The following is a 105,208-nucleotide window of genomic DNA, read 5'->3' as shown; positions in this document are numbered from 1 at the left end:
TTTGTTTTTTTAAAGATTTTATTTATTTATTTATTTATTTATTTATTTATTTATTTATTCGAGAGAGAGAGAGAGAATGAGCGATGAGGAGGGGCAGAGAAAGAAGCAGACTCCCCACTGAGCAGGGAGCCTGATGTGGGGCTAGATCCTAGCACCTGTCGATCATGACCTGAGCTGAAGGCAGACACTTAACCAACTAAGCCACCCAGGTGCCCCAAGAATCTTTTTTTTAATTTTTTTTTTGTTTTGTCCTTACAAAAAGTGAAAATACTCAAATAGAAGAATACAGAGTATAGAAAACTGTAAGAAAACATTTTGAGTATCTTCACTCAAATATGCATGTTAATCATTTTTGTGTATTTCCTCCTAGCTTCTAAATTTTTAAAAATTCATACTTTATGGGGCGCCTGGGTGGCTCAGTCAGTTAAATATCTGACTCTTGATTTCAGCTCAGGTCATGATCTCAGGGTCCTGGGATTGAGCCCCAAGGCAGGCTCTGCGCTCAGCAGGGAGCCTGCTTGAGGATTCTCTCCCTCTCCCTCTGCCCCTCCCCCCACTCACACAAACACTCTCTCTCTAAAATAAATAAATATTTTTTAAAAATTAATACTTTGGGACACCTGGGTGGCTCAGTTGGTTAAGCGACTGCCTTCGGCCTGGGTCATGATCCTGGGGTCCTGGGATCGAGTCCCATATCGGGCTCCTTGCTCAGCAGGGAGCCTTCTTCTCCCTCTCTCTCCCTCTGCTTGTGCTCTCTCTGTCAAATAAATAAAATCTTTAAAAAAAAATTAATACTTTATTATGGAAAACTTCAAATATGCACAAAAGTAGAAAGTACAGTGAACTCTCACAATTCTCATCACTCTGCTATAAAAACCATCAATGCATGACCAGTCTTACTTTGCCCATATCCACACCCACTTCCCCTTTCATTGGATTCTTTTTTTTTTTCTTTTGTGCATCCTTTTGAAAGCAGAACTTAGGTCATATGATTATCTGTAAATATTTCAGTAATTATCTCTAAAAGAATTTAAAAAGATACCTATATGTCAGTAGAAATTTATAATCTTGAGCCATTAGTAGGGAGGACAATAACATTTTATACTAAATGTGGCTTAAGCTTATACTTACGATTCTCACTGTGATTGCAGAGACAGTTGTCTCACATGTATTAGAAGAATCAGGAATTTAGGAAAAGGTTTTCCTATGAACAACATTCTTAACCCAAAAGTTCTCTCTTTCCTTTTCAAAAAAGGAAAATTTTCAGGTGCAATTGTGAGATGTGAAGATTGCTTTGTTTGTTTTTATTTTAAAAAATTGACTGAATTAGGGGCGCCTGGGTGGCTCAGTCATTAAGCGTCTGCCTTCGGCTCAGGTCATGATCCCAGGGTCTTGGGATCGAGCCCCGCATCGGGCTCCCTGCTCAGCTGGAAGCCTGCTTCTCCCTCTCCCACTCCCCGTTTGTGTTCCCTCTCTCGCTGTCTCTCCCTCTGTCAAAAAATAAATAAAATCTTAAAAAAAAAATTGACTGAATTGGTACAACTCTTACCATAATTCTAAATCCTTGATGTGTTGAGAATTGTATTTGCTTCTTTGCTCCTAGGAGACAGATATTTGTTTAATAAATAATAAGTAATAACAGGTAGTAAATCTGAGTTAATAAATTAGGCAAATGATAGAACATTTTTGTGGGGAGAAGATGGAGGTGGGAAACCTTCCCTTTACCAAAAAAAAATTTTTTAGATAGATATAGATATGAAATTCCACACTTAGAAGTCACTATGCCTTAAACTGTAGCTGAAGGAGAATTCCATAAGTCATTCCAAAGAATTCACATATTTTTAAAAAATATTTTACTTGGGACATCTGGGTGGCTCAGTTGGTTAAATATCTGCCTTCAGCTCAGGTCATGATCTCAGGGTCCTCAGATGGAGTCCCACATCGGGCTCCTTGCTCAGCGGGGAGCCTGCTTCTCCCTCTGCCTGCTGCTCCCCCTGCTTGTTCTCTCTCTCTCTCTCTGACAAATAAATAAATGAAATCTTTAAAAATACATATTTTATTTTACTTATTTATTTGAGAGAGACAGAGCATGAGCAGGGGGAGGGGGAGAGGGAGAGGGAGAAGCGATGTGGGGCTCAATCCCAGGACCCTGGGATCATGACCTGAGCCGAAGGCAGACGCTTAACGACTGAGCCACCCAGGTGCCCCTCCTTCCATATTTCTAATACATCTTGTGTAAGAACGTATTTAAAGTTTAAAAATAGTCTGCCTGGCCTCTCAAGCCAGAAACAGGCTGTCAGCTAAGACTTCTTGACCTTATCTCCTATGTTTAAAATAGTAGCTTTAGAACCAGGTCTGGACTCTGTCACTAGCTAGATGAGGATAGTCTATCCTCACTAAGCTTTTCAGTTTGTAGCTCATAGTAGTACATCATGGAGTTATCATGAACACTTAAATGTGAAGGCGTACCTAGCAGTGTTTCCAGCACACAGAAAACCTAAAATCAGAAAAGAAAGTTTGATATTATGTAACCACTCAAACTTAAGTAATTGCAGGCATACCCAAACTGAGTCATTCCTAGTCCCATAATTAAGTTCCTCTAACTGTCCTCCCTCTCAGTGAGTGGCCTGCATTGCCCATCCAGTTCCCCAGGCCAGACACCCAGGGACCATCCTTGGCCTCCCTCTCCCTGATAATTCTGAAATCTACTTTGCTTTTCCTCTAGGACACATCTGGAACACACACGTCCCTTTTCTGAGTATCAGAAAGAGGTACTTTAGAATAATAGGCCCATGGAGCACCTGGGTGGCTCAGTCGGTTAAGCATCTGCCTTGGGCTCAGGTCATGATCCCGGGGTCCTGGGATTGAGCCCCGCATTGGGCTCCCTGCTCAGCAGGGAGTCTGCTTTTCTCCCTCTCCCTCTGCAGTTCCCCCTGCTTGTGCTCTCTCTCTCTGTCAAATATATAAAAATAAAATCTTTTAAAAAAAAATAGAGTAATAGCCTCTGCAGCCAGAATTCTTGAGTTTATATCCAAGGGCTGCTACTTACTGTGTAACCTTGAACTAGTTTCATACTTTGTAACTAGGCAGTACTTTTGTTGTAATGATGTAAATAATATATGCCTAGGACATGCCTGAAACATAGTAAAAGTTGAGTACATTTACTTTTTGTTCAACTCATTTCAACAATATTTATTGAGAACCTACTACTATACTCCAAGCACTATTCTAGGCCCTGGGGATACAGCAGTGAACAGAACAGACAGAAAGCCCCACCTTTGTGGAGGTTGTATTCCAACGGGGAAAGAGAGAATCATATAGTGAGTAGATTTTACAGTGTGTTGGAAGATGACATGTCCTAAGGTGAAAAAAGGGCAAGGTAAAGGAGACTGAGAATATGAGGGAGGTACAAGGAGAGTTATCACGATTTAGTATCATTACCACATTATCTAATAATTATATTCATTAACTGTGCATGTTTCTTATTAATAACATTGTTACTATTTATAATTACTATGCCAAATATTATGCAGTATAATCAATAATTATTTTTTATTATTACCATTTTTATCATTGCCTTAATTCAGGCCTCATCATCTCTTATCTGCCACCAAAGAGCTGGAACTAAAATTAAATATAAGCACATCACATCGGGGCACCTGGGTGGCTCAGTCGTTAAGCGTCTGCCTTCGGCTCAGGTCATGATCCCGGGGTCCTGGGATCGAGCCCCATGTCGGGCTCTCTGCTCAGCGGGAAGCCTGCTTCTCCCTCTCCCTCTGCCCCTGCTTGTGTTCCCTCTCTCGATATCTCTCTCTGTCAAATAAATAAATAAAAGAAAAGAAAATAAAAAATATAAGCACATCACATCAATAGTCTTTCCTCACTTAAGGAATAGAGGGCAAGCTCCTTAATTTAGCACAAAGTCGTCCCCCCTGACCCCTCAACCTTGGACCTATGTGACCTGCTGGGCTCACCAGCTCCATCTCTTAGCCCTCCCACTGGAAGTACCCAAGCTGCTTCAGCTCATCCTCACAGCACATTATTTCCTGTGATGTGATAGAGTGAGAGGACAAGGTCACTGTGATCTCATCTGAAATGAGAGAGAAGGATGCTCTGCAACCACAAAAATAACAAAACATTGAGGTACAGGGTAATGACTGTTCTAGCTTCGGGTACTCAAAGTAAAGATAAGAACTGTTTCAGTGTTGATAAACATAATAGATTACATTTAGAAAATAAAGGAACATTTTAGAGTCCATTTTAGTCACCAAAGTTTCTTGAAACATGCAGATAATGTTCAGTGTGAAAATTAATCATGACTTATAATTGTTTGCCTGACAGAAAAGATCTTCGACTTCCTAAGATAGGGTGTCAAGGTCATTAGTTTACTTGGCCAACTTCCTACTTTCTATCCTCATGTGTCCCCAGTGGAAGCGTTCTCTCTGGGGACAAAGATCTTCAAATCAGCAGAGTTCAAAGTTTCCAGGAAAGTAAGGAAAAATTCTGCCAGTTATTGGGTGTAACAATGAGAGGAGCCACTCCTCCTTCCATTCCTTGATTCCCAGGTCCATGTATTTGGCTATGGGGGAGACAGCACCATATGATGGTCTCTGAGTCAAAGCATATACTAAATCCTGTGAAAACAGAACTCCATCTTTCCAGGTTGTTGACTCCCAACTGGCGCCATAACTGAGTCTTCAGTAAGTTATTCCACCTTTCAATTGGGCTAGCTGGTGCCAGATGATAGGGTATGTAGTTAGACCAAGTAATTCCACAGGCATGAAACTATTATTGAACTTCCTTTGCTGTGAAATGACTTCTTTGACCAGCTTCAGTGCTGTAAAGAATGTCATGATGGTGAATAAAGCATTCTGTGAGCCCACCTATAATGGCTCCAGCACAAGCATTATGGGCAGGAAAGGCAAGTCCTTTTCCAGAATATATGTCTATTCTCATGAGGATAAATCTCTGCCCAACCAACCTGCCACCAAGTTGATGGTCCCTACAGGGAAGATTCCTTATCAGGGACACTGTGTTGGTGTCTTCTGTTAGCAGATTAAGCACTTGGCATTTAACTGGTTAGTATTAACCAGGTCAGCCTTGATGAGGGAAGTCCACATTGCTGAGCCTATGCATAACTTCCATCCATGCCACCATGACCACTTTGTTCATGGGCCCATTAAGAAAGCACTGGCTGGCTGGGGAAGAAGGCTGACATCCACAGAATGTGTCATTTTTGTCTACCTGATTATTAAGAATCTCCCTCTGCAGTGGGTGTTCTTTAGTGGGCATTCATATGGAAGTCCTCCTTGAAAGCCTGTGCTCATCAGAGAGCTCAATGAATATACCTCTTCTCCAGAATTCCTTGTCACCAATTTTCCAATATTGTTACTTCCAAGTCCCTGACCAACACTAGCAACTGTCCACGAAACCATGCAGAGTCATACTTCTGGCTATCTCTCTAAGCCAGCCAAATGAGAAAAACCAAATATATTGTTCAAAGTCCTACCCACTGGAAGGAATCATTCTTCACCATTGTCCTTCAGGATTACCTCTGAGTAGTGTTGTAACGCCATAGCTATCAGCTTCTCATGCAGACCCGTCTGTTTTCCAGGCTCATGTTTTTACCTCCTCAGTCAGCCCAGTGTAAGGAACATTCCATGTGACCACAGGCATGGAGGAGTCGATGCCATAGGAGTTGGTGCCATATGGACCTGAGCCACCTGTTTGTGCAGCTCACTGGTACCTTTTGTACCTGCCAAGTTTGGTCTTTTCTGTACCATTCTTATCTGATGATAGATTACTGCTGCTCACACCCAACCTCATGGCCAGATGGGTCAGACAACACACAGCTTATGATGGAAAGCTCAGGCTGAATGGTCACCTCACGCCCCACAGTCAGGGTTTCAGTCTCTACAAAGGCCCAGTAGCAAGACAAAAGCAGTTTCTCAAAAGGAGAATGAGTAGCTGCGGAAGATGACATAATTGGCTCCAAAATTCTAGAGGTCTGCTTTGTGATTCCCCTGCTGGTGCTTACCAGAGCCTCCGTACAGCATCCCTATTTACCATAAACACTCAAGTACTTCGGGATCTTCTGGATCATAAGGCCAAGTGGTCGACTGGCTTGTACTGCAGCCTCAGCTTTCCACAGAGCCTTCTCTTGTTCTGATCGCCACTAGAAACTTGCAGTCCTGGGCGCCTGGGTGGCTCAGTTGGTTAAGCGACTGCCTTCGGCTCAGGTCATGATCCTGGAGTTCTGGGATCGAGTCCCGCATCGGGCTCCCTGCTCGGCAGGGAGTCTGCTTCTCCCTCTGACCCTCTCATGCTCTCTCTGTCTCATTCTCTCTCTCAAATAAATAAATAAAATCTCTAAAAAAAAAAAAAAGAAACTTGCAGTCCTAAGTGTGACTATAGCACATTCCAATGTCATATATGTTGCCTCCACAATCCAAAGACCTGCCAAACTTTGTGCCTCTTTGTTCATTGTAGGTGATGTACTTTGGAGGAGATATGTTGACATCCTCCAGACCACGGAACCCAAGAAATCTCACTGAAGTTACGGCCCCTGATTTTCGGGGAGTTTGTTTCTTACCCTCTTATGTATATGTTTTACTGAGGTATGTAAAGCCCTTCCTACTTCCTGCTTCTCAGATCCTGTCAGCATAATGTCACCGATGTAATACACCAGGATGATCTTCTGATCAAGATTTCTGCAAACTGCTTTATGTCAAAGAACAGCAGAGCTGACATAACCCTGAGGCAACACCGTGAAGGTACACAGGCAAAAGAAAATTGCTTCTGGTAGTTCTTCCAAATTGGTATCGAGAAAAAGGCATTGGCCAGGTCAGTAGCTGCAGCCCAGGTACCTGGGGATATGTTGATTTTTTCTAGTAGAAGTACTACATATGGGACAGGAGCTGCAATGGGAGCCACCATCAGGTTAACTTTACAATAGTGCAGCCAAACTGGTGAATTAAATAAAGGTATCAATTTATCAAGTAATTACTCTCTGCAATTCCTTCAAGGATGCAGTATTGCTTGCTATTTACTGTCTTTGAAGGGAAAAGAAGTTTCAGGAACTTCCATTCAGCCCTTCCTATAATAATGGCCTTCATCCACCAAGGGTCGCTATACAAAGGCTCAGCCCTTTTGTCCACGGGCAGCTCTGTAGGGCCCGCCCATCCCAGTTCCACAGCTTCCGGTGGGTTGACAAAGGTGTGTCGCTGTTGCTTTGCAGCCGGACTTCTGCCCCCAGCCAGCTCTGCTGCCTTCAGTCTCCCAACAGATGCTGATTCCGTAGCACCACCTGTCAAACATCCTGAATGCAGACCTCTTAGAGTCTGCTTCCTGTGGACCTTGAGCCTTTCTAATATTTTCAGAGCAAGAGAAAGATCAAAGTTCTCAGCTCAATATTTTAATTGTGCTATGAGTGTTAATGAAGAAGTCTTATTTTTATTGTATTTAATTATATCTGGCATGACAAGATATCAGTCAATATTCTTATTTTATTTTGGTATATTTAATGAAGTATATAATTTTTCAGGGACAAATCAACTGTGATAAATTAGGAACTCTACCTCTCAGTGATAAGACTGTATCTTATCAAATCTAGGCTATTATTTGATAACAACCCAGCACCCCAATTCTTGTAAATATAAACAATTTTTTTTAGGCACTTAAGTCTGGCATGGAATTGATAGTCTATTTCCTTAAAGCACTAGTACTTCACGCTGTACAATACTTTCCACCAATGTTACGTATCAGGCAAGATATGTAAACCTCTTTTATGGAGGTTTAACTGTATTTAAATTTAACTTTATATGCACAAGACCGAATACACTAATAGGATTGGGAAGAGACACTGTTAATCAGTATACATTAAACTGGCAAATTTGTAAAAGGAATTACAAGTGATGGACCTACAAGCATAACCAGAAAACCCAGGGGAGCTATTAAATTGTTGGAAGAATTGTAGGAACAATTCTTCATATAACAAAGCTCTGGCACTCAAAGAGATTCTTCTGAATCTCATTAAGCGGCTTTGAAAATGCAGCAAGAGCTTTGCACAGTGGCAGTATCGTAGCCAATGAGGTTTATCCGAGGCGCGATTATTGCTAATTGAAAATGCAGCAAGAATTGTTTAAATAAAGCTCATCAAAGAACTGATTTTTTTTTAAGATTTCATTTATTGAGAGAGAGAGAAAAAGCATGAGTGGGGGGAGGGGCAGAGGGAGAGGAAGAGAGAGAATCCCAAGCACGGAGCCCAACGCAGGGCTCGATCTCAGGACCCCCAGATCATGACCCAAACCGAAATCAAGAGTGGGCCACCCAACCGACCCAGCCACCCAGGCACCCCAAAGAGCTGAATTTTTGAAATAACATATTTTGTTCAAAGATTGGAGCTACCATCCTGAATTTAATTGTCACGAGGGTGAACTGAACTCAGTAATGAGATACACATTTCCTACTTGAAAAGTAATTTCATTTGGCAAATATTTTTAAAGCTGCTATTTAACAAACAAAAACTGACACATTTAACTGTTACTCTTTGCATTCTTAATGGATTGCATTGAAAGTACAGGGGGAAATTATATGTTTCAACATGTGGAACATATTCAAGGACTCCAAAGGAAATTATTATGACAAGCAAAACAAAAAATCACCAGCATTGTTGCAATGTATTGAAAAGAACAATGTTAAGGTGGTTTGAATGAAATAAAATAGCAAATAGTGTTTAAAATCCTGTCGTCCGGGCGCCTGGGTGGCTCATCAGTTGGTTAAGTCTCTGCCTTCGACTCAGGTTGTGATACCAGGGTCCTGGGATCAAGCCCCGAGTCCCATCCAGTTCCCTGCTCGGCGGGGAATCTGATTCTCCCTCTGACACTACCCCCGCTCGTGCTCTCTCTCTCTCAAATAAATAAAATTAAAATTAAATAAAATCCTGTTTGTCCATTTAACCTTTGCAAACTAACCGGTTAAATGAATTGTGGAAAATCCATGCACTGGAATACAGTACAACTTATAAAGAAATATAAAGAGTGAGGAAGGTATTTATGTACTTAATGTACTCCAACAAGTTTACAACAGAGTCTAGTGTTTGTTAAGTGCTCAGTAAATGTTAGCTATTATCATCCCACCAGAATGTAAGCTACATGAATGTATGGGGTTCTTTTCAGTTTCCTTCACTGCTGATCCATAGTGTCTGGAACAGTGCCCAGCACGCAGTAGGTGCTCAGGAAATATATTTCAATTTTTAATCATGGAAAACTTCAAACATATACAAAAGTAGGGCAAACAGAATAATGAACACTGCTTCCTCATTTTTTTTTTTTTTTTAAGATTTTATTATTTTTCAACAGAGAGAGCGAGGAAGGGAACACAAGCAGGGGGAGTGGGAGAGGGAGAAGCAGGCTTCCCGCCGAGCAGGAAGCCCGATGTGGGACTCGATCCCAAGACCCTGGGACCATGACCTGAGCTGAAGGCAGACGCTTAACGACCGAGCCACCCAGGTGCCCCACTTCCTCATTTCTATGACCCATCCTCCGCAAACTTGCTTCATCTACACTCCCACTCACTTTTCCCCCATGATGGGTTTCAAATCAAACCAAGACATCCTATCATTTCATCCATAAATACTAAAAGTTGCATCTTTAAGTGATAACTCCCTATTACCCCTAAACAATTAACATTAATTCATTAAAACAATAAAATATCCAGTGTTCACATTTCCTTGTTGGGTCATATATATATATTTTTTGTTTGTTCAAAACATATGCACATTGTCTGTTCAAATCAGGACCAATATTATTGAATGAATCTGCTGATTTCAGGAATTAATTATTCTTTTATGACTGAGAAGGCTGAGTATATTTTGGGGGTATTGTCATGTTTTTTGGGGGTGCTGGGTCTTGCTTTTGTTTTTTTATATACACATAATATTTCCCTGGAAGTATACACAAGATACAGATAACATGGAATTGTTCCCCTGGAGTCTTCAGGGGAATAAGACTTCTCTCCCTATTCACACTTATGAATTTTATTTTTAAATTCAGTTAAATTTAATTTAAATTCAATTAATTAACACATAGTGTATTATTGTTTCAGAGGCAGAGTTCAGTGATTCATCAGTTGTATGTAACACTCAGGGCTCATTACATCACATGTCCTCAATGCCCATCACCCCGTTACCCCATCCCTCCACCCCCTCTCCTCCAGCAACCCTCAGTTTGTTTCCTATGGTTAAGAGTCTCTTATGGTTTGTCTCCCTCTCCGATTTCGTCCTGTTTTCTTTTTCCCTCCCTTCCCCTAGGCCGCTCTGTTTTATTTCTTAAATTCCACATATGAGTGAAATCATGATAATTGTCTTTCTCTGATTGACTTATTTTGCTTAGCATAATACCCTCTAGTTCCAGCCATGTCATTGCAAATGGCAAGATTTCATTTTTTTGGATGGCTGAGTAATATTCCATTGTATATACATCTTCTTTTTTTTTTTTAAGATTTTATTTATTTAAAGACAGAGAAAGAGAGAGCACAAGCAGGGGGAGCAGCAGAGGGAAAGGGAGAAGCAGGCTCTCTGCTGAGTAGGGAGCTGGATGTGGGGCTTGATCCCAGCACCCTGGGATCATGACCTGAGCCACAGGCAGACGCTTAACGACTGAGCCACCCAGGCGCCCCAGAATTCAAAAGTTCTAAAAATCAAGTCCTAGGGGGGAGTCTGGGTGGCTCAGTTGGTTGAGCCTCTGGCTCTTGATTTCAGTTCAGGTCATGATCTCAGAGTTGTGAGATCGAGCCCTCAGTCGGACTCCACGCTCAGCATGGTGTCGGCTTGAGATTCTCTTCCTCTCCCTCTGCCCCTTCCCCTGCTTGTGTGCTCTTTTTCTCTCTCAAAATAAATAAATAAAATCTTTAAAAAAAAATCAAGTCCTTGGGGTGCCTGGGTGGCTCGGTTGGTTGAGTGTAGGACTCTTGATTTCAGCTGGGGTCATGATCTCAGGGTCCTGGGATGGAGCCGGGCATTGGGCTCCATACTCAGCGGGGAGTAAGCTTGAGGACTCTCTCCCTCTCCCTCTGCCCCTCCTCCCACTCTCTCTCTCTAAAATAAATCTTTAAAAAATCAAAATCAAAATCAAATCCTAAAACATCATGGAACAGGATCAGTGTGGAAGGTCCAGGTGGGAGGGGTGACTGTTCTAGGCCTGCCACAAGATGGCAGCAGAGTGACACCAAAGCTTGGTTCTGGACCCTGGAAGGGTGTCTGAGTCAGTCTCCCTCCCCACCCACAACGGGCAAATCCTGGTGGGTTCCTGCCCACTTTTGCCCTGAGTTGTTGACTGTGGCTGGGCTAAACCATCCCCAGATTCCTTTTTTTTTTTTTTTTTTAAGATTTTATTTATTAGAGAGAGAGCCCATGAGTGGGGGGAAGGGCAAAGGGACAGGGAGAGGGACAAGCAGACACCCTGCTGAATGGGTTAGCCCAAGGCAGGGCTCCATCCCAGGACCCTGAGATCGTGACCTGAGCCAAAGTCAGATGCTTAACCCACTAAGCCACCCAGGCATCCGCATCCCCAGATTCCTGATCCACAAAAACTGTATAAGATAATAAGTTGTTTGAAGCTGCTACATTTTGGGGTAATCTGTTAACTGGCAGTAATTGATACACTGGACATCATACCAAAAAATATTTAGGTATGTGGGGTGTGTGTTTTACGACTTTTATTTTGGTGGGGGGCAGCTGGGTGGCTCAGTTGGTTAAGCATCTGACTTTGGCTCAGCTCATGATCTCAAGGTCCTGGGGTCAAGCCCCATGGTGGGCTCCCCGCTGAGCAGAGAGTCTGCTTCTCCCTCTCTCTCCCTCTACCCCTCCTCTGGTTCGTGCTCTCTTTGTCTCTCTCTCAAATAAATAAAACCTTTAAAAAATTATTTTTTTAAAGTAATTCTACATATAGCCTGGGGCTTAAACTCTTAACCCCAAGGCAAGAGTTGCAGGCTCCACCAACCGAGCCAGTCAGGCTCCCCTAAGTATGAATTTCTAAAATATAGATTTTTTTAAACACAACCACCAAAGCCATGTCACATATAAAAATTTCAAATTACTTGTATAATGAAATATTCAGGCATTTGGGGGAAATATCTAGAGAAAGAATATGGATATCTGCAATTTACTTTGAAACACATCAAAAAAGATATAGATTGACAGAGATATAGATGGCTAGTTATATGATAAAGCAAATACAGCAAATGTTTATGGTAAAATAAAATCTAGGTGTTAGGTATGAGTGTTCACTCTAAGATGCCTTCACCTTCTCTGTACCTTTGAAAATTTTTTTTGTACTAAAATGTTGAAGGAAAAGTCCATCATTGTTCAAGTTTCCAATTGTCTCAAAAATGTCACAATTTTTCCTTTGACTGTTCATATCAAGATCCAAAAAAGGATAACAATAAAAAAAAAAGGGATTAACATAACAATAAAAAATTAAAAAAAAAAGATCCAAAAAAGGTCTACATATTGACATTGGTTGGTATAGAAGTTGCATGGTCTTTAGACCACAGTATTTTGTCGCCTATTTGTTACAGCAACAAAGTCTTCAAGCTAGCTAATACAGGTCAGCATAGTTTATAACCCCCAGCTGGCTCTTTATCCAGAGTTTGAGCTCTTTTGTCCTGCAAGTCGACAAAACCTTTTCTAAAAGAGATCTGAGCAATGACAGCAGCAGCTTCTTGATTCAGGCTTCCTGACTCCAGGTCAGTGCCACAGGGGGGTGTGTTCTCAACCTCATCCCTGCAGGGGCCACTTTAGAGCAAACGGCTTTCTGAGGTCAGCTTTTAGATGCTTCCAGTCATTCCGGGATGGCTAGCCTGGAAGCAAGATATGTGTTGGGAGCCTGATATCGGACTCAATCAGGACCTGAGCGGAAGGGAGAGGCTTAACCGACTGAGCCACCCAGGCGCCCCTCCCTGAGGCAAGCTCTTGGCTGCCTGTTCTGCCTCCCTGGGGCCTGGGACCTGTGCAAGGGCATCAGGAGGGTCAAGGTCCAATACGCGTCCATTGTCTATGACCTCTGAGGGCAGGGCGGGGTGCCAACCCCCCGCCTTCAGTCACCATGCCATGGCACATTCAACAGGTAACCCAGCAGGAAAGAATGTTTTGCCCACCTTTGATCCCTGGCTCTTCTTGGCACTTTAGTTGCATTACCCCAGGCACCAAGCCCATGGGAAGGGCAGATGCCTGGTTCGACTTCTCCACCTCTGGCCAGAACACAAGGAGTTGGTGCAGTGGCCAGTGGGGAGAGGGGAAGCCGGCAGCCAGTGGGCAGTCTAGTTAATGACACATGCTGTCATTAGGCACATTTGTGGGCATACACAAAGTTGCAGGGCAGGTGCCCCAGATGCCTGTCCCTGCTCACCCCAGAAGTTATCCATTGCCCGAGGGAGCACAGGATTAAATAGCAGATTCAAAACACTACGACAGGTTGAGAGAGATCACAGAAAAAAAGGAAAAAGCTTTATATTTTAGTATTCTTAAATAGATTTTTTCAAAAGATTTTATTTATTTATTTGACAGAGAGAGAGAGACAGCGAGAGAGGGAACACAAGCGGGGGGAGTGGGAGAGGGAGAAGCAGGCTTCCCGCTGAGCAGAGAGCCCGATGTGGGGCTGGATCCCAGGACCCTGGGATCATGACCTGAGCTGAAGGCAGACACCCAACTGACTGAGCCACCCAGGCGCCCCAATATATTTTAGTATTCTTAATGGCACTTTTTCCCCTGCTGTTTCAAGAAGGGGTCCTACATTTTCATTCTGCACAGTCCCCACAAATTAGGTAGCAATCCTGATTAGAAGGCACTCTTTCAGTCTTTCCAACCTTTCCGGCATTCAATCCCTAGATGGATTTCTATTTTCTTCCCTGAACACTGATGCTACGGCTGCAGATAACAGGGGACAGCTGGATGAGTGGCACAAGGGCGGCCACTCCCTGAGGACGCTCAGAAATATCTAGAAGATAGAAGTAAGACAAGCACTGAGGTCCTCCTTTATTAAATGTGTGGGAGGGAGCCTGGGTGGCTCAGCTGGTTAAGCGACTGCCTTTGGCTCAGGTCATGATCCTGGAGTCCCGGGATAGAGTCCCACATCGGGCTCCCTGCTCAGCAGGGAGTCTGCTTCTCCCTCTGACCCTCTTTCCCTCTCGTGCTCTCTATCTCTCATTCTCTCTCTCTCAAATAAATAAATAAAATCTTTAAAAATGTGTGGGAGTGAGCAAATGAGAGAACATTTGGATTACATTTCCTTCAACAAATATTTATCAAATCCACCCATGTGCCAGTTGCTAGGGTTGCAATGGAGTCTAAGTCAACAGATGGATAAACAGAAAAGCTACACTGTTTTCCAGGGTGACAAACTGAGCACAGAGGTGGGGTAAAGACAGGAAGCAGCGAAGACAGTTGCTATGCAGCCGAGTCATTTTGTATGCATGTTTAACAAATGCAGAGTCAAATATGGATTCACAATAAACCAAGACATCACACACACACACACACAAATACCCATTCAAACAAGGAAAATTATGCTGCCCTCCACTCCACTCAAGGAGTGAACAGCATATGCTCCCGAGGGAGTATGAGATATGGGAATAATCTACTACTTCCTTGGTTCCCATGTCTCACCTGGATGAATGTGTGTTGAGTGTATTTTTCATACAACATGGTCCCTAAATCCAAACTTAACATCAATGGTGAGCGAAAGCCACAGCAATCTGTTTCAACACGGGAGGAAAAAGGACTGTGCTCGACATTATGAAAGATGGAAAAAAAAAAAAGATGGTATCTTACCTTCCAATATGGTGTCATCTTAAGGTATTTTCTTTCTTTTTTTTAATTACTTATTCATTTATTTGACAGAGAGAGCACAAGCAGGGGGAGCGGCAGGCAGAGGGAGAAGGAGAAGCAGTTTCCCTGCTCAGCAGGGAGCCAGATGTGGGACTTGATCCCAGGACCCTAAGATCCTGACCTGAGCCGAAGGCAGATGCTTAACAAACTGAACCACCCAGGTACTACCCTTAAGGTATTTTCTTTCTTTCTTTTTTTTTTTAAAGATTTTATTTATTTATTTGACAGAGAGAGAGACAGTGAGAGAGGGAACACAAGCAGGGGGAGTGGGAGAGGGAGAAGCAGCCTTCCTGCGGAGCAGGGAGCCCAATGTGGGGCTCGATCCCAGGACCCTGGGATCATGATCTGAGCCGAAGGCAGACGCTTAATGACTGAGCCACCCAGGCGCCCCTCCCCCACTAAGGTATTTTCAAGGGAAGTTTTAACTATACACTATTTTCACCTCAGGCGCTGACTTGAAGGAATCCAGGTACAAGGAGATTCCACTGTGCCCAGGAGCCAATCATTGCTGGCTTTGTCCTGACCCCCCCTCCTGTCCCCCTACCTTTCTTGCTGCCTAGTAGTTGAGACATCCTGTCAATGCTGACTGGACTTCACCTTTCATGCCTAAGCTGCCAGAGACCGAGGACATGGCCTAGCACAGAAACAATCAGGTCCTCTTTCTCAGCATTTTGAACAAAAACTATAGAAAAGGTTGGTCAGGAGGCTATTTTCATTTGAAATTTAAAGATCATGCCGTTTAAGAGTCACCAAAGAGATCACTGCAAGCCAATGTTATAAGGGAGCAGAAATTATAAATAAGCAGACATCGTTGGTCTCAGAACAGAAAGAAACAGACAATGTGGAATGTGACTGAATCACATTGTTGTTTTGTTTTTTTTTTTTAAAGATTTTATTTATTTATTTGACAGAGAGAGACACAGCAAGAGAGAGAACACAAGCAGGGGGAGTGGGAGAGGGAGAAGCAGGCTTCCCGCTGAGCAGGGAGCCCGATGCGGGGCTCGATCCCAGGACCCTGGGATCATGACCTGAGCCGAAGGCAGACGCCTAACGACTGAGCCACCCAGGCACCCCATATTGTTGGGTTTTTTAACATTCATCTTTATTAATTTAATAATGTGAACGTGCACGTGAGGTATAATGGATTAGAGACAGATTTCTTTCTTTTTTTTTCTTTTTTTATTTGAGAGAGTGAGAGTGAGTGAGAGGGAGAGACAATCTAAAGTAGACTCCGCACTCAGCACAGAGCCTAACGCGGGGCTCGATCCCACAACAGCGAGATCATGACCTGAGCCGAAACCAAGAGTTGGATCCTTAACCAACTGAGCCACCCGGGCGCCCCTAGAGACAGAATTCTTATTAAATACTTCAAAGTAAGGGGCGCCTGGGTGGCTTAGTTGGTTAAGCCTCTGCCTTCGGCTCAGGTCATGATCCTAGGGTCCTGGGATCGAGTCCTGCGTCGGGCTCTCTGCTCAGCAGGGAGTCTGCTCCGTCTCCCTCTGCTCCTCCCCCTACTTGTGTGGTCTCTCTCTGTCTCAAATAAATAAATAAAATCTTAAAAAAAAAAAATACCTCAAAGTAAGTAAGTGCATCAGCTCCCTCTGCCCTAGTCCTTACTCTTAGGGCGATGTGATGAAAGCCAGGTCAATTGTCCTGTGTGAGTAGCCAGGTGGCCCATGGGCAAGAGACAATGAAAAATAATTTTTCTCTGCTTAACAATGAGAAGGAGGCAGCTCTGTGCCTACAGATCTATGCGGGGAGACCAGAAGAGACACTGGTGCAGTGAACCAGGAGGGAGAAGACAGGGTGGCCTGGACCAGGGTGAAGGAGCTGGGGAAAAGAGGTGAACAGAAGTGAGAGACCCAGGATCCCTCCTCAGGAATTAGGAATGGGGAAGTAGGGAACAATGCTGAAAATTGGAAGCAGTTGGCCACACCAAGCCCTGTCCCATGAGAGGCCAACTCAAATGCCTACCAGGACAGGGCAAGGAATATGAATAAGTGAAATAGGTATAAGATATTAGGGGTTGGTGGGGACTTGGGTGAAGTGGAAATGCATGTCCCTATGTCAGTAGCAAACTACCCCAAATTTAGTGACTTCAAATAATAAGCATCTATTAATTTCTCCTGATTTTGTGGGTTGGCTGGGCAGTTCTGATCCGACTCAGCTGGGGCTGGGTGGTCTAGGATGCCCTCAGTCACGCCATGTCTTGGTCTCAGCTGGAGCAATGGGGAGTGCCGGTCTCGGTGCCTCCTGTCAGCCAGCAGGCTAGCCTGGGCTTGCCCACACGGCGGTGGTCACAGAGTTCAGAAGAGTAGCAAAAGAGGGCAAGTCTCCATGCACAAACATTTTTCAATCCTGTTCGTGTCAAAACGGCTAATGTACTATTGCTTTTGGCCAAAGCAACATGGACATTCCCTTATCAAGGCTGACTTGGCTACTGTTAAAGAAAAAATTTATTCTGACACTTATTAAAATGCCAAATGCCCTTTACTCAGGACAATTGCAATATAAGGACTACTGCAAGGGAGTTTTTTTGCAGTGGGGTAGAGAGATTGGGCTCAACTCTGAATACAAGGAAAAGTGGGATTTAGAGCCAAAGGGGGTGGGGTCAGTGGATGGAAAATTACTAAGAGGGTAGGGTAATTCTTTGCTAAATAGACCTAACAGAATTCTTGCTGAAGGCCAGTCAGGGTGACCAAATATTGCCTGGGGGTTGGCGTGGGGGGCAGGGGGAATGAAGAATTTGGTCAGGTGTCAAGGATGATCAGGTGTAGGGTTTCAGGAGGTTCTGGTTAAACTGACTTAGCAGGATTCTTGCTAAAACTGGACTCTATAAGGATAGACAGAGAAGCTCAAGGTCAGGCCGAGTCAAGCAAAGGGCTCAGAGGTGCAATAGATAACTGACAGTCTACCTCTTTGCCTGCTCAGCTTCCCTAAGCACCCATCTAAACACATTTGAGCTGTCTTAAAATAACAATAAAACTCTGTATTTTTACCTATCCCTGTTCCAGGTGAAGGAGTTTTACTTTTCCCCAGAATGAGAAGAACCACAGTCTCAACAGTCATTGTATCCATCACAGCCTATATTAATCACTCCTCAAATTCTGTCACAAAACTTATAGTAATTATTGAGCAAAGATTCATCTGTTAAATTAGCCTACTGTAGCGTTTAAATGGAAAAGTGTAAGGTATTAAATTTACAAGCATAGTTTGAAAGTGTTAGAGTTTAATTGTTATAAAAGCCCTCTTTAAAAAGAGATTGTTAAACCCTTTTAGACTATGTCACAATCATGACTAAAATCATTAGGGCAACTGTACTTAACCCTGGCGGCACATCAGGATCAAATAGTATGAATATAGAGGTGCCTGGGTGGCTCAGTCACTAAGCGTCTGCCTTTGGCTCAGGTCATAGTCCCAGGGTCCTGGGATCGAGCCCCACATCTGGCTCCCTGCTCCGCGGGAAGCCTGCTTCTCCCTCTCCCACTCCCCCTGCTTGTGTTCCCTTCCTCGCTGTCTCTCTGTCAAATAAATAAAATCTTTAAAAAAAATAGATATGGGGCGCCTGGGTGGCTCAGTTGGTTAAGCGACTGCCTTCGGCTCAGGTCATGATCCTGGAGTCCCAGGATCGAGTCCCGCATCGGGCTCCCTGCTCGGCAGGGAGTCTGCTTTGCCCTCTGACCCTATCCCCTCTCATGTGTTCTCTCTCATTCTCTCTCTCTCAAATAAGTAAATAAAATCTTTAAAAAAAAAAAAAATAGATATGAATATAGATATATAATTTGTTTCTTAACCATCTTAAGGTAATAAGTTACAGATACAATACCTTTTACTCCCAAATACTTCAGCCTGTATTTCCTAAAAACAAGGACATCCTATTACATAACCACTGCAGTCATCAAAATCAGGAAATTAACACTGATACAATGTTATTGTCTAATCCACAGACCTTTTTTTAAAATTCACCCACTGTCCCACAAATAAAAAGTTTTAAATGATTTTTCCTAATCCAAGATTCAATCTATAAATTGTGGATCATCAGGTTTTTCCTTTTTTTTAAGCCCTTATCTGTTAGAGATACATATGTAAATATGAAATATGATGTTGGCATTTGCTTTAAAATACTTCAATAAAGGGGAAAAAGGAGTTGAATGGGGCAAATACATGAAAAACACTGTAATGGTGATCATTGTTGAAGCAGGTGATGGGTCCTTTTTCCCTGCTTTTTCTGTTTTGAAATCTTCCATAGTAAAAGGAAAATTAACTAAGTATAAAAATACTTGATATAGAACTCTGTTAAAAAGAAAAATCACAGGCCCAAGATACTCACTTGTGCTAAGGCCCCACTTCAGTAAACCAAGACTTAATACCTAACCTAACTGTAGTTTCCATGCCCCAAGGAATTTACTGGTCAACACTAGGAGGTAACCCCATAAACCCCAACCATTCCCCTTAGGGGGGAGACCTAGCCTAAAACAATGCATTCTTTGCTGATTCCTACCCCCAGCCCCACCCCCGGGAGGCCTTTCAAGGCTTTTTTTTTTTTTTTTTCTCCTCGACAGAGACTCAGCGAGGGAGGGAACACAAGCGGGGGGAGTGGGAGAGAGAGAAGCAGGCCTCCTGCAGAGCAGGGACCCCGGGGCTCGATCCCAGGACCCTAGGATCATGACCTGAGCCGAAGGCAGACGCTTAACTGCTGAGCCACCCAGGCGCCCCCCGAGAGGCTTTTCAAAACCTTTCCCTTTCTGTAGCTTCAGGTGCTCCCTAACATTCACTAGATGAAATGCTGCCCAATTCATGAATCATTTAATGAAATCTTTCAGATCTTCACATTTACTCAGTTAAATTTGTTTTTTAACAAGCCTACCACTAGAAAGCAGTAAAAATAAGGGCTCTTATTTGTTTCTGTGCAGTTGTTATTAGCTCAGTTATGCAATAATTTTGCAAGTTATGACCATGATTATAACTGTTAGCTCAGTTATGCTGTGCTATGAGCTCTTTAATGCTCTCAACACACCTCTGAAGAAGATCCTGACTTAGCCCCCACGTTACAGATACGGTAACTAAGGCTCGGAGGTGCAATCACCCCGTCTATGTAGATAGAACAGAAGTTGGAACCCGTTTATCTGCTCCCTCACTCGCTCTCCAATACGAACTCCGGTAAGGATAGATCTGAGAGACCCCGGGACAGGAACTGCACTTGCCCCAGACGAGTATCTCCGCAGAAACAAACCAAAAAATGTATTCCCTGGTTCCATTTACCTCTCTCCACTTGGACCAGCAGAAATTCCGAGTAACAGATGGATGCTTCGGACCTTTTGGCGCGGGGCGGCGGGATTGGAGCGTCCCCTCGGCGCGCCTATTGCACGAATCCGAATCTGCCCGGCTTCCCCCACACCCCGCCCGCCACCACAGACCCCGGGACAGGGCTGTCACGCGGCGCGCCGAGGGCGTGGCCTGGGATTCCCGGGGAGGGGAGGGCGCTGTGTGTCCTTGGGCCGAGAGGGGAGGTGACTCCGGCCGAGGAGGAGGACGCAAAATGAGGGCCCTGCGGGTGAGGGCCCCCAAGGGCCGGGCCGGGGAACCTAACCCGGAAGCCCTCGCCCCAATACGAGACTCACTAAACATCCCGAGATCTGGGGCCTTGGAACCTGAGCCCCCCTCAGGGTTTGGGACTCCCTCCTAAACAGCCTGGGACCCTCAACCCCCGCCTCCTAACCCAAGGGCTTCTGAGACAGCCGGGGACCCCTAACATGGCCCAGCGCCCCGGTTTGAGCTTCTTCCCTTCATCCAGGGCCCCTTTAACATCTCGGGACGTAGGCCCTGGGAACTTAACACCGCTTCCCCTCCCCCGGACTTCTTAGGCAGTATGGAAACCCCACTAGGCACCCGGATCCAGGAGTGGATCATTCCCGGGACTTGGGCTCCTCCGGTTAATCTAGGAAACCCTTCCCACCAAAAAACAAAAAACCCCACCATCTCGGGACTTGGACCCGCAGAACAAGTGCCCCTTCTGGGTCTGCTCCTCTTCCAGGACCTCTAGACAACCGGGAAACCTCTAAGCCAGACTCTCTAGGCGCGAGTCTCCTTTTTCTGGGCCTTTCTTGGCAGAAGCCCTTCCCGCCCTCGCACTGGCAGTTCGGACCTTGCCTTTGAGACATACGCAAGGAATAGGGCAGTCCCGGTGTCCGGGCGTCAGAGAGCCCGTACCCTCTTCCCACCCCCCACAGCCAGGCCCTTTGGGGGACACCCTTTCAGGTGTCTCCGATACCCATCCACTCCCTCCCCGCCAGGTCTCCCAGGCGCTGGTTCGCTCTTTCAGCTCAACTGCCCGGAACCGCTTCCAGAACCGAGTGGCTGAGAAACAGAAACTCTTCCAGGTAGGCGGAGCAGGGGTGGGGCGAGGGGGAAGAACCCAGACCCCAGGCTCGGTCCTGGAGCAGAGTAGGGGGAGACGGGATATAGGGATATAGTCCACAGAGCAACCTGTACCCGTTTCTCATCGGATGCCTCCACCACCCAGGCGGACAATGACCTCCCAGTGCACTTGAAGGGCGGGGGAGTCGACAACATCCTGTACCGAGTGACCATGGGGCTCTGTCTAGGGGGTGAGTACCGGACAGCCACCGCCTGAGCTGTTGGGGGAGGTGGCAAGGCTCGAGCTGGAGTGAGGAAGGGGCTGGTTCCCAGGCTGAGGTTTGGGGAGAGGGCTAGGGGCTGGGCAGGGGCTTAGGGGACTGAATTCTGAGCTGGCCAGGTTTGGGGATGGTCCAGGAGTCCGGGCTAGCAGATAGGGAGGGAGGACCTAGGGCTTGGGCTTCTGTCCCAGGAGGGGGTGTGGGGCCCAGGCAGGAATTGTGGAGAAAGCTGGCAGCCTGGTTTGGATCAAGGCTAGGGGATTCTCCACCTGAAGTGCACTTTGGGAAGGGAGCTGGAGTCTGAACTGGAGCTGGGATCCAGACTGATGATTGAGGAGCCTGCAGAGGGGCTTAAAAGCTGAGATGGGTCCAGGGAGGCGATCAGGATCTCACGCTGTCACTTTCCTCCCTCCCTAGGTACTGCCTATAGCCTGTATTGCCTTGCCTGGGCCTCCTTCCCTCACAAGTGAGACCAGGAAGCTTGCGGAACCTGAACAAGCATCAATAAATGTGCTGGCTTCTTGGGGAACCCAGTCCAGCTGTGGCCTCCATTTGTTTGTACACCCCCCCCCCCCCCGCCCATCCTCCCACCACCAAGGAATCGCCACACTAGGACAGCCCATTGCTCTAGCCCTGAGTCCCTCATGCTGGAGGATTACTGCTACTACAAGGCTACTCACGGGATATTGCTGCCTCTCAGCCCTCCTGAGGGGCTGGGGAGCCCAAACAGTACCCCTGGGCTGCCTCGCAGGGCCTGGGGATCTGGGATCATGTCCTGGAATTTGAGAGGGGCTCTATTCTGGGATCAGGCAGCCCCTCTCCCTGCAGAGGCTCGAGGGCGGGAAGGAAGATACTGAGCATGGTCCATGACACAACAGAGGCAGAGGTAAGTGAGGATAGACTCACTCAGGACAGAGCCAAGAGGGAGCAAGCATGGCCTTGGGGAACAGAGCGGGAAGAGGGGGTGCAGTACTGAGACCTCCCAAGGGCCTGGCTCTTGCAGCAGCAGCAGAGATTGCCCAGGCTTCTGGGTCCCAGTCTCAGCCTCCACAGGATCTGTAGGGGATCTCAGCAAGAATGTGCAGCTCAACTAGAATCCAGTATGAGAAAAAGGACAAAGACAAGAAGAGGACTAGGAAACACGCAGATCCAGGCCTGGGGATAGACATGAGACAGACCAAACCACCCGCATCCTCTAGGACCTAGACTTCCCTCTGCCCCCGACAGAGACAGAGCCACCCCTCAACGCTCAGAACAGGAAGCAGATCTCAGAGCAGCAACCGGGGTGCTTTTATTTCCTCCTGGGCCTGGCAGGCCGAGAGCCGAGTACAGACAAAGGCACGGGGCCGCCTGGGCCTGTTAGGGCCTAGAGTTTGGCTGCCAGGGTGGTAAGTGTGAACAGGTGTGCCAGAGTGTGTAGGGACTGGAGTGACCCTCCTGGAACCGAGAGAAGGGCCCTTGGGGCGTGGAAACAACCTAACTGTTGGGTTTGGCACAGGGGCATGAGGCGGGCTGTGGAGTGAGTGTGGGATGGGTGTGCCGGGGCTGGGGTGACCCTCGGGACGGGGTGGTTGGAGTGTCTCAGAGCCACGGGCAACTCGGGGCATGGCATGTCGGGCATGTTGGGCCCTGGCTGTTGACTGAGAAGCTGAGTGCCAAGGGCTGGGGGAACCAAAAGACCTGTGGGTCAGCAGGGCCCATGAAGACGAGACTGCAGCCTGGCTCAGCCCTGGGAGAGACGGAAGAATCCAAGGTGACTCCTACAGTGAGGTGAGGAGGGGGCAGGTCTGGGTTCCCATTCAGGAATACATCGTCAGCTGCAGCCACTGGGGAGAGGAAGGGCACAGGGTGAGGAGCAGGGAGCCAAAGAATAGCAGACGCCTTTCTCTGCTCTCCCCCAGGGGTTGTTGGGAAAATAGGAGGGAGGGAGCCCAAGCTCCGAGTTGGTACAAGGAGCTGAGGGGAGGGGCTCCCCTGCTGGGCACCCACATCCCAGAACGGGAGTTCTTACCTCCTGGATGTTCACCTGAATTTGTCCAGTGCCATCCTTGTCAAGAGATTTGAAGGCACCTAGAGAGGGAAAGGGTTGGGGGATTTGGCTTTTAGGATAAAAATATACACGGGCACTGGGCTGGCGCAGTCGGTAGAGCATGCGACTCCTGATCGCAGGTTGTTTGAGCCCCACGTCAGGTGTGGAGATAACTTAAAAATAAAATCTTAAAAAGAAAAAAAAAGATAAAAATATACTAACATATGGGATGATGGTAATAGCGGCTAGTAGCACTCGGGGCACCTGTCTCGTTCAGTTGGTGGAGCATGCAACTCTTGATCTCCGGGTCATGAGTTAAAGCCCCACATTGCACGTAGAGTTTACTTAATTAAAAAAAAAATCTATCTAGGGGCGCCTGGGTGGCTCAGTCGTTAAGCGTCTGCCTTCAGCTCAGGTCATGATCCCAGGGTCCTGGGATCGAGCCCCACATCAGGCTCCCTGCTCCGCGGGAAGCTTGCTTCTCCCTCTCCACTCCCCCAGCTTGTGTTCCCTCTCTCGCTGTGTCTCTCTCTGTCAAAAAATAAATAAAAATCTTTAAAACAAAAAAAAAAAAAAAAAAAAAAATCTATCTATCTATGTATCTATATGAAAAAAAATAATAAAATAAGGGCACCCACTTCCTGCTCCTACTGTCTGGTGTAGTCCCCACTCATGTCCTGAAACCTGACTCCATGTTCCCCACCCAAAGCCAAACCTAGGCAAACCAGGGTCTACACTGTCTTCGCTCCCTCTCTAACAACTCGGTTACCACCGTCAAGTATCCACACACGTGGTGTCCCGGACGCTGCACTCACTGCAGTTCCTCCTGGCCCTCTTGCTGGTAAATCTAATGGCCATTTCTTGGGCCTTCTCATAAGTGACTTTTGGAATCATCTGCCCTTATTGTCCATTCCCCCTTCCCTTCATGTCCTTGACATACCTGCCCCTTTTTCTCTACCCATGGTTTAAATGCTTTGCCCTCCCTGGGCTCTTCCGGAGGCTAAGATCTTCCTAAAGCCAAACCTGACCCCGTCCCTCCTCTGCCTAGAACCTGCTATGGCTCTCCATTGTCCCCAATAATGTCAGAGCACCCCTGAACATGGCACTCACAGCCCTGCATGGCCTGACCGTGCCCATTGCTCCTGCTTCCTTTTACTCAGTTCTCTCAGATCCAAGTTCAAAATCTGGCTTTGCAACTTCCTAGCTGAGTGGCTGGGAGCAAGCAGTTTTGCCTCCTTGAACCCTAGGTTCCTCCTCCAGAAAATGGGGACAATAATTCCCACTTGACAGTGGTCTTAAAGATTCAGTGCATTCATATTCATAAGAGCCCTCACAATCCAGCCCCTACTAACCCCTCCCAGCCTTATGTCTCTGCATCCCAACCCCTCTCCAGCATTCAGAATTGAGTTCAACAAAAAACACCAAAAGCACCGCCTTCTCTTTCCCTTCGCACAGGCTATTCCCACAGCAACAGTTGTCTCCACTCTCTCCCTGGGGTCACTCCTCTTCATCCCTCAATTCACACCTGTCCTCCTCCAGGAAGCCCTTCTTGATCTCGGAGTCTGCATCGAGTGCCTCCTAGGTTGAGATAGCTCACTGGGCTTTCCCATTCACAAATCTAAACCCACTCGGCCCTGAGCTTCTCCTCCCAGGCCTGATCACTGCCCTGAGCTTCCTGTAGCCCAACTGTAACCATTCTGAGCAGTCACCGTCTGGTGATTTGCGTCTCCTCCGGTGGACTGTGAGTGACGTGAGGGCAGGAACTGGGCTGTTGCTGTCCCTGGAATTGCTTGCCTTGGGGTCAGGCTCAGCGGAGACCCTGGCCAAAGGAGGTGGGACAAATTCCCACCCAGGAAGAGAGCTAGGGTGTCACTCACGGAACATGGCGTCCAGCCTGACCAGGCAGCTGATGAAGTTGTCAAAATCCATGTTCCCTCCTTCATCCGAGTAGCGTCGGATGATCATGTTGTAGAGATGTTCATTCAGGTGGAACCCTGAGAATGGTTTCCTTTCTCAGGTGTGGGGGCCACAAGGCCCGACCCACTCCCACCCCTAGGATTCAGGCTCACGGGGGGCTGCCTTACCAATGCCACCCCCAGTCAAACCATATCCCTGCCAGCCATACCTGCTGCCTCAAAGGCCCCTGGGAGTTCACTGCTGCAGATGGTACCTGAACGGTCAACATCAAACTGTTTGTATATGGCCTGTGGGGACAGGGAGGTAAGGATTCAGTTGAACATCGTGGGGCGTGGCATCTTCATGGCTTGAGGTCTTTTGAGGTCACCACGCACCTGCCACTTTTTGATGTTGTTCCACAAGTACTTGAATTCTTGGAAGCCCAGCTTGCCAGTGGTGTCACTCTGGTGGAAGGGTGTTAAGAATAGTGTAATGACCGCACCGAGATGCATGTGCTGTATGCACTGTGATCATGACCAAGCAGGGGAATGTAGGCTAAAACCTTGGATATGGTTTGACTTTTCTTTTTATCCATACATAATTTAGTTCATGTTTCTTTTTTTTTTTTTTAAAGATTTTATTTATTTATTTGAGAGAGAGAGACTGAGAGAGAGAGAGCATGAGAGGGGGGAGGGTCGGGAGGGTCAGAGGGAGAAGCAGACTCCCTGCCAAGCAGGGAGCCCGATGCGGGACTCGATCCAGGGACTCCAGGATCATGACCTGAGCCGAAGGCAGTCGCTTAACCAACTGAGCCACCCAGGCGCCCTCTTTTTTTTAAGATGTGGGGGGCTCCTGGCAGGCTCAGTTGGAAGAGCATGCAACTCTTGATCTCAGGGTCGTGAGTTTGAGACCCACATTTGGTGTAGAGATTACTAAATAAATATATATTTTATTTTTAAGTAAAATAAATTAAAAATAAATAAGCATAACCATAAGTTCTCTAAACTATAAATTCCTCACCTGAAAATAGTAACTAACTCCTCATTTATAAAAAATTTTTTAAGTTCCAGCATTTTTTCTTAATTTTTTTAAAAGATTTTATTTATCTGAGCGACAGAGAGAGAGAGAGGGATTGAGAGAGAGAGAAGGAGCAGGGGGAGGGGCAGAGGAAGAGGGAGAAGCAGACTGCCCGCTGAGCAGGGAGCCCACCGTGGGGCTTGATTCCAGGACTCCAGGATCATGACCTGAGTCAAACGCAGACGCTTAACTGACTGAGCCACTTAGGTGCCCTCATTTATAAAATTCCTTTTTTTTTTTAAAGATTTTATTTATTTATTTGACAGAGAGAGACACAGTGAGAGAGGGAACACAAGGAGGGGGAGTGGGAGAGGGACAAGCAGGCTTCCCATGGAGCAGGGAGCCCGATGCGGGGCTCGATCCCAGGACCTGAGCCGAAGGCAGATGCTTAACGACTGAGCCACCCAGGCGCCCCGCCCCTAAAATTCTTAATAGCAATTCAATTTCATGAATGTCAGGACATGTGAAAAACAAGGGTATCTTAAAACTCTAAGGAAATCAGGTGATGATAGTACACACCTGCTGGGTTTGTGATACAAGCAGAATGAGATAAAGCCCTTAGCTCAGGGGCTAATGTTTGATAAACTCTCAGTAATAATGATGGCCAAGATTTATCAAGTTACCTAGTATATGCCAGGCAGTGCTAAGCTTCTCAGGAACATCACTTTTCTCACTAAATCCTTAAGACATCAGCCTCATCAGTATTATTCCCCAGTCACAGCAAAAGAGACCGATTCAGAGATGAAAATCTACCTAAGATCATAGTAGCAGCTAATGCGTACAGACCTCTTACCATGTGCTATGCGCTGTGCTAAACCTTTTGCATGTAGTTCCAATTCAGTTTCACCATTATCATTCACTTCATTTTATAGACAAGCAAAATGAGGCACAAAGAGGCTCAGTAACCTTGCTAAGCGGCACAGCCAAGCTTGTAGAACTCTGTGCAACGTATGTATGTGATCACATGACAACACACGTGTCTACATTTTCTCTATGTGCTGAGCATGCACGTATCCAAGGTCAGCTAATGACCGGCCCATGTGGAAACATGCATGTGTGTTCCTGTGAACATGCCTCACATATCTTCATCTGTACGGTGTGCCCTCGTATATATGTGCATGTATTTGGTCACACCTACAGCAGTTATAAGCTTGGGTTCTTGGCGCACCTGGCTGGCTCAGTCGGTAGAGCATGCGACTCTTGATCTCCCCGTCATGAGTTCAAGCCCCACGTTGGGTGTAGTACTTACTTAAAAAAAAAAAAAAGAAAGAAAGAAAGAAAGAAAGAAAACAAGCTTGGGCTCTCAAGCCTAAAAGACCTGAGTCCAAATTCCTGTCCTGGCACTTACTCTTTTCATATACCTTCAGACAAATGATTGCCTCTCTCTGAGTCTCAATTTCTTTGCCTACAAAATGGACTCTAACAATTCTGCCTTTTTGGGATGCCTGGGTGGCTCGGGAGGTTAAGTGTCTGTCTTCGGCTCAGGTCATGATCCCAGGGTCCTGGGATTGAGTCCCACATCGGGCTCCTTGCTCGACAAGGAGGCTGTTTCTCCCTCTGCCTGGCTCTCCCCCTGCTTGTGCTCTCTCTCTGACAAATAGATAAAATCTTAAAAAAAAAAAAAATCTGCCTGTTTAACACCATGGCTGTGACGTGCCAGCTGATGTTACTATTTATTGCCACAAGTCTGGGTGTGTGGTAGTGGGTGTGTGTTCTGATATATGCATGTCCACGTTTGTGGGTGTGCAAGCTACACCCTGGCTGTCCCAACCGTGCTCTCACAAAACTCCTTCTTCACCCAGGGCTCCAGTCAGATTGCCCCCAAGGATACATCCATCACGGCCACCATGCTGCGACATGTGTCAATGCCAAAGCCATCAGTTTTCAGATCAGGATCTGTGGGGGACAGGTTGAAAGTCAGAGCCAGAGGTCACAGCTACCCCAGCGCCCATGGTTCTAAACCTGCCCTATATGTTGAGCCCAATAACTCACGTCGGGTCACGACCTTGTTGAGAATGTTCATGAGTTCTGTGGCACTGACCTCCATGTCCTGTGGGGAAGAGTCAGGGATGGTTAAAAGGGAAGAGTGTCATGAGGGAGAATGGGGATTCTTTGGCGATTTCCATTGTTGAGTGTGTGTGCAAGGGCAGCCCAAAGGAAGGCATGGAAAAATGAGGACAAGGATGGGGGCCCAGGGTTACTTACATCTCCAGCCAGCTGGGCAAACAGCCTCCGGAACTGCCGGACCTCCTCGCTCTCATTGGCCTCAATGTTGGAGAAATGGCTGCGTGGAGGCTGCAGAGGGAGAGGATCTCAGAGCAAGTGGGGGAGGGGTGCCCTGGCCAGGACAGCCCTAGATGGGAAAGTCAGAGTGGGCTGGGTGGCTGGGTGATCAAAGGAATGAGAGATGGTCAGTGGACAGTGGCTATAGCTAAGATCCATGACTAAGGTTGGGGACATGGCAAGGGAGAGACTTAATGAGAGGAATTTCGTAAGAGGGACAAAGGGACAATGATGGATGCTGGAAAAGGCCTCGGAGTGAGAAGCAGGGTCTCTGATTATGGAGGGCGGCTTACCGGAGGCTCTGGGTTGTACTGTGCAGCTGCCTCACTGCGGGGAGACAAATAAGGGAGTTAGCGCCAGTGGGCGGGGCCTCCAAAGACCGCGGCAGCCCCCGCGCCCCAACCCCCCAAACCCCAGCCCATCACCCTCCCTACCTCTCCCTCTGCTTGACTTATCTGTCCTCGTCCTCACCTGTTCCTATCTTTGCTGCTCTGGTTGCACCTGGCAGGAAACTCTGAGCCCCAACCCCACAGTAGGCGCCACTCCTGCCAGGGCACACCTGCCCAATGGCAGATTCCTCAACAGATCCAGCCCCTTCGACAGCTCAGCTTCATAGAAGCTCTGACCCAGCTTCCTGGGCTCCACCCTCCTCAGGTCCCTTCTGTCTAGGAACCTACTCCATCCTATGGCTTCCTAAACGGCTGTGTCTTCCCAACATTCCACCCAGCTCCATGAGTTCCCACCCCTTCGAGGGTGGCCGTGGTTAATTAGGCACCTAACGACAACCTGCTCCACCTCCACCAGGTCATATTTCTATCTTAATCCAGACAGTTCCCAGACAGACCCAGCCCCTTCAAGATCATTTCCCCTATCGCATTAGGCCTAGGCCTCTTCTGGGTCCACCCCCTCCCCGACCCACTACGACGGCCGTGCGGGTGCCCATAAGACAAGTCTTGCCCGCATGAAGAGACCCCAAGCCTCATTGGCTCCGCCCCCTAACGTTCGTCGCCCGGGTAGCTGGAAGCAGGCCGCCCCAGCCCCATTAAGCCCCACCTCCCGAAACCCCAGCCGCGCCCCATCAGATCGTCCTCTCAAGTCAGACTCCGCCCATGTCAAGCCCCGCCTCCTGAACTGCCATCAGCCTCCTTACGGTCCGCCCCCTCGAGCCGGGTCCCGCAGCCCAGGCCCAGCCCAGCCTAATTAAGACTGCAGGTCAGCCCCCAGGTTACCTCAATCTATGCAGGCGGGACATCCTCCTCCGCCAGGCCCCTCCCCTCTTCGGGCCCCGGCTTACCTGATGGCACTAATGACCCCGCCCAGGATGCGCATGGCAGTTCCGCCACCGCCGCCGCCGCCGCCGCCTCCTCCGCCGCCGCCGCCACCACCGCCTCCTCCCGCTCCGCTGATCAGGCCTCCGATCATATTCCCCAGGCCTCCGCCCAGGCCCCCGCCTCCCCCGCCGCCGCCTCCCTTCAAGAACGAGTTAACCAGGAACATGGCTGCAAATTAAGATTCCTGAGGGGGAAAAAAGGGGTCAGAAGGCCGTATCGCCATTGAGCCCGCTCCCTCCACATAAAAATACGCATTTCTGGCAGCTGGACTTGGGGGGAGTAATATGAGGCCTCCGGGCGGGGACTTATCCTCCGGCTGGGGCTTGAGGGTCCATTTGGGATGGGGTCGGGGCTTCTGGAGGAGGGTAGTTCTCGGATGGGTGGGATAGGGACGGAAGATCGGATTTGAAATCCCCTCTGGGTCCAAAGGATCCCCCAGAGGGACCCTGGACTCCGTCTATGCATAGGCATCATTAAAGGGTCCCGGTCTGGTGGGGTTCTCAAGATGGGGGACCCAAGTTGGTGTAAGGCATCTTTGACGTGTCTGGGCACACGAATCTGAGATCGAGCCCCAGAACTGGACTTTGGGGTCTTGGGCGGGTCAGGGGCGCCGATCAGAGATTCTCCGCCTGGAGGCCTCTGGAGCAGGGTTTAGGAAATCCCAGAATGTGAGCCTGAGGGTTTCGAGTACTCCCAGCAGCGGGATTACTGTCACCGCTGGTTCTGTGGGCTCGGGTCTAAGATTGTTGTTATGAATTCCGGGGCCCGGGATAACGGGGTTCCCATTATAATTGAGAAAACGGATCTAAGGATCGTGGTTCTGGGGACCCCACCCTGGGCAGAAATTTGTGGGATCTCTCAAATCCATGGGCTCGAATTTTAGATCCTGAGGTAGAGGGTAGAGGAGTCCCCGGGGCGGGATAACTGGGTGCCGGCAGACTGGGGCTTCAAATCTGAGATCATGGGTCTGGGGGACCCCTGAGATCAGGACTTAAGGGTTTCGTGGGATATGGGGGCCGCAAGGGCCGGGATTACGGAGTACGGGGTAATCCAGATCGGGCGCTCACCGCCTCGTTCACACGTCCTCTGGTCCGTTCGTCCGTGCTGCTCCCGGGCCTCTGGCCGCGTCCGGCTCCGTAGGGCGGGGCCCGTGACTCAGGCTGCCCGGACCGGGTCAGGCACAGCGGGGCGGCCCACCAAGCATCCGCGCGGTCCTAGAGCCGGCATTGAAGCTGCGCCTGCGTGCGCCGGGCCCGCCTCACGTAACGAGATGCGGCCGCCGCGGCTCCGCCCCGCTCGTTTCCTGAGCTGTGGGTTCCGACCCTGCCCTGACTCCGAGGTCTGAGTTCGTTCACTGTTCTCCGGCTCAGGTGAATTAATCCACCGGGGAAGTTCAGTCGCCGCGCCCGAGATCACCCCCTACTGTTGCAGTGTGCATTCGCTTCCGTGCGGCCACGGGTGCGGTTTTCGGTCCGCTGGAAAAGGGACTCCTGGCACGCGGCCCCTATCCTAGCCTTGTCGCGACAAAGCATCTGGAGACCCCGAGTTTTGTTTGGCCCACAGCCCGGGGACAAGCGCCCGCATTTGGGGCAGGGGCTAAGGCTAGACTAGATTTCCCGGGACCCTGCAGCAACCCGCATGGCGGTCAAACTGCGGGAGGCACTTTGTCGCCTACAAAAGTTGCCTGTGCCTCCTCCACCCGCACCTTTTTACCCCGAGTCAGGGTCGCCAAGTGTCGCCTCCTTCCCATCTCTATAGAGGGGCCCGGGCACAAGAAGAGTCCCTCTGGCCACGGCCTGGTTTCTGAGGCTAGATGTTCCCGAGATCTGGTGGAGGAGTCGGGGGTGGGGAACGCAGAAGCGGGCAGGAAAAATGGCGACTGAAACCTCCTTTGGAGACCTTTCGCTCTCGGGCTCCAGCCTCCAAACTTCAGGGCTCCTCAGAGGGAATTAAATCTGGTTCCCAGGCATTCTGGATGTCTGGCCCTTAGAATCTCCCCTGGAGGCTGGCTTAGCTTGAGTCTGAATCCTGGCTCTGCCACTTAATAAGTGGGATCCTTTGGGCTCTGTTTTTTGTTTTGTTTTGTTTAAGCAAGGACTTACTAATCTGTAAAATGAGAACAGGGGTTCCCATTCCCCTTCAGAATTTTGTGGTAAACGCTTAGTAAAGAAGAATCATTTTGTGTGCCTGTACCCATGTCCCCTCCTGCAGCCCACCTGGATTCCTCAGGTGGTTGACTGACTCACCCTTAGGTAATACTGATAAAAATAACTGCTAAGCACTCTCCTGAGCACTTTACATATAACCTCATATGCCCTTACAACAGTCCTATGGAATGGATGTAAGCAGCATTTCCATTTTGCAAGTAAATAAACTGACTCTGAGGGTAAACTCCCTAGCCTGTAACCTTAACCACTACCCTAATGCATTGACTTTTCAATAATATAATTAGTATTGGGGCACCTGGCTAGCTGAGTGGGAAAAGCATGAAACTCTTGATCTCAGGATCATGAGTTCGAGCCCCACATTGGGTGTAGAGATTACTAAAAACAATGAACTTAAAAAATAATATAATTAATATGATAATAGTTCATTTAACAAGATCATCACAGATAAAACTGCATTAGCAGCCAGGCCAAGGAATTGCTACACAAGCCTTGCCTATGAGGCAGGAACTTACAGGAGAGAAAACTGGAGGCCGGGTCACTTGCCTGAGGTCACAGAGGATGGCAGAACCAGGTGTGAACTGGTTTTGGCTGATGCCAAAACTTTTGGTGATGACTCATCCAAATTCCCCTCTCACCACACCCTTCCCTGCCACACTGGAAAGCTTCCGCTGTCTGCCCTCTCCAGGACTCACCTGCTGCCAGGCCTTTCATGGGCTGTGCCCTCGACCTGGAACACTCCTGACTTTTTTACCTGGTGATATAGGTACTCAGGCTTGGGTGTCAGCTCAGGAGTCACCTCTTCTAGGAAGCGCTCCCTGTCTCCACCCCAAACCGAGACTGGGTGAGGCTTGGAGTTGCTTGCTTGTAACTTACACTCTCTCATAACACACACTGCCATCTCATGCCACTTACTGTCACCTAGATCAGTCTCCCTGGCCAGTTCCAAGCCTCAGGTCTTGGTCCTCCTCTGTATCCCACTCATGCCATAGAGGACCTCCACCAAATACATGGTTTAAATTCCATCTGTAGGCTGTTAATACCCAGATTTCTATCTTCCACCCAGACGTCTCCAGGCTCCTACAAACTGCATTCTACTCACCTTCTCCATGGGGGTCTTAGAAGTGTCTCAAACTTCACACATCCTAAACTGAGCTGACTTCCTTCCAAACCTGCTCCCTCCCCCACTTCCCCATCTAGGTTGATGGCACCTCTGTCCAGGATCATCCCTGACCTCTCTTCCACACCTACTCCAACCTGTCAAGAAACCTTGTTGACTCCACCAGCACTGGCCCAGCCTCCATCCTCCCGGTCCTGGACACCACAGCAGCTCCTCTCTGGGCTCCCTGCTCCCCTGCCTGCCCTCACGATCTGCTCCCCACCCGCAGCCAGAGGGAGCCTGTGACACCCTGAGTCAGGTCAGGGCCGTCCCCTGGCTGCACCTCTGTCCTCTTAAGAGTCAAAGTCCTCACCATGGTCACCAAGCTAGGGATCTGTCCTGTCACCTCTTTGACCTCAGCTCCTCCCTCTTAAGAAAGTGAGACGAAACCCTACTGGCAGCTTAACCTGGATGTTCCCAGCTGAACACTGACAAGGAGGCTCTGCAAGTGCAGCAATACCCAACCAGCCCATCTCCTGGTGCCCTTGAGGGCTGCTACCCCATTACCAAGGCCCTCTCTAGCCACGCCTTAGTGCCTCCCGTCTTAGTGCCTCAAGTCTGCACATTAGTCGTCTCAGGAAGGTCCTTTCAGATCTTTGATTTAATGCCCACACTCCCCACCCTACCCCACCCTTACACTGCCTTTATCATTTATCACCTTTTTTTTTTTTTTAAGATTTTATTCATTTATTTGACAGAGAGAAACATAGCGAGAGGGAACACAAGCAAGGGGAGTGGGAGAGGGAGAAGCAGGCTTCCCGCTGAGCAGGGAGCCTGATGCGGGGCTCGATTCCAGGACCCCGGGATCATGACCTGAGCCGAAGGCAGACGCCTAACGACTGAGCCACCCAGGCGCCCCTATCATTTATCACCTATTAACATAATGTATAGTTTATTTATCCAGTTCTTTGTCTTTCTCCCCCACTAGAATATGAGCTCCTCAAGGGACTGCTGTCTGTCTTGTTCACTGCTGTGTACCTACTTCCTGGAACAGTGCCTGGCACATCTTAGGTACTCAGTAAATATTTGTTGAATGAATAAAATGTTCTGTGTGAATTTTCTCATGTATTTCAGCACCATTGATGAGATAGTGCAGCAAGCCTTACTAAAGCCCTCCACCATCTTCCAGATTCCTTTGAACTCAGGCTTGGTTATGTGACTTGTTTTGGCCAATCAAATGTGAACAGAAATATTGGGAGTGTCACTTTTAATATTTTAAATTTTATTATTTATTTAGTTTTTTAAAGATTTTATTTTTAAGTAATCTCTACACTCAATGTGGGGCTCGAACTTACGACCCGAAGATCAAGAGTTACATGCTACACCAACTGAGCCAGCTAGGTGCCCCTTATTTTATTTTATTTTTAAATAATCTTTATGCCCAATGTGGAGCTTATACTCACAACCCAGAGATCAAGAGTTGTATGCTCTACAGACTAAGCCAGCCAGGTGCTGGTGGGAGTGTCACTTTTTTAAAAAAAGATTTTATTTGTTTATTTAAGAGAGAGAGAGAACAAGTTGGGGGGGGGCAGAGGGAGAAGCAGACTCCCCGCTGAGCAGGGAGCCCGATGCGGGGCTTGATCCCAGGACCCCGGGATCATGACCTGAGCTGAAGGCAGATACTTAACCGACTGAGCCACCCAGGCACTCCCAGATCATCACTTTTAAATGTAGCATTCAAAAGCCAGTGCAGGATGCACTATGCTTTCATCCCCTGCCTAGGCAGCTTTGGGAGCCAGACAAACACAAAGGTGCCACATGAAGGAAGCTAGCTGGAGCCATGGCATGGAGGACATCTGGTTGTTTCTATGAGCAAGAAATAAAATTTGAGGAGTTAGTCTACTAAGGTCTAAGGCTCATTTGTTACTACAGCATAACCTAGCATATTCTGACTGAGGCAGGTGGAAGTTATTACTATCATGCCAATGAGAAGAGAGATGGGATTACTTGTCCAAGATCACACAGCTGGTAAGTACCAGAGTCAAGATTTAAACTCAGTGGGGGGCCTGGCTGGCTCACTTGGTAGAGAATGTGACTCTTGATCTCGGGGTTGTGAGTTCGAGCCCCACATGGGGCGTAAAACCTATTTAATTTTTTTAAAGATTTTATTTATTTGAGGGGCGCCTGGGTGGCTCAGTCGTTAAGCATCTGCCTTCGGCTCAGGTCATGATCCCAGGGTCCTGGGATCGAGCCCTGCATCGGGCTCCCTGCTCTGCGGGAGGCCTGCTTCTCCCTCTCCCACTCCCCCTGCTTGTGTTCCCTCTCTCACTGTGTCTCTCTCTGTCAAATAAATAAATAAAATCTTAAAAAAAAAAAAAGATTTTATTTATTTGAGAGAGCACGAGCAGGGGGGAGAGGGAAAAACAGGCTCCCTGCCAAGCAGGGAGCCCGATGCAGGGCTTGATCCCAGGACACCGGGATCATGACCTGAGCTGAAGGCAGATACTTAACCAACTTAGCCACCCGGGCATCCCAATCTTTGAGTATTCTTAACACTTCCTGAAATGTTGTTAAATTCTGCTTGGACATTTGGTCCTTCCTTCCTCAATCCCTCCTTCCCTCCCTCCCTCCTTTCCTTCCTTCCTTTTTTTTTTTTTTTTTTTAAAGATTTTATTGATTTATTTGACAGAGAGAGATAGTGAGAGAGGGAACACAAGCAGGGGAAGTGGGAGAGGGAGAAGCAGGCTTCCCGCTGATCAGGGAGCCCAATGCAGGGCTCGATCCCAGGACCCTGGGATCATGACCTGAGCCGAAGGCAGACGCTTAACCGACTGAGCCACCCAGGTGCCCTCCTTTTTTTTATAATAAAAAAAATGGTGTCATGAAAATCCTTTTAGTAAAATATTTACCCACTTCCTTGATTATTTCCAGGGGCTAAATTCCTAGCAATGTCACTGATGGATCAATAGATGGGCATATTTTCAGGCTTTGGACTCAAGCTACAGAGTCATTCTGCAGAAAGGTCATTGCCATTCACATCCCAACTGTGGTGGATGGAGTCTCTCATTGCCCTGAACTGTCCTCAGCCTTGGGGTACCATAGTTTAAGATCTTTGCTGATTTGCCAGACAAAAGGAGGTGTCCCAGTATTTTAAGTAACATTCTTGGGTGAGTGCTCGCTTCGGCAGCACATATACATTCTTTTTTTTTTTTAGCACATATACATTCTTGGGTGAATGTGGCTTTCATGATTTTTTGGCCATTGATATTTCTTCTACAAATTGTTTTTTCATATTCTATGCCCATTTTTATTTGTTGGTTTTTCATGTTAATTTCACATTATTTTGTTAATATCTTCATTCATTGAGGGTGTTAACCAATTGTCTTATCATTTTTGTTGCGAATATACTTCTCTAATGCATATTTACTTCAATTTTGCCTATGCCCTTTTTGGACATATAAAATATTCAGCTCTGAGGTGCCTGGGTGGCTCAGTCGGTTAAGTGTCTGCCTGGGGCTCAGGTCATGATCCCAGGGATGGAGCCCCACATCAGGCTTCCCTGCTCAGCAAAGAGTCTCCTTCTCCCTCTCCCTCTGACCCTCCCCCCCACTCTCTCTCTCTCATAAATATAATCTTTAAAAAAAAATAGAAGATTCAGCTCTTTGTACAGCCTAATTCATCAGTCTTTTCCTTGATGGTTTGTTCCCCTCACTGTGTTGAAGTTCAGAATGTCTTTCCCCATCCAGAAGTTATTCAATATTTGTTGGTAAAAACCTCCATCAGATTTTTTTTTTTAAGATTTATTTATTTATTTGAGAGAGAGAATGAGATAGAGAGCATGAGACGGGGGAGGGTCAGAGGGGGAAGCAGACTCCCTGCCGAGCAGGGAGCCCGATGCGGGACTCGATCCTGGGATTCGAGGATCATGACATGAGCCGAAGGCAGTCGCTTAACCAACTGAGCCACCCAGGCGCCCCTCCATTAGATTTTCACTGTGCAATTCCCCCACACACATATTATTCAAATCCAACTGGAATTTATTTTGTTTTATCATGTAAGATGGTATTCCAAACTGATATTTTTCTCCAAATAAATGAGAGATCAATCCAACTGATGCGACACAATGCTTCTATCTTATAAATTCTTCTTTTTTTTTGAGGATTTTATTTATTTATTTGACAGAGACATAGCGAGAGAGGGAACACAAGCAGGGGGAGTGGGAGAAGCAGGCTTCCTGCGGAACAGGGAGCCCGATGTGGGGCTCGATCCCAGGACCCTGGGATCATGACCTGAGCCGAAGGCAGACGCTTAATGACTGAGCCACCCAGGTGCCCCTATCTTATAAACTCTTATGTTCTCTAGTCTGGCCAACCATTCTGTTACATTATCCAGTACATTGTTCTTACACTAACACCACACTTTAGATTGTGTGAACTCCGTGAGGACAGGGACTTTGTTTGTTACTGCAGTAGCAACAGTACCTGGTAAGGTTCCTGGGACATGGCAGGATCTCAATAAATATCTATGGGATGAATGAGTAAATGAACACGTGATTGAATGAGTGCATGGATGGGTGAATGAATACAATATGCCAGGCCCTGTGCTGGCATTGTGATTATTTATGTTGTGAGAAACATGTAGTCCCTTCTGCAAAGCCCGTAGGTAGCCAGAAAACATTTCCTTAATCCTGTATCAGTTAGCTTTCACTGCATAACAAACTATCCCAAAATTAGTAGCTTAAAGCAACAATAATTTTTATTATTCTTCATGATTCTGTGGTTCAGAAATTTAAATTGGCACAGCCTGGTTTTTGAGGTATCTAAGCAACACCTAAGGCAGGAGCAGGGAGCTGTCCTCTTGGCAACCACTCTAAATCGGGAAAGGATCTAGGCTAGAGATAGACCTGGGAATTGCAGGTAGATGGCAATTAAAGTCACAAGAATAGATCAGAGGAGAATGTGTAGAATGGGGAGAATAAAAGGACCCAAATTAGTGCCTTAAGGAACGTTCTGTATTGGGGCGCCTGGCTGACTCAGTCGGAAGAGCGTGTGACTCTTAATCTCAGGGTTGTGAGCTCAAGCCCCATGTTGGGTGTAGACATTACTTAAAAAAAAAAAAAGAGGGGTGCCTGGGTGGCTCAGTCAGTTGAGTGTCTGCCTTCGGCTCAGGTCATGATCCCAGGGTCCTGGGATCAAGCCCCGCATCGGGCTCCCTGCTCGGCAAGAAGCCTGCTTCTCCCTCTCCCCCTCCCCCTGCTTGTGTTCTCTCTTTTCTCTCTCTGTCAAATAAATAAAATCTTAAAAAAAAAAAAAAAATAAGTCCCTTGGGCGCCTGGGTGGCTCAGTCGTTAAGCGTCTGCCTTCAGCTCAGGTCATGATCCCAGGGTCCTGGGATCAAGTCCCACATTGGGCTCCCTGCTCGGCAAGAAGCCTGCTTCTCCCTCTCCCACTCCCCCTGCTTGTGTTCCTGCTCTCGCTGTGTCTCTCTCTGTCAAATAAATAAATAAAATCTTAAAAAAATAATAATAATAAGTCCCGCTACCCTGAGACTGCAATGCTGGAAGGCCATGTAGAGGTGCTCTGGTTTTAGTTTCTGCTGAGCTCCCAGCCAACAGCCAACATCACTTTCCGCCAAGTTACTCAGTCACTTTGACAACCAGCCTAGTCAATTGGACTAGGGATTGGACTCCAATCCCAGCCAACTTCTGACTCAGACACATGAGAGATCCCAAGCTAAACCCTTCCTAAATTCTTGATCTACAAAAATGCGGGAAAAACAAAATGTCTGATTTAAGTTGCGGAGGTTTCAATCATACTTAATCCAGCAATAGGTAACTGGAACACAGGTACATTAAGTCCTGTTGCTGCTAACAAATTAAAACCAAAATTTAACAGCTCGAAGTTCACTCATTTATTTAAGTAATCTCTACACCCAACATGGGGCTCGAACTCCTGACCCTGAGATCAAGAGACGCATGCAATTCTGACCGAGTCAGCCAGGCACCCAGAAAATGTAACTGCTTAAAACATTTATTATCTCATTTTCTTTGGGTCAGGAATTCAGGAGTGACATAACTGGGTGGTGTGGCTCAGGAGCTCTCATGGGGATGCAGTTGGGTTGTTGGTCAGGACCGCATTTATCTCAGGGCTTGACAAGGGTGGAGGATCAGCTTCCAAGCGGGCCCACTCCCAGGACTGCTGACAGGGGGCCTCAATTCCTTGCAGACTCTTTGCAGACCTCAGTTTCTCACCACATGGACTTCCCTACAGGGCTGTTTGAGTGTCATCACAATATGGGCAGCTGGCCTCTCCCCAAGCAAGTGATCCCGATACAATGCCTTTTATGACTTGGTCTTAGAAGTCAACACTGTTACTTCTGCCATGCTCTATTCCTTAGAAGCGAGGCACTAAGTCCAGCCCACCACACTCAAGGGAAGGGCTGTTAAAAAGAGAAGTGTCAAAGAACATGGAACTTTTTTTTTTTTTTAAGATTTATTTGAGAGAGAGAGAGAGCACAAGTGGGGGCAGGGGTAGAGGGAGAGGGAGGAGCAGACTTCCCACCGAGCACAGAGCCCAACACGGGGGTCCAGGCAGGGCTCGATTCCAGGACCCCGAGACCATAACCCAAGCCAAAGTCAGATACTTAACTGACTGAGCCACCCAGGCGCCCCCTAACTTGGAACATATTTTAAAACCACCACAACAGGGGTTGCAAACTCAAGAGGCACATATGTACCTCTTCATGGAAGAATTCAAACAACACCCATAAATTATATGTACCCGAAAATTGAACCTGCATCTGACCTAGTTTCTGAATGTACCAGTTTATAGAACATACAGGAGTAGAAAAATATATTAAAGGATACCAAGAGGTACAAACAGCCAAATCAGACTATAAGAAATCCCACAGGAAGCTTGAGAGGGAGGAGGAATGTGGTAGAATAAAAGACTTATATATCAATCAAAAACAGTGTGTGAACCCTGTCTGTGATAAAATTTGGAAGTTTTTGGGTTTGTGAGTGAGCGGCTAAGAAAGAATTCTTGAGATGTTTTTGGTGCAAAAAGGTGATTTTATTACAGCATAGGGACAGGACCCATGGACAAAAAGAACTGCACTGGGATTGTCTGATTATATACTTTTTATTTATTTTTTTTAAAGATTTTATTTATTTATTTGACAGAGAGAGAGCACAAGCAGGGGGAGCAGCAGAGGCAGAGGGATAATCAGGCTCCCTGCTGAGGGAGCCTGATGCGGGACTCCATCTCAGGACCCTGGGATCATGACCTGAGCCCACGAAGGCAGACGCTTAACCGACTGAGCCACCCAGGCACCCTAATTATATACCTTTTAATTAGTGGGGGTTAGGGATAGCGTAGGTCTCTAAGGAATTTGGAAGCAACGCTTTCAGGGCCTTGAGGGGCTAGCTGCTGTTAAGATAAGGTTACCTTTAGGCTTTAATAAAACATAAACATTAAGGCATTAAGGCAGCATGACTTTCTTGAGGAAGGTCACGCTCTGCATGTTTCAGGTATCTGTCAGTGGGCTACAAGCTGTAAGGAGACTTAATTTAATCTACATTTCTCTTACCTTTGTTTCCCTCATCATCTGGATTGTGATCTGAACAAACCAACAGGAAAAAGACATTTATGAGGGGTGCTTGGGTGGCTCAGTCCGTTAAGTGACCAACTCTTGATTTCGGCTCAGGTCATGATCTCAGGGTCATGAGATCCAGCCTTGAGTCCAGCTCCATGTGGAATCTGCTTGGGATTCTCTCTCTCTCCCTCTGCCTTTGCCCCTGCTCCCTGCTCATGCTCTCTCTCAAAACAAATAAAATCTTGGGCGCCTGGGTGGCTCAGATGGTTAAACGTCTGCCTTCGGCTCAGGTCATGATCCCAGGGTCCTGGGATCGAGTCCCGCATCGGGCTCCCTGCTCAGCGGGGAGCCTGCTTCTCTCTCTGCCTCTCTCTCTCTCTGTGTCTCTCATGAATAAATAAATAAAAAAAATAAAATCTTTAAAAAAAAAAAACAAATAAAATCTTGGACACCTGGGTGGCTCAGTTGGTTAAGTGTCTGCCTTCAGCTCAGGTCTTGATCCCAGTGTCCTGGGATCAAGTCCCGCATGGGCCTCCCTGCTCAGTGGGGAGTCTCTTCTCCCTCTGCCCCTGGCTTGTGCTCTCACTCACATTGTCTCTCTCAAATAAATAAAATCTTAAAAAAAAAAAAAAAAAGACATTTATGAAACACCCGGAGACTTCTGAATACTGACCTATATTAGATGTTAAAGAATTATTGCATTTTTTTAGGTGTGATTGAAACTATCTTTTAGAGATAGGTACAGAAACATTTCCAAATGAGACGATATATTGCCCGAGATTTGCTTTAAAATAATGGAAGAGGAGAAGAGGAAGCAGAATAAATAAAACACGACTGGCCATATGTTTGACAACTACAGAAGCTGAGTGATGGGTACTTGGGAAATCCTTAACTATTCTAATTTAAAATTATCTTAATACGTTGGGGAAAAAAGATTTAACTGTTTAGAAGACAGAGAAGAGGGAAAAGGGGATATTTTTTCATTTAAGACGTGAGCGCCTTCACCCGGCTTGATTGCCGACCACAAGCCTAGAGAGTGAATGACCGGCGGAGATGCAGGAAAGCCGAAAGGAGGGAAGACGGCCCAGCCAGCTCCAGGCCACAAAGTGACCTCGTCTGGGTTCTTCCAAAAGGCCACAAGGTCCGCTCTGGCGCCCCCGCCAGGACGTCGGTTCCCACCCTCTATTAAACTCCGACGGCAGGGGCGCCTGGGTGGCTCAGTCGTTAAGCGTCTGCCTTCGGCTCAGGTCATGATCCCAGGGTCCTGGGATCGAGTCCCGCATCGGGCTCCCTGCTCCGCGGGAAGCCTGCTTCTCCCTCTCCCACTCCCCCTGCTTGTGTTCCTGCTCTCGCTATCTCTCTGTCAAATAAATAAATAAAATCTTTAAAATAAATAAATAAACTCCGACGGCGGACCTGCAGCCGTCCACACCTGCACAACACCGCCCTCCGCGGAGGAGCCCACGTCCCTTCACCCCACAATTCCCCGCGACCTCCGCTTGAGCTTCCGTTGAGCCAAACGAGGCTGAGGTTGTCGCATGGTTTTCTGGGAAATGCAGTTCGCATGCCAGGCTGGAGCCACCGCCCAGCGCCAGCGAGAATCCACGCTTCACGAGGCCCTGCGCGCGGTTCGCTGAGCAGTGCGCTGCTGCCCCCACGTGGCGGCTGCTGATTATTGCACGCGTCTGGGCCGCCTGAGGTTGCAGAGACTTGGGAAACTAGCGTCGATCTTGGAATCTCTGGGAATCTCTTCCGGAGACGGACTCACCCCAGATGTGCAAAGGTGGGGCGAGCTAAGAAATTAGGGTGAAGAAATTAGGGGCAGGTCCCTCTGTGAGGCTTAAATAAAGCCAGCATTACTATTGTTGGCTGTGAGTAGTCGTTATTATACCTACTGGTAGTATCTACTGAGTAGGCATTTACCTACGTGCCTGGAGCTGATTTAAGCGCTTACTACGTATTAGCTCATTTAATGCTTACAACAGTCGTTTGGGGGGGAAGTGCTGTCATTACCCCCGATTTATAGGAATGAAGCTGAAACCTGGAGAGAAGGAATACTTGTTCAGTCCCCCAGGGGCCGCATGACAGAGCTGGGGTTTGAACCCAGGCTGCCTGGCTTCCCAGTCTGTGCTTTCCCTCAGTAACGTTACACTACCTCTCTTAACCTACTGAATAATCCCAAGTTTCTAATTGGTACATGAATCAACTCCAGCAAGCCATTAAGCACGTTCAGTAACTGATTTAGCTCAGCTCCAAGACAAAGGTTGCATTCAGCCTAAGTTTGTGTTTAACAAAGGGATCAAGTTCCTGATGGGCATGAATCACCAAAGGGATGATTTCAGGCCTACAGAGCCCGGTCCCTTCTTGTTCAGGTGATTCCTATTCAAATGTCCCTATCCCAGCACCACTAGCCGATTTAGTGATTTTGTTCTCCTTCCCCCACTGCCAGCAACCTGATTCATAATTATCACAGTGGGAAAAAAAAAGAGAGAGAGGGAGGGACAATCTGTCTGCCTTTACCTCCCAGGCAAGGACTGTGTACACTTCATGAACGTGTCCCCAGTATGAGGCCTGACATACAGTGGGGGCCTCAAAAACTGTAGACAGTGTTGGATATTTACTGTCTTCCATCTGCAATGACCTGAGGACTTATGAAATCAAGGTTCATGGACTCTGGCTGAACTTAAATTGGTAGGTGCTGGTTGGGAAGTTGGGGGACCTCCCCTCTAAGGCTCCTCACTCTGACAACTCCCTGACATTGTAGAGGCCTAAGCCTTGGGATCTTTTTCTTTTTTTAATTTTTTTTTTATTTTATTTTTTTTTAAAGATTTTATTTATTTATTTGAGAGAGAGAGAATGAGAGACAGAGAGCATGAGAGGGAGGAGGGTCAGAGGGAGAAGCAGACTCCCTGCACAGCAGGGAGCCCGATGCGGGACTCGATCCCGGGACTCCAGGATCATGACCTGAGCCGAAGGCAGTCGCTTAACCAACTGAGCCACCCAGGCGCCCCCTTGGGATCTTTTTCTAAAGTAACCAGTTATTTTGGTTTTTGTTTTTATACATTGACAGTTTCAGTAGATGTACAGGTACGTATCTATCACTGTGGGTGTCTGATGTGAATCTCAGTGTTTCCTGTGTGTATGTGTGGCTTCCCCGTGTGTGAATCTGTGAGTCACCCCAGGAAAAACTTCAAGGAGCTAACGAGGGGCTTCTGCACATTCAGACACATGCGCAGTGTGACCCAAGTTCCCCAGAATGCAGGGACTGCATGCGTACAAGTCATACCTGAGGGCACAATGTGCTTTGCCCAGCTTGACAACGCTATGAGGGGCTCCATGCTACTTCCATTTTTTTTTTTTTTTAAGATTTTATCTGACAGAGAGAGACACAGCGAGAGAGGGAACACAAGCAGGGGGAGTGGGAGAGGGAGAAGCAGGCTTCCCACTGAGCGGGGAGCCCAATGCGGGACTCGATCCCAGGACCCTGGGATCATGACCTGAGCCGAAGGCAGACGCTTAACGACTGAGCCACCCAGGCGCCCCTACTTCTAGTCTTTTGCTTTCTTTCTTTTTAAAAGTATTATTAAGTGAACAGGTAAGGTCTCCCACCCACAGGAACTGTGGTGGAACAACTTATTGACCCCCAATATCCCTTCTCCCCAGCTTCTGTGGTATAGGAACTTCTGATATTTGGCTAGGAACATGGCTGCCCAGAATAAAAACTACATTTCCCAGTCTCCTTTGCAACTACAAGTGGCCATGAGACAAAATACTGGTCAATGAAATAGAAACAAGTTTTGAGTTGCACATATTCCTTAAAGGCAAGAGGTATCCTCCCCCTTCCCCTCTCCCTGGTGCCTGGAGCTGATGATGTGGAAATCATGAGGAGAAGGGAGAGCAATAAGATATATGTATGGAGACTGGCCTCTGACACAGAGGGATCACCATACCAGCTCTTGGTGATTACATGAGACTTTACATGAGAAATAAATAAACTACCTTGTTTAAGCCACTATTATTTTGGGCCCCTTTGTTATAGCAGGAAAAACATTACAGTAACTAATAAAGGACAAAGAACAGTCTCATGGGCCCCCAGCTATCAGCTAAGGAATAAAGCCTCATCCTGCCCAACCTCTTCTTTACTCAGCCTCCTATTTCACCCTCACCTACCCAGCCACCGCCCACCCCTCTGGTAATCATCAAGTCCTCCAACACCTCCCAGGTTTCCAGCAAATTTATTGCATGAGTCTCAAAAGTCAATGGCAAGGTAAATAAAATAAAAATGGGCTCAGGGAAGAGGGCCATGGGCACACACAGGGAGGGGCAATGAGTAGGCGAATTAGTTGGAGCAGGGGGATGCCTTTCCTTGGGTGTCACATCTCATCCAACCCGTAGTCTTCCTCGGGGAAGTCCCCCACTGTCACAACCGAGGGCTTGACGAAGGCGCCGTACTTGGCCTGGCATTCGAAGTAGCGTTTCCCATTCACGCTGCAGGGCATGATGCGGGAGGCAGTGGTCAGAAAGGGCCCCAACATGGCTCCCACCCCAGATGCTCACCCACACACACTTACACGTATAAGCACACATATGCACACGCAGATGCCCAAACGGGATTGCTTATTACCTGCCATCGTTTTTCCCTAGTGGCTCATCATAGCGGACGCCAACCCAGTAGCCAGGCTTGAAATCTGTGAGTCCTGCCCAGGGAGGAAAGCCCAATGAAACCTCTGGATGCAGCTCACCCCAGATTCATTCCCACCCACTGAGTACAAAGCCTATCCTGGCAAAAACCTCTCCTTGCTACCACCCAGGGCTACCTCCATCTCCTGCCCAGACTAATATCATAGCCCCCTTCACTGGTCTCACTTTCCTAACCCGGATCCCCTATTTACTCAACACCCCCAGTTGGAGGAGTCTGTAAAAATTTAAAGTAAACAGCACCGCTACCTTGCCCCAAACTCCTCAAAGGCCGCCCATCCCACTCGGCATAAAATCCACACTGCTTATGATCAAATGACAAGGGTGCTAAGACTATACAAGGAGGAAAGAATAGTCTTTTCAACAAATAGTCCCGGGACAACTAGATATCCACACACAAGAGAAGAAAGTTGGATTATCTCACGTCACACACATAAATTAACTCAAAATGGGCCTAAGACCATTATGCAAAACGTAACGCTATAAAACTCTTAGAAGAAAATATAGGAGTAAACCTTTATATTGGGCACTGGTTTCTTAGATATAATACCAAAAACGTAGGCAACAACAAAAAAAGATAAAGTGGATTTCATGAAAATTTTAAGATGTTCTGCTTCAAAGGACGCTAATCAAGAAAGTAAAAAGACAACCAACCTACAGAATGGGAGGGGAAAAAAAAGAATGGGAGAAAATATTTGCGAATCATATATTTGATGAGAGAATTGTATCTAGAATATATAAAGAATTCTTACAACTTATGGGCTGCATTGTGCCTGCCAAAATTCACATGATGATATCCTAACCCTCAATACTTCGGAATGTGACTGTATTTGGAGACAGGGCCTTTTAAAAGGTGATTAAGTTAAAGTGAAGCCATTAGGGTGGGATATAATCCAATCTGATTGGTGTCTTTATAAGAGGAGGAAATCTGGACACCCAAAGAGACACCGGGGATGTGCCCCCACACAGAGGGAAGACCACGTGAGGCCCCAGCAAGAAGGCAGCCATCTCAAGCCAAGCAGGCCTCAGAAGAAACTAAACCTGCCAAGGCCTTGATCTTGGGACTGCCAACTTCCGAAACACAGAGAAATACATTTTTGTCATTTAAGCCATCCGGTGTGTGATTCCTTGGTTAAGGTGGCCCCAGAAAACTAATACACAACTCAACAACAACAACTAAACAACCCAGTTAAAAAATGGGCAAAGGATCTGAATAGACAGTTCTCTAAGTAAGATACACAAATGGCTCATGGAAAGATGGTCAATCTCATTAGCCATCAGGAATGCAAATCAAACCCACAATGCTGTCCCACGTCGTACCCACTAAAATGGCTGTAATTAGAAAGACAGATAATAAGTGTGTTGGCGAGGATGCGGGGAAGCTGGAGCCCTCATACGCCGCTGGTGCGCCCATGACATGGCGCAGCTCCTCCAAAGTTAAACAGAGTGACCATGTGGCCCAGCAACGCCACTCCTACGTGCAGAAACATGAAAACCCGTGTCTACACAAAAACTCATACAAGAATGTCCACAGCAGTATTATTCGTAACAGACAAGAAGTGGAAAGGACCCAAACATCCATCAACTGATGAACGAGTCCGTAAAATGGGGTGTAGCCAATCAACGCGGCATCAGTCGGCCATAAAGAGAAACAAAGCACCGACTCGTATTACAACACGGATGAACCTCGAGAACTCAGTGAAACGAGCCAGTCACGGAAGACCACGTCTTACAGGATTCCAGTTATACGAAACGTCCAAAACAGTCTGTCTACAGAAACAACATTGATTAGTGGCTGCCCAGGACTGGGGGGGTCGAGGTTTCAGAAATGGGGAGTGGCTGCTAACGCTTACGGAGTTTCTTTCTGGGGAGACGAGAATGTTCTCAAATTGACTGTGGTGATGGCTGCACAGTTCTGTGAACATACTTAAGACCAATGAACTGTATGCTTGAAGTTTTATGGTATCTGAATTATAGCTCAATAAAGCTGTTATAAAAAAACAACCCGGGGCACCTGGGTGGCTCAGTCGTTAAGCGTCTGCCTTCGGCTCAGGTCATGGTCCCGGGGTCCTGGGATCGAGCCCTGCATCGGGCTCCCTGCTCTGCGCGAAGCCTGCTTCTCCCTCTGCCCCTCCCCCTGCTCGTGCTCGCTCGCTCTAATAAATAAGTAAAATCTTTAAAACAACAACAACAACACACCCAACTGCTCTCCACTGTCTTTGAGGCCCTGCATGGTCCGGCCTCACTCCTGCCCGGAACTTACCTCTTACCCCTCCCCTCATTTCCTTCCCAAGAGCCATGAGCCTCCCTCCCTAACTCCCTTCCTGGGCCTCAGACAGGCCCAGCCTGTTCTCGCTCCCGGCCTTTGCACTCCCCGTGCCCTCTGGCTGGAGCACCCTTTCCTTCATGCAGTCCTTCCCCTAGGAAGCCTCCGGGATCCCTCTCGAGGACGGGTCTGGTGCTGCCTCTCAGCTCCCACAGGCCCCCGAAGCTTCCCTCCTCCCCGCCCCCATCACCTCGGCCCGTGCCTTCCCCATCTCAGCTCTGACACTGGCGCCCTGTGCGTTCACCTCTGAACTGACCCCTCCGGCCTCCGTCTCCTCCATCACAATGCACGCTGTTCTGCCTCCACATCCCACTGCCCTGCATGAACACTCTGGGCTGTCACTGTCATTGCTGGGTCTGTCTCTCCTGCTGGACTGGGATCTCCCTGAGGGCTGGGTCGCCAGCACTGCCCACCTCCGGGCCGAGCAGAAAGCCTCCGTGGGCCACATACCTACATACATGACAGTGCCCCGGCGAGGGAGCTGCCCCGGCGCCCGCACTTCACAGCGGCTGCCCACAGGGATGGCGCTGGCCTGGCTCTTCTCCTCGTTCAGGCGCTGGCTGGTCTCGGCCTCCTGCTGTGCCCGCTCCTCTTCGTTGTAACGGCCTAGCTTGCTGCGCTTCAGGAAGGAGCGGACTGAGTCTGAGGGTGGGGTGGGGGACAAGGCTTAGACATGGTTTCCCTGGTGTGGCCTCTGGCCTAAGGGGATCACCTTCCACCCGTACAGGGCCAACATGCAGAGAGAAACTCTTCTGGGAGTTGGAGGGCTGCCACCCAAGCCCCGAGTCTCCCACTACAGCCCTGACTTCTCCCCAGGACTCCTGGGGCCTCTCCACAATCCAGAAACTAAAAGGAAGGTGCCTGCCTCCAGTCTTCCCATTACCCCATCTTCCTACATCCCTTCAGTATCATATCCCCTCCATCCAGCCTCTCTTCATCTTACTCACTACACATTCGGATCTGTTTTGCTCATGCCCCCAGGGGACCCTAACTAACCCCCCCACCCCAGACTTCCCTCTCATGCCCCCGTCTGCCGGCCCACGCTCCCTCACACCTCCCAGCCCCGACTCACACCCCACACCCTGTGCCCCTCCAAGCCCTATCTGTCTACACACCAACCTCATCCCATGCCCTCCACTTGCCATGTCTGTCTGTCCCCACTGCCCACACCACCAACCTCCCCACAGTGTCCCTGTCTGCCCCCGACCTCTGTCCACCCGCACAGATGCCTTCTGGCCCCCACAGGCCCCCATCCATCCCTCTGTGCCTGTACCTTGCCTCTGGTCATAGGCTTCTTGTGAGATCTGGTATTTCTCCACCTTGGACACATCCTCATACTCCCCAAGGTGGGCACCACTGTGGTCAATGACCTGTAGTGAGGGGAGGGAGGTCAGTGGGGAGCAGGGCCTGGCCTGGGAGGCTTGGGATGCTGGGGGCTGCACATTACAGCATTCCCTGGATTTAAGTCTCTCCATCTAGGAAAGGCCACATTCCTCTACCCTCACCTTTACCCAGGCCTTCTCTCCTCTCCGGAGCCTAGCAGAAGGGATGAGGACAGGTGGCCACACTGGCCATCTCCCCTTCCTCACCCCCATCCAAGCCCTCAGAGGCTGGATCTGCCCCCAGACAATTGCCACATGCTGCCGCCATCACCACTGATGGTCCCCAAGTCACTGGAACTGAAGGGTAGAGCTCAGGTCTTGCTCATGAGACTTTTGGGCAGCACATCTGCCCTCTTTGGATATCTGGGACCCTCCTAAGCTGGCCCCAACCTCCAGACCAGGAAGCATCTCTTCCTGTCCCACCCCCCAATATTCATTCACTCACTGTTGCTAAGCTCTTCCATGGCGCCCAGCTGGGCTGGGTGCTGGGTGCTAGGGACACAAGGAGTGCTCATTCTGCTGGGAGACCGACCCTAAACAAACACATCTATTAAACACCAGACGAGGGGCGCCTGGGTGGCTCAGTCGGTTAAGCGACTGCCTTCGGCTCAGGTCATGATCCTGGAGTCTCGGGATCAAGTCCCGCATCGGGCTCCCTGCTCAGCAGGGAGTCTGCTTCTCCCTCTGACCATCCCCTCTCTCATGTGTGCTCTCTCTCACTCATTCTCTCTCAAATAAATAAAATCTTAAAAAAAAAAAAAAAAAAAAAAACACCAGTCGATGACAAGGTTCTACATATATAAGTACCACAAAGAGGCTTAGGAGCATGAAGGGTGGTCAGAGAAGATTTCTTTTTTTTTTCTTTTTAAGATTTTATTTATTTATTTGACAGAGAGAGACAGCGAGAGAGGGAACACAAGCAGGGGGAGAGGGAGAGGGAGAAGCAGGCTTCCCGCTGAGCAGGGAGCCCGATGGGGGGCTCGATCCCAGGACCCTGGGATCATGACCTGAGCCGAAGGCAGACGCTTAATGACTGAGCCACCCAGGTGCCCCCAGAGAAGGTTTCTGAAAGGAGGGGATGCCTGAGCCAAGGTCTAAAGGCTGAGAAGGAACGACAGGCACCAAATCTCGGGTGCAGAAATGTCCTTAGCCCTTTTCAGGAACAGCAGGGACGCCATGGCGGCTGGAGTGGAGAGCCAGGGGAGGCTGGGAGACACAACAGATCACTGCAGACTTTGGCTTTTACCCAGACTGAGCTGCAGCCAGGGAGGCTCTGAGCCAGGAGCACCCTGACCCGACTCAGGGCCTCACAGCCTCCTTCTGGCTGCAGGTGGGGAGCAGACTGCAGGACCCCCCCCTCCCCCGGGAAGGGCTGCTGTGGAGTCCAGGAGTGAGATGGAGGCTGGGACAGGGCAGGCGCAGTGGGGGAGAAGAGCGTAGACTCCAGATAGATTCCGGAGGTGGAGTCCACAGGGTTTGCAGACAGACTGGATATAGGTGAGAGGGAAAGACAGGGGTCAGCAAAGACCCTCAGGTGTTTGGCCTGAGCCACTGGGCTAACACAGCAAAACAGAAACGGCCCTTTTCTCTGGCCAGGATCACTAAGAATTTCTACTTTCTGTATTAAGGATCTTGTAAATTTGAGGTGGCTATTATTTTAGGCAACAAATATAGGTTAATATATTTTATATACATACTCAAAAATTGTTTTTAAGTAATCTCTGTGCCTAACATGGGGCTTTAACTCATGACCCTGAGACCAAGAGTCACATGTTCTACCGACCGAGCCAGTCAGGTGCTTCAAATACAGGGAATATTTATAAACAGGAAAAGAATTTAAAATGAAAAAAAATTCCCCAGAGGCTCCACCTCTAGGAAACCTTCCTCAACTGACCTCAGAAGTGAGAGGCCTGTCTACACCTGAATCCATGTGTGAAAACCTCCTGTTTGAGGATGCCACGACCCGTGCGTGGCCCACCAGCATCCGGGGCTGAGGCTGCCCACTTGTCAGCCCGAAGTCTCAGTCCTGGGGGCCCAGCACTATCCTGACCCGCGCCCACTATGATCCAGGCCCCACTGCACCACCTGGACTATGGAAGAAGCCGCCTCCCTGGTCTCCCTACTCCTCTGGTCTTCTGCAGTCTGCTCTCCACACACAGTCAAAGGGAGCCTGTGAACACCTGAGCCAGACCAGGACTCTCCTGGCTCAGAGGCCTCCCCTGGCTCCCACTTCTGTCCACCAGAGGAGAGGCCACTCCTCAGTCCCTGTACTTAACTGTGCTCCCTTCCACCTCAGTGTCTGCACATGCTGTGCCCTTCTCCGGGAGTATTCTTTTCCTTTCCTCAGTTAACTCTTCCTATTTTCCAGGTCTCTGCTCAGGCATCACCTCTTCCAGGAAGTCCTCCCAGACCTCACTGATAGGTCAGGTTCCCCCAATATCAGCTCTCCCAGCTCTGTGAGCTCTTCCTATATGGCTCTTGTGTCTCTGACATTTCATATTTGTTCCTGTGAATGTTTAGCTAACATCTACCTCGCACACTGGACACAGCTAAAACAGACCTCGTCAGACCTGGCTCACACCTATAGCCCCGGCATAACACGGATGCTCAATGCACACTTAAGAGGTAACAAAGAACCAGTTCTCTGAGCACAGTGACTTCCAGAGTCATGCAGATTGAGGCGAAAATTCTAACTATAGTTCATCCTTAGGAAAATAAATTCCATCCTGAAGCTAAGTTTTATCTTGTGCAAAATGGGGTTAATCACACCATCTTCCAAGTCTTATTTTACGGATTCAGGTCAGTATCCAACAATGATTCACTAAGCATCTTCTCCGTACTATTCCAGGTGCTGGGGGAAATGCACAGTATGTCACTGGGTGCTAGGAGCTAAGGACAAAAACCAAGTAAAGTGGAAAAGAGAGGAGATTTAAATTTTATACTGAGGTCAGTGAAGGCTTCACACCCTCCAAGTGTGTGAGGAAGGGTGGAGTGAGCCATGTGAAGCCATATAAAAAAGAACCATGCAGGCTTAGGGTATATAGCACTTGCAAAAGCCCTGAGGTGGAGGTCACCTGGGATGCTGGGATATCTGAAGAGTAAGGGGCGGGGGGGGGACAGAGAGGATGATGTGAGTTGATGCATGCAGAGGTCCTCTGTGTTCCAACTTCTTCCAACGCATCCAAGTCTCATCACTCACCCTGACCCACCTCAAACTATGCCTCTGTACCCTGTTCCCTCCACCTGGCATGCTCCTCCCACCCCTTATCCTAAGTTGCCCTTTCCTCATCCTTCGGGTCTCAGCTCAGGCATCCCACCCCTCAGGAAGCCTCTTCTGATACTTCCAGGAGTCAGGTAGGTACCTCTCTGAGGGCCCCCAATTCCCTGGGCTTTTCCCAGCCCAGTTCAGACTACTCTGGCTGTCACTGTCCAGTGATGGCTCTGTCTCTCTCCCTGCTGGACTGGGGGCTCCATGAGAGGAGGGCCTATCTTGGTTATCACACAGAACAACGTACAGCAAGTATTTGTTCAATAAATAAATGAATGGAGGGGAGGTCTCACGTGGATGCGGCAGCCGTCGTCTACGGGGTACGAGCCCAGCAGTGCATCCTCCTGATCCAGCTTGCTGTAGAACTTGTCGTCAGGTCCATACAGCTCCAGTTCCATGCAAGAAGCAGGACTGCCCACCACCAGCTCTAGTTTACACTGCGCGGGGAGCAGCCGGTGGAAGGCTGTTAGCGGCCCCACCCTCTGCCCTGAGGCTCCACCCCTTGTTTTCTTTTTTTAAGGTATGTACTTGCAAATTTATATATTTTTATATTTTTTAAAGTAAACCCTACGCCCAACGCGGTACTCGAACTCACGAACGGAGATCAAGAATCGCAAGCTCTACCAGGGGAGCCAGGCGCCCCTAAGCTCCACCCCTTGTAACAACCATCATCCCATCCTTGCTCCTCCAAGAAACCCACCATTTAGGACGCACCTGGTTATCCCTGGCCACGCCCTATGCAACCTCTGATTTCCCCTGGCTTCGCCCCCAATTTCTGGAACCTCAGGTTCCCTCTAGCCCCGCCCCTCCGGGGCCCAGTCCCCAATCTGTTCAACCTTGGTTGATCCCCGCCCCTCCCCGCGTTCGGGGAGCCCCTCCATTTCTCCTTTGCCCCGCCCCCTCAAACGCTACGCCCCGCCCTCCGGACCCCGCCCCCACGGCCACACCTTGAACTCAGCGATGGTGAGGCTGCGACTGTACCGCTTTTCAGAGCGGAAGCTGTTGAGAGAGCTGCTGATGAAAATGGTCACTGTGGGCGCCGACAAGCCCGTCACCTCCATCTCGCCACACCCTGCCGGGGTCCGCAGCCCGGTCAGTCTCCTCACACCAGCTCCGCAGCCGCCGCCGCCGCTTCTGGGATATCAGCCCCTCCCTCTGCTCCCGACCTGGCCAATCCATGCTCTCCCGCAAACAGGGTCCGCCAATCGCCGCCGTATCTTTTCCACGCCAGGAAGCGGGCTCTCCCGTACTCGTGGGTAGGCCCAGCCAATCCTGAGAGGTCTTCCATGGTGCCTTGTTCTTCCAATAGCCACCCGGGAAACTGCCCGGGCGAGCGAAGGCTGAAGCCCACAGGAAGGACTGGCAAGAGTTACCTCGTCCGCGCATGTGCAGCCAGCAAAAAGCAATGGCTTCATTTATGCTCTCGGCCTTGCATATTACGTAAAGCATCGTATTCCTGGCTCTCGTACCATGCTATTCAACAAACGGGGGAAGCGAGGCTCAGAAGTTGGAGCCAATTACCGCAGGATATCAAAAAGACTGAAGCAAGTTATTAATCGAACCTCGGCGCAGAGCCAAGCACAAAGCCCCAGGGGGGCAGTGTGTGTGCGTAGCTCCGCCCCTCCCTTGGCGAAGCGACTAGGCTTGACCCTTCCCGCGACCGGTCGCGCGGCGGAGCAAGTGCGGAAGGCTTGCTTGGCGGGCAGTGCGTAGCTATGGAACCAGACGGTACCTACGAGCCGGGTTTCGTGGGTATTCGATTCTGCCAGGAATGGTGAGCCTGGGCCTGCGAGTGTGTAAGGGAAGCAAGTAATGGCCCCAGGACTGACCTCTGACTTCTCCCTCCCACAGTAACAACATGCTTTACCCCAAGGAGGACAAGGAGAACCGCATTCTGCTCTACGCGGTGAGCACGAGTCTGCGGAGTGCCCGGGTCTTCCCAGAACGGTCCACCTGTTCCCAGTGTGGCCCCAACCTACTCCACGTGACCCTTACTCCTTTTTACGCCTCCTACGCCTTTTGGTCTCGCCTCCTATCCCCCGAGTGAACCCTACTCTCTTGTCTTGCCCATCCCCGAAGTGATTCTCAATATACCCCGTTATCCCAACTTCGAGACTCCATTCTCTAGTCATTCCCTCCAGGGAAGACCCAGCCTTCCCTTCCAGTCGCTTCCCGGATCTCTCCATGACCCCCTCCCCGCCACACTCGCCCTCTCGTAGTGCCGGAATTGTGATTACCAGCAGGAAGCCGACAACAGCTGCATCTACGTCAACAAGATCACGCACGAAGTGGAGTGAGTGGCAGCACTAGAGCCGGGGGACGGGGTTGTTGGCTTGGGAAAGGCCTGGTCTGGGCATAATTATTCGCCTTCTATTCCCTCAGCGAACTGACCCAGATCATCGCTGACGTGTCCCAGGACCCCACGTTGCCGCGGACCGAGGACCACCCGTGCCAAAAGTGAGAGCGCGCTGTTGGTATTGGGGATGGAGAGTGGCTCGTCCTCACTGGGTGAAGGGAGGAGGGAAGGGTATGGTTGGCTGAGTGGCTGATTGTCCTCCCAGGTGTGGCCACAAGGAGGCGGTGTTTTTCCAGTCACATAGTGCCCGGGCCGAGGTGAGCGGCAGGAGGAAGGCTTTCTGCGTGTCCCAGGGTTGGTCCTCCCCGGGGGCAGGGATACCAGTATTGGGGGGGACCCTTACCACTGGGGAAGGCCCCTTTGCCTATTATCTTGGGGTGCGGCTCTGCTGGATGGAGGTGGTGTGTCGTACACATCCATGGGGTGCAGGCCCTTCCTAACCGTGCACCCTTTCTGGCAGGACGCCATGCGCTTGTACTACGTGTGCACGGCCCCACACTGTGGCCACCGCTGGACCGAGTGAACTGTCCTCTCCTATGTGTAATAAATTCTGTGTTTTGTGCGTGCATTTCGTGCGTTTATTTGCCTCCCGTGGGTTGTGTGGGATGCACATTCTCAAGCAGCGCGATGTAGGGCGCGGTGCTGCACGTAGGCGTCCGGCCTCGAGCAGGTGAAGCCACAGTCCTCACACACATGCAGCTTCTCACGGCGCTCACGATAAGCGTAGCTGGCCGGCTGCCCGTGCACCTTGGCAAGATGAGCTTCCAGTGAGCAGCGCTGTGTAAATGCTTTCCCGCAAGCTCCACAGCGGAATGGCCGGATCCCTGTGCAGAAGGGCGGGGGGGGTGGGTGGAGGACAGACAGGGCAATGGCCTCCAAACCAAAGCCTCTCCACCTTGCCCTCCATGAGCATTCCTGCATTCCTGCTCCGAGGTGTCCATACTCTGCCTGTGTCCCACCATGTGCTACCTCCACCCAGTGCAAACGTGGGCCAGACGCCTGTGTTCCCCACCTGCTCATCAGGATATTCCTTCCCCAGGAGGAGGAGGGAGGCTTTTCCTTGCACCCTTCCGTCTAGGACCTGAATCCTGTAGCCACTACTGTCTTCACGCTGCAGCCCTCAGCAGGCCTCCACCCTGGCACCACCTTAGCACCCACTGGCTGGGGGCTTAAGTAGGAGGTGTTCCAAGCCGCCTGATGGCTGAGTCTTCACCCCATGAACACAAACGCTGGAACATCCTGGGCACCTCTCTCCCATTTCATTCCAGACTTCCCTGGGGCCCAGCCGCCCTGCCCTGCCCCTGCCCCTCCTCACCGGTGTGAGTCCTCATGTGGCGCTTGAGGTCGAAGGCATCGTGAAAGCCCTTACCACAACAGTGGCACACGTGACGGCGCGCGGGGCTGTGGCACTTGAGGTGTCGCGTCAGCATGCGCTGCAGAGGGAAGGCCTTGGGGCAGAGTGGGCAGCCGAGTGTCCCCGGGCCCCTGGGAGTGGAGGCCGGCCTGCCCTGCATGTGCTGTGGGAGGGACATGGGAGTTAGACCCCCCGGCCAGAGCAAATGGAATACCTAGAACCAGGAACCAAGGAGGGCTGGGAAGGCTGCTATTCGTGTGTGCGAAGGCCTTCCCTGACCCTTCCCTGGCCTTGCCTTTACCTTGCTTTATATTTCTCCATAGCACGTCTTCCAACGTAACATAGATTTTTCTTTTTTTTTTTTTTTAAGATTTTATTTATTTATTTGACAGAGAGAGAGATAGCGAGAGCAGGAACACAAGCAAAGGGAGTGGGAGAGGGAGAAGCAGGCTTCCTGTGGAGCAGGGAGCCCGACACAGCCTCAATCTCATGACCCTGGGACCATGACCTGAGCCAAAGGCAGATGCTTAACGACTGAGCCACCCAGGCGCCCCGTAACATAGATTTTTCTAATTTTATTGTCTATCCCTGTAGCTCCCACCAGATTTATAAGCTCCAGGAAGGATGGAATTTTTGTCTTATTCCTGGTAAATATCCATTGCCTAGAACACTTCCTGGCTTTGAACAAATACTGAAATGATCCCAGTCACATTTCTATTCCGGCTAGTGCTTTCCTTCTTCCAGGGCATGCACAGCTGAATATCCCTTCTGAGAAACCCCAGTCTCCCCATCCTGCTCCTGTCACCTTTTCTGGTCTGACATAAAGCAAATCGCCAGGGGCGCCTGGGTAGCTCAGTCCTTAAGCATCTGCCTTTGGCTCAGGTCATGGTCCCAGGTCATGAGATTGAGGCTGTGTCGGGCTCCATGCTCAGCAGGAAGCCTGCTTCTCCCTCTCCCACTCCCCCTGCTTGTGTTCCCTCTCTCGCTGTGTCTCTCTCTGCCAAATAAATAAATAAATAAAACCTTAAAAAAAAAAAAAGGAAATCGCCATCCACTTGGCTTGAATCTTGTTCTGCCCCACTGGACAGAGGGATCTTGGGATAGGAAATGTGACTGCCCACGCTAGGGAAATGGTGCCTGGGATGAAGCCGAACAGTGAGCTCTACTAAGAAAGGAAAGGCATTCCCAGCAGAGAACAATAAGTGGAAAGGTCCTGAGGCTGGAGCAGCATGTGCAATGGGCTTGGGAAGTAAGGGGCAGTCAGGTTATGTGGAGGCTGAGAGCGGGGAGGGATGAAACCGAGCAGGGTCTTGTGGTCCAGCTGCAGACTCACCGCTACCCAAGGGTCTCCGAGGCCAGAAGACTGGTGTGCTGGAGGGCCCTGCTGGTTGCTGCAGTCTGAGGAGAGAAGCCAGACGGTGATGCTTTGTGTCTCACCTACCCCTCACCTCCAGGCCCAGTGAGGGGCCCACCTGGGACATAGGCATCTCCCCGGAGCTGATCAGGCAGGTGGCCCCAGTTGGGTGGCTGTGGACGCCGACTCCTGACCAGGAAGGCACGGGGCATCACCTCCAGGAATGGTGAGATGGCCCCACACAGACGACTGCTTCTCCCACCGACAGTCACACCTCAGCCCCAGGATGACTGGAGGGGGAAGGGAGGGAGGGAGGGGGGAGCCCTGGAGGAGACTCATTCTCTCCATGCAAATTTTGTGACCAGCCCAGGGAGCCGACTTCGCTGGCTCCAGTTACCTTTGCCTCGGGACCCGCCATTCCTCCCCCTTCTCCTACACCAGGTTCCTGAAGGCACTCTCCAGCCACCAGGGGCGGCCAAGCGCTAGGACCCCCAAGGACACCAAGGGCAAGATTGAAGCTTAGACAGCTCCTGGGAGTGGGAAAAAGGAAAGACTGCAGGGAGGCTGTCCTCTTAAAGTAGCAGGGCTAAGGACCTGAGAGTCTGTTTGCCAGGCAAATCAGTTACCAACCGGACATCCAACAGCCTGTTTGGTTATTCAAATCACAGCAGCTGTCTGAGGAAGCGGGGGTGAGGAGTGGCTGTGATTGCTTGCTCCAGAGGGTGGAGAGACAGCATGGTGCAGTAGGGAAGGACAAGGGGAGGATATAGGCTATGCATCTTCCAACAGGAAGCTCTACCTCTCTGATTTTCAGATGCCCAGAGCTGACGTTCAGCCAGAAACACTGTTCAGATGTAGCAGGTATTAGAATATTGGTGTGTTAATAGTCCAGCTCCTAGTGATTGCCTGGGACACCACTTCCCCACTCTCCCACAGTCCAGGAGCCAAAGGGGGTCACCTGACACAGCCAGGGGCTCCCAGAACCCCACCCCTACATTCAAGCGAGTCTGTGTTCTAGATTGATCATTGTCTGACCTCTTAACCCCTGGTTAAGGATTTTGAATATTCTCTGTGCAGTTACTTCCTCTCATTTATCCAGTCAGCGACTTCCTGAGCTCCAACTATGGGCCAGGCCTAGCTCAGCACTAAAAATGAACACATAACTTAGCCCATGGGAGAGACACGCCAGTAACAGTGCAGAATGACCAAAGCTATGATGGGGGATGCACAGGCAAAGTGATCCCAACTGCAACAGAGAAAACCCAGGGGGCTCAAAGGAGCCCAGAAGAGGCTCCTGATCCAGCCTAAAGGTTCAGAGATGACTGCTGGATGTAGCCCTGAAGGAAGATGAGGTTTCAGGTGAAAGGGGAGGGTGTTCCAGGCAGAGGGAACAGTCTACACAAAGGCTTGGTGGTGAGAGAAGCATTATTTCTTCATTTCTTCACACTCCCTGAGAGTCAGTCCTGCTGATTCATTTGGGGCAGCAAGGGAGGCGGGACTGAGAGTCTGTTAGCCCAGAGCTTTGCCACTTTCTCTCTGCAGAACCCAGGCAAGTCACTTCTTGCTTAGCCTCAGTTTCTTCATCTGGAAAATGGGACTAACGTGTCTCCCTATCACTGGTTTGTGTCAAAGATCCATGTAGATCATGTGGGGAGAGCGCTTAGCATGCAGCATATAAACAGGGTGGTTGTTAGGAAGTCTTGAGGGGTGGCTAGGCAAGCATGTGAGTTTCAGTCAGTCCGGCCATCTGTAAGTGTTAAGTGTCGGGACACCTGGGTGGCTCAGTCAGTTAAGCATCTGTCTTTGGCTCAGGTAATGATCCCAGGGTCCTGGGATCGAGCCCCACATCAGGCTCCTTGCTCAGCAGGGAGCCTGCTTCTTCCTCTGCCTGCCACTCCCCTAGCTCGTGCGCTCACTCTCTCTCTCTAGCAAATAAAATCTTTAAAAAATAAAGTTCTTTAAAAAGTGTTTTAAGTGTCTCCATCTCACAATTGTTGGATTTCATGCACCTTTGACTGGTGTGTGCAGCACAGGTCTGGCAGCCCAGTATCTAGGATCGGTCCAGCGTGGGAGTACAGGGCGCAAGTTGCACTGAAGAATGAGCTGGCAAATGGTTAGGGGGAGCCATCTTGTCTCTTTCCCCGTGCCCAATTCTCCCTGCCCAGCACCACGTCTCTTGGGGCAAGTGGTTCCTGTGTTACTGAAAACACATTAGGGAAGAAATTCAGGGCTGGGTGTCTTTATTTGTCCCCATACCCTTTCTGTCCCACTCCTCCCGTACCCCCTCGCTCCCAATAGGATTTCGACAATGGGGAGCCCCACAGAAGATGGGGGAGAGGATTTCTCCAACTCTCTCCCTATGAAGTTGCCAGGCACACAGCTCCCCTCACGGCAGCCCTCTCTCCAGGATTGGCTCTTCTGGGTCCCACTTTGCTCCCTTGTATCTATAGCTCAAGGCTAGGGTGGGAGTGACAGCTCTTCTCTGGGACCAGTCCAGGATACCATACCATAGGATTTCCCTATCCCCTGCCCACTTCTTTGTAAAAGATCCCTTCACTGAACTCTCCTTGAAACATCCTGTGTGAGCATTCTGTCCTCTTCCTGCTGGGGCCCTGTGGGTCCACAAACCGCATGCGCACACATTCACCAGCAGTGGTTTCTTAACCAGCCAGTTTGTCAGAGGAGAGATTCTGGTCTTTCCAGGGCAGAAGAGCTTAGCATTAAGAAGTGGAGAGTGGCAGACACACTGGGTCCTCTCTACCAGCCCACCCTCTTGTGCTGAGAGAACCCAATTTTGTTTGAACAGCGATATGGCCAGGACAGGAGAGATGGTTGGTCCAAGTGAATCAAAGCCATCTCCATTCTTGCCTACAACTGCTCTGAAAGAAGCGTCTAGGAAGGCTGAGCACCTTTCTTACTACCCTGGCAGCTGCCCTCCGTCGGGCCTTTGCTCCTGGTTAGCTGAGAGCATACTGCCCAAGTGCCGGTATGGCAGCCATGTTGCAGCTCTGAGGGCCTAAGCTGGGGGTGGAACTCAGCCTCAGAGGGTAACGGGGCCAGGAACATAATCAAGAGTAATAAATGTCCCTGCAGCGTGGGCCCCCACGCTTGCTACTTGTGCGTTGAAGACTTTTTTAAAGAATTTATTTGAGAGAGAGGGAGCAGAAGCAGGGTTAGGGGCAGAGGGAGAGGGAGACTCCGCGCTGAGCGGGCAGCCCAACGTGGGACTCGATCCCAGGACCCCGAGATCATGACCTGAGCCAAAGGCAGACGCTTAACCGACTGAGCCACCCAGGCGCCCCTGAAGGCTTAATTATGATACAGGGTGGGAGGAGGGGTACATTCCGCTAGGGAAAGGCTCAAGATGGTCCTCTGGGTATTCAGGGGCCTGGATGCCAAGCCTTGCCTCAAGGATCTTCAGTGGCCAGGCAAGGCAGGGGCAAGGAGAGAGGGTCCCCAGGGGTCTGTAACCTGTGGGGCAGGGCAGGGCAGGGGCAGGGCCTCTGAGAAATAAACAATACTGGGCATCTCCTTAGCTACCAAGATCAGGCGTCTTATTTAGGGGGGAAAATTGTGTTGTGAATATTTCTTGGATTTAAATGTCATGAAGCAACAAGGCCCTGCCCCCTTGAACCCTATTCTTCCTCCCATCTCCTCTCTTACCCCTTCTCCTAGCTCACTCCATTCCTTCCATATATGTTTGATCCCCCCAGCGGGGTGTTCACATTGGCTGTTCTGTCTGCCCGGGTATCTTCCCAAGATGTCCACATGGCCTGTGCCTTCTCTCCGGCCTCAGCTCAAATGTCACCCCGGAAAGGCCTTCCCTGGCTCATCAACCAGCACAACGAACTCCCTCAGCTTACCTACAGTTCCACCGATACTGCTTCAGTTCCTGTTTTGCTCTCTAGAAGGCTAATGCCACCAGGGCAGATGCTTTGCTGGTCTTGTTCCTCCCACTACCCCCAGCGTGTACGACAGACAGGTAACCCGCAGGACTTTTTGAACAGCACCATTGGTTGTGATGTGTGTTAGTTTCCAGAGACAGCAGAGGGCCATGGCCTTATGCTGAACGGTCTGGCTCTGCCACGAGGCAAGCCTGGGTTTGAGTCCCAGCTGTGTGGGATCCGGAGCAAGGCTGGATCTCTCCGGGCTTGTTTCTGGTGGGCCATGACCATCCGACGGAGCAGAGAGGGACTCAGGCAAGTGGTGGTTGAGGCCACAGCAAGCCGCACGGTGGGGCTGTGGTTCAGGGGAGGGCCCTCCCTTGCCTGCTTCCTTTTTATAGAGAATTGGGACAGTGGGGGCTTTTGTGGTCACAAGAGTGGCCTTCTTGGCAGACATGCCACATGGCTAGATGCCGGCTGCCTGGGGAAGCTGCTACCACAGCTGGGAGCTCATGGGATGAATCTGGATAGAATCTTCCTGCTGGGGAGAGAATTCCTTGTCCCAGCTGCTGGATGGCCTGGGCATGCTGCCCGATTGTCCAGTCACTGAGCTTGCTGGTCTCTCCTCAATTTCCCCTGCTGTAGGTGGGGACAAAAGCCTGGACCTCATAGGATCCAACCTGGGCTTGGCCTGGGGGCCCCGAACCAGTGGGGTGGCAGTGTGTGTCCTGGGAGCCAGGGTCTGGCACATGGTGATGGCAGTGGCTCCAGTGGGTTCTTGGGCACCAGTAAGGGGGCAGGGAGGAAGGGCTGGCCCCTCCTTGGGGAACAGCTGGGCCCCACTGGGCCAGGACCCCAACTGACCCCATAGCAGCTCAGGGGGGATGGACGACATGGCATCCAGGTGTTGGGATCATCATTATTGCAGTTCCCTAATTTCTTGGGAATGTTGGTCCCATTGATGGAGTCCTGCGCTGGGGCTGATGTCCCCCAGGTGAGACAGGAAGAGGAAGAGCAGGTGAGGGTACAATGCTACGTGGCCAAAACCTGCTGCATACAAATTTTATCCCTTGCAAAGTTCATCCACCCACGTTCCCCGGGCTGGTCCAACACAACACTGCTGTCCACCCTACCCTCCTTCCCCGCATCCACCTGAGGGAGCTTCGTGCATACGCCCCGACAGGCACCAGGAACCATTCCTCTAAGCTGTCAGTTTATTTGCTTAAGACACCTATCTCTTCAGAAGCAGCAGGGCTGGCGTGGAGAGGAGGCTGCTGGCCCTCAGTCCCCCCGCACCTTCCTCCGCACGGCCTGCACCAGCAGCTCCGAGTAGTGTTCCAGCAGGGCATGCAAATCTGGGCTGGCCAGGGGGCACAGTGGAGTCGGGGAGGGGGAGCCCGGGCTGCCCTGGGCCTGGGCCTGGGCCTGGGCCACGTCAGTCCCAACCAGCCAGTCATTGGCCTCTAACTGGTTATGGATCCAAAGAAAGGTGGAGGCCAGCTCAGTCCGTGCCTGCCACTGCTGCTCCGTGCTCACCTGGTCGCTGGAGACCATCTGCAAGGGGTACAAACCTTGTCAGGGGCCACCCAGCCCCGGCAGTCCCGGGGAGCCACCCAGCCCTCTCCCCTGGCCCCGGGGCTGGGCTCACCAGGCGGTAAAGGTCCAGGGCTTCTTGGAAGGTGGTCTGCAGTCTGTGCACGACAGTGCTCAGTTCACGGGGAGCTGGGGGCAGGACCCTGGCCGGCACCCCAGGCTCCTCCCAGTGTCCAGGGCTGCCCTGGACCAGACTGAGCGCATCTGGGGTGAGAGGGGAGGGAATGAGAAAGACACCTCCACTTTCTAGCTGGTCTAAGAGAGGCTGGGGTGGCTGGGCTGATCCCTCTGCCTGGGATGCTTCCCTCAGTCCCCTAAGGCTCACTTCCCTCCTGCTCTGCTCAAATGCCCCCTTCTCCTTGAAGCCTTTTCTCATTATCTGGCTGAAAACTCTAGCCACTGTCCCCCCCTTCTCACTCCCTAAACCCTTTTATTTCTGTCCTTAGCACATACTCCTTCGGGATACTCTTAACACTTTGCTTTACATTTAGTCTGGCCATCTCCCCAGTGAGGGTGCCCATTCTTTGTAGTCTTGTTGACCACCAAGCCCCATGTGCCCAGGGTCTAGAACAAAGCCCAACACATATGAAGTGCTCACTAAATATCTAAGTGAAAGAACGAACGAACAAATGAATGGCGCAACCCCTGAGCCGGGTCAAGTGCCCACCTTCAGAGCTAAGCCAGCTGTACACGGGATGAGCTCGGGGGACAATCCCTTGCCCCAAGAGTGGTACTTACCAGGGGTGGGCTCCAGGAGAGAGGTGACACTGCCAGGGACCCCAGGCCTGGCCTCTGGAAGTAGGGCACTGTTGGGGTGGGCAGGGGCTTTGAGGGGCTCGGGGGCCAGGAGCCTTGGGAGAAAGGTGGAATTGTGGAGCCTCAGGGAGCTTGCATCCATGTGGCTGGGGACTGGGAAGGTGGCTGTTGTGACGGTGACACTGGGCTGGGTGGCTGCAGGTTCCAACGGGGGAGGGGGCAGCAAGAGCCTGTCAGGGATGCTCGACAGGGTCAGCTTCAGGCTGGCCCGGGCCTCGTGGTTGCCCCAGGAGGACAAGGCAGGTTCTCGGCCCTCGCTGTTAGAGCTGGGTGCTGCCGTGGTGGGGATGGCCTGGAGCTCCTGGCCCAGGGGTGCCATCTCCCCCAGGGAGGAGGGCCTGTGGAGGGGCCTGGCCAGCTCAGCCAGCACAGGGTCCTCACTGTCCTCGGGGGAGGTGCTGCGTGACATCTTGGCCCGGGAGCCGGCAGTGGCCTCCATGTAGGGGTGGGTGGAGGGGCCGTGGACAGCCTGAGGCAGGCGTGGAGTGGGTAGGGCCGTGGGCGTCGGAGGCTTCCCGTCAGTGGGCAGCACTGAGGAGGGGGCACAGGGCACCAGGCCGGGGAGGCGGGGGGCTGTAAAGGAAGAAGTTGGCTCAGTCTCACACCCCAGCCGCAGAGCCGAGGGAGAGGGGCCCACCCCAGGTGGCTTCCGGGCCTGAGTGGACCCTGCCCATCCCCACTGCCCCACGGTTCGGATGGGCATCCAGGACCGTTTGCTGAGAAGCCCAGGCTGTTTGTCTGCGGATGGGGGCACTCACTCAGTGGGCGCCAGGCCTCCGGGGTCTCAAGGGGCTCCTCGGCCTTCTTCCCAGCGCGGACCTACAAGCACAGCATGCGGTGAGGACAAGGCGTCCAGGCGCGCAGCCCTAGGTCCGGAGGGAGGGCCCAGTACTCACGCTGGTCCTGCCTGGGGACGTGTGGCCAGTGCCTGCCCTCGGGGGCTCTGCTCTGGACCGGCTGCCCCCAAGCTCCGGGACTCTGACCTCTGGGGACTTCACCAGGTGCAGGGGCAGCCGGGGAGGGAAGCTGTGGGTGAACCTGTGGGAAGGAAACCAGGCGGTTGTGGCTGTCCTGGGGGTCCCTGAGGGGACACAGCCCCCCCCCCCCCGGGAGGGGCTAGAGAGATGGGGGTGGGGTGGGCGTTCACCAGCTCCTACCTGGATGTCTTCTGGAGGCGTGAGAGGAACTGGGCTGAAATGCTCAGCCGGGGATTGAAGAAGTCCTCAGCCTCAGGGGCCTCCAAGTCTCTCAGGGATCCATGGAAGAGCTCTAGGGGAAGATGCCAAGGGAGTCTTCAGAATCCCTCCAGCCACTCAGCCCTGGGCCCAGGAAGGCCCGCAGACCAGCAGGTGGATCCCCAGAAACGCCATCAATAGACCACCCACATGCCTGGGGGAGCAAACACAGCAGGGAGAAGAGCCTGCACGGCTCAGTCCTTGAGAGAAAACGCAAGCCCTCTTACCACCCCTGCCAGCTCTGCAGGGAAGCCCTACCCGAGACACCCACGCTGTGCCCAGCACTGGAAGGCCTGCCCGGGCAGGGCCCTACCCTCAGGGTGAGCGTCAGTAAGCGTCTCGAAGTGGTGGCGGAGGAACTTCTCCTGCTCAGGGGTCTGGGGCAGGGAGCCGTTGGATATGCCCGGCACCTCGGGCTGGGATAACTCTTCTGCAGAACCTGGGCATCCTGGGGAGAGGCGAAGGGGAGGCCAAGGGGGTGGGCAGGAGAGACTCATCAACACCATGAGTCACACAGACGCCCAAAGACGCCAGACGCTTAACAATGGAGGAAGCTGGCCTCGCCCGTCACACAGCCTGCTGCCACTAGACCGAGGACAGGCTAATGGCTCTGCTTCCTACACAAGGAAATGGGGGCTTAGTGGGCACCAAGTGCAGGGCTGATGTGGGGAAAGGGATTATATATCATGACCATCCCCGAGCAAGTCCCATGCACCATCTTCCCCACATCTGGCCTCTGCTCACCCAGCGTGGGGGGCATCATCATGTCAAACCGAGGGGCCGGGGCCGGCCGTGGAGGGGGGGCATGGTTGGTGGTGACGCTGCACTCCAGGTCAGCCTCTGACTCCCCCGAGTCTGGAGGGGCAGAGCGGGAGTCAGGAGCCCAAAGCCAGGCCCTCACGGGGTGAGTCAGGTAAGTGGCTCAGGTTCCCAGGGCTTTGGTTTTCCAATCTGGAGAGTGGGGGTAATAATACCCAGTCTCTGTTTTTATGGACCAGCAAGTTTACACTTCAAGGAAGTGGCAGAGCTGGGCTCCTGCCAGTCAGCAGTTGGGCTCGAGAATCCTCAGGGAACAGCAGGGACCATGTCTGCCTCCGTGATAGACTCTGAGCTTCAGGAAGACTGAGTCAAGGTCGCCATTAATACCCAGAAAGGGGCCTGGCTGGACAGATTACTGCAGGGTCTCCGCCTGCCGCCACTCACCGTCAGGTGGGCTCTGATCCTTCGGGCAGAATGAGGAGACTCTGAGGTAGGAGTCACCTTGCTGGTCTCTGGGCTCCCCCTTGATGTCCTTCGTGCTGTACTCGCTGCAGTGCCGGGGGTGGGGCAAGGGAATGAGAACATACTAGGTAGTAAACAGCCAGCCCCCACCCTGACCCCCTAGACATCTGTGCCCTGCTCCTACTGAGCACTGCCTCGCCTCTCCTGCCTCCTGCAAAGGCTCCCTGCACCTCCACCTGGAACCAGGGCAACTGAGGCTGCAGGGCCAGGCTCCCGTGCCACCCGGGCCTTACTGCTCTGCCCCACTCCCCCAGGCCCATGGGGAGAGCGGAGAGCAATTCTTCCAGCGCGTGCCTATCAGCTGAGGCCTCCTCTCTCCAATGCCTTAAGGCTTCCCTGGGTGCACAGGACACTCACCTGTCTGTCCCTGTGACCGTCACCTCTGCCTCCAGGGAGTAGACGATGAGCTCACTGTCCTCGGAGGACTCCCTCTGTAGGGGCAGGAAGGAGGGATGCCCCCCGCCGACATTCTGGGGGCTCTCCGACTGCAGGGTGGAGAGAACACAGCCATCTGAGGGGTCCTGGCAGCCAGGGCCCTTTGCAGGCCGCCAGGCGTACCGCCAACACCCACGATAACAGGGAAGACGTGCTGGAGCATCCCGCTGAGCCAGGGCCTGGGCCCGGTGAGGTGCTCATCCTGAGCTCCCTCTGCGCTCCTCCTGCTGGTTGGCAGCCCCTCTACGGGCAAGGCTCCAACCCTCCAAAAGCCGATGTGGGTGATGTTCAAGAACAAACTAATCCTCGGTGAGAGGTTAAAAGGCTGTGCCTCGGGTGGGGGTACCGATTAGGAGGGGCACGAGGGGGTCTTCCAGGAGGTAGAAGATACTCTCTATCTTAGGGCCTGGGTGGTAGATACATAGGTGCATACAGAGGCAATAACTTGTCAAGCTGTGTACCTAGGATTTGTACACACAAGTGTATGTGTATCATTTCACAATAAAAAAGACGGTTTATACAACAGAATGAAAGATAATTTTGTTTGGAAAATAACAGAACAAGAGCTAAAGTTGCTTCAGCACTTCTGAGGGCCCAGGCCCTATTGGTGCTGGATTCCTATCAAAGCCCTCTGAGGGCTTTCTTTTTATGACCATTTTTAAGAAATCTTTCTTTCTTGGTTATCTTTTTTTTAATGACCATTTCTTTTTTGAAAGCAGAAACCTAGAGAAGCAAGCCTCACGGCAAGTGGTCACACAGCAAGGAAGGGGTAAGGTCAGGGCTCTACCTGCTCAAATGACCCCCCCGCCCCCCAGCCAGCCACATGCCTGCTCTCGGGCCCAAGCTCTTCACCCCCAAGGGAACCACCTCCCAGACTCCTGGTCTGCCTGGGAAGTCTCACTTGCACTAGGCCCAGGGCCTCACCCTCCTGCCCTCCACCACATCATGTAATCATCTTGCACCCCTAGAGTGGGAAAATCAGCCTGATTTTCAAAATGATACCGCCGAGGCCCCAGGTCCCGGGTGGGCAGTCACAGTGCAGGGACCGTGGGCCGGGCTGGGGCGGTCTGTACCTCACTCAGCAGGGCCGCCAGGCTCTGGGGCTCCACTGTATCCAGAATAGAGTCCTCCAGGCTCTCGGGCTTCGTGGGGGTGAAGTAGCAATCCAGGTCCTGGGCATCCAGGATGGTCTTGAGGGGCTCCTGGTCAGCACGCTCCGCCCAGCGGCCATGGGGCTTGTAGCTGCGCTGGGCATGGAAGGCTGAGCCATCTGCCACGTCATCATCTCCTAGCTGAGGGTGACAGGGGATGGTGAGACAGCTAGCCAAGAGATCACCAACTCCAATGGGAGCCAGGGACTCTGCATGGACTCCATCCAGTCTCGGCTTTAAACACCACTCAGCAACGGCCTCCAGAGAAACATCTCCAGCCCGAATCTGTTAAATTTCAGAAGCGCACGTGCAATTGCTCTCCATCTATATGGATATTTCAGAGCGAACACATGTTGAAAGCAACTCCTGATCTTCCCCCCCCAGATTGACTCCTCCTAAAGCCTTCCTTATCTTATTCTTGCCTGTGCTTAGGCCCCAAACCTTGAGGTCATCCTTCATTCTTGTACTGTCCCTCATACTCTCCACCTTGTACTTCTTCAGCAAATTCTGTTAGCTCTGCCATCCAAACACATATGGCCACCTCTCCCACCCTGGTCCTCCCCAGCACTGCCTGCGAATAAGACTGTGGCCTGAGAGACAGTGGAGGGTGGGTGCTTGAGAACTCAGCTCTGGAGCAGCCCACGTCCTCGAATTCCTAGCTGTGTGACCCTGGACAAGTTACTTAACCTCTCTGGGCCTCAGTTTCTCCATCTGTGAAATAGGGATACGAAAAGGTCCTATACTTCAATGGGGATTAATGAGATAATACATACAAAATCCTTAGAACAGAGCCTGCACAGAGTAAGTGTGCTATCCATGTTTGTTGAATGTAATTCCACCCGTAGCATTTACGGATAAGGGGAAGCTTGGGGTCTTGAGAGACCTGGTCTGCAGGGGAGGGGATGGCAGGGAGGATCTCCCTGAGGAGCTGACAGTTAGGTTTTGACTGAGGACTGACACTGTTACTGAAATAAATCATCCAACCTCGGGTGTAGGATTCTGCCGCCAGCTTCTAACCCACTGGCTCCTCGCCTGCGCCTCCCCTAAGTAACATTCATTCAATCCTAACATCATCTTCTTCCTCTCACAACCAGTCATTTGGTTCCACCTTCAAAATCTATCCAGCCTCCCACCTCTCCTGCCTGGATGATCCCAAGTCTCCTCCCTGGCCCTCTGCTTGCCCCTCATGTTCACACTTGGCGCTACCTCATGGCCTTCCTCAGCTCAGAGCCCTCCTTTGCCTCCATCTCACTCCGTGCCAGGGATGAAAATAAGTGGGGAGGACGAGGAGTATTTAGGGACTGCACCACCGCCCACACGGTGCCACACCATCTGGCCCCCCTCATCTCCGTGAGCCCTTCTCCCCCCAGCCCTCATTCACCCTCAACCCAGGCAGCTGGGCCTCCCTGTACCTCTTCGAACATGCTAATAAGCATAATCCTGCCTCATGGCCTTTGTCCTGCATACTGTTCTCTCTGCCTGGAACATTCTTTCCCATGAACTGCATTTCTCCCTTGCTTCAACTCTGTTCAAATATCACCTTCCCAGTGAGGCCTTTCTGTTCATCATAAAATTGTTGCCCCCTCCCCCCAATACTTGTTATTTTCCTTCTCAATTTTTTTCCTCCACAGCACTTATCAGCTCCCAAAATACTATACAACTCATCGGTTTGATGTGGATACTGCCCATCTCCCACACTAGAAAATGAGCCTGTGAAGGCCGACGTTTTGTCTGCCCTGCTCCCTGCCGTCCAGATAGTCAGAACAAGACTGGCACAGGGAAGGTGGTCACTATACGTGTTATAAGCATGAAGGACTGTCTAAGCTGAGACTGGAAGGATGACGGGGTTCTCTAGGGAAAAGAGAGACACAGAGAGGGAAACGGGCTCCCAGAAGAAAGAAGAGCATGAAGGAGAGCACACCCACTTTGCCAGCCCTAGGCGTCCCGGTCTCTGGGCAGACTCACCAGCCGCTTTGCCCAGAGTGGCAGTTTGCCATTGGTCAGCAGACACCGAGGATCTGGAGAGACACATGGAATCCATCAGGAGAGAATAAACAACCCAACAGACAAACGGGCAACATACGTAAATAGGCAATTCTCCAAAGAGACAATACAAGAAACAACAGACATATTACTCATTGTCAGAAAAGGCAAATTTACACAATGGACCAAAACTAAAATGCTTCATATGATCAAGTGTTGGCCAAAGTGTGGGCCTGCTAGGTGGGGCAGTAACTGGATGTGGAGGGCCCTTGGGGTTCTCTTTTGAAATAAAAAGTGTACTAAGCCCAGAGCCGGCAGCGCCAGCCCTCACCTCCGTCCTGGAGAAGCACCCTCACATACGCCGGAGGAGGCCTAGGAGTGGCCAGTACGGCCTTATTCACCAAGGGGTACAGTTAGAAAACCCTAAATGTCCAGCCAGAGGCAAATACCTTAAAATATCCCACCATGCTGTTGGTTAAAAGAGGGAGGCCTGTGGCGCACCTAGGTGGCTCAGTCGGTCGAGCATCTGACTTGATTTTGGCTCAGGCTCAGGTCATGATCTCAGGGTGGTGAGATCCAGTCCTGCGGCGGGCTCCCCACTCAGCATGGAGTCTGCTTGAGATTCTCTCTCTCTCTCTCCCTCTGCCCCTCCCCCAACTCGCACTCATTCTCTCTCTCTAAATAAATAAAATCTTTAAAAAAAAAAAAAAGAGGCCTCTGTTTTGTATCCACCAATAGGTGGCTATTTCTTTCTTTCTTTTTTTTTTTAAAGATTTTATTTATTTGAGAGGTTGATATTTCTTCTCTCTTTTTTTAAAAATTTTATTTATTTATTTGAGAGGAAGAGAGAGAGCACAGCAGGGGGAGCGGCAGGCGGAGGAGGAGGGAGAAGCAGGCTCCCCACTGAGCAGGGAGCCCAATGTGGGGCTCGATCCCAGGACCCTGGGATCACGACCTGAGCCGAAGGCAGACGCTTAACGACCGAGCCACCCAGGCGCCCCATTTCTTCTTTTATAAAAACGATTTTATTTATTTATTTATCTGAACAAGAGAGAGCTCGAGAAAGTGCAAGCGCGAGGAGGAGCAGAGGTGAAGGGAGAGGAAGAGGGAAAAAGTCCCAAGCAGACTTCACAATGAGTGCAGAGCCTGATGCAGGGCTTGATCTCACGACCCTGAGATCACAACCTGAGCCGAAACCAAGAGTCGGACTGACTGAGCCACCCAGGCACCCTGATAAGATACTTCTGAGAGGAAAAAAGTACTGAATGTCTGCAGTAGAATACAATTTATGTACATAAATATGACATGTTCTGATGGCTGTGTACACATATATATTAATGTTCAGGAAATGGCCTATAAGGATTCATAAGAAACTGATAGAAGTGGCTACCCTGGAGAGAACATGGGGTTGGGTGTGAGGGTGGCAACAAAGAAAATTTGCTTACTCTGATTTTTTCCAAGGCTGAATTCTTATATTACTGTAGCCTACTGTCTAGTCAGCCCCTGTTGGTAGAGGCCCCCGTCCCACACTGAAAGCTCCCAGCCTCTCTTAGTTGGAGCAACCATGGCCAATGGGACCTGAGAGAAGCCTGCCGGGAGCTTGTGGGCAAGTTTCCTCTCCAAAGGAGGTTGGAAGAGTGACTGTCCTATGCAAACGGCAGCCATCTTGCAACCATGAGGGCCTAAGCCAAGGCAACATCAGAAGGGCAGAAATTTAGAGAAAGCTTGGCCTCCTATAAAGTCATTGAGCTACTATTCTCCCTTTTGCCTGAACAACAGAATCTGTTGTCTCTGGTTAACAGCACCTTGTTTTTCCCCTGGGACATCCCCTGCACCCCTTCCCACCCTCTTTAGTCAGGTGGCTCCAGTGGAGCTGGGTCAAGCCTCCCCCTTCAGGGATGACATGACTCAGGCCTGGCCAATCAGAGCTACTGGCTACATGACGCACACCAGAAACAGGAGTCACGACCCCAGGATTTTGCCTGAGCTACTGGGAAAGAGATGCTCTCTTCTCTAGAGTTCGATTCCCTAGAGCTGCTGGGAGAATCTTTGCCATCAGGAAAGGGAGAGTCTGCCTGACAGCAAAACCAACATGGAGAAAAGCAGAGCCAAAAGACGGAGGAAAAATATATTCCTTTAACATCACCTGACTACAGGGATCCAGCGATTGCCTGAAGCCAAATTCTCTGATTTTCAGGTATATGAACCAAGAAATTCTCTTTCCCGCTGAAGCCAGTGAGAGTCTGGATGCTATTACACTGAGGGAGTCCTGACTGATGGGATTACTGAGCTTCATTTCCAGGTAGTGGGCGAAACCCAGCAATGATCCCTACATGGAGAGTTCAAAATAGGGCCCCTTTGAATGAACCCCTTTCCCAACCTGGGTCCAAGCTCTCTTTGGATGGTGTCTTCAGCAACTCTTCTGGCTCACACTGTTCCTCCAGCTCATCCTCTGTCTGCTCTCCAGGGCTTAAGGAGCAAATCTCGCTGGGCACGGATGTATAGGTCTCCTGCCTGAGGCCAGGAATGAGAACGGCAAGGAGAGAAATAGGTAAATGGGGTGGTGGCGGGAGGCACAGGGATCTCCCTAGGGCTGGGCCCTGTGCTAGCTTCCATAGGAACCTATTGCTGACTTCCAGTCAAGATGGTGCCGGGAGAGCTCCCTGCCGCATCTGCTCTGCTGGAAATATCACCACAATAAATGAGATATAACAAAGACTGCACTTAAAAAATACGACAAACTCTCTAAAGGCCACAGCAATGGGACAGAAAGCAAAGCAGATAGTGGGGCTTGAGTACTAAGCTGCTGCACTCCATTTTGGGGAGTGTGTGTGTGGGGGGCAGTGTGTGGGGGTGGGTAGCAATAAGGTTTTATCTCCTTTGGAGTACAGGAGCCTAAAACACACCTGACACAAGGCGGGCACTGGAGGGCACCTGGGGCAGTGTGTAAGCCTCAAAACCAGGAGCCAAGACGAGCTGCCCATTCCCTTGGTACCTAGATCTGCAAGACATCCAATACTACACAGGACGGGAGGCTCATGTTCAGGCCTGGTCCCTGTGGGGAGGCCATGGCAAAGCCTCAAGGCAGAGAAAGGCAAGGACAGCTCCAGAGGCAGGAGAGAGGATAAACCCCCAAATCTCCCACTCGACTGAGACCTCCAAACTAAAATTCCCTAGCCAGAAATTAGAATATGACCTTACTCCAAATGAAACTGGTCTTGCAGCATAAAAACTTTGAAGAATAAGGGTCCTCCACTGGAGCCTTCTCTGACTACGTCCCTCCCCACTGCACGCTGGGGCAGGGGCCTCCCCTGGTCCCCACAGTGCCCCGGAGCTTCTTCTCCCAAAACAGTGCTCACAGGCTCTCCACTTCGCTTTTCCACTTCAAAACCCTTCTCCTATATACTATCATAAATTTGTACTCAAAATCTGTCTCCCCGACGGGGCCACAGGTGCACAAAGGGCAGGGCCTAGGGCTGTCCTGGCCATGGCTGTCTCCAGCATCACTCCTCACGGGGCCCAGGGCGGGAAGACGTTTCTCTGGCAGACAGACAGATGGATGGGGGATGGCCGGGTCACTGCCAGGACCTGGGCTGGCTGCTCCACTTCCCATCCTGCATGATCTGCTGCTGCGGCTGCTCCCGGTGGTCGATCTCCAGCAAGTGCTGCTTCATGCAGTTCGTGATCTCCGGGCCCAGGTGCCAGATGAACACGCAGCTGCAGAGGCCAAAGAGAGATGTGGAAGGGGAAGGAACAGTAAACACGGAAGCCATCTGACTCTGGAGCCCCCTAGGTCACCACAGCGAAAACCCCATTCCCTGGCCCCTCCCAGAAAACACCCCCCTTCCACTTAGGGCCCAGGGTGGGGGCTCCAGGCCACGTGGGCTCTACATCCTGGGCGCGATTCAGAGCATCCCAGCAAACCAGGACCTATTCTGAAGTCCTCAAGACCCAAGGAAGGGGGCTGCGGAAGGACTGTAATAAACTGGAGGGAGCGACAAAAGGGACTTCTTTGGGCACCAACCACATGCTAAGGACTTTATATGCCATCTCATTTGATTCTCACTGTACAGTTGTCCAGGACGTTGGGGTCATCTGTCTTTTACAAAGGAGCAAACTGAGGCTTAGAGATGGGAAATGACCTGCTCAAGGTGCCAAGTAAGTGGCAGATCTGGGATTTGAACTCAGGGCTGGGTGTGACACCAAGGTCCACGCCATTAGAGAGAGCAGTAAGCTGGAACCCTCGGCAGGGCTCTCTGCGTGGGCAGGGCAGGCCGGGAGCGTGGTGTTCCCACTGTCTGAGCCCCTGTGCCCCCCACAGTACCGGTCTTGCCCACTCCCAGAGGGAGGCCAGCCAGGGGCGGCCTTCAGGCCTTTCCCACCTGTCTCCGGATACTGTGATCAAGTGACGACAGTCGTAGGTGAACTTCATGCCGGTAACGATTTCTGAAAGCAGAGCAGAGAAGCTGTACTGACCTCCTGAGTCAGAAGGCAGTGTGGGGGCGCATGGGGAGGCGTCCCACGTAGGGAGGCACACCCACCTGAGTGACCAAACATCTTGGCAACGCACTCGCCTGAGTAAAAGTCAATCACCGAGATGCTTTTGTCTGAGCAGCTCGTGGCCAGGAAGGTGCCTGAGGGGTCCACGTGGACCTGGGGAGAAGAGGACCCACATGACAGCGGGGCTGCCTGCTTCTTCCCTGTGGCGAGGCCGGGTCAAACCCCACAGCCTCCATGGATGGAGGACCCTCTCGTGCGGGACACTAGGCACGCTGACTCGTCCCAGGTAGCCCGCAGGACATACACCCTCGTTAGGATCGAACTCCTGCTCCCATTTCACAGGTGAAAAAATTACCAACCAGACCCTGTGCAAAGCACTGTATGAGTGCAAACTGATTTCTTCCAGAGAACAACTCTATGATAGAGGTTCTTTCTATCTGCATTTTACAGGTGATGAAATGGGCTTCAGAGGAGATGACACTTGCCCGAGGTCATAGCCCGAGGCAGAGCTGCAAGAGTCTGACCTTGAACCCTGAACTCGTTACAACTCCCCTACTCCAGAGGCTCTGAGAAGGTCCCCCAAACTTGTCCTGATAACACAGCAGGGGGCAAGCCTGGTAAAGGAACCCAGGCCTCTCTGATTGTTCTCACCACACCATGGCCACTCAAAATAGAAACCACTTAAATGTCCCAGTTTGGAAAAGGGCTCATAAAGGTAAAATAGTCTGTGACACCCCCGGCTCCCAAGCAACCTCCTTGGTCAGCCAGGCCAGAGTGGGTGCTGGCCAGCTTGTGATCTTTGATCAGGTGCCCAGGGGGCCACAGGTCTCAGGTGGCCCATCGGCAGCAGACGGACAGGGGGGAATGTGTGTGCTTTTCACACGGGGGTCCCAGCTACTCACCTTCAGCAGGGACCCTTCGTCACCCTGGGAGCCCTTGTAGCACTTCTTCTGCTTCCCGTTGGTGGTGTTGTAGACTCTGCGGAGGTGGGGGCACAACGTGGCCAACGTGGCCCTGCCCGCCTGCCCCCTCCTGCATTCTGGTTTCAGCCTTACTGGACCATCTTCCTCGCCCCTGAAAGCCCCTTGCCACCTCTCATCCCCCATCTGATGCCTGGACTGAGATCGCCCCTCAGGGAATGAGATGCCATCTCAGGCTGAGGTCATGCACTGGGGTTATGCACTGGGGTGTCCATGGAGTTAGCGTCTGCTGAGTTCATGTCTGTCTTCCCTGCTACCGAGCAAGCAGAGTGCCTGGCACTCCATCTGAACGAGCAGATGAAAGAGGTGGAGAACCTCTTTGCACAAGCTCTCCCCTCCCCTGGCTCATTCCTCCACATCCTTCCCAGTCTCAGTTCAGATGTTCCTTCCATCAAGCCCCGCCTGATCCCCAGGTAGGATCAGGTGTCTCGCTGGGCCCCCCAGGTCCCCCGGGCTCTCCCAGCCCTGACTGCTCCATGCTGTCACTGTCTAGTGAGGTGTCCATCTCGCCTCCCTTGGACTGAGTTCCGCGAAGGCAAGGCCTAGGGCTGCCCTGCTCACTGCTGTGTCTCCGGCACTGTCCATCCCAGCTTGGGTGCTCAGGAAATGTAGGTGAACGAACAAATTTATGAGCCACACCAACACCTCTTACTCACCCCACATAGGCTTCTGGAGAACCAGAAGGAACCCCCTTGCTGACCTGGAGGCTAGACCTGGGTGAGCCCAGCTCCTGAGAAACACCCGCTGGGTCCCTCCACCCAACCCAGCTCCCGAGGGACCAGATGAGCAGGGGGAAGAAAACAGACGGCTCACGAGCAGACAGACCTGACTAGGTCTCATACAGGCCCTACTCAGAAACCAGGCCAGGCTGACTCAGAGCCCAGGGCAGCTCCTCACCTCACATTGCGGTCCTGGCAGGCCACGGCCACGTACTTTTGGGTGATGTCAATGTCCATGTCATACAAGGTGGTCTTCTCTGCCACGTGGTGGGTGCGGACAAAGTGTAGTCCATCTGAGGTCTGGCAGGGCAGGCAGGGCCTTCAGAGGACGCCCCTGACAAGCTGCCCACCCCAGCCCCCAAGGAGGCCAACCCACTCTACCCGCTGGGCACTGCGAAAGTAGATGCTCTTGTCAGCCCCACAGCTGATCATCTGGATGTCTCTATTGCCTGGAGGAGAAGGAGGTGGTACATTAGGTGAGGCTGGGCCACTGCCGAGCCTGTCTGGGGCCAGGGATCCTAGCTAGGGAACTCCCTGCAAGGGAACTCTGCTGGGGGTCAGGGAGGGATTCCTGGAGGAGGGCAGTGGGTGCTGGGTGCAGGTGGTATTCTAAGATGTGAACTGTGTGCATGAGGTGGGACAGCTAGAGCCGTGGCTTGGCAGGCCTCTGCAGAGCAAGGGCGGGTAGGGAACAGGCGAGGGACACCGAATGGGCACCATGTCTGATCTGGGATTTGGAAAGATGATCTGGGCAACCGAGTGGAAGCAGGACCAAAGCAGGGGGCAAGCAGAGACAGGCAGACTGTTGGGAGGTCCATGCCATCCTGAGCAATCAGAGCATCCACATGCACCTCAGGCCAGGGCCCGAGCCACCGGTGCCTCCCCTCCTGACTGCTCACCGGCCACTCCCCTGTACAAATGTGAATCCGGGGCTTAGAGTCACACAGTCCTTGGCCCAGGGTGTGCAGAGAGTCAGGACAGGGCCAGGATTAGACTCAGGCATTTTCTGGCTAAATACTGTGCTCTGAGCCCTGGCTTTCTCTCCATGCCTCAGTTTCCTGTCTGTACAATGGGCCTATGAGAGCCCCTGCCCCACAGCATTCTGTGAAGCGTGTAGAACAGTGGCTGCAACCTGGTAAGCACTCTACATATTCTTGCCTTTCTTCTTTCTTTATAGACTTAGAATGGTAACAGCACAAATACCTCAGAGTTGTGGTGACGATGCAGAGACGGAATAGCTATAAAACACTGAGGATAAATAAATATGAAGCCCGGGCACCACAAACCTGCTGCTTCATGGCAGGACATCGGAGAGAACTAGGGCCTGATACACAAGTTGTTACTCAAGCAGGAGTCACTGGCCCACAGAAGGGAGTGAGTCCTGTGTGGGAGAGGGAGTGTGACCTGGGAGGGACCCAGAGAGGCCTGCAAGTTACTGGTAATGTTCTGCTTCTGAATGTGGGGTGGGGAGCCCAAGTACTTAGCAATGTTAGAACACAAGCAATCAGAACAGTCACTGGTTATAAACAATAGGTGTGTCTGTTCTAGTTCATACCCACTGATTATGAACCTTGATGGGAAGTTCATTGTATTATTCTGTAAACTACACATATTGTATTCATTTGTTTGGATATGTTTCAGATAAAACTGCTAAAGACAGAATCCTTCGTTAGCAGGGCAGCTGCTGTTAGGTTTCGACTGGCTGGAGCCCAGTTTATACTAAAATTGTCAATGTTTTGAGCAAAGACCAGCCGGAATGGGAGCTGGGTTGAGGATTTACGTCTTGTCAGACTGGCTGGGGGCTCTGATGAAAACCCATACCCTGCAGAAGGTGGCCTTAAGGACCAATTCCTGGGCCACCCCTTGGACTGTCATCACCGCTCTTGGATCCATACCATTCATGAAAGCTGAGGTCACTGGTGGCCAAACGGCTAGACTCACTGATTTATTCTAATTAACTCTATCCCATGAAATGAATAGGTTTTTAAAGATGTCTGAGAAATTTTAGCTTGGCAGGCCTCTGCAGAGCAAGGGCGGGTAGGGAACAGGCGAGGGACACCGAATGGGCACCATGTCTGATCTGGGATTTGGAAAGATGATCTGGGCAACCGAGTGGAAGCAGGACCAAAGCAGGGGGCAAGCAGAGACAGGCAGACTGTTGGGAGGTCCATGCCATCCTGAGCAATCAGAGCATCCACATGCACCTCAGGCCAGGGCCCGAGCCACCGGTGCCTCCCCTCCTGACTGCTCAGCTTTGGAGGTCTTCATCAAGACAAGTCAAACATTGTTAACTTTTGTCCATTGTTAACGTGTTTTAGCTACAGAGAGGTAGGGCAGGAAGTAGGGAGGATCAAGGGACATTAATACCTTTTCAGGCACAAGATTACATGTAAAAAAAATTCTTCATAGTCAAGAACTTAGAATGAGTACGTGGATATATTCTCTCCATGAACAACTTTCTTCTGGAATATAGTTTTGAATATGCTCTTGGGTTCTGATCAGTTAAACCCTACGGGACCCACCTCCCCTCCCCTCAGAATCCTTTAGGGCCAAGGACCTCCATGCTGAATCTTTCAAGTCTAGAGGAAATCCCTTTGATTTCCTTGTTGAGTGTGGGCTTTGCAGGGCATCCCGAGGCAAGATCCTAAGCCTGCACCTCCTGGCTGTGTGACTCTAGCTGTAAGTGAGGTAAGGAAGGGGCAAATTGCAGTGCAAGGATCCTCGCCAGCACAGAATTAGCTTCCAGCAATTTTCACGGTCACCTATTTTTCTGTCAAGGTCATCAGTGTCCATCCTGCCCTCTCGCAGGACTGGCACCCGATTTCCTTTTGGGGAAAAACATTCACCTAATTCCAGTCCTCCTGGATCAGAGGCAGAGGGAGGTGTGGGCTGGGGGCACATGAGTCAGACCTGGCCCAAGAAAACACCCCAAAGCCCTGGCACCCATAACCTGAAAAGGTTCTGAAAAGGGCAGGTGCCTCAAGCCAGCACAAGGGAAGTCAGCACTCGATTTCTGCCAAAACTGACAGAAAGAGGGGAAATCTCCTTCCAGTGGCACGGTGATAACCAAGATGCCGCCCACCGCAGAAAGGTGCAGCTGACAGAGGGAGTCTTGATAAGGGAAAAAAAAAATCATCAACCTTTGGATCCAGCTGGGCCTGAATCCACAACTTGCTTTTCCCTTTTTTGTTTAAGCTAAAGGGAGTTTTGCTGTTACTTGTAGCCAAAGGAGCGCACCAAACAAGGTGGAGCAAGCAGGAAGGGGCTCACCAGCAAACTTGATGGCCGTGATGGAGGAGGAGTGGTCGTCCAGGGTCTGCTCCAGGTTGTAGTTCTTCTCCACGTTCAGCACGTGGATCAGTCGGTCCCGACTGGCCGAGGCCAGCAAGGTCAGCCCTGTGAGTGGACAGGGTAGCCCTGGGTTCCCAGGAGGCCGCTTGATGCCTTGGCCTCCCAGACAGCAACATGACCGAGCTTTCCAGGCCTTGAAGAAGGGGTCTTTGGTTCTATACCTGCAGCCAACTTGCCCCAAACCCAGCAAGGGGCCATTCCCTCAGCTCTCCGTAGTCTTTCCCCAGAGCCCCCCAAACCCTGGCATTTCCCAGCCCGTGCCACCAGTTCAGTGGAGGAACCCTGAGGTGCACACGGGCGCTCTGCCACCCTGTGCCCGCAGCAGCCGTCCCAGCAGAGCCCAGCACTCCTTCCTGCCAAGGCCGACTCAGGCACGCCACGAAGCCCTGCCAGCTTCCCAGCCTCCCCGGAACACCGTTCCCTCACTCTCTGAGCTCTGGCTGGGGTCTCAACCGGGTCCGACCGGCGGCCCGCTGCCGCACCTCCTTCTGCCAGGGCGTCCTCTCAGACAGCGCTTACCCTGGTCGCCTGGCATGTCTGAGGGCGAACACATGACCTGAGGCAGACGGGAGCTCAGGAAGGATGGACTGAACGAAGAGAGATCTCAAGAAAGGGCGCCTGGGTGGCTCAGTTGGTTAAGCGACTGCCTTTGGCTCAGGTCATGATCCTGGAGTCCCGGGATCGAGTCCCACATCGGGCTCCCGGCTCAGCGGGGAGCCTGCTTCTCCCTCTGACCCTCCCCCCTCTCATGTGCTCTCTCTCTCTCTCTCAAATAAATAAAATCTTTAGAAAAAATAAAAATATAAAAAAAAAAGAAAGAAAGAAAGAAAAACCGGTGGGCCAGAGGGTGCAGGGAAACGAAGGAGGAGGAAAGAGCATGGGAAAGATTGCTTACCTATCAGGACATGACTCCACCTAAGTTCTATTCCTGCCAAAAATGTATCAGGGGCATGAAATCATGAGGAAAACAGACAAACTCAAATGGAAGGAAATTCTATAAAATGACTGGTCTATACTCTGCAGAAAGCCAAGTCATAAAGACAAATCAAGGCTGTGGAAATGTTCCAGAAAAAAGGTGATAAAAGAGTTGAGTTTCTGGACTGGAAAAACAAAGGTGCTACAGAGGACAATACTGGCACAGCTGGCAAAATGGGAATAAGGACCACAAAAAGAGAGGACAGTACAGGAAAAAGTGAAACTTCCACATTTGATAAGTGCACGTGGTCATGTAAATGGATGTCCTCACAGACCCAATGAAGAGTGAAAGGTCATACCATCGACTTATTCTCTAACAAGTCAGCAAAAGAAATGTATATGCTAGGGGCACCTGGGGGGCTCAGTCGTTAAGTGTCTGCCTTCGGCTCAGGTCACGATCCCAGGGTCCTGGGATCGAGCCCCGCATCGGGCTCCCTGCTCGGCGGGAGGCCTGCTACTCCCTCTCCTACTCCCCCTGCTTGTGTTCCCTCTCTCGCTGTGTCTCTCTCTGTCAAATAAATAAATAAAATCTTAAAAAAAAAAAGTTTACAAAAATTACTAAAAAAAAAAATGTATATGCTAGTATTTTATTAATGCAAGCATATGTACACATGTGTGCACAAACATGGAGACAGAAGTGGAGATGCGGAAGCAGATAAAGTCATACACACAGTCATAGGGTCAGAAAGAATTTAAAAGAAAAAAACCTGAGGAATCTAGGTGAAGAGAACATGGGTATTTATTCTAATACTCTTGCAATGTTTCTGTAGGCATCAAACTTTTTCAAAATAATATGTTTGATATTATTTGATATACGATATGATATTTAACTGTTGATCTATCCATACATTCTCTCATTCAACACTCACCTTTTTAACCTGAGCGCTTTTCAGGACACTGGGAACCAGAGCAAGTCCAGCCCAGTCCTGCCTGCCAGAGTCTTGCATTCTAGAGTCCCAGCTACCCCGGGCTCAGGGCCCAGTGACAGTGGCACTTACTAAACATAGGACTTGCAGCTGTCACTCACAGCCCCACCAGACATCAACTCCCCGTCTCTGTGGCTCTGCCAGGGGGGCTGCTCCCCTGCCTTCCCCCTGCCACCCCGCATAGGTCTACCTGTCTCAGGCTTGGAGTACTCCAGGCACAGCACCTCAGCATCATGGGCCTCCACCTTGACCAGCTCATCCATGAAGTGCAGCTCGTGGATCCTGGGAGACACACACTGTCCACTGTACCCTGCCTGTGCCCCCAGCCCTCAGCTCTAGGCGCTCTGCCAGCGAGGCAACATGGGGCACTCCCTGCCCTGGCCAGCTAGTCTAGGGATGCCCAACCACTCTTCTCACCTAGAAACCTGCTACCTTAAAGGCGGCAGTGCCAAGCCTGGGCCATCCAAGTGGGCACCCAGCCCCTTATGGCTCCATGGGGCAGGTCTAGGATAGTCCTCTGGGGGAACAGGAGTTAGGGCAGGGCTGTGTCAGAGGAGATCCCTGGGGGTGGGGGAGGGACCAAGGGTCAGAGGTCATCCTCAAGGATAGGACCTATGGGTGAGGAGTACTTGATTCCAATCTCCCATTCTTAAAGACTCTCAAATCTAAATGTCCTCATTCCCTCCAAATAAAATCAACCAACCAACAGGCCATCTAGGATGATATAAGAGACAGTCATCTCAGGTCCTCCACTCTTCCTGTGTGATCTTAGCTTAGCCACCGGCCTCTCCTGCCTCAGTTAACCCATCTGGAAATGGAGCTAATACCAGCACTCCCATCAGAGGGTGGGGGAAAGGGCTAAGTCGGTCGGTGCGCACGGCGGCAGGCGGGTGGCCAGCCGGGGACGAGTGCTATACCCGAGTTAGCTCGTGACTGGTCTCACCTCGCACGACAGAACGCTGTCAGTGTGCGCAGCCCACGGACACATCAGGCTGCCTCACACAGTGACTGGTGTCAAAACAGTTGCCACCATTTAAAAACCATAGAATTTCACGAAAAACCATGCACTTCACTCTTCTTGGACAATGGGGACATCGGACAGTGGAGCCTGCGATCCCGCTACTGCGTGGGAGCTGCCCCTTTAAGATGGAGCCCATGCTCCCCCCATCCCTTCCCTTCCTCAACAGCCTCAGCACCCAGGTGGTCACAGCTGTCATTCGTCAACGTAAACCTGGTCCCTGTGAGAGCACTCATATTCTGTCAGCACCTACTGCGCCAGAAACATCTTAAAAAAACCTCCATAGTGTGGGTAAACAGCCTGCGCCCTCAAATGTCCCATCCTCCCGGCCCCCCTCCCAGTGTCACCAGGGCCCCCCGTGCTCCAGCTGGCAACCTGACTATTCAGCACTGGTGTCACCTGGCTGGTAAAAGTGTCACCCTACCCTAGAATGCAAGCTTGCCTGTCTACCACACAGGCACCGTTCACAAGCCCCAGCTGCTGAGGTCCTGGGACCTCCCCTATCTCAGCCCTCTGGAAGATACTTCTCAGCTTCGGTTCTCAGGGATGGCTGGTTTCCAGACTGCCATTCACAGTCCCTCATTCCCAATGGGGAAGCGGAGGTGCCCAGGCCAGGGCTCCTTCCCACCACCCTCAGGATCCAAGCCTGAGCTGGGAAGCGTACATTAGTCACCCGCCAGGCCTCACTTGCCTCAGATTTCCACTTCGGTCGCCTGAAGCCAAGTGTTGGCCATCAGGACTGACCTGCATGACTCGCACCCCAGCCTTCACGTCCATAGGTGTCCCATTCTCACTGCCCCGGTCTGGGAAGTGGGACATGTCCTGCAGGTGCTGGATGTCATTCTCTACATACACTACCTTCAGCAGGGTCTGCAGGAAGGAGAGGGCTGAGGTCAGTGCTCTGGGAAGGTGTGAAGCACCTCTGCAGTTCTGTCTCCCAATAGCCCACCTCCCATTCTTCATTAGTAACAGAACTCCAGATTTAACCTTCCCTACTCAGAATAACTGTTTCTTAGCCTCCCTTGCAGCTAGATGAGGCTCTGGGAATAAATTCTGGTCAATGAGATGTAAAACAAATGAGAACCCTTCTGCTCCCTTTTCCTTTGTCCTGCTCCCTGGAGCTCCAGCAGCCATATTGGATGACAAGGACAAGAGCTACTCCAAAAGGGCAGAGTGGAGAGCTGAAGGCTCTTGGGTCTCTAAGGGCCTCCTGCAGCTGCCAAAACAGCTTGGACTGGTTATCTCCAGACTATTTTCATGAGTCAGAAAACCAAATTTTTATCTCTCGTTTTGGGTTTTTCTATTCTATGCAGCCAAATATAACATGTATATCACAGGTGTGGAAGAGAAGATGGTAGTACTGGGTTGGGGGTCGGGGGGGTAAAGGGGCACCTGCTATACACACCCTGCATTAAGGGCCTTTTCTGCTCCAGCCACACTGACTGCTCAGGTTTTCCAACTCACTGAACTCTTTCCTACCTCAGGGACTTTGCACAGGCTATTCCCTTGGCATAGGACACTCTCCCCTCCCCTTTTTACTCATTCCAATCCTCCGTATCTCAGCTCAGTTGTCTCCTCCTCTAGGAAGCTGCCCCTGACACCACAGATAAAATCAGATGACTGTTATATATCCTACCAGCACTTCCAATTTTCTTTCATGGTGCTTATCATGCTTATGATTCTATCATAGGGGCGCCTGGGTGGCTCAGTCGGTTAAGCGTCCGGCTCTTGATTTTGGCTCAGGTCATGATCTCAGGGTTGTGAGACTGAGCCCTGCATTGGGCTGCACACTCAGCCCCTCTCCCCACTCATTCCCTCTCTCAAATAAATAAATCTTTAAAAAAATTATTATTTATGGGGTGTCTGGGTGGTTCAGTTGGTTGAGCATCTGCCTTCGGCTCAGGTCTTGATCCCAGGCTCCTGGGATCGAGCCCCATGTCAGGCTCCCTGCTCAGTGGGAGTCTGTTTCTCCCTCTGCCCCTCCCCTGCCTGTTCTTTCTCTCTCTCCCGAATAAATAAATAAAATCTTTAAAAATGATTATATCGTAATTTGTATAGTTACTGGTTCACTGCCTGTCTGCCTCTCCTTACTAGACTGTGGGAGCCACCAGAGCAGGAGGAGGGTCTGTCTTAGGCATTGATGTGTCCCCAGCAGGTAGCACAGCACCTAGCAGAGATCTTAATAAGCATCCGCAGGTTAAATGAATGCACGATTCACGTCTCAGCTCCTAAGAGACGCTCCCTCACTGACCTAGCATTAGCAACCATTTCTTCAGCAAGGTATTTTCTCCCTACCCTCCCATCACGGCTCCCTTTGGGTCCTGCCAGCACCCTCACCCAAGACTTCAGTGTGGCAGTGAGCTAGACAGGGGAAGCCCCTCCCTGGTTTGGTCCTTCCAGGGAGCTCTGACTCAAGACTTAGGGAACTTCATTTCTTTTGAATGTGTCAGGTTGCCCAGAGTAGCTGTGTTGACACATACCCAGAGAGCAGGAGTTGACTGGCAGAGAGAAGCAGGAAGGATAGGCCATGCTACCTCAGAAAGAAAAAGAAGGAAAAGAGAGAAGCAAGAGAGAGGGAGACACAGAGTGTTTCCTGGTTCCTGCCCCCAGTGAAGCTTAATACCAAGGTCCACAAGACTCTCTCTTGCCCCTATATCCTAGATTAAAGGACGCCTCTGTTCCTCCTAAAATATGGTTCACAATTAAGCCACTCACGTTACTGAAGATATTTTTCTGCCAGTGAGAGTCAGGGCTGTTATCCACATTCCAAAAGCGGATGGTATTGTCTGAGGAACAAGTAAGAAAAGTTCCTGATGGCAGACAAGCTCTCTGATCTTCAAACTCAGGATACACCTACAGTTACCAGAGAATAAGGCAAAGGGCAATTCATTACAACCATTTCAATGACAGCATTGTGATATTCTATTGCATTTTGGTGAAAAAAAAAAAGTATGTTGCAGATAAATAGGCATAATGTAATGTCTTCTATGTTAAAAATAAACAAGAAAAAAAGGACCCCAAATGCTACTATATATTGTCCATGCACCGTCTTCAGCCCGGGTCATGAAACATCCCCAAACATCAATTTCCACGGCAAATGGTTCAGCTCAGTCAAAAATCACTAAGCACAAAAGGAAACAAGGTACCATGAGCAAGAAGCAGCAGAAACAATAGTCCAGCTTCAAACACTGACATTATTAGACAGAATATAAAATAACTATGTTTAATATGTTTAAAGAAATAGAAGAACTTTGACAAAAGTAAAAGTATGAGTGGCCAGCCATAAACTATAAAGAATAACCAAGCAAAGCTGAAAAAGAACAAAATAGAACTATTTCTAGAAACAAAATGCATCTCAGAGAGTGAAAGAGGTAACACATAAAGGGATTTCAAAATACAAAACACTGGGTTCTGAGAAGATGATAATAGCAGCAGCATAGATTTTTAATCTAAAAATCCTATCTTATGAGTAATTCCTTTAAATGTAGCTGGATTAAACTCTCTAATCAAAAGGAAATTACTGGCAAAATGTTTAAAAAAAAAAATCCACTATGGGGCGCCTGGGTGGCTCAATCAGTTGAGTGTCCCACTCCTAATTTTGGCTCAGGTCATGATCTCAGGGTTATGAGATTGAGCCCTACATCGGGCTCTGTGCTTGGTATGAAGTTGGCCTGAGATTCTCTCTCTTCCTCTTCCCCTGCTTGTGCTCTCTCCCTGAACAAATAAATAAATAAAATCTTAAAAAAAAAAGACCCACTATCTGTTGTCCATTAGAGGGTACTTTATATCCAGACACATACAGAGTGAAAGTGAAGGTATAGAAAAAGATATTCCATACAAATAGTAACTAGAAGAGAACGTTGTATGTATATAGTACTACCAGACAAAATAGATTTTAAATCAAAAACTGTTACAAGCGACAAAGTAGGGCATTATATATTGATAAGGGGTCAATCATCAAGAATATGTAACAAAGGGCACTTGGGTGGCTCAGTTGGTTAAGCATCTGCCTTCGGCTCAGGGTCCTGGGATCGAGTCCCACATTGGGCTCCCTGCTCAGCGGGGAGTCTGCTTCTCCCTCTGCCTCTGCCCCTCCCCCTGCTCGTGCCCCCCCAAATAAATAAATAAAATCTTTAAAAAAAAGAACATATAACAAATACAAACATATACACATAACAACAAAGAACCAAAATACATGAAGCAAAAACTGACAGAATTGGAAATACACAGTTTCGTAACAGTTTGAGACTTCAACATTCCATTTTCAATAAAAGACAGATCTAGAGAGATTATCAATAAGGAAACAGAGGACTGGAAAAACACCATAAACCAAACAGACTAACAGATATATAAAGAATATGCCACCCAATAACAGCAAAATCCACATTCTTCTCAAGTGAACATGGAGCATTCTCCAGAATAGACCACACATTAGGTAACAAAACAAGTCAATACATTTTTAAAGACTGTTATCATACAATCTTCTCCAACCACACTGGAATGAAATTACAAATAACAGAAGGAAATTTGGAGAATTAACAAATACATGAATATTAAACCATACACTCTTACACAATCAATGGGTTAAAGAAGAAATCAAAGAGAAATTAGAAAATACTCTGAGACAAATGAAAATAAAAACACAATATACCAAAATTATGGCATGCAGCAAAAGCAATGCTCAGAGGGAAGTTTATAGCTGTAAATGCCTACATTAAAAAAAGAAGACTGAGGTGCCTGGGTGGCTCAGTTGGTTAAGTGTCTACATTCGGCTCAGGTCACGATCCCAGGGTCTTGGGATGGAGCCCCAAGTCGGGCTCTCTGGTCAGCAGGGAGTCTGCTTCTCTCTCTGCCCCTCCCCCTGCTCATGCTCTCTCTCAAATAAATTAAAAAAAAAAATCTTAGAAAAAAAAGATCTCCGGGGTGTCTGGGTGGTACAGTTGGTTGTCTAACTCTTGGTTTTGGCTCAGGTTGTGATCTTGGAGTCATGGGATGGAGCCCCACGTGAGCCCTGCAATCAGTGCAGTCTGCTTGGGATTCTCTCTCCTTCTGCCCCCACCCACCGCACTCACTCTCTCTCTCAAAATAAAAAAAATAAATCTTAAAAAAAAAAAAGATCTCAAATCAGTAAGGTCTCACCCTAAGGAACTAGAAAAACAAGAGCAAACTAAACCAAAAGCTGGCAGGAAGAAGAAAATAAAGATTACAATGGAGATAAACAGTCTTTCCCCTCGCCCCAGAAATGGAAAAGGCGATCCTAAAATTCATATGAATTGTAAGGGACCCCAAGTAGTAAAACAAATATTGATAAAGAACAAAGTTGTAGGAAACATACTTCCTAATTTCAAAATTTACTACAAAGCTACAGTAATCAAAAAAATGTGCTCCTGGCATAAAGATAGACCTACATCAATGGAATATAATTGAGAGTACAAAATTAAACCCATACATCTATGGTGAATTGATTTTCAACAAGTGTGCCAAGGTTATCCAATGGGGAATGAATAGTTTGTTCAATAAATGGTGCTTGAACTATATATTCACATGCAAAATAATGAAGTTGGACCCCTGCTTCAAGTATATACAAAAATTAAAAGAGATCAAAGACCTAAATGAAAGAGCTAAAACAATAAAACTTTTTTTTTTAAGTAGGCTCCACACCCATTGTGGAGCCCAACACGGGGCCTGAACTCATGACCCTGACATCAAGACTTGTGCTGAGATCAAGAGTTGGACACACTTAACTGACTGAGCCACCAGGTGCCCCTAAAACAATAAAACTCTTAAAAGAAAAGTTAACTCTTCATGATTGTGGATTTGGCAATGGTTTGTTAGCTATGACACCAAAGATACAAGCAAGAAAAGAAAAACAGATAAATCAGACTTCATCAAAATTAAAAACCTTTGCACATCAAAGGATACCATCCAAAAAAAAAGTGAAAAGATAACAAAAGAATGAGAGAAAATATCTGCAAAGCATATATCTAATAAGGGTGTAGTATCCAGAATACATAAAAAATTCTTACAATTCAACAGCAAAAAGACAAACAACTGAAGTAAAAAATGGGCAAAAAATTTGAATAGGCATTTCTCCAAAGGTATACAAATTACCAACTGGTACATGAAAAGATGCTCAACAACATCATTAACCATTAGGGAAATGCAAGTCAAAACCACAACACAGTACCACTTCACAAACACTAAGATGGCTATAATTTAAAGGCAAAAAACAAAAAACTAGTGTTGATAAGGATGCAGAGAAATTGGAATCCTCATACATCACTGGTGGGAATGTAAAATGGTGAGGGGCGCCTGGCTGGCTCAGTTGGAAGTGTGCGACTCTTGATTCAAGGTCGTGAGTTCAAGCCCCACATTGGGGTGCAGAAATTGCTTACAAAGAAAAAAAGAGGAATGTAAAATGGTACAGCTTTGGAAAAGTTTAGTGGTTCCTCGAAAGGCTAAACAGAATTACCATTATGACCCAGCAATTCTGCTCATGGGTATATACCTGAAAGAACTGAACACAGATATTCAAACAAAGCTCGTACATGAACATTCAGAGCAGCACTATTCCTAATAGCCAAAAGGTGGAAACAACACAAATGTCCATCAACTGATGAACAGATGAATAAAATGTGGTATATCCACACAATGGAATATTAATCAACCTTAAAAAGGAAAGAAGAACTGAAACATGTTACAACATGGATAAACCTTGAAAATATACTAAGAGAAAGAAGCGAGACACAAAGTCCACATATTCTATTATTCCATTTGTATGAAATATTCAGGACAGGCAAATCCAGTGATAGAAAGCAGATTAGGGCTGAGAGAGTGGGAATAGGGAGTGATTGCTTAACGGGTACAGAGTTTCCTTTTGGGGTGATGAAAATGTTCCAGAACTATATAGTACGGATGGTTGTGCAGCATTATGAAGGTACTAAATGCCACTGAGTTGTACATTTTAAAATGATTTAGGGGCGTGCCTGGGTGGCTCAGTCAGTGAAGTGTCTGACTCTCGATTTCAGCTCAGGTCATGATCTCAGGGTCGTGAGATGGAGCCCTGAGTCAGGCTCTGCACTGAGCTTGGCGTCTGCTTAAGATTCTCGCTCTTCCTCTCCCTCTGCCCCTTCCCCCCAACCTGCGCATGTATGTGTGCACGCACACACTGTCAAAAATAAATAAATAAAAAATAAAATGGTTTAAATGGCAAATTTTATGCTATGTGTATTTTACCATAATATATATGTACACTTACATCCCCCTAAATAAATGGGGTCATAAGGGAGAGAATATGGTATATAATGGCTACATGATCAGATCACGTAGATGTAGTATAATTATTTTTAAAAATTGAGGGAGAATGGAAAGAACATATGCAAAAAAACTGTTTTAACTCTTTTCAAAATTGAGTAATGGTCATTCTTAGACTGTTGTACCTATAATGTGGGAATAAGTAAATGACTAACGGGGATATTCTAATTCCATCATCCCCCACATCTTTAGCTTTCCAAAAGCATCAATCCAATACCTATGAGCATCCCCAGCACTTAGACTGTGAATTTGAAACACCAATTCAAACTGAAAACAGAACTCAGGGCTTCTTTAAGAAATGGCCTAGGTCTGGGATAGGAAATGTACAAGATGAGGCTGGAACATCTTGTCATCTCAAACAGCAAGGTAGCTCCCAAAGAAAGACTACTAGGGTCATGTCCAAAGGACTCAGGAGCCAACTTGGAGAGGCTCCTAATGGTCAAAGATGGGACAATCTTAGCTTCAATAATGTTAATAATTGCAATGGATTAAAATATATCCAATATATTTACATATATGAGTATATAATGATATTAAATAAAAACAACTAGTTACCTTTAGAGGACAGGGAACCAATTCATTATCTTGAAAACTGGTAAATAAAGGGAAAGAATCAAGCATTTATCCTGCCTTTCCTATATGAAGTGTACCACTGGGTGACCAAATGGTAGATGAGGGGAAGTGTTTCTTCATATAAGTAGTCCAACTAATAAAAAGAAATGATAGAATTAGAATATCACCATACTGCAACCCCCAAGGAATAAATGGATCTAGGCATTGAGCATCAACAGCTGCTAACAATAATCAATAAACTGTACATTTCCTTCGTGTGGTTTTCTAGATCTGTGTTATTTAAAAAAAAAAAAAATATGAAAGATAGAGAGTTAGGACATTGGGAGTTGCAGAAGGAGAGAAAGAATCAGGTAGAGGCAATTTTAAAATTGTACTGTCTGTTCTTTCCAGAACTGATAAAATGATGCACCCACAGATATTTTTGTTGAGGAGACAGATACGTATATAAATAACAGGCAGATGCAAAGGAAATGAACTGAAAGAACACATAATAAACTAATAACAAAGGTGAGCGTGAGAAAGAGCAGGATTGGGGGGTGGGGAGGTGATCAAAATAGACTTTAGCTTTATAATATTTCACCTTTTTTTTTCCCAAGGAGAATATATTTATATATAAAATTTTAAAGTTATTTCAAAAACATTCTTGTTAAATGAGTAAAGTGCTATCAGCAGAAACGTCAGATCCACGAAGGCAGATGGATTCAAGCAGTCAAAGGGCTGAATAATGCTTATTCAAAAGGATCACGTTATTTCTCCCAATTCTGAATTGGGCCACTGAAAACATAATTTCTCCAGGACAAATGCTCCTAGCAGTAAGAAATTTTCAGAGGCAGGGGGAGGTAGAATACAATTATTTCCCCCACCAGTTGTCTTATTTGCAAGGAAAACAGAACAGCTTTAGAGAATGAAAACACCCCAAAGACTCATTCTCCGAAAACTTCAACACTTGACAAAGCACTCAGCTACACAAGCGGCCCTCCACAGCAAGTTCTCCGAGGTCCACACGCCCCTGCCACCGTTCTCCCCAGTGGCTGCCTGCCTCTGCCCCTCACCTCCTGAAGGTCTCTGCTTGACTGTCACGTCCTCAGAGAGGCCTTCCCTGATCAGAAGATGAGGCTGGAACATCTTGTCATCTCAAACAGCAAGGTAGGCCTTCTCCTCTCTAGAACAGAGGCCTTCTCCTCTCTAGAACAGCACCCTTGGTCCCCTTTCCCCTACACTGTTTTGTCTTTGCAGAGGTAGTGCCGCTTGGCTGTTACTGAGTGTGTGTGAGTTTACTCTCCCACCCAAATGTGAGCTCCAGCAGGGCAGGACTTTTGTCAGTTTCCTTCCCAGCTATGTCCCCAGCACCTAGAACAGCATCCGGTACCAAGCTGGGGCCATGAGTATCTTGTGAAGGAAGGGCTGAATGGGTTCCCTGAACTGCAGAAGCTTTTCCCAGCTGAGCCCCGGATGGGAGCTGAGCAGGGGCAGAGGTAAGAAAAGAGGGGCTCACCTCCACGTTCCAGACGTAGGAGCTGTGGAAGAGCTCCGACCACATCTTGCCTACTTTGTTGATGTCTTTGACATCCCAGATGTAGATGCTGTGGTCCTTATACACGCAAGACAGCCACTGATGGATGGGGTCGAAGGTCAGTGCCACTGTATCCGGGTAGGCTGCTTCTGCCTTCCTGCGGAAGAGGAAGCTAACAAGGCCACATGGTCATCAGTCACCATCAATGTCAGTGTGAGTAGTGACAGCTGCCTCTGGTGACACTCGAGCTGCCTCTTGCCTGGCAATGCCATCCCTTATGATAACTGGGGTGGTTCATCTCCCACTCCAACTCTAGTCTCTCCTCCCTCCTTCTTCCTTTGCTTTTGCTTCTAGTACAGAGGTTGTAAACTGGAAGCTTCTGCCTGGCCCCTGAGACATCTGAATTTTCACCTCCCCTCATTTCACCCACCCAAGCTCCATCCTCTCTTTGAGCATGGAAGGATGATGGGCACGTACCTTAGTTCTTTCTCATTAGCCCCACCAGCACATGACCAAAAATCCCTATGCCAGGGGGACTGGGGAGTTGTCACCTGGCCTGGGGCCTCCTTGCAAAGGCTACAGTTTACTGAGCACTTACTACGGCCCAATCTGAGAGCTTTAGCTACGCTGAATTCCCAGTCTCCATGAGCGGTAGGTACTGTATTTCACAGATGAGGAAACTAAAGCACACACAGCGAAGATGGCAGAGCTGGGCGGCCTGGCCACCGCAACACAGCACTGTGGGTCACTTGGAAAATGTACCCAGGAGGTAGTGTCTGGCGGTCTACAAAGAGGCAACCCCAGGCACCCAGCACCCCCTGGTTAGGTGGCCCCTCCCCCCAACAGCCTTACACCACAGCTCAGCCCTTCCACCCGCTCTCAACATGGCAGCCAGAGGGCTCTAATGCTTAAGGCTGACCATATAACTAACTCCAATGCCTGAAATCTCCAGTGGCTACCCACTGACCTCCGAAAAGACTACAAATCTCCCCCTGCCAGCCTCCATCAATGTTCAGACCTGTCTCCTAACATCCTCCCCTGGCGCACTCCGGCCATGCAGCCCCTAGCTGTCCACGCAACACGCCAAGCCCAGGGCGTTTTGCCCATCAGGTCTTTATACTTGCTGTTAGGACCCACCTCTCCACAGAGCTGGCTCCTCCTCACCAGAGACACCTCCTCTGGCTCCCAAGTAACACAACCCCACCGCCAGGCACTTTCCTTCCTGAGTTCCTGGTTTATGTCACCAGAGCACTTAGGGCTATCTGAAACGACCTTGTTTGTATACTTGTTTATCATCAAGCTCCCTCACTAGACCGCAGATTCATGGTGGCAGAGATTTTGCTGCTCGCTCTAACTCTATCCTTCCAGCCCAGGGCTGGCCAGGTGGGTACGTTAAGCTGGAAGCACGAACGGATGTCAGCAGACAGACTCTGGGTGGGCCCCTCTCCCACCCTCTGCAGGGCAGTACCTGGGCTCCAGGCCCTGGGCCACGTCCACCCCAAGGTAGTGTGGTTTGGGCAGGTTCGCGAGGTACTGCAGGCTGTGGGCCTGGAAGATGCGGACTATCCCATCTGTGCAGCCGCAGAAGATGAGCTCTTGGCTGACACACAGGCAGGAAGATAAGGAGACCTGTGGGGGCAAAGGGGACCCAAGTGGACTTGATGCTCCATGTAACCCGGTGCAGAGACATAGGGACTAACAGAGCAGACGTCAGCCTCCAGAGAAGCCTTAGAGTTCCTTGGGTCTAAGAAGCCCATTTCAGCAAATTGTAAACTTCTGGAATCAGGAATATTAGCAGTCACTACAGAAGGAAATGTGCCAGCAGGCAGGCAGAGGCACAAACTGCGACAGAACTGTCATCACTGTCTATAGAGGAACTCAGCTGTGTGTGGAAAATCATCTGCTCAGCAGACTATGACCTCAGAGAGGTAACATGCAGAAGCACGGTGGAATTGGGGGCTTATGTTTTATTCCCTATTGTTTAAAAACAACTTCAGAGAGATTAGACTTCAGAGCAACACGGAAAAATGTGACTGTATATAGAAAAGGCTCTCGGACTATCTATCCCGCCAGGATACCCAGATGGAAGGGGCAGAAAGTGCCAGACCTCTGGATGCCGATTAGAGGAGCTTTTCCAAATCTAGAGGGACTTAATTTATAAGTCATTTAAGACAACTGCTCAGGGGCTAACCATCCATCTGTCGAAAGCTTTGGACTTGCTTAAGCTGCTAAAGTTCTAGAAAGAGGATTCAAACGAGAAAAAAACAAATGATGTTTAACCATCTAGGAAAAACAGATGAAACTCCCAATTCTTCCACAGGCCTGATGCCATTAGCCCTAAAGGTGAGTTCTAGAGGGGAGCCACAGGAGCAGGGCTAGGAAAAGGAGGGAAAACCATGATGCTCCTGCTGAGAGCCATCCAGTCTCAGAACAGGAAAACGGTTTGGATTCAAACCCTCAGAACCTGAAGAAAAGTGGTTCTGCAATTTATAAATATGTCACCCTTTAATTTAAAATGTTACGTATTTCTGGGGCGCCTGGGTGGCTCAGTCGTTAAGCGTCTGCCTTCGGCTCAGGTCATGATCCCAGGGTCCTGGGATCGAGCCCCACATCGGGCTCCCTGCTCGGCGGGAAGCCTGCTTCTCCCTCTCCCACTCCCCCTGCTTGTGTTCCCTCTCTCGCTGTCTCTCTCTCTCTCTGTCAAAATAAATAAAAGAATCTTAAAAAAATAAATAAATAAAATAAAATGTTATGTATTTTTAAAATAGTCCTTTTTTGACTGAAAAACAAAGTGAATAATACCTTAGATTAAAAAAAAAAAAAAAGATGCAGTCTTCCCACCAGCTACGAATACTCAGTGAAGAAGAGAAATGGGAACTGGGTCAAACAGTGATGGGAGAGAATTGTAACCTTGGACCCATGACAGGGAACCAGGAACTGTGCTGCCTGCCTTCTATTTATTATCTCATGGGACTCCCTGATCAACTCTGTGAGGTAGGCAGCAGGATTTCCATTTTACAGATGAGGAAACTGAGGCTCAGAGAGGGAGAGTCACTCACCCAGAGTCTCACAAGCAGAACTTTTGAGGAGTCAGACCCAGAGCGAGTGGGATCAACTACCAGGCAGGGATATTACTGAGCCTCCCGGGAAGAGTGTTCTTCCCCTTGTTGGCAGGGAGGAGTGGTGGGGTACCTTCAGGTTGATCCACTTCTCCAGCACCCTCTTCTCGTTGAACTGGCAAAGGAGGCCCGAGTAGGACACACAGAAGGTACTGCCCGCCATCTGGCCCCGGCCGCAAGCCACGCCGCAGAAGATGTTGTTGTGCAGCTCACCCAGGATGCCTGAACGCCCTACGAGGGGCACCGTGCCTGTCACCTGGGGGCATAGCAGGGCACGGTAAGACACTGTCCACATGGCCTAGATCCCAGCAAGGTCACAATGGGACTCTCATGGCCAGAGACTATGACACATAGCTCAACAGAAGGACGCTAAGACATTCCTCCAAATGGAGAAGGGAAGAAAAAAACAGAACACACACTTCCAGGCAGAGGGGCTGGAAGGCAGCAGTCCAGGAAAGAGATCTGGCCCCAGGGTCAGTGGGTGGGGAGGAGATTTCCCAGCAGGGCCTGACAGCACCTACAGAGCAGGCCCAGAAGCAGAAGTTGAACCAGAGGCCAGACAACCTTTGAGGCCATTGCCTCCAAATCTCAGGTAAAAACAGGAGTCCATACTGCTCCTAACGGTTACTCCCCCAGCCTGGCTAAGGGGCAGGGTAAGAAACCTACCTTTGCTTCTGTGGAGACTTCCAAGAACCAGAACCTCACGTGCCGGTTCCCTACGGTGACAAAATAGCTGCTGTCCTCTGAGAAGGAGAGGGCGATGACCCTGCACGATACCTTGTTGGAAGCCACCACAATGTCCTTCTGGAAAAAATCAATGCAGACAAGTTTATGCCAGCACCCATCCACTGGATCATTTGTGCCTTTGCTCTCAGCCCTACATCTCCTCACCCTCCCCTGCTCCAAGTCAGTTTTCTTTGGGTCCTCCAGTGAGCTGCTTTATGGAAAAACCTATGTGTAGCATTCTTATCTTTCCCAATACAGAGGAGACTTGAGGCTTGGAAAGGTTTCCACATGTAAGTTCCAGAGCTCTCCCCAAAAGTCCATGCTCTACAGCTCACACACGGCTGAGCCTGCACAGCATGAAATCCTCTCGATAGTCCTATGTGGAAGGTGCTTCTCCCCACCTCTGCCAGGCGCAGAGAGGTAGTGTCATGTGCTTAAGGTCACACAGCAGGTAATCAACAGAGCCAGGATTTGGTACCCACCTCTGCCACCCCCAAGTCCTCCCCTAGCTGTTCCAAAGTCCAGCCTTCCAGCACATAACTCATTGAATTCTCACAACTCAATGAGGTAGATGCTAGCATATCCATCTTACAGATGAGGAAACAGACTCACAGAGAAGTAAAGTCACTCGCTCAAGGTCACAGCTGGTCAATATGAAAATAATTATGTAGGGGCGCCTGGGTGGCTCAGTTGGTTAAGCGACTGCCTTCAGCTCAGGTCATGATCCTGGAGTCCCAGGATCGAGTCCCACATCAGGCTCTCTGCTCAGCAGGGAGTCTGCTTCTCCCTCTGACCCTCCCCCCTCTCATGTGCTCTCTCTCTCAAATAAATAAATAAATAAATAAAATATTAAAAAAAAAAAAGAGAAGAAAATAATTATGTAATTCCACTAGTTGAGAGCTTGTCATATGCCTCACAGTAAGTGTCTAGAACGGGGATCAGCATGCAATAGGTGCTCAATAAATATTTTTTGGATAAATGAACACTTTACCAAATTATTTCATTTAGTTCGCTCAATGCCTGAGCCTCAGAGTGCTCTGGCAGCTGGCTGCCTGCCCACACCCCCACCGGTCGTCTCACCTTCCAGTTCCAGACGTTGAGTACCATGTCGTGCTGGTAGCCCATGGACACAATGTGCTTCATATTGGGGGAGAAGGCCACACAGGCCACGCCGTACTTGTGGCCCACCATCTCTGCCACCTGACTCTTCTCATCCACGTCCCAGATGCGCACAGCAGGCCTGTGCCCGTTCTGGGGAAGGCGGGGCCGTTACTGCGGATAGGTTCTGCACCAGGCAGGGCTAGAAGGGCTATTAGGGCTGAAATTGGCATTGCCCCAGGATGTGTCCAAAAGCCGCCTCCCCCATCTGCCATGGGGCTTTCTGGCCTAGGGAGAAGCTATTCTAGGGAATTCCCAGGCCTACTGGGGGGTAGAAGGAATGGCCCCAGATCCCTCCCCACCCACTCAATCACCATCACAACTCACCTCCCCCGTCACTATGTACTTCCCATCAGGGGAGAAGGCCAGAGCACTCAGAGACTTCCTGGGGGTAAGGAAAGGGGCTGGTCACTGGTTCCAAGGGGGGGTAGGCAGCCGGACCCCTGTCTGGCTGTGCTCACAGAACTCTGCCCACTCTCTGCTTCCAAGCCTTGAAAGAGGCCAGGAGAGGGGAGTGACAGCAGGTCCCACAGAGCCAAAGCTGCCTGTGTGCCCAGCACAGCACACAGGGCGTCCCTTGCATTCCCTGCTGCCAGAAGGGGGTCAGTGGCACAGGGAAATGGGGGTCAAAGCAAAGGCCCCAAACCCAGATAGGGGGGTCACTGGACAGGGACCTTCCTTTCCTCTCCCTCAGGAGGGGTGGGCTCCCTAAGACCCCACCCACCCTGTAACCCCGAGAAATTCAGGTACAGGTAATGGCACAGATCTGGCCTAACTATGGGGGGTGGTACTGAAGGGCAGATCCTGGCAGACCGCACCCAGACACAAGCCTGCAGCACGCGCTCCACAGCTAAACACGCATGGTGTTCTGGAAAACCCATGAACAATTAACACCTTTCTCTCCAGCCTGCACAAGGACTGAGTCACCAGACTCGTCTGCGTGTTTTCTTGGCAGCAAGTTTCATGGTTCCCGGACTACACTGTTGTTTCCTTCTCCCCTCTCTTTTTTATCTGTGCTCCTTAATAGTCTAGTAATTGCCTCCCTCACCTGAGTTAATTGGTGTGCAAATCTGTAAGTAAATCCTGCGTTTTGACAATCTCAGAGCATTTATCATCATCACCTCAACTCTGGTGGCCTCCCATCGCTCCTACAGCAGCAGACAAGGCAAGCCGCCTATCCGATGGCCACTTGCCCCTGCTTCCTCACCGACAGAATCCGAGTTTTAATTAGGATGGCAGCACCCCCAGCGCGAGTGCAATCCCTCACCTCTCTTGCAGCCACACGGGCACAGCTGCATAGTTCACTCTGGCCAACGAGAGGTAAGCTGAAATGCTGTGTGTGGTTTCCAGAAGAGCTTCTCAAAGGGAACTCTTTGCCCTGATCCCCAGTCATTCCCCTTCCGAATCAAGGACATGACAGCCAGAACTCCATCTCGGACCATGAGACAGCCTCAAGAACAGGAGCCTCACAATAGGCATGGTGGAACAGAAAGGCAGCCGGGGGTTCCTGACGCTTGCAGAGACACCAGCCGCCTGGGTGCCACCTCCAGACTTCATCCGCGCAAGAAGGGTGTATGCCCTCGTGTTTGAAGCCATGCTTGCTGGGGGTTTCTGTTGTCTGTAGCCACTCCTAACCTGTCGCCTGCCTTGAGCCTGTGCCCGGCTCTCTGCAAAATGCTATACGGACATCACTGCACTCATTCCTCAAGGGCACTCTGTGGAGTCAGGACTCTCAGCCAGTTTTGAGATGAGGAGACCTCAACACAGGGAAGTCCTGCCCATGTGACCTAACCTGACAGGGCAGGGCCCCGGCCACACATCAGAATGCCCTGCAGAGCCTTTGTAAAATGTCAAAGCCATGCTAAGACTAGTGAATGGAAGTCTGATGAGGAACAGGGTAATATCTGCAATTTCAGAGAAGCTCCCCACAAGATACTCACTAATCACCAGAGGAAAAGAGGCTTCACAGCGGGAAAGCCTGGAAGACACCACCTTCACCAAGGGCCCGAGTGAACACCACCAGTCATAGGAGAGATCAATATCTAGCCTCTTGCTAGAACGCAGAGGCGAAAGCAGCATTCCTTCTGCTACAGAACCTCAGTCTATGAGGAAACATCAGACAAGCCCAAAGGCTGGGGCATTCTACAAAATACCCGGCCTGTAATCCTCAAGTGTCAAGGTCATCAAAGTCAAGAACAGATGAAGAAACCTCTTCAGACTGAAAAAGCCTGAAGAGACAACTAAATGCAACGTGTAATACTGGACAGAACCCTTTCGCTCTAAAGAACATTCTTGGGGGCGCCTGGGTGGCTCAGTTGGTTAGCGGCTGCCTTCAGCTCAGGTCACGGTCCCAGGGTCCTGGGATCGAGCCCCGCGTCGGGCTCCCTGCTCTGCGGGAAGCCTGCTTCTCCCTCTCCCACTCCCCCTGCTTGTGTTCCTTCTCTCGCTCTCTCTCTCTCTGTCAAATAAATAAATAAAATCTTTAAAAAAAAAAAAAAAAAAAAAGAACATTCTTGGGATAAATGGTAAAACTTGAAAGAGGCTTAGATGGTAGTGATGTACCAATTTTAATTTCCTGCCTTTGCTGATCGTATTGTGGTTTTGAAGGCTAATGCTCCCCCCACCGGAAATACACACTGAAATAATCAGAGGTACAGGGGTGTCATGTCTGCAGCTTGCCCTCAAATGGTTCAGAAAAAAAAAATTACCACATATATAGACCAAGAATGATAAAGCAAATGTGGCAAAAGAACATTTGGGGAAAATGGATGAAAGGTATACAGGCATTCTTTCTACTGTTCTTTAAAGTCTAAAATTATTTCAATATAAAAACTTTAAAAATTGCCAATACCCTGAAGTGGCCTCTGTCTCCGCCTCATCTCGCCCTCACTCACTCCTTCATTCCAGGCACAGGACTCCCTGGCTGCTCCTCAAAAACTCCAAGATTCTTAACCACTGCAGGGCCTTTGTGCTTGGGGCTCCCTCTACCTGGAACACTCTCCCCACACTTTCACAGGGGTCACCCCCTTACTTCTCAGCCTCCAGGAGGCCCTCCCTGGGCCCTCTGATATGGTTCCCCTCTCCTCCACCATTCTCTGCCTGCACACCCATCCTAACACGTCCTCATTCTTTCCTCCACAGCAATGGTCAGAGTTGGCTAGTAATTTGCCAACTGGTTTAGTCGTCCCCCACCCCGCTGAGCTATCAGCTCTACAAGAGCAGAGATTCTCACTGTCCTCAGCACCTGGAACACTACCTAGCACAAAGCAGCAGAATGTAGCTGAACCAGTGGGTGAGTGAATGAGTTAGTCACCCACCTACAAGCTTCCAAGCAATGTGGGGAAGGGGGTAGGTGCCAGGACCCTGGTCCCACCCCTACCCAATGCCCAGGGCCCAGCCTACCTGGCAGTGTTAAAAATGTGCTGCTGCTTGTTCTCCTTGGGATTCAAAATCACCACCACACAGCTGGGGAGAAAGAGGAAAATGTGCCCAAACTAAAGGACGTACTAGGGTCCAAGGATGATTCCATTCCCAATAGAAGAGCCCACACATAAATAAGGCTCCCTCTGAACAGAAGAGTCTCTCCTCCCCCTCCAGGTATCTATGCTGAGAATTCTAGGGCACTGCACATTATTAAATAATATATTCTTAAACAGAAACCAACACTTCCTCTGTGGTAACTATTCTGTCAGACCCTGGGCTAATAAAGACCTTATGGGCATAATCTCTTTAAATCCTCATAACTGCCAGGTGAAGTCGGACATCTTAGTCCCCTTTTAGAGATGAGGAAACTTGCAGCCCAGAGAGGGAAAAATCCTTTGCCCAGGGCCACCCAGCTGGTCAGGGACAGAGTGGGGATATGAATCCATACACTGTCAGATTCAAGAGCCCACCCCTGTCCTCTATCCTGGACTGCATCCCAAAGACTGAATAACGGATACAGTTCATTAAGAAAGACTACAGGTCTGGCTTGCCCTATAGGCATGAAAGGGTCCCTTCAGTGCCTAGAACAGTGCCAGGCTAGATCAGTATCTGTGTAATCAACAGCAGGAGGATATCTTTCAGTCCTCTCAACTACCCAAGAGGAGGATATCACTAGTTCTGTTTTATGGATGAAAAAGGAGGTGCTCACAGAGGATCACGTGGTGGAGCTGGGCCACAAATCCAGTTGTCTGACACCACGCCTTGGGTCTTTCCCAAAATTGCTGCCACCTCCCACCTGCAGTCACAATAAGGCTTTCATAGTGCTCACCACAGGCCAGGTACTATCCTAGACACGGATGGGCCCAGGGAATCCTCTCTGCAGCCCTCAGGGGTAGGTAGCTTATCTGCAGCCTACATATGGAAAAGCCACCATTCACTCACCCTGCTAGGTAGGCCACGTGGCCTGTGCTGGGGTCACAGGTTAGGCCACTGCTGTTCTGGGCTGTGATGCCAAGTACCTTCTCCAGTGACACCTGTGGGGAAAAAGTCCAAGTCAGAAGGACCTGTCCCAGGAGGTCCTTCGTGGCACCAGTGCTTCAGCCACCCACTCAGTCCCTGTGACCTCCAACACCGAGCTTCTACAGTCAGGCTACCAACAGCTGACATTTGTTCTTCTCAACATGGCTTTGAAGGACACAGAATGGTGAGGAAGACAGACAAAATCCCTGCCCTCCTGGAGCTCACATTCTAGTGGTGATGGGATGGAGGACATAAAAAACATCAAATATGTAAAATAGATGTCAGGTGATGATAGGAGCAAAGAGAAAAATAAAGCAGAGAAGGAGACTAGGAGTATAGGGGAAGGAGAGAAGGCCTCACTGAGAAGGTGACCTCTGAATAAGTTTCTAAGTATTTTATATGGATGAAAGGTTTGAAACCCCACAACAACCCAAGGAAGAAGGCACAATTGTCACCCCTATTTTATTTTATTTTTTTTTAAGCTTTTTTTTTTTTTTATTTGACAGAGAGAGACACAGCGAGAGAGGGAACACAAGCAGGGGGAGTGGGAGAGGGAGAAGCAGGCTTCCCGCTGAGCAGGGAGCCCAATGTGGGACTCGATCCCAGGACCCTGAGATCATGACCCGAGCCGAAGGCAGACGCTTAACGACTGAGCCACCCAGGCGCCTGTCACCCCTATTTTACAGATGAGGTCATTGAGACTCAAAATCCCACACCTGTGGAGTGGCAAGGTTGGGCTACAAACCCAGCTAGTCTTTGGCTCCAAAGCCAGTACCCTGGGCCCTGCAGGAGGGACAGCAGTGAGCAAGAGTGGACACCATCTCTTCCCTCAGCAAATTCACAGTCTAGAGGTTCAACAAGAAACAAATGAACAGTCACATTTAAAATTTAAAAATTCTCTAAGCAAAGCAATTTAAATGGGCGAGTCTCCATCACGGTTGATTAAAACTATTTAGAATATGGACTATTAGAATTGTGGTATTTTCATATCCTGAATATACTAGCTTCTAATTATTACAAAGTAAAGCATGCTCAAGCAAGTCCTTGGCCTCAGAAATGAGAGGCAAACATAGGATAATAATAGCTCACACTTCTTGAGCATTTACCAGGAGCCAGGCACTGTTTAAATACCTATAGCTGTACTGACTTATCTAATGTTCACAATAACCCTGTGATGTGGGCATTATCATCATCATCTCCATCTTACAGATGAGGATATAAAGGGGCCCAGAGAGGTAACCCATCCAGGAAGGAGCAGCACCAGGACTCTAACCCAAGCAATCAGGCAATGGCACTCACATCGTTTTTTATATCTGTCAATCAGCATTACTGGGTATTAATATAATATAATGGTCATTTTTAAAAAAGATTTTATCTGTTTATTTGACAGAGAAAAAGAGAGGGATCACAAGTAGGCAGAGCGGCAGGCAGAGGCAGAGGGAGAAGCAGGCTCCCCCCTGAGCAGAGACCCTGACGCAGGGTTAGATCCCAATGCGGGGCTCGATCCCAGAACCCCGGGATCATGACCTGAGCCAAAGGCAGATGCTTAACCAACTGAGCCACCCAGGCACCCCATAATGGTAATTTTTAAAGTAGATCTTATGTCAGCCAGAGGGACTCTGTGCCACCAAACAAGAAAAATAAATAAATGACACCAATTACCCAAAATACACAATCAGAGCAGTAGTAGCTACCACTAATAGAGTAATTGCAATGTGCCAGGTATTGTTCTAATGCTTAAGATATGTGAGCTCACTTAATCCTCACAAATACCCTACAAGAGAATCTTTATATTATATTTATAAATATATATTTCCATTATTATCCTCATTATTCTCATTTATATTATATCCCTATTTCCTCAGATGAGGAAATTGAGGCACAGAACAGTTCATAACAAGAACAGAATTAAGGGGGCACCTGCGTGGCTCAGTGGGTTAAGCATCTGCCTTTGGCTCAGGTCGTCATCTCAGGGTCCTGGGATAGAGCCCTACATCGGGCTCCCTGCTCCACGGGGAGTATGCTTCTCTCTTTCCCTCTGCGCCCGGCTCATGCTTACTCTCTCTCACTCTCTCAAGATAAATAAATAAAATCTTAAACAAAACAAAACAAAACAGAATTAAGGTTTAAGTCTGGGTCCAGAGGCTGCTTAACCACATTGCTTACTGCCTCTCTGAAATTGCTATTCCTCTATTTTATACACAGGTTAGAGCTCACAAGGCACTTTCAGGAACATACAAGATAAGGGCTATGAAGTACAGGATGCTAGGTAAAAGATTAAAGTAGATGTCTGTCTTAGGCTGGGGTTCAAGAAGACCTCTCAGGGTAGGGATATTCAGGCTGAGACTTGAGGGATGAAGAGCCAGCCAGGTGGACTGCAGCGAAAAGCCCAGAGGACTCAGCAAACACTTAGGAGGTGGTAAAGATCTTGGAGCCTCAGGAAAACAGAAAGCAGGCTAGGGTGACTGACCATTGGTAAAAGGGAGGACAATGGAGGTATGGCCAGAGAGGTGGGCAGGGTCCACTTGCCCAGGCCTTGCAGCCAGGAATGGGTGATATAATCAGAGTGCAGCAGGAATCTTTGTGGCAGGAACAAGATCCACCAGCATCTACCATGTTTCCACCCTCTACCTGGACTCTGCCAAGCAGGTCATAGTCACAATTTCATTTCTGCTCCCTGCAACTCCATGGTATGGTTATTGTAACTTCTATTTTATAAAAACAGACTTTGTAGCTCAGAGAGTTGGAGAACAATTTTTTAAATTGCTGCTGTGCTAATGGAATTCCCTCTACCTACTCTAAAATCTTTGTTTCTCTAAGGACTCAGGGAACTGTTCTGTACGCCACCCTCCCCCCCCCCCCCGGAAGCGGTGCTGAGATTTTACAATTACTCAAATGGTCTCCATAATTTGGGGTGGCAATATGTAATAATTCCACACTGGTAAGGGAGAAGGAAAGAGAAGGCAGGTAAGGCGAGAAGGTGGCGTGAACTGAGGGACAGACGAGGTAGGTAGGATTGGGGACTGAACACTGGTAGATACCCTAAAGATCCAGCGAAGAGAGAGGTCAACAAAAACGGAAGGGCCCAGAGAGACATCTAAAGGTGACTGAAAGAATACGCAGGAAGGAGGGAGCCGATGGTGATTAGAACTAAAATACACTCGGAGGGAAGGGAGAAATGAGCTAGGAAAGGTGGGCACTACCCGAGAGAGGAGGAAACGGGGGAGTGGGAGGAGCCCTGGCTAACGGGGCGGGACCTTGAAACGAAACCGGCCAGAGAGGAGCCTGAGGGGACGAGCCGAGGGCTGATAGGCGGGGCCAACGATCTAAGGGCGGGACCAGGGGAGGCCCAGGGACCCTAGGGAGGGCAGGGCAAACAGCTCCTCACCCGGTTCTGCACCGTGTCCTCCGGCGCCGCCGAGAATCGTGTCCGCCGCCGGAGACAGAGCGGCGGAGCGGGGGGCGGAGAGCCCTGGCCCCTCCGCGCCGGAACTCCCACCGTGACGGATGGCAGCTTCTCGACTGCATCGTTCCGCGCGTAGCCTCCGGGCCCCAAGCCTGCCATCGTCGTGCCGGAGCCCGGCGACCGTTACGCTCCTCAACCGCCGCCTCCGCGACCCACTAGAAGAGCAAACGGCCGCGGGAAAAGCCGCCGCCGCCGCCTCCTCCGCGACCCACTAGAAGAACAAACGGCCGCGGGAAAAGCCGCCGCCGCCGCCCATTGGACGCGGCGGCCCGGGCCTGGCCAATGTCAGGGCTGCCGGGCGGCGGTTTTGACCAAT

General features: G+C 49.8%; 6 protein-coding genes and 1 non-coding gene across 9 annotated transcripts; 3 read left to right on the top strand and 4 right to left on the bottom strand.

Annotated features, from left to right (window-relative positions):
• Nucleotides 1-8,057: 8,057 nt before the first annotated feature.
• On the top strand, nucleotides 8,058-8,197 carry LOC116623474. The gene has a single exon (XR_004297714.1). It is a non-coding gene; the product is annotated as a U4 spliceosomal RNA (small nuclear RNA).
• A 12,135-nt stretch (nucleotides 8,198-20,332) lies between these two features.
• Nucleotides 20,333-22,055, top strand: LOC116623310 (cytochrome c oxidase subunit 7A1, mitochondrial). Its single transcript, XM_032390393.1, has 4 exons — nucleotides 20,333-20,438; nucleotides 21,178-21,264; nucleotides 21,408-21,492; nucleotides 21,940-22,055. Exons 1-4 carry the CDS (start codon nucleotides 20,424-20,426, stop codon nucleotides 21,990-21,992), a joined length of 240 nt encoding a protein of 79 aa, XP_032246284.1. The 5' UTR covers nucleotides 20,333-20,423; the 3' UTR covers nucleotides 21,993-22,055.
• A 735-nt stretch (nucleotides 22,056-22,790) lies between these two features.
• On the bottom strand, nucleotides 22,791-31,383 carry CAPNS1 (calpain small subunit 1). The gene is made up of 11 exons (XM_032390372.1): nucleotides 31,206-31,383; nucleotides 30,102-30,322; nucleotides 29,101-29,134; nucleotides 28,730-28,819; nucleotides 28,517-28,574; nucleotides 28,356-28,420; nucleotides 25,843-25,911; nucleotides 25,677-25,755; nucleotides 25,429-25,545; nucleotides 23,534-23,592; nucleotides 22,791-23,348 (listed from the first exon to the last, which is right to left on the bottom strand). Exons 2-11 carry the CDS (start codon nucleotides 30,302-30,304, stop codon nucleotides 23,322-23,324), a joined length of 801 nt encoding a protein of 266 aa, XP_032246263.1. The 5' UTR covers nucleotides 30,305-30,322; nucleotides 31,206-31,383; the 3' UTR covers nucleotides 22,791-23,321.
• Nucleotides 31,384-45,213: 13,830 nt separating this feature from the next.
• On the bottom strand, nucleotides 45,214-53,811 carry TBCB (tubulin folding cofactor B). Of its 2 annotated transcripts, none has more exons than XM_032390379.1 (6): nucleotides 53,617-53,811; nucleotides 52,963-53,106; nucleotides 49,293-49,389; nucleotides 48,470-48,661; nucleotides 45,620-45,692; nucleotides 45,214-45,483 (listed from the first exon to the last, which is right to left on the bottom strand). In XM_032390379.1, exons 1-6 carry the CDS (start codon nucleotides 53,728-53,730, stop codon nucleotides 45,369-45,371), a joined length of 735 nt encoding a protein of 244 aa, XP_032246270.1. In that variant the 5' UTR covers nucleotides 53,731-53,811; the 3' UTR covers nucleotides 45,214-45,368. The 2 variants fall into 2 exon arrangements, with proteins under 2 accessions (XP_032246270.1, XP_032246271.1); XM_032390380.1 differs by lacking the exon at nucleotides 53,617-53,811 and adding an exon at nucleotides 53,384-53,564.
• Nucleotides 53,812-54,049: 238 nt separating this feature from the next.
• POLR2I (RNA polymerase II subunit I) lies at nucleotides 54,050-55,593 on the top strand. Its single transcript, XM_032390398.1, has 6 exons — nucleotides 54,050-54,443; nucleotides 54,521-54,575; nucleotides 54,889-54,962; nucleotides 55,052-55,126; nucleotides 55,231-55,282; nucleotides 55,486-55,593. Exons 1-6 carry the CDS (start codon nucleotides 54,385-54,387, stop codon nucleotides 55,546-55,548), a joined length of 378 nt encoding a protein of 125 aa, XP_032246289.1. The 5' UTR covers nucleotides 54,050-54,384; the 3' UTR covers nucleotides 55,549-55,593.
• Nucleotides 55,594-55,640: 47 nt separating this feature from the next.
• Nucleotides 55,641-57,945, bottom strand: OVOL3 (ovo like zinc finger 3). The gene is made up of 4 exons (XM_032390394.1): nucleotides 57,852-57,945; nucleotides 57,713-57,777; nucleotides 56,341-56,542; nucleotides 55,641-55,849 (listed from the first exon to the last, which is right to left on the bottom strand). Exons 1-4 carry the CDS (start codon nucleotides 57,943-57,945, stop codon nucleotides 55,641-55,643), a joined length of 570 nt encoding a protein of 189 aa, XP_032246285.1.
• A 4,932-nt stretch (nucleotides 57,946-62,877) lies between these two features.
• On the bottom strand, nucleotides 62,878-104,991 carry WDR62 (WD repeat domain 62). 2 transcript variants are annotated; one of them, XM_032390171.1, is made up of 32 exons: nucleotides 104,815-104,991; nucleotides 101,349-101,440; nucleotides 100,386-100,448; nucleotides 97,311-97,368; nucleotides 96,906-97,076; nucleotides 95,766-95,903; nucleotides 95,173-95,355; nucleotides 93,449-93,609; nucleotides 91,963-92,152; nucleotides 85,296-85,433; nucleotides 83,272-83,450; nucleotides 81,753-81,844; nucleotides 79,581-79,706; nucleotides 76,692-76,759; nucleotides 76,489-76,610; nucleotides 75,514-75,589; nucleotides 74,653-74,764; nucleotides 74,494-74,557; nucleotides 73,700-73,828; nucleotides 72,492-72,625; nucleotides 70,094-70,146; nucleotides 68,051-68,269; nucleotides 66,900-67,027; nucleotides 66,465-66,568; nucleotides 66,006-66,116; nucleotides 65,547-65,709; nucleotides 65,184-65,273; nucleotides 64,923-65,064; nucleotides 64,785-64,845; nucleotides 63,949-64,599; nucleotides 63,266-63,414; nucleotides 62,878-63,171 (listed from the first exon to the last, which is right to left on the bottom strand). In XM_032390171.1, the coding sequence occupies exons 1-32, from the start codon at nucleotides 104,989-104,991 to the stop codon at nucleotides 62,899-62,901; spliced, it is 4,617 nt and encodes a 1,538-aa protein (XP_032246062.1). In that variant the 3' UTR covers nucleotides 62,878-62,898. The 2 variants fall into 2 exon arrangements, with proteins under 2 accessions (XP_032246062.1, XP_032246063.1); XM_032390172.1 differs by having other exon boundaries at nucleotides 65,184-65,295; nucleotides 65,575-65,709.
• Between the last annotated feature and the right edge of the window lie 217 nt (nucleotides 104,992-105,208).

The sequence above is a fragment of the Phoca vitulina genome, unplaced genomic scaffold (genome assembly GCF_004348235.1).
Source record: "Phoca vitulina isolate PV1807 unplaced genomic scaffold, GSC_HSeal_1.0 scaffold58, whole genome shotgun sequence".
In the NCBI taxonomy this organism is placed as follows: Eukaryota; Metazoa; Chordata; class Mammalia; order Carnivora; family Phocidae; genus Phoca; species Phoca vitulina.
Note: the sequence above shows the minus strand (reverse complement) of the source record. Positions and strands in the feature narration are given on the sequence as shown.

Coding starts and splice junctions, on each gene's coding strand:
- LOC116623310 (XM_032390393.1), top strand. Junction 21,265..21,407: donor AGAAACAGAAACTCTTCCAG/GTAGGCGGAGCA, acceptor TCCACCACCCAG/GCGGACAATGACCTCCCAGT. Junction 21,493..21,939: donor CATGGGGCTCTGTCTAGGGG/GTGAGTACCGGA, acceptor CTCCCTCCCTAG/GTACTGCCTATAGCCTGTAT.
- CAPNS1 (XM_032390372.1), bottom strand. CDS start 30,304: ATGTTCCTGGTTAACTCGTTCTTGAAGGGAGGCGGCGGCGGGGGAGGC. Junction 28,421..28,516: donor CAACAAGGTCGTGACCCGAC/GTGAGTTATTGG, acceptor TGTCCCCCACAG/ATCCTGATCTGAAAACTGAT. Junction 25,546..25,676: donor AGGGGCCTTTGAGGCAGCAG/GTATGGCTGGCA, acceptor AACCATTCTCAG/GGTTCCACCTGAATGAACAT.
- TBCB (XM_032390379.1), bottom strand. CDS start 53,730: ATGGAGGTGACGGGCTTGTCGGCGCCCACAGTGACCATTTTCATCAGC. Junction 53,107..53,616: donor TCACCATCGCTGAGTTCAAG/GTGTGGCCGTGG, acceptor CTCCCCGCGCAG/TGTAAACTAGAGCTGGTGGT. Junction 49,390..52,962: donor ACGACGGCTGCCGCATCCAC/GTGAGACCTCCC, acceptor CCCTCACTACAG/GTCATTGACCACAGTGGTGC.
- POLR2I (XM_032390398.1), top strand. CDS start 54,385: ATGGAACCAGACGGTACCTACGAGCCGGGTTTCGTGGGTATTCGATTC. Junction 54,444..54,520: donor ATTCGATTCTGCCAGGAATG/GTGAGCCTGGGC, acceptor TCCCTCCCACAG/TAACAACATGCTTTACCCCA. Junction 54,963..55,051: donor AAGATCACGCACGAAGTGGA/GTGAGTGGCAGC, acceptor CTATTCCCTCAG/CGAACTGACCCAGATCATCG.
- OVOL3 (XM_032390394.1), bottom strand. CDS start 57,945: ATGCCCCGTGCCTTCCTGGTCAGGAGTCGGCGTCCACAGCCACCCAAC. Junction 57,778..57,851: donor GGGAGATGCCTATGTCCCAG/GTGGGCCCCTCA, acceptor TTCTCTCCTCAG/ACTGCAGCAACCAGCAGGGC. Junction 56,543..57,712: donor TCGGAGACCCTTGGGTAGCG/GTGAGTCTGCAG, acceptor TCCCTCCCACAG/CACATGCAGGGCAGGCCGGC.
- WDR62 (XM_032390171.1), bottom strand. CDS start 104,991: ATGGCAGGCTTGGGGCCCGGAGGCTACGCGCGGAACGATGCAGTCGAG. Junction 75,590..76,488: donor TGCCAGGACCGCAATGTGAG/GTGAGGAGCTGC, acceptor CCACCTCCGCAG/AGTCTACAACACCACCAACG. Junction 72,626..73,699: donor AAGTGGAGCAGCCAGCCCAG/GTCCTGGCAGTG, acceptor TCCTGGCCTCAG/GCAGGAGACCTATACATCCG.